Source organism: Jatropha curcas, chromosome 1 (assembly GCF_041381405.1).
Source record: "Jatropha curcas cultivar XTBG-Jc1 chromosome 1, XTBG_Jcur_1.0, whole genome shotgun sequence".
Classification (NCBI taxonomy): Eukaryota; Viridiplantae; Streptophyta; class Magnoliopsida; order Malpighiales; family Euphorbiaceae; genus Jatropha; species Jatropha curcas.
In genome coordinates, this window is record NC_143151.1 from 5,715,407 (window position 1) to 5,859,585 (window position 144,179).

At 32.3% G+C, this 144,179-nt stretch overlaps 5 protein-coding genes, 2 non-coding genes and 3 pseudogenes across 7 annotated transcripts; 4 read left to right on the top strand and 6 right to left on the bottom strand.

The window, feature by feature from the left end:
* Positions 1-5,714: 5,714 nt before the first annotated feature.
* NAR1 (ferredoxin hydrogenase) lies at positions 5,715-12,340 on the top strand. The gene is made up of 12 exons (XM_012209258.4): positions 5,715-6,017; positions 7,827-8,045; positions 8,149-8,216; positions 8,479-8,632; positions 8,727-8,913; positions 9,105-9,231; positions 9,447-9,621; positions 9,730-9,779; positions 9,867-10,038; positions 10,216-10,342; positions 10,459-10,550; positions 11,751-12,340. The coding sequence occupies exons 2-12, from the start codon at positions 7,920-7,922 to the stop codon at positions 11,901-11,903; spliced, it is 1,431 nt and encodes a 476-aa protein (XP_012064648.1). The 5' UTR covers positions 5,715-6,017; positions 7,827-7,919; the 3' UTR covers positions 11,904-12,340.
* Positions 12,341-19,235: 6,895 nt separating this feature from the next.
* On the bottom strand, positions 19,236-20,597 carry LOC105627975 (agmatine coumaroyltransferase-2). The gene has a single exon (XM_089725678.1). It carries the CDS (start codon positions 20,565-20,567, stop codon positions 19,236-19,238), a length of 1,332 nt encoding a protein of 443 aa, XP_089581804.1. The 5' UTR covers positions 20,568-20,597.
* A 7,290-nt stretch (positions 20,598-27,887) lies between these two features.
* Positions 27,888-29,377, bottom strand: LOC119369140 (agmatine coumaroyltransferase-2-like). The gene has a single exon (XM_037635089.2). The coding sequence runs from the start codon at positions 29,338-29,340 to the stop codon at positions 28,009-28,011; it is 1,332 nt and encodes a 443-aa protein (XP_037491017.2). The 5' UTR covers positions 29,341-29,377; the 3' UTR covers positions 27,888-28,008.
* A 21,256-nt stretch (positions 29,378-50,633) lies between these two features.
* On the top strand, positions 50,634-51,969 carry LOC105628301 (agmatine coumaroyltransferase-2-like; annotated as a pseudogene).
* Positions 51,970-68,847: 16,878 nt separating this feature from the next.
* LOC149498873 (agmatine coumaroyltransferase-2-like) lies at positions 68,848-72,319 on the bottom strand (annotated as a pseudogene).
* A 2,612-nt stretch (positions 72,320-74,931) lies between these two features.
* On the bottom strand, positions 74,932-79,630 carry LOC149498874 (glutamate receptor 2.7-like; annotated as a pseudogene).
* A 6,970-nt stretch (positions 79,631-86,600) lies between these two features.
* LOC149498875 (small nucleolar RNA R71) lies at positions 86,601-86,707 on the bottom strand. The gene has a single exon (XR_016319191.1). It is a non-coding gene; the product is annotated as a small nucleolar RNA R71 (small nucleolar RNA).
* Positions 86,708-87,654: 947 nt separating this feature from the next.
* Positions 87,655-91,947, top strand: LOC149498876 (uncharacterized). Its single transcript, XM_089718821.1, has 2 exons — positions 87,655-88,159; positions 91,913-91,947. The coding sequence occupies exons 1-2, from the start codon at positions 87,655-87,657 to the stop codon at positions 91,945-91,947; spliced, it is 540 nt and encodes a 179-aa protein (XP_089574947.1).
* A 25,030-nt stretch (positions 91,948-116,977) lies between these two features.
* On the top strand, positions 116,978-117,083 carry LOC149498877 (small nucleolar RNA R71). The gene has a single exon (XR_016319037.1). It is a non-coding gene; the product is annotated as a small nucleolar RNA R71 (small nucleolar RNA).
* An 18,052-nt stretch (positions 117,084-135,135) lies between these two features.
* LOC119369139 (agmatine coumaroyltransferase-2-like) lies at positions 135,136-136,662 on the bottom strand. Its single transcript, XM_037635088.2, has one exon. The coding sequence runs from the start codon at positions 136,606-136,608 to the stop codon at positions 135,277-135,279; it is 1,332 nt and encodes a 443-aa protein (XP_037491016.2). The 5' UTR covers positions 136,609-136,662; the 3' UTR covers positions 135,136-135,276.
* Positions 136,663-144,179: the final 7,517 nt, after the last annotated feature.

Genomic DNA, 144,179 nt, shown 5'->3' on the forward strand with positions numbered 1-144,179 from the left:
TATTTTTTAAATTCTAAATAATCAACAATTTAAATATATGATTTTTTGATAACAACAAACTTAATTAAAAAAATTGCTAATAATTATCTTTCATAAAATGTCCATCTAAGAGTTTTTGGATCAAATTATTTGTTGTCTTATAAGATGAATCAATTTGTTGTTATAAACGTTATTAATTATGTCAAAACTATAATTAAGTAGTTTTAGAAATTCCTTAAAAGTGAAAACTGATAATAATGTTACATTTGTGTAAATTATAAAATATTGATTAATTTTAATAGCCAATAAATGATAATAATATTAATAACTTAAAAAAACACTCCCTTCAAAGCATAAATTGATTGAAAAAATATTGATTGATAATAACCCAAATGATAATAATATTACATTTGTGTAAATTATAAAATATCGATTGAAAAAAAAAGCAATGACCCAAAGCGAAATAGAAAAGGAAAAAAATGAGAAATTAAATCACGAGAAAAGAAGAGTTCAAAAAAATAATGAGAAAAGAAGATAAAAAAAAATTAAAAGGGAACCTATAAACAAAATTTAGTTTTCTTATTTGGAATTCAAAGAAAGGGAAGAAAGAAAGTGAAAGAAAAACTAATCTAAGAATGATTTAAGATTCAGGTTGGTGGAGAACTCTTCATGTTCATCTCTTCTCTACCGCCTGTAAAAAAAATAAAAAATAAAAACTATCAGATGAGAACAATAGTAGAAGAGAGCATGAGGCGTAGAGATATAAACAAAAATTAAGATTCAATGAAATGAAAATATATAGTTAGATAAGATTAAATTTCAAAAATGTTGATTATTATTATAAAATATTAATTTTTAAATTTTAAAAATATTTTAATGGCCATTTAAATTGTAGAAATATTTTAAAAATGTTGATTATTATCATAAAAAATTAATTTTTAAATTTAAAAATATTTTAATGCCCAATCAAATTTTTAGAAATAAAGAAAAATCATAGTAAAAAAAGAAAAAAGTTCAAAAATTTATAAAAAAAGGAAAAATAGAAAGCTGAAAGAAGAGAGTGACAACTAGTATTTTTTTAAAATATTTTTTACTTCAGGATTATATATATATATATATATATAGAGAGAGAGAGAGAGAGAGAGAGAGAGAGAGAGAGAGAGAGAGAGAGAGAGAGAGAGAGAGAGAGAGAGAGAGAGAGAGAGAGAGAGAGAGAGAGAGAGACGATCTGAAAAATTATTTTCATTTAAAAATTTAATCATCGAATCCAACCAATGAAATCAACGAAAAAAAATATTTTATTATTACTAAATCGGACATGTAAACCAGCTTGAATTTTTTGAAAACCACACGAAAAACCCAAGAACCAAGCAAATCAAGCCAAATCATTAAATTATACCAAACCAGTTCGAATCGAACTGGATTGGTCTAGAAGCCCCAGATTTTTTTTTTCTTTTCTTCCTTTTCTTTTTCTTTTCTTCTCCTTCTTCTTCCACCAGCGCGCGACAACCTCCTCTTCCCCCATGCACTGCGTTTTCGGTCACCGCTCAATGAGAGTGTGACATCCCGACCTGGTAAAGCGATCCTAAGAGGGCGGGTAGAGCGAAGCTCCTGGCTAGCTTCTAGGATGGCAGGCTAGCTAGGGTAGTGGAATGCGAGATACAGGAATGAATCGAATCATGTATCGAAAATGGGGAAACTAATCATTAGAGGTGCCTTTTGATAGAATAGCTGGAGAGTTGGAAGAACTCCAGGATTAAGCGTGCTCGCTTAACGGAAATCCTAGGATGGGTGACCTCCTGGGAGGTTTCCCATTTCACCTACGGGACAAAACCGTGCGGGTCTTGCCAATCTTGTATGGGGGATTTGGCTTGGTCCAAAGCGGACAATTCCTTTGGTGATTAGAGTCGGGGCCTGACAGTTGGTGTCAGAGCTGGACCCCCTCCAGTAGATGTATGGTTCGAGGACGAACCATGCGGAAGCTGGTGGGCCTGTGACATCCCGACCCGGCAAAGCGATCCTAAGAGGGCAGGTAGAGCGAAGCTCCTGGCTAGCTTCTAGATGGCAGACTAGCTAGGGTAGTGGAATGCAGGACACAGAAATGAATCGAATCATATATCGAAAAGGGGGAAACTAATCATTAGAGGCGCCTTTTGGTGGAATGGCTAGAGAGTTGGAAGAACTCCAGGGTTAAGCGTGCTCGCTTAACGGAAATCCTAGGATGGGTGACCTCCTGGGAAGTTTCCCATTTCACCTACGGGACAAAACCGTGCGGGTCTTGCCAATCTTGTATGGGGATTTGGCTTGGTCCAAAGCGGACAATTCCACTGATGATTAGAGTCGGGGCGTGACAGAGAGCCAGGCGACGTTCGACTCGTCTGGTGCTACGGGTCTCATAAACCGGCCTCCTCTCACGCGGAAAGAGCTTCCATTGATGCGAAATGGAGCCATTCTTTCTTGATAGTTGGCTTTCATCAACTTTTGGCGATACACGCCGTTGCTGGTGATTGCAGTGTGAAGGGGGGCGCCGATCGCTTCATCTCCTCAATGCGATTTGGCTTGGTCCAAATTGGACAATTCCTCTGGTGATTAGAGTCGGGGCGTGACAGAGAGCCAGGCGAGGTTCGACTCGTCTGGTGCTACGGGTCTCATAAACCGGCCTCCTCTCACGCGGAAAGGGCTTCCATTGATGCGAAATGGAGCCATTCTTTCTTGATAGTTGGCTTTCATCAACTTTTGGCGATACACGCCATTGCTGGTGATTGTAGTGTGAAGGGGGGCGCCGATCGCTTCATCTCCTCAATGCGATCGTTTCTCCTCCATCAATCACAACAAGAGAGCTCAAAAAAGGGAATCCACCATGGACAGGAGCTCCAAGCACCTGTCAAGACTGATCCGTCTAGTTAGAGGTCCCATCTCACTCAATTGACATCGGAAATGGAACCATTAACGAAATTCGATTAGAGTAATGGTGTCCTTGCAAAATTCTGGGCAAAGATCGACTTTTCGGCCACCGTGGACGGTGGCGACAGCGGCAGTCCGGCGAGACCCCAGAGGTAGAATACTCCTTTTCTCGCGCTAATCATGGAATCGTCGCTCGATTCTCAATTGGTATGTTCTAAGACAAATTTCCCCATTTTCAGTATAAATTCTAAACATAATAATTATTAGTTGATGAAATTGAATTTGAATGAATAATCAATCAAATATAATTTTGCTAAGAATCAATTGGTATAATGTAGATGCAAATTAATTCTGAATATTGTTAAATATATTTCATGAACATTAGTTACAACTAGAGGGTTTGATATTGAGATAAGAATTGCTAGCTAATATTTATGTAAGCTAGTTTAGGAATTTTAATAAATATTGTTAGGAGGAGTTATAATTTAAAGCTTAGACAAGTAAATAGTTATCGAGCAATTAATAATATCATTGAATCATGCTTGGAGGTTAATATAAATTGTTAATTAATTGATTTGGAATTATTAAGTGTATATATGTGAGTGTAATGGATGATATATGTAGCCTGAAGCGAATGGGCTGGTTGGATTGATTGCCCGATGGATGGGCTGTGTGAATTGAGTGAACGAATGATTGTTGAATATGGTTACGGCGGACGGGATGAGTTGATGTGAATTGCCCGATGGATGGATTTTGATATTATATTGTTTAATTGTGGTTTAGTCAAATTTTAGGGAAGGTTCTGCTGAAATTTCGATAGAATCTAGGCTACACATAATTAATAAGTTTATTTAGATTAATTCTATAACTTGATACATAATAACTAAAGTGCTCTAATTATTTTATTATTATCATTATTATTCATTTAATTATTCAATTATTTATTTATTTTCATTATTATTGTTTATTATTATTATTTATTTATTTATTTTATCTTTGTTGTTTATTGTTAATATTATTTATTTATTTATTTGCATTTGAGTATGGATGTCTAATTGTGCATTGCATTACGATGTTTAATTGATCAATATATCTGTTTTTAATTGCAATGCTTGATTAGTTGTGATGTGATAATGTTTTGCCATGTTTGTGTGGAGTTGGAATGAAGTGGATCATGGGTTTGTAAGGGCGATTTACGAAACCGTTGACCGTGTGGGAGATCGGTGCTCCGTGTGCACCTGATGGTATGACATGGATAATATGGATAAACCACAGGGTGGCCTCCTATTGGTATGGAAAAGAAAAGAGAGAATGGAAAAACAATGAGAGGGCTGGTCAAGTAGGGATTACATCGGTCGGCCATGTATGGGGGGATCGGCTCGCTGGTGTACAAGCTATGAGAGGGTGAGCCATGCGTGAGGACGGCTCATTGGGGGGTTTCGGTGACGCCACAAACCAATTTCCACATGATGTGATTATGTGAAGATGTTAATAATTGCGAGTGTTGTTGTTGTGCCATTTGTGTGGCTGCCTGCGTGATCATATAACTAGTTGGATGACTAGATTTAATTATTTACACATTCGTGTGAATGCATGTGTTGTGCAATAATTATTATTCATTAATAAACTCACAACTCCTTTGTTTAATCTTTCAGGAAGTAGCTTTTCCTAAATCCCAGCTAAAGCACTGTTTCTTTCACTGTTAGTAAAAAGTTCTTTAATTTTAGTATTAATTCATTAAATAGATAGATGTACGAAAACTTCTCTGTATATATCTGTTAGTGACCTCCGCAATTGTAGAATTTACATACATTTAGTCGTGTGTTAACATAGACAAAATAATTCTGTGAGCCCATATTAGAAATGTAATGTATTGTAAATTGGCCCCGAACTGTGGAATGTTGTAGATGATAAATTTGGGCCGAGATATAATAAAATCTTGAGGTTTATTTTTCCCAGTAATATGGGCTGAATGTTTAAAATTTATATTTAGATAGTGGATTTTAGTGTTTCAGGCTTATTACATGCCTCGAGGGTCTTAAGCTTACTCGGGCTCTAGTGCCGGTCCAGCCCATGGAAACAGATCGTGACAAAGAGAGAGAGAGAGAGAGAGAGAGAGATTAAAAAAAAATAATTTAACAAATTTTATATGTCTCATTATCTACATTTATTATTTCTAAAAAAGGTAAAAATTTTAAATTTTAAATTGCTTAATAATCTAAATATTAAAATTATAATCAAATATCCAAATAAATACTATAAATAGTTTTGAAGAAAAAATTTTAAATTAGAACCAATTAAAATTATTTTAGGATATTTTTAAAATTTTAATTAATTTTAAAAAGATTTAATTATTCATATATTTATTTAAAAATTAATTTTAATAAAATATATCCAATCAATCAAAGAAGATTTATATGAAAGGCAATTTCAAAGGTATTTTTTGAAATAAAAAATTTATATTATACCACTTAGAAATTAAATTCAATATTTTTTCTTTTTCAATTTAAATTATAAAATATTGGAAAGAATTTCAGATTTATTTTTTATAAGTTTTTTAGTAAATTTTAAAGCTTTTTTATTGGTTATTCTTTTTTTTTTTATACTATTGCTTATTATTAATTTTAAAAAGAAAAATTGAAAAGAAGTTATCTAGTTCCAATTTTAAATTGAAACAGAACTCTAGGTTTAGGCGTTTAGCAGTTTTAATTGTCTTTGAAATCATCAAAAGCGGTTTAGTTCCGATTTCACTTGCTTTAACCGAAACCGACACAACGTATAATCCAATTGCATTCTAACTGAGGGTAATTGCAGCTCAATTCGGATTTACAAAACGACGCCGCCCACGGACACTGTTCTAGTTCCAGTTCTGTACGCCTCTTCTATACTTGGTTTTCTAACGCTGAAAGTCATCAATGACCGACCTCTCATTTAAAGAATCTTGTGAATCGTCCTCTCTCATTCTTTTTAGTAGAAGAATTGTGAAAATTGGTCTGCTCTCGAATTGATTTGTGATAGACTATTCCGTATTGATCGGAATCGGGTCGGTTTCTTTTGTGGTGTTACATCGCGGCTGTTATATTGAAGCTGCTTTCTTTTGATAATTTCATCATCTCATCCACTCACTACTACAGGTAATTGTGCTCAATCTTGTATCTGGTATCTTCTTCGAGTCTGAGTTCTCTTCGGGAAGGAAAAAAAAAAGAATTTTGAGCTTTTTTTTTTTTCTTTTTCCCCGTCTTTGCGGAAATGATTAATTGAAGTTAACATAAGCACCGCTTCTATTTCATTAATTTCGTATGCATTAGTTTAGCGAGGAGGGAAATGGGGGAAGAGGGTTCTTGAGTGGGCTGAGAATTGCTGTGGTTGAGAGTACTCTTTTTGGGATATAATTAGCGGCGATAGATTGCCTAAACCAGAGAGAAGGAGATGGGCAGTGATATATTAGCGGGCTGAGAGAGGGAGATTAACGGCGTCGTATAAACCCTATACCTAATTTGGTTTTGGGGTGCGACATAGGTCAAAAAGTTCGGGTGTTCTTGGTTATTAAGCCTCTTAATTCCCCAGGCTCTAACCGCAGTATTTATATGATTTCATCAAATTTTGACGAAATAAAAATTAAACTAACCTCACTATCAGCTGGGTAATTCAAGAATCCATGAAGACTTTGAAGTTTTGGAAGGAAAAAGCAAGAGATTGGGAAGTTATAGAATGATAAAGCTTAAATTCTGAAGAAGTAAGAGGGGAAGTGAATTTTTTAGGAAGAAAAAGTAGCGATTATTTTTTCATTCTGTGTATTCAGTCGATTATTTCTCAATCAACTCTTATGTTTTTTGGTTGGTTCTCTTTTCTCAGAGAAATTGATGCTCTTTTGTCACAAACTTCTCTCTTTTCTCATATTTGATTTGTACAACCTCTGAAAACAATTGTTAGAGAATATGACAAGACACTTACTGAAAGCAGAATCGATGCTCTTAGGTATAGACTCTATGTAATTTAAAACCATGATACAGATCTTGTCACATCTGTTCAACAAGTTATGCCAGAAAATGCAATGATGCCTTTTCTTGTATGACCGCTTACTATATCAATTTATCATTGGAGGAATATATTTTAAATATACATATTGATGCTACATATTCAGAAAATAAAATGATATGACCTATGAAATCCTTAATGCTGGGACCTGCTATATGCAGAGCCCTTATTTGTTTATTTCTAAGGGAAATTTTTTATCTACTAGTCAACAGTAATTAGGATATGGGAACTCTTGAGAGTGTAATGAGACCAGCTGCTCCATCCTTTCCAGGAATTCATTACAGAAAAACCATCTATGTTAGATACAGTAGACAGAGAGGTGTTTTTAAATTAATAAATGGAAGCTATATTGATATATTGGTAAGCTTTAAAACAGCAACGTTCAGTTGGAATTAAGTGTACAATCGTGTCCTTGCTTTCTAAACCAATCGATTTTGTGTGGTCTGATACTCCAGAATGGCTAACAAAGAATGGACATTACTAGGAAACAAGTCTTATTCTAGTTGATGTAAGCACATACCCTTGGTTATTTGGCATTTATGGTTACAGGTTGTAGAAGTTGTTATATAAAGTTAACTGCCATCTTAGAAGCTACAATTGTGACTAATGATTAACTTTATTAGGAATGCAATTATGAGATATACAAAGCCCACTTGTCTTTCTAGTTTGTTTTTACTTGTAGGTCTTTACTTGAGCTTTTTATAATTTATGTTAGCCTTTTCTTTTCTTTGCTTTTCTTTTTAAAATGTTTTCCTATCATGTCATACCATTTCACTGAATGGCAACAAATTTTACAACTCATATTGAGTTGGACAACATTAACTCTACTAGGTGCTCTCATATTTATAGGATCTCTCATATTTAACAACTAATAAAATCACCTCTGCCATTTTCTTTCTCCACAGTACCCGTTTGGAGACTAAACTAAGAAAGAAAACCCATAAAATAGGGAACAAAATATTCAGTCGATTTTGAGCAATTGGAGAAGAGAAACAAAGATGTCAGACAAGTTTTCTCCGACGTTAAGGATTGGAGATCTTAGTGATTTCATAGCACCGTCTCAGGCTTGTGTTGTTTCTTTAAAGGGATTGAAATCAAACGCAAAGACATCTGATAAACCTGAAGTAAGGTTCCTCGATTTATTTCAGTTTTGATTTTTTTAAATTTATTTAGCTGGAAATAAATAGTTTAATTTATTTTTCTGGGTTTTTTGGATTTTATTTGAAGGTTTCAGTTGCCGAGACGAAGCAAATTGATCCGGTTAAAATCTCGCTGAAGGACTGTTTGGCATGCAGGTAAGTTCTATTCTGGCTGAAAAGATTGATGCACATGGTTTTTGTTTTGTTGTTTTTGCGTTGGCAATTAATTAACTAATCAATGAAATTTGGAGATTTCTTAGTGGAGAAGTAATTTATGGGCAACATTTTTGGGGTGTTGGGGAAATGTGGAGCTGCAGCTTGATATTGGTTGAAAAAGAATTTGTGCCTTTTCAAAGTCATTTTGTTAGGCTTTTGCCTGTGTGAAGCATAGAATTTATAATATGTTGTGATAATACAGTGGATGCATAACATCAGCAGAGACAGTAATGCTTGAGAAGCAGAGTTTGGATGAATTCCTTTTGAATATTGATAAAGGAAAAGCAGTTGTTGTCTCACTATCTCCTCAATCTAGAGCTTCTCTTGCCGTTCATTTTGGCATCTCCCCACTTCAGGTATTAATTTTTTAGCATATGTTAAAAAAGAAAGTTTATTTTTAGTATGAACAGGGAATATTTTTTGTGACATGCAAGTTCTTGCAATTTTCAGGTTTTCAAGAAGCTCACTACTTTTTTTAAGTCCATAGGAGTAAAGGCTGTATTTGATACAAGTGTCAGTAGAGATTTAACTCTTATAGAAACTTGTAATGAATTCATTACTCGCTACAAACAAAGCCAATCAAATAATGATGACAGATCAAAGTCAGCCCTACCTATGCTTTCATCAGCATGTCCAGGTTTCTTTCGTATCCTATGAGTTCAGAATCAGTGCATATGCTATAGCATCCTCTCCATCTTTATACTATATTCCTTTCCTAGACCCCGCTAACAAACAAAGACATAATGGTTAAGAGAAAATAATGTTAGAAATACATAGTGGATTACATTTGGTAAAATATGTTTGATTAATATTTTTCTGTTATTACAGGTTGGATATGCTATGCTGAGAAACAACTAGGATCCTATATTCTGCCATATATATCTTCTGTGAAAAGCCCTCAACAAACTATTGGAGCTACCATCAAGCATCACATATGTCAAAAGATGGGCCTTAGGTAACAACTGATTTTGTTTATTTCTGAAGTACTCACTGTTTTATTTCTAACTGCGCTAGAAGCATATTAACTTTCACAGTTTTTTGGGGAAAAAAATGAGAGTGATTATTGGGGAGTTATTGTCCGTGTTAGCTGGGAACAACAAAGAAAGTTTAGACACCATTTTGGTATTTTGTATGCTTGTATGATTTTATTGGTGATAACATGTTTAATAGGCCTGATGAAGTATACCATGTGACCGTGATGCCTTGTTATGATAAGAAGCTTGAGGCTGCAAGGGATGACTTCATTTTTGAAATAGGATCTCAAGAAGAGACTAATGGGAGCAGTATCAGGCTTGCAGAGGTAGATTCTGTTTTGACATCTGGAGAAGTTTTAGATTTGGTAAAGGTGAGACTAAGGTTTGTAGTAACATCTATAAGTTTGTTACATAATGTCCTTTTATATGGTTAAGAACTGGGGTTGCATAGTTAAATTTTATGTCATCAACTTTTGCAGTTGAAAGCTGTGGATTTTGCAGCCTTGAACGACTCACCACTAGATAGAGCGTGAGTATTCAATTAACCTTCTATGCTTTATATACATGTCTTGAGAGTGCTGATCACAAGATGAAAAATCTGTTGATGTTCCTGCAGATTGACTAATATTAATGAAGACGGACATCTTTATGGAGTAACTGGAAGCTCTGGTGGTTATGCTGAAACAGTCTTTCGGCATGCTGCTAGAACACTATTTGGAATGGAAATTGAAGGGCCTTTGGCATTCAAAACTATAAGAAATACAGATCTACGTGAACTGACTCTGGAAGTGAGTTTGCCCTTTCTAATTTTGGTCCTTGAAAATTTTGGAGCTCCACGTTTGCATGGCCTAGTTAAGATTGAGTCATTGCACTATAGATTTGAAAGTCATAGAATAGGGTATGGTTGCTTATCCAGTTATCACTTTTATTATTGTATACTTATGTTTCGCTGTCACATATTCCAGGTAGATGGACAAGTAGTGTTGAAATTTGCATTGTGTTATGGCTTCCAAAACCTGCAAAATGTTGTAAGGAAAGTTAAAATGCATAAGTGTGATTATCATTTTGTGGAGGTCATGGCATGTCCATCAGGTTTGTTTTTCTGCTTTTCCTCTCTCCCTCCTTTTTCTCTCAAATATACTTGGTTGTGGATGTGTAGTTCATAAAGTTGGTGGAAGCATCAGTTAATAACATTTTTGATGAAAAAGGTTGTTTGAATGGTGGAGGACAAATCAAGCCAATGCCAGGGCAACCTCCAAAGGCTTTGCTTCAGTTATTAGAAACTGTGTACATGGAAAATGTAAGTATGTAACTTTCAGTCTAATACATAGTGGAATGATATATTATTGTTTTTTTATCATTAGTTACTGTGAACACGTGGTATCCAAGTTTATGATTAGAAAGGGATTCTTGGTTTCTATTGTCTATAAATAATGGCCTAGATGAACTATTAGCAATAAGGATTAACCTCTATGTCATGTGGTCAAGCTGAATCCTGTCTTAGATGTTAGGTTGGCAGTACATACGTGCTTAGTTCTTCACAAATGGTAGAAAAGCAATCACTAGTTGGAAGTCTAGAGTAGGTAGCATATAAAGCTAAGTACTACTTAGGAATCGATGAGACTCCAGAGTCCTAATTAAGCTATATCTAGAGTTTGCATTGCCTGGTAGGCAAAGTTTTTGAGCTGTGATTTGGTCTTAATGAAAACTTCTAGTCTACAAGTGGGAAGGTTGTTGATTTCCAAGTCCTACATCAGACAAAGACTATTGAGTGATATAAAATGCTTATAAGGAGCTTATATGGAAATCAAAATCTATATTAAATAAATATTCTTCCAGCAGTTCTCATTTTCTAATACTCTCTTAAGAAAATTAACTGTTAGAAATTTTATACAATTGATTTAAAAATTATATAATGATGATAGCTATATTTTTATGTATAAATTAATTTGACTCAAAAAATTCTTGAAAATCTTACCGAATTGACCTTTAAAAACTGATAAATTGTAAGCTGGTCAAATACCGATAGCTTGGATAACGAACCAACCACGATCACCCCAAGATAACGGGATTGTCTTTCTAGTTTGTGTTGGTTGATCCACTTCTAAGCTTGTCTACTAGTTATGGAATGATCTTTAGTATGTCTTATTGTTAGCATATCTTGTTGGATGATGAGTTGGTGAAATGAAGTTTACTGAAGCAGCATATTAGAAATGCAAATGTAACCCACTAGGTAAACGATGCCCTGACCTGGACAGGGGTATCTATCCCTCCCTGCCTGGTTGCTGTTCCTACAGCATATAGACTCTAAATAGTTATTTGTAGGTGCTCTAAAAGGTCTTGTGGGTTATCTGTGTGCATGATACTCTGTTTTTAAATCTGTAATTATCTGCTCTCTCTCTGTCTCTGTCTCTCTTTTATTTTTTATTTTTTATTGTTTTTAATGGATAAGTATATGCATTTACGGTTTAACTGATCCTAATATTTATCAAATTTATAGGTTTTGGTAGCAGATCCCTTTGACAACCCTTTAGTTAAGGGTCTATATGATGAGTGGCTTGAAGAACCTGGTTCAGAGAAAGCTAAGAGATTCATGCACACACAATATCATCCTATAGTAAAAAGCATAACTGCTCAGTTACATAATTGGTAAACCAGGCCCCCTACTGATCCCAAAACAAAATGTTGGAACTTTCATTTGCCGTCTATCCTCAGTATTGTTGCAATCTCACGAGCAGTACCTATCATCACTCGTGCCCTGCAATTCTGGTTAGCGATGGGAGTCCAATTTTGATAGAGTAAACAAAATTTGTTATTGTAGCATTTTCAACTAATGTATATGCTCTATACTAGAAGCCGTTTAGATAGGAGAAAGAGATTGTTATATGATGCTGTATTTTTTTTTCCCACTTTGCCTTTGGGTTGAAGGGTCCCAATAATAATTTCTCAAAATCTGAAATCATGTACATGATGCATTTTTGTCCTATTTTTGTATAATTTAAACAGGTCTGCACGGAGAGTGACCTATTACTAACAAAATAAATGTCATGTATCAGTTCTCTAATGAAGGAATCAAGCATAATTTTGAGATGTTTGAACTGTTTTTCTCCCCTTGTTTCTGGTTTTTCAGCTCTTGGTTTTTGAGAGGCTTCACAATTGCAAAGTTTGATTTCTTTCATTTTCTCTTTGTTTGTTATTTATACCTTGAATAAAAGAAGTAGCATTATTATAATAATTTGAAATGGTGGTAGTTTAAGTTTCAGCCTTTTGAGTTATAGTTTTAATTTTTTTGATTTATTAAATATTTCAAAGTATTAGTTTAGGAAAAATCAAATGCTATAAATCATATTTTAAAATTCATTCTTAGTTTCAATAAATCCATCCACTAAAATTTTTAAATAATCTTTCACTAATTAAAGGAATCAAAGATAAGATATTGGTACAATGTCAACAGTCTTAACAATAAAGAATAATTTTGAAGTATTCTGACGTATAAAACAAATATGATAGTCAAGAAATCGTTACATGCATACTATGCTTGTATTGTTATATTTAAAGAAAGGAAAAATGAAGAAAACACAAATCTATATAATCTTATCTATATATTTATACGTGTAGATATGAAAGCTGAAATAAAGATATATTTATACGTGTAGATATAAAAGCTGAAATAAAGAGAAGATTTGATGCATTCTCTTTATTCAACATTCTATTTTTCTTTTTTAGAAAATTTGAAAATTTTTCTTATTTTTCTTAATATGATCGGCCAACTTAACATAATAACAACTGATAATTTTTGAAATCTAACCTAATCTAATTTAATCACCTGAACTTAATCCAACTGAAACTCTAACTTCTCTGAGATTTATCTGAACTAAAGGTGTTATCATATATATCTCGAGCTTCTTCAACGAAAGCATAAGTCTTTTCCCACAATAACTATGGTGCGTGTTCTTGCTTGATGGGTTTTTTTACTAACGTTTATTGATATGTTAAGGCATTTTAGTTTTTATTCCTTCTAATTGATTCTCTACACACTTCTTGTGATACAGTTACATGCTTGCAGTTTAATCCCATTGATGATGATTCACTGATCATCAGTGTTTTCATAGATGAGAAAGTTCGCATCTGGACAATTCCTGATTGTGGGTTGTAATACATTGGAAGTGAGTGTGTTCTCAATTCATGCGTCCTTTCCCCTTTTATGCCAGATTCAAACTACATATGTTGAATATGCGCTCGCACAGCGATTCCAAAGGGTTTGAGCTCAAAAGGCCAAATGATTCTATATATTCCTTTCCACGCCCAGAGTGCATGTGCCGTATGAACAAGACAGAATCAAGATCATCCGCTAAATGATTGCTTGGGAATATTTTGATGGTTGGTTCTTCTGCCTGTATTTTGATGAGCAAATCTTGATGCTGGCCCCCATTTTTGTCTCATAATTCTTTCATTTTTTCCCATTTTTCCCTCCGGTGAGAGGGCATACACTTCAATTTTGGGAGCTTTAAAGATTTATTGGAGATTACCGTCATATGATTATTAGGGGCTGGATAAAGGGGAACTGCATTTTTCTGTACATGATGCTGGAAAACATACAAAGAGCAGTTTTTTTTTTTTTTTTTTTTTTTTATCGCAGGATTTTTCCGGGCATTAACTAAGCATTGTTTTTCTACATGCTGCTACAGCTGCTGTATCTAACAAGCAGAATAATGATACATTTGATTCTTTCCTACCCTGGTTTTTTGGCGTTTGTAAATTAGTTGGGGTTTGATCCATCCGTAGGACCTTAGAGACCAGCTGAAGGAGTTGTGTACATTTGATTACAAATCAGGGTATTGATTTATTTATTTATTTTCCCTATCTTATCATGTCTATAGATACTCTTTTTACTTCATTTTCATTACTGGAAAAAGAATTATTTGTTCGGTGTTTACATTCTTTTGTCTTGCAACTTCTTTTACATTCTAATTTTACTTGAGGTTTTAATTATTATTAATTGTGGGTTTTCTTTGAAGAAATTATTATTAATTCTAGGATGAAAATTGAGATTCTTTTATAAATCCCCTATTTAATTGCGAAAATAAACGCAAATTTAGAAAAAATTATTGTTAATTTGTCAAAAATATATATCCAATGGATACCAATTTCAGTTTCCATTACTTCTGAATAGGCGCGGCCATTTTCTGGTTTTCGAAATTGGTAGGTATCAGAACCAGAACCGGTGAAAATCGAAATCGAAACTGGAATTGAAATCGGTGGCCTACGGTCCAATTCTGGTTCCACCATGTTTGGAACCATGAACCGTTTTCGAAAACAACGGTTGTTTCAGCCGGTTAAAATCGACGATTGGAACTGACAATTCGAATCGGCGATTCCAAGCAAAATTTGAATTTTCTGTCAAACGGCTAGAACCGACGATTCCATCGGTTCGAACTGACGGTTCCAACAGCTTTTTTTATATTATTTTTCCAAATAATTTTGTGAAATTTCTAAATTACCCCTCCTAACAACTATAAACAGTTAGTTTTTAGGGTATTTGTGGAAAATTGATTTTTTGGATTTATTATAAATACCCTTTTCCATTTACAATCCCGTTACACAAAATTATCTCTGCTCTCTCTGCTCTATATCATTCTCTACTCTACAATCTCTCCAATTTTCATTTCTAAATTGTTGTCTAAAATATTGCAAAATAATTTCTCCAAATCCAATCTCCAATTATTTGTCTAAATTATTATCAATTAATTTCTTCAAATTTTAATCTCTAATTATTCTCTCTAATTTTTTTTTATTCAAATTTTCAAGTTACATATTATTCTCCTATAATGACAAATAGAGGAAACACAAGTTCCAGTAAGGGCAGGGGAAAAGTTGGAGAACACAAAATTCATCTATGCCTACGAACGACATTTTCGATTTCACTCTCGAGCAATTTGATCTTGAGGGATATCTAAATGAAAATTTGAAAATTTCAACTCAAGAATTTGAATTTAATGAAGAACAATTTACAACAAGAGAAAGAGCAATGTACGCAAGTTATTCGACAAACAAGACAAAGTTCTGACATATTCGTCATTCATGTCATGAAGAATTTGAAGGCGACAAAATATTTGATGTAATTTGTAATTATTGTAGAACATCTTATAAATACAAGCAAGTGGATGATTATGGATCATTTTGGAAGCATTTGGAGGCAAAACATTCAACAAAAATAGGAGTTGATCGGTCTCAAACACAAATTTTCGGGTAGACATTTTCTAACTTTTTTTTATTTCAATATTCTGAAAAACATCAAAAAGAAGAATTAGCTAAAATAATTTCTATGAAATTTATCTTTTAGTTTTGGTGAAAAAGTGGATTTTAATCAATATTGTCAAAAAGCTTTAAATCTTCTGCTAAAAGAGTGCCAAGAAATACTGTAAAACGAACTATTATTTATTTATATAATAAAGGAAAAAAAAAGAGTTAGAACTTTTATCTTCTGAAATAAAAATTCATTTTTCAATTTATTGTGATATTGGAATAGTTGGCAAATGCATTCTTATATGGGTATTACATGTCATTGGATTGATGATGATTGAAAAATTCAAAAAAGAGTTATTGCATTTCGTGTTTTTGATGATAAACATACTGCAAATAATATTTATAGAATGATTGTTTCAATTTTAAATGAATATAAATTGACCAAATTTTTTTTTTCAATTTCATTTGATAATGCTCCTACCAACACTAAATTAATTATTAAACTTAAATCAATTTGTGAACCAAATGTTGATGGAAAATTTTTTCATATTAGATGTGCATGCTATGTTTTAAATTTATGTGTACAAGATGGTTTAAAAGTTCTTGAATGTTTTATTTCTCCAATTAAAAAAGTTATTTCATATTTATGGGGACATTCCCAACTGATGAAAAGTTTGGCTAAATTTTATAAGGAAAATAAAAAAAAGACCAAAATATTTTCCAAGGGATATCCCAACTCGTTGGAATTCAACATAGGAATTATTAAACGAGTCTTTTTCATATAGATAATTATTATGCATATTTATTACTAACAATATTGAAGAAATTAATTTATATCCACAAAATTGAGAGATTTGTGCAAAACTTTTGAATATTTTAAAAATTTTTAATGATGCTGCATATAAATTTAGTGGGGTTTATTATCTCACATCTCATTTATTTTTGCCTATATGCATTAATATTGTTAGTGCACTTCAAGAATTTGAAAATGACTTATTACAAAATTGTGTTTTATCAATGAAAAAAATAGTTATCTTATTTTAAAAAATATACCACTCATTTTTGTTTTTGCTTGTGTATTTGATCCTAGATGTAAATTTGAAATTTTTATCTAAATTTTTGACTCTTTATTATGAAATATTAAATCTTGATGTAGAAGATAGTGTCAATATAAATTATTGCATGAAGTTAGGAAAAATATTATAGACATATATACTAAATTTGTTGAATATTCTAGTTTATCTACTTCTTCTAATTATTCTCAATTTAATAATCAATCGTTCCCAACTAAAAATGTAAGTGTTGGTGTTACTAAACATATATTATTACAAAGACAAAAAAGACCTAGGGGATCTGGTTTTTTTCCCGAACTTGCAAATTATCTTACCACAAATTATCTTACCACTACTTTCAATTTGGTGATATAATAATTTTTCAATTCTAGATTAGTGGAGTCGTCACGCCAATACATTTTCAACCATTGTACTAATTGCAAAACAAGTTTTAGCAGTTTCAGTCTCAACTGTAGCGGTTGAATAAACTTTTAGTCAAGGATGAAACATAATTGATGAAACATGATCTAGGATGACACCAGATTCACTAGAAGCACAAACGTACGTAGATGATTTGAGCAAGACCGAACTAAGAGCACAAGAGAATATCAAAGAAAATGAAGATTTATATGATCTTTATGATGTGTCCTAATTGGGAACATCAACTGGTGGAAATATTGACTAAGTAAGGTAAAATAGGTGAAATTGATATAAGGTGAGTAGGAACTTTGTGGGCTTTTATTCCTCTAAATTCCAAGAGGATACGTAGGCAACTTAATTTTTGAAAAGAAAAAAGTTCAAGCCTTTTTTAAAAAAAAAAAAAAAGTTCAAGCCCTTTTTTTTTTTTTAAAGTTCCAACTTTGTTTAAAAAAAAAAAAGTTGAAGACTTTTTTCTTTTTTTTTTTTTTTAAATTAAGTTCAAGCCTTTTTTAATTTTTTTCTTAAAAGCTTTTTTTTTAGAAATTATTTCACAAATTTTTAAAATTTAAATTTTCAAGAAAAAATATTCTCTAATTTTTTATTTTATAATTATGCGAGTTGTCGAAAAACTGGTCGGAAAACCGATTGGAACCATAGGTTTTAGAACCGTTAAAGAACCGGAACCAGAACCGTAACTATTCGGTTCCAAACTGTAATCAGAACCATCAATTTTCGATTTAATTGCAGAACCGTGGCCACCCCCGCCTCTAAAAGCCTACTAGATTTTGATTCCGTTGGATTTAAGTATTGTGGGTCCTATACTGACGGTGAATTTTTCCTGTAATTCTTTTAGTTAAGTAAATCGTATCATCTATCATCTATAAAGATTAATCCCAAAGGGAGACAAAAAAAAAAAAAAAAATCCTATTATTATTTTTCTTTATATGGTTTTGAGTTTGGAAATTTTTAAGTAAAATTTAATCTTATATTAAGTTATATAAATTGTAAATATTCAAACGAAAATTAGGAAATCCAAGGCTAAATTTCAGTATAATTAAAATTTACTTATCGATCAATTGTCAAATTCTGCATAGTTTGGTTTTAAAAAAAAAATTAATCTTTTGCTTATTTTTCAGTTCTTTGATCTTAATTAGAAGTTTTGAAATTAATAGAAACTAATAAGTATATATAGATTATTAAATAACTAGATAATTATGACTTCTTTTTTACATAACTATATTTATATAGCAACAATACAATTTATTCTCTTATTTATTTATATATTTTATTGGTTAATTTATTTTTTTAAAATTTAATTAATATTAATAGAAAATTAATAAAAATATACAAATTATTAAATGACTAGATAATTGTAACTTTTTTTTTAAAAACTCTACCTATCTATTAAAATTAAAATTTATCATTTATCTGAATACTTTAATTGGATAACTTAAATTTATTTTTCAAATTTATTTAGTATTAATAAAAAACTAATAAATATATACAGATTATTAAATAACTAAACAATTACGATTTTTTTTAAAAATATCTATCTGTTAAATCTAAAAATTATTTCGTCATTTATATGTATATTTAATTGGATAACTTATTTTTCAAAAATTATTTAATATTAACATAAAACTAATAGATATATACAAATTGTTAAATAATTAGATGTTATATGTTGACTTTGAAATGTTATATATTAGTTAGCAAATTCCATCCTCCGTCTAATATGGTATTTAGAAGTTCTATTTGCCAATCTGGCTTATCTTGAATAAGTTATTGATCGATTGATTTATTATATATATTGAGTTTGTTTATTCACGTTATTTGTATATAATTGAAATTTACAAAGACTTAAAATATTATGCTACTGTAAATAATGTTATAGTTTTTTTTTATTACAAATCATTTTGATATTTACCATTATAGAATTATTTCATTACAATTTTGATTGATCTTTTTAACAATTTGATAATTCATACCGGTGTATAAAAAAATAATAATATAATCAACTACAATAATTATTAGAATAATAAAACATAATAACATAATCAACTACAACAATTATTAGAGTAATATTTAAATATCGGTTTTTGGACTAGTTATATTTAAAGATAAGTGTTTATTTTAAAGCAAGTAGTCTACCTTTAAGAAAATACATTGCAACAAACAATCATTTAACAAGAACTTCAATCTAAGAAGCTGCGAAGAATAAAATGAAAAATGAAAAGAGAAAGAAGAGAAAATTCTATCCTGGAAATTTATTCTAGTGAATAGACAATTTCTTTGAAGGTAGCTGCGTTGTCCAGGAAAAGAGGTATGTAAGCATCAATACTCCCATCACCGATGAATGAAGGTAGAAGAAACAACATTCCTTCAGTTGGAAAATAAGAAGGCATAAATAGATATGGATTCCCTCCTCCAAAATCAAGATCATAAAATGGAAACCTTAGCCAACTATCAACTTCCAAATTAGGGCATAAAGCTGATTTGTTCATCTCCGCAGTTAGAACCAATTCCTCTTCTTCATTCTCCGCCTTATGGGTGGCGAAGTCTATGAATGACTTGAAGTAGTTATTGTTCACCTTTAAAATGGCATCATGAATGAGCTTGGCAGCATGAGATAATGGCTCATTCACTAGGTCTTTAACTCTGGAACTTGGGAATGCCCATAGCACCAAGTTACCGAAGTACTCATTCGGTACTGGCGGACTCATTCGATTGCGACCATTGACTGAAATTCTCACGCTGGTGGTTTCAAACCTGCCGAGTCCTCGAGCTTTTGTTATGCTTCTCCACAAATGAGCAACTAAGCACTCAAAAGTGCTATAAGGTTTGTTGTTTGTCGAAGATGGTGGAGAAGCCCTGAATTTGAGCTTGGAAAGAAATGCTAATGTGAAGTGTACTTTATGGATAACAATGTCATCTGCAAAGTTATTATCCAGACAATTATTATAATTATGAAAATCTTTGACGACCTTGCTTTTGAATTCAACTCCTCTGTGTTCAAACTCAAAAATTGGAGGTTTTCTAGGCTTAAAAATGGTCCGATCATGAAAAGGAAGGGGGCTTATGTCAAGTCCTCTAGCAGCTTTTCCCCAAGCAACTAAGAAAGTGCTAGTGGATTGACCATCAGCTACTAAATGATGGGCTGTGAAGCCAATCACTAATGAGCCACAAGTAAACCTTGTGAGCTGAACTTGCACAAGCTCCTCAACATCCTTTAAGCTAGGGTGAAGACTGAGTAATATTGAAGATGGCTTTAGAGGCATCAATCCATCAAGCTTGCTGTCCACTGATGCCTCGACTAACTTCACCCCTTTATCATTAAGAAAAATGACAGGATCACCTTTCTCATTTTCTCCTAATCTTCCTGCCCATTCCCTATATTCTGATAAGGCCCTTTGCAGCCCAAGCTCAATGGTTGCATTGGGTGGTGTTGGAGGACGATAGGCATAAATAACAGCTATGTGGGTGTTGTAAGTGACCTTATCAAATACACTAAGAGGAATAGATTGTGAATTTGAAGGAGAATCGCCATTGTCTTCATAAATTGGCTTAACATTCCTCACTTTTTCTATTCTCACTTTCATGGTATCCCTAGTGTTTTTTTTCCTTATGCTATTACCTTCCCTAGAGAAATTAAAGGTTTTTGGAGGATCTGTAGCTATGAGGGAAAGCTCCTCTACATATATATAATTAAGGAAGAGCTTAGCCTATACCAAAACATTGCATGGTTAGTGATTTGTCTCGAAAGCCCTAGAAACAGAAGAAATAATAATTAAAAAGTTAGGTATACACATATCAGTTTTGTCAAACTTATAAAATAATGCCAATATTTATTCATAGGACCATATCATAGGCTATGGTTATATATTCAATATAATTGGATTGATTTTTCTCTCTTTAAGAATGTGGAGAATGAAATAATATTTATTACAGTACTGAAGTAGTGAAATAGTAAAGGGTTCCCTCTTATTGTTTATAACTATAGGTCTGTCTGGCATTGTTCAAGGAAAAAATTGTCTACATTCAATGTACGTGTATATTCACTTCTATAGATGGAACTGATGCTGATTATTTGTATTTAAAGTAATCAAACATAATCTTTTTCTTAAATACATCATAAACTAATTACGTGCTCACGCGATGTGCATATTATAATATTTGTATTATTATTCCTATTATTCTCCAATGCTGACCTAAGTAATTTAATAAAAGAAAAGAGAAATAAAGTGTCCAAATTCCATTATATTTTGTCCTAAATTCAAAAAAAAAAAAAATTTATATTTATTTGAAACCATAGATCTAGCCTTCCCATAATAAAGCAAAAGGAATATTTGCTAACTATTTGTTCTGAGTCTAAATCTGAGTGCACCATATGTGAATCAATATTTCAAGGGTATCGATTCTATAAAATGAGACAAATGATGATAAAAAAAACTGGTGTATTATTTCACTAAAGTTTGGGAATCTAAATTCCAATTTTAGAAGGAAACTAAATAAAAAGATTAAAAAAGGTTAACACAAATTTAACCATGCCAAAGGTCCAATTCATATACAAACATAGTAAACAAAATAGATAAAAACTTAAAACTAATCAAATAAAAATTAAACCAATAATCTTGAAAGATCTTTTATTATTTGTAAAAAGAATAAGGTTTAAGAGAAATTAATAGAAAGCAACAAATTCATAAATATAATAATTAATTATACAAAAAAAGAAAAGAAATCTTTTTAAAGGATTTGTTTCATTAAAAGAAAAGTATTACGTGGGTAATTCTTGTAAACCAAAAAGATCATCGAATTTGGTGCAACTGTAAATATTGTGGCGTGTTGAAAAACTTCGATCATAGATTGTGATGGAAACTTCTATTTTTTTTCTCTACCATGTTGTTATTGGTTTCTGGTGGCTTCCTCTCCCAGAAGGTGAAAGATAGAGAGGAAATGGAGGAATTATCTATTTTTATGATCAATCTTTAGGTTACACTATTTTTATCTGCTTTATTAATGAACTATTCAAATTTAAGGCTACAGTTAGTTGATTACCAAGAATACAAACAAAGGGCCATTACAAAAATAAATTCCCCACATTGTATTGATAAATGATAATAATTAATAGTTATATAATAAAACAATAAATTAGAAAAAAAAAAAGAATCAGAACTTCAAAGCTCTAGTTTTGTGCCATTTGAGCTTTGAAGGTTCTGTTTTTATATATTTATGTAGATAGATAGATAAATAGATTGAACTTATCAACAATAGATGGTTGGATCATTGGAGGTGAAGTACATTTTGAAATGAATTTTATCTGTAAGGTTATATGTTTAAAAAATAAAATTATTATTTATGTGAGGATTTTAGTTGAATATTCCTTCTGTCTCTGTAATATAAATCGTTTTAGAATGATTGTTTTATTTTAAAATATAAATAGTTTTAAGTATTTTAAAAATTAACGAATGATATTGTTTTAATATTATCCTTATTTATATTAGATACAATAACTATTTTCACAAGTTATCATAGACATTGACATAAAAAATAATTTGATTAAATTACCTTTAATTTTATTATAATTTTAAAAAAATTATATAATTATTTTTAATCTTTATAAAAATTTTAAGCGAATTATATTTCCGTACAAAAAGAGTACTCTCTTACTTGAATTGAATGCACGCATTTTATCCGGTCCGATAATGATACCAAATGGATTTGGTTGGTTGAGTAGTCTATAATCTAGTTTTGGTTTATGCAAAAGGTCAAAGAAAGTAGTTGGGTGGCGGCATCCGGGCAGTGGCACAAGTTCTGAAATGTGTCCGCCCTAGATTGAACCTTGCCCTATCGTCATACTTGTCACCAACGACAACTGTGATATACATACAAATTAGATCATTTTCAAATTATTAGACTTGTTACTTTAATTATTACTATACATGCCTTTTTTTATCCGTTACCATTAAAAGTCAAATTTTAAGTAAAATCTTGTTATCAAGTTCTTGAAATTATAAAGCATATCACGTTGTCTGCTAGCTTATTTTGTCTATAGTTTTCTCCTTTTAATTTGTCGACTAATTAAAAATGACTTTTGCTTATCAAAACGACAAATTAAGTCTTCTATTTACAATTTGGTCTATAACGAAATGTAGAAATATGCGACGAATATACTAATTTTACGAAAACAAATGGAGTCTATAAATAAATGTAACTGTTAAATAGAATTATTTAAATCATTTATTTTTTAATTAAAAGTAAAAGATTAACTTGTAATGTTTAATAATTATAAATTTTAATATCAAAATATGAATTGTGATTATAATAAATTAAACAATTAATTAGAAAAATTTGATCGAAACTCCTAGTTATAATTACAGACACCATCACCGATGACATTCATTGTTTTTGTACTATTTTTTTATGCATAGAAGAGATCTAATGAATCGAGAGAACATATAAGCTCTAGATAATAATCCTCCTTTTTTAATAATGTTAACTAAATGTGTGATAACTTTAAAAAATTTTGTGTACTAAATTTAATTAAAACATTTATATATAACTTACAATAAGTCAATAGTTATATACTATCTTTGTTCCACAATAATGGTCACATTTGAAATTTCATATTTCTTAAGAAAATCATTAGTTTGGTCTAAGTTACAATAAATTATTAAGTAAATTGACCACATTACCCACCCTTAATTTAATACTAATTTTCTAAGAAAGTCATTAAATTGGAGTAATAATTATTGATCATATACAAAAGATAAACATAAAGAAAATATTTATTACTCTTTGAAACTACATATGTGATAAGTATTTTGGAATAAATTATTTTTTCAAATGTGAAAAGTATTATGGAATAGAGGTAATATAATTTTTTGGATATGATTCAGTACATTTAACATGTATGTAGCAATTAAATTAAATTAATATAATATAATTAAAAACTTCACTCATATAATTTATTAGATTAAAAATAAGGTTTAAACATAATAAGGTTTAAACATCTTTGGAATTTCTTATTTTTTAAAGTAATACTTATTTGAATTAAGAAAATAATTTTTAAAATAAATTTATGTCTCACAGTATATTACGTGATAAAATAAAACAAAAATAAATTATATCCTTATATCTTACCGTTGGTTTTTTTTTTAGAAAACAGCAACGAATCTGCTGGCTGACAGCTTGAGTTATAAATTAATTGCGAGCGTGTCAGCTGTGTGAAGTACACCAACTGAAAAATAAAGTGCGCTGGATCTGACTTCTAGACTGTGGGTTTGGTCCTATGGTATACGCTTCATCAGTTGTGCGATTAAAATAAAATTGGCAGAGGAAACTGTAAGAGAGAGTTTGATCGCTTGAAAAGTAAATAGAATTTTGTATTGAAATAAAAGTTTGTAATTACATGAAATGTAAATAAACTGCTCTTAAGAAAAAATAAAGATAATGCTTTAAAATTAAATTGATTGACTCGTTGGAGAACTTGATTTGATTATTGAATTCGTCGGAGAATATTTTTTTATGTCTTTTGCTGGGGTTCCCTTGCTCTTTTTATAATTTTCACAGGTGGTTACCAAAAGGATATACTGACACATTTTCATTAGTTCCTTTGGTCTTGAATGACCGCTTGAGGAGTGCTCTTTTTGTTCAACTGCAGCCCACATTTTTATTTTCTCTTTCTTTTAATTAATTAATTAACTAATTAATAAAAATTAGTTAATCAATTAATTACTCAAAATAATATTAATTGAGCTCCAATTAAATAAAATTCAAGCTCAATCTAAAATACTAAGCCTAATTCTAAAAAATAACAAAATGGGTTGAACACATACATTTTAAAAATATGAACCAACTTTATACCAATATAAATATATAGTCATGTATGTTGTTGAAGCTGTTATTGTCAAGAGTTACGTGCACATCTAACAACCTAATAAAATTAGAATTATCTGTTCATAAATAATAAGATTATTGAAGGATAATAAAGTCAAATTCACTAAAGCACAATTTAAACAAAGAAGATGGGCAGAATAGGGAAAACACTGTTGTGGGAACAATGATTTTCCACGCCTTTTATAATAATAATAATAATAATAATAATTAGAGCATATAATTATTCTTCCAATCTACATAAAATATAAAAGCAGGATAGAATTAAGTGAAGTCAAAATTCCTAGTATTTTTTAAACTTTGATTTCTTTTAAACAATTTCTTACTTGATCTAATTCTCATTGTTTTACGTTAATTTTTTTATTTTCAATATACTCTCTTTATTGTTGCTTAAATAATAATAAGATAACACAATTTTAATATTTGGTATGTAATTTTTATGGGATAATACTCTTCTCACTCTTTATTATTTATTTGCGATTTATATACTTGCGAATTAGACTGTCATAAACATTGATATATAATTTAAAAATCAGTACACAAACAATAATATTGGTAATAGAAAATCCTCTCTCAAATTTATAGATAGATATATATGACATTAAATTTAAAAATTTCAAGATCCTATATATTTATTTAAAAAATTAAAATTTCGAAGGTCTAATTATTTTTATATCTATTTTATAAAATTATTTTTTAAAAATACATTCAATTAAATCATAGAAAAATTAAAAAAAATTTCATAAATTTTTTAAAAAATAAAATATTGAATAAAAAAACTTTTGAATTTCTTCACTTTTTCATCTTTAATATAGAAAAACTGAAAATAAAAATGATAGCAAATATACCCGAATTGCCATTTTTTCATTAATTCAAACTTTTATAGCATATTTTTTAATAAGATTTCATTTAAAAATGACAGACTTTTTATATGATATTAGTCAAATATAATAGTATGCAAATAGTCCAAATAGGTGTACACAATCATCTCTAAAAAAAAATAAAAAAGAAAGGATATATTTAAAAAAATTTATTTTAATTTCATTATATTTATAATTAATAGGGTTTAATAGTAAAGTGTTTACACACATTTTAAAAAATTCAAAACATAATTAATTAAAGAATTTAAATTTCATTTTAAATACATTAATTAAGGTTTTCGATTTATCTTCTAGAAAGTAATTTGAAATGAGACCTATAATTAAGAACATCAAAATCTATTAACCGTAAAAATTATTGGACAACAATAATCCAGGATTAAATAAAAAAAAAAACATATTTTTTCAATTGAAATGCATAAAAAATCTAACTAAACGAATATTCAAAAGGATAAATGAAATCTATTTTCTTCAATTAAAAGACAATAAAAAAATACAACTAAAAGGATAAATGGTTTTTTTTTATTCAATTGGATTTTGATAATAGAGGTTTTTCATAAAAACTGTTATTGTAAATCCCACCTAAGATTGTTTATTCAATTGGATTTTTTTTTATTTGTTTATTTTAGAGTCTCTTATACTGAAAATGATTTCAAAATGTATTTTGCATGGAAGAGACTTGGTTTCACTTACAAATTTTCACTTTCTTAACAACTTTTGGCATTAAAACCTAAGCTTCTATTTCCCGTTCTTCTATTAATTGAAAACAGATAACAAAAAAATTTTAAGCAAAATGCTTAAGGAAAAAAAAAAAAGGAACTCAAATGAAGAATCCATAGAAATTAAGCTTTGGCAAGTTTAATATCAAGAAACCAAGAAAAATAAAATGAAATATAATAACAAAAAGAAAAGAGAAAATATGATTTTTTTTTTTTTTTTTTTTGCTAAAAGGGATGACAATACATTTTGAGAGGACACGTGGCAAGCAGTGAAAAGAGGGAGAATAAGATTAGGAAGGATCGACTAATAGTAATTGTTTCGCACAAGTGATGGGAGGACTGAATAGTGTAACCTGCTCAAAACAAAAGGACTACTATATAATTGAATTCTGAAAATAGAAGTCTTGAGTAATGTATTTTGATTATGATTGAGAGATTAAATAATTAGTTACTCTCATACTTGTATCTCCATCGTATCAAAATACAATTAGCCGCCTCAAGGTCGTAATCCTAAAAATGTTGATTTGGCTGATGGAATTGTAAACCTAGAATCAAATAGCTTGAAGTTCAAGCCTATATATAGAGGAATAAATTTACGTAGACGGGTCTATAATCCTATTTATAGATTAAATTCGTAAAATTAAAGATTTTTTAAAAAGTGTTCTGACTTTTTTTTTTTTCAAATATATAGTTAAAAATACATTCATTTCAATAAAAATTCTTAATTTTATTAGTTTGATAGTAAGTGCGTATAATCATCTTTCAACTTAAATTCCATGCAGGAAAGACGTGCAAGTCAATTACGGACACTAGACACCCCTTGACATCAGCCCATATCTGCTGATTAGGCCCAAAAGAAGTCAATTACAATTTGCTTGGATTAAAAAAGATTTAATAGTAAAAAAGAATTAATATGGTCAGTAAAGGACCTAGCTTAAGTAGTTAGGAGTAGTCAAAAAATACTTTTTTTTTTTTAATTATAGGGAGTAAAACTAAAATATCATTTTTTCAAAAATTTTTCACTCTAAAAAATTTAAAAATTTTTTAGTTTAAAACCCTCTCAGTCTATCCCTGACTATGGTAAAATGAGTTTAAAAGATTTACCAGATAGAGAAGAATTATATTTCTATACTTTTACTGAAGTTCATAGAATTATATATATATATTCACCATCTAACTAGATTGTTAACATATTATGACTTCACCAAGTAGCTACTTCCTCAATTTCTTGAATATTGTGTTTTCTTTTTTTTTTTTGGGTATATATATATATATATATATATATATATAACTTTCAGAGATAAGAAACTTTCTCAATCAATACGCAGAAAAAATAAATAATTACAGAGTTTCATGCATGGACTTGTTTACTTTGCTTGTCTATATGATCTTATTATATTTATAAAATAAGTATTAACTTTAAGCAATTGTTACGAGTAGGTAGACAGTCTACCTTTAAGAAAGTACATGGCAACAAACAATTATTTAATATATAAAAACTCCAATCTTAGAAGCTGAGAAAATTTTAAGGTGGTAACAATTAATTGTATTTATTCTAGTGAATAGACAACTTCTTTGAAGGTAGCTGCGTTATCCTGGAAAAGAGGTACGTAAGCATCAATACTCCCATCACCGATGAACGAAGGTAGAAGAAACAACATTCCTTCAGTTGGAAAATAAGAAGGCATAAATAGATATGGACAACCTCCTCCGAAATCAAGATCATAAAATGGAAACCTTAGCCAACTATCAACTTCCAAATTAGGGCATAAAGCTGATTTGTTCATCTCCGCAGTTGGAACCAATTCCTCTTCTTCGTTCTCCGCCTTATGGGTGGCGAAGTCTATGAATGACTTGAAGTAGTTATTGTTCACCTTTAAAATGGCATCGTGAATGAGCTTGGCAGCATGAGATAATGGCTCATTCACTAGTTCTTTAACTCTGGAACTTGGGAATGCCCATAGCACCAAGTTACCGAAGTACTCATTCGGTACTGGCGGACTCATTCGATTGCGACCATTGACTGAAATTCTCACGCTGGTGGTTTCAAACCTGCCGAGTCCTCGAGCTTTTGTTATGCTTCTCCACAAATGAGCAACTAAGCACTCAAAAGTGCTATAAGGTTTGTTGTTTGTCGAAGATGGTGGAGAAGCCCTGAATTTGAGCTTGGAAAGAAATGCTAATGTGAAGTGTACTTTATGGATAATAATGTCATCTGCAAAGTTATTATCCAGACAATTATTATAATTATGAAAATCTTTGACGACCTTGCTTTTGAATTCAACTCCTCTGTGTTCAAACTCAAAAATTGGAGGTTTTCTAGGCTTAAAAATGGTTCGATCATGAAAAGGAAGGGGGCTTATGTCAAGTCCTCTAGCAGCTTTTCCCCAAGCAACTAAGAAATTGCTAGTGGATTGACCATCAGCTACTAAATGATGGGATGTGAAGCCAATCACTAATGAGCCACAAGTAAACCTTGTGAGCTGGACTTGCACAAGCTCCTCAACATCCTTTAAGCTAGGGTGAAGACTGAGTAATATTGAAGATGGCTTTAGAGGCATCAATCGATCAAGCTTACTGTCCACTGATGCCTCGACTAACTTCACCCCTTTGTCATTAAGAAAAATGACAGGATCACCTTTCTCATTTTCTCCTAATCTTCCTGCCCATTCCCTATATTCTGATAAGGCCCTTTGCAGCCCAAGCTCAATGGTTGCATTGGGTGGTGTTGGAGGACGATAGGCATAAATAACAGCTATGTGGGTGTTGTAAGTGACCTTATCAAATACACTAAGAGGAATAGATTGTGAATTTGAAGGAGAATCGCCATTTTCTTCATAAATTGGCTTAACATTCCTCACTTTTTCTATTCTCACTTTCATGGTATCCCTAGTGTTTTTTTCCTTATTCTATTACCTTCCCTAGAGAAATTAAAGGTTTTTGGAGGATCTGTAGCTATGAGGGAAAGCTCCTCTACATATATATAATTAAGGAAGAGCTTAGCCTATACCAAAACATTACATGGTTAGTGATTTGTCTCGAAAGCCCTAGGAAACAGAAGAAATAATAATTAAAACGTGTACTACTATCCAAAAAAAAAAAAAAAAAAAAAAAAAATTAAAACGTGTACTAGACATGGGAACTTGATCTGAGTTACGTAACAGAAGAAATAATAATTAAAAAGTCAAAGATTGGAACATTGCATCCAAAGTTAGGTATACACATATCAGTTTTGTCAAACTTATAAAATAATGCCAATATTTATTCATAGGACCATATCAGAGGCTATGGTTATATATTCAATATAATTGGATTGATTTTTCTCTCTTTAAGAATGTGGAGAATGAAATAATATTTATTACAGTACTCAAGTAGTGAAATAGTAAAGGGTTAAGAACTTCCCTCTTATTGTTTATAACTATAGGTCTGTCTGGCATTGTTCAAGGAAAAAATTGTCTACATTCAATGTACGTGTATATTCACTTCTATAGATGGAACTGATGCTGATTATTTGTATTTAAAGTAATCAAACGCAATCGTTTTCTTATATACATCATAAATTAATTACGTGCTCACGCGATGTGCATATTATAATATTTGTATTATTATTCCTATTATTCTCCAATGCTGACCTAAGTAATTTAATAAAAAAAGAGAGAAATAAAGTGTCAAAATTCCATTATGTTTTGTCTTAAATTCAAAAAAAAAAAAAAAAAATTTATTTGTAACCATAGATCTAGCCTTCCCATAATAAAGCAAAAGGAATATTTGCTAATTATTTGTTCTAAGTTTAAATCTGAGTGCACCATATGTGAATCAATATTTCAAGGGCATCGATTCTACAAAATGAGACAAATGATGATAAAAAACTGGTGTATTGTTTCACCAAAGTTTGGGAATCTAAATTTCAATTTTAGAAGGAAACTAAATAAAAAGATTAAAAAAGGTTAACACAAATTTAACCATGCCAAAGGTCCAATTCATATACAAACATAGTAAACAAAATAGATAAAAAATCAAAACTAATCAAATAAAAATTAAACCAATAATCTTGAAAGATCTTTTATTATTTGTAAGAAGAATAAGGTTTAAGAGAAATTAATAGAAAGCAACAAATTCATAAATATAATAATTAATTATACAGAAAAAGAAAAGAAATCTTATTACCGGATTTCTTTCATTAAAAGAAAAGTATTACTTGGGTAACTTTTGTAAACCAAGAAGATCATCAAATTTGGTGCAACTCTAATATTGTGGCATGTTCAAAAACTTCGATCATAGATTGTGATGGAAACTTTTTTTTTTTTTTCTACCGTATTGTTATTGGTTTCTGGTGGCTTCCTCTCCCAGAAGGTGACAGAGAGAGAGGAAATGGAGGAATTATTTATTTTTATGATCAATCTTTAGGTTACACTACTTTTGCCTGCTCTATTCATGAACTATTCATTTAAATTTAAGGCTACAGTTAGTTGATTACCAATAATACAAACAAAGGACCATTACAAAAATAAATTCCCCACATTGTATTGATAAATGATAATAATTAATAATTATATATTAAAACAATAAATTAAAAATACATAAAAAAAAAAAAGAATCAGAACTTCAAAGCTCTAGTTTTGTGCCATTTGAGCTTTGAAGGTTCTGTTTTTATATATTTATATAGATAGATAGATAAATAGATAGATTGGACTTATCAACAATAGATGGTTGGATCATTGGAGGTGAAGTACATTTTCAGCTGAATCTTATCTGTAAGGTTATAGGTTTAAAAAATAAGATTATTATTTCTGTGAGTCTTTTACTTGAATGCTCCCTCTGTCTCCGTAATATAAGTCGTTTTAGAGTGATTGTTTTGTTTCAAAATATAAATAGTTTTAAGTATTTTAAAAACTAACGAATGATATTTTTTTAATATTATCCTTATTTATATTAGATACAATAACTATTTTCATAAGTTATCATAGACATTGGGATAAAAAATAATTTGATTAAATTACCTTTAATTTTGTTATAATTTAAAAAAAATTATATAATTATTTTTAATCTTTATAAAAATTTTAAGCAAATTATATTTCCGTACAAAAAGAGTACTCTCTTACTTGAATATACGCATTTTATCCGATCCGATAATGATACCAATGGATTTGGTTGGATGAGAAGTCTATAATCTAGTTTTGGTTGATGCAAAAGGTCAAAGAAAGTCGTTGGGAGGCGGCATCCGGGCAGTGGCACAAGTTCTGAAATGTGTCCACCCTAGATTGAACCTTGCCCTATCGTCATACTTGTCACCAACTACAACTATGATATACATACAAATTAAATCATTTTCAAATTATTAGACTTATTACTTTAATTATTACTACACATGCCTTTTTTTATCCATTACCATTAAAAGTCAAATTTTAAGTAAAATCTTGTTATCAATTTGTTGAAATTATAAAGCATATCACGTTGTCTGCTGGCTTATTTTGTGAATAGTTTTCTCCTTTTAATTAGTCGACTAATTAAAAATGACTTTTGCTTATCAAAACGACAAATTAAGTTTTCTATTTACAATTTGGTCTCTAACGAAATGTAGAAATATGCGAGGAATATATTATTTTTCTCAATATGATAAGAATTAGATGGGAAATATTGATACAAAGAGTAATTAGCTACCGAACCCAAGACACAAGACCAAAATATGTCAGGAAATTAATTTATTAACAGCACGTTTAGGAGACGTTGGTTGTGATTCATGAACAATTTATTAGAGATTAACAATTCTTACACCCTTCTTTCTTTCTTTCTTTCTTTCTTTTTTCTTTTTTTTTTTTTTTTTTTTTCATTCTAATGAATGTATTTCTTAAGAATTAAACTTATGTTATTAACTTTATGAAAATTAAGGCTACCTACCATTCAATCAACTTGTTCGTTAATTTTTTTTTTTTTTAAATTTGATGATGTATTATATATTTACTAATCAAAGTTAACATGCTATGTTAAGTTTATTTTTCACTTTGATTAAAGATCGAATACTTATTTCAATTAAGTGTAGTTGGTTAGTTTTCTCACTTTCTTTAAGAATCTATAGAAGTGAAAAAGAAAGTGGAGAGAGCTCGAATTCAAGTCCTCTTGACCATAATAGTTTTTATTAATTTAGAAGTAGAATTATTTATATTATGTATCTATAATGTTATTCAAACTAGTTTGATCTCCTATCGAATCTCTTGATTATAAGAATTTTAACTAATTTAGTGTGTGTAGCGAAAGATTACTCTTATCATAATATAGCTTACAATATTGTTCAGGCACATTTGAAATCTCATTGAATAAAAAAAATATTAGTTATATCCCAAATTAAATATAAAGAAGAAATATATTTTATTTATAGTTTGGTATCGAAATTCTAAATATAAGAAAACTTATTTGTCAACTAAGAATTTTTAAAAATGTTTGGTGCCTAATACAACAATAGTTGGTGTAAAGTACATCTTACATGAATGGAGGGGAAAAAAAAAAAAGATCAACATTTGGTCCTAAGTAATTCTTTTAAATATAGCATTGATCCTTAATTTTGCCAACCAATGTGTAAAAGGGTATATGTCTTAGAAAAGGAGCATGAACTTAATGGAAAAAATTTCTGAGACCTAACATGCTCTTAATAAGTACATTCCACCCAATGGGATGGAATTGCATTCACCATCATATTATTGAGAACAACGTTGGATTTAACATTTTCACCTTTTTATATACAAAACCACAGTTTCAAGTTTTTCCTAATGGCTCTACATAAAAGGGTTAAACGCTACTCCATTGAGTTTGACTTTAATTACTATTAAGTCCTTGATTTAATTTGAATAAATAATTAGCTCTTCACTAACTTTTGCATCTATTAGACTATTTTACTCCCCTTTCTTAAATTAAAAGAATTCTAACTATCGGAATGCCACGTGAAAAATGTGGCTTAAAAAAAGATTTAAATTTTTATAACTCATAGATTCTCTGTGTATACCCCATACCACCTCCATTCTCCATCATCGAGCTCAATCCCAAGGAAATAAGAGAAAGAGATGGAGCTCAATCCCAGGGAAATAAGAGAAAGAAACACTGGGTAAATTATAGTATCGGGTACCTAAATTCACATTTAGTTTTATAAGGTCACTTAATTTTAATTTATCATTTTTTAGTCACTAAATTTTAATGTTTGTTTCAACGGAAGATTACTTACCGGAATACCATCGTTAGAGATGCTAATATGGCAATATAAAATAAAATCTTTTATTCTAAAAATTTCGTATTTTCTCCTAATACATTATTTGAAATCTTTTTGTTAATTTATTTAACAAATAATATTTTTTTATATGAAACAAGTTTTAAATAAAATAAAAGATATAAAAATTTTCACTCTATCGTTTACATTTTGTGACATTTTTTCCTTTTCTTTTTTATATTTCTTTGTGATCATGTTTTTTTTTTTGTGATATACTCTCCTCCGTCTCAAAAAGATAATCCGCTTTCTATTTTTACACATATTAAGAATAACAATTATTATGGTTCAAGGACAATTTTGTTCATATAACTTTCCGATTATGCCCATATTTAAATAACACATGAGCAATTATTATATTGAAATAATAAGTAAGAATTAATAAAGTTATTGAAATAAGATAAAATTTAATAAGGGTATATTAACTACAATGCAAAAAAGGAAAGTGTACTATATTTTGTGACAAACCAAAAAGGAAAGATTGACTATCTTTTTGGAACAGAAAAAGTGTATAAATTGTTAATATCATATTATTAGTCCGATTACTGGATTCCGGTAAGTGATCTCTCGTTGAAACAAAAATTAAAGTTTAATGACTAAAAATGACAAATTATAATTTATTGATCTAAATAAAACTGAGTGTAAAATTAAGTGACCACTGATATAATTTACCTAAGAAAAAGCCCAATAAGAAAAATGAAAGCAATTAAAAAAAAAAAAAAACTCGAGTGTTTTCATCTGCTATAGCAAATAGATATGATTCTTTCTTCTTTCTTAATGAAAAACCTTCTCAAAATAATATTTTTCCCTTGAGCTATTAGTGACCTAGGTGACCTCTGTGATAAAAGTGGACTTCTCTCTTCCACTTATGATCAAGGCAGAGGCTTCAATAGCTTGATTTTACCTCTATCGCAAAGCTCTTCTATCAATATAGAATTCTCATCTAATTCTTAACTTGAAAAGTGAAAAAAAAAAAAAAAATCTCTCATATTTATTGCATTAGGTGATTTAGGTGTTCGATGATTTGATTCCCAGGCATCAAAAGATTCAAAACTGCTATATAATTCCATCATACACAAAGGACTAGTAGAAGCACTCAGAGAAAAATCACTAAAACATTTCAGAGTAGATGTCGATGGAGCTATGAACATTTCCATTTTTAACATATTGAACTAAGTGTTCTTTGAGTTCCTGTTGATGATTGATTTGGAATAGGAGGAGAGAGAAAGGCATGTTGGTGTTTGATAAGAAGCAAAAAAATATTGGGAGGAGAAAAGACGAGGGAAGTAGCGTTTACTCCCACCATCACTATTTCCTTCTACCAAACATCCACCAATCCGACCCATTTCCCCATATTTACCTAGAATATAAAGATTTGGAATCGTATTAGACGAATGAGCTCGGAGAACTATAACGACTAGCGATTAGGGACGCTTAAGAAAGTTGAGCTTAGAATTGAGAGGAGAAGATGGAGAAGTAAGAGAGAGAGAGAGAGAGAGAGAGAGAGAGAGAGAGATGAAGCTAAGTGGGATGGCTAATGTGGCAAAAACGTTTTATGTATTTTATGATAGTGTTCTCCACGTCAGTTCTCTAATAGATTTTCGTTGATTACGTGAGTTTCTTTTACTGTCGTGCTTATAAAAGATTGATAATTTTTAAGGGAAGAATTGAAGTTTAGGAATGATAGAGGGAAATGTTATAAGTTTAAGGACGAGGGATAGCTATATTGACACATCTATACAATGTATAAAAGTATAGTATACTATCGTAAATAACAGTCAAGTGTAAATCAGTCAAATTGCAAAGTGTAAGGAGAACAATTATTTAGTACAATTGTAAGAAGATCAGTTGTTTTATATTTTCAGATAATATTTTTATCATAAATAAAATTTTAAAAAATAAATAAAATTATAAAAAAAAAAAAAAAAAACACTTGTGTTCAAATCCAACTACACAATGAAGACTATAGTAAGATATTAATGTTTTGATATTTTAACGGGATTGAGTTACCTATGGAATTTACATTTTCGGGTTAAAAAATACAAATAATAGTAAATCATATCAAATTCATCATTAATAAAATGATACGTTTACAATTACCTATGAAATTTACAGTTTATGGTTTGGGTTTAAAAAAAAATACAAATAATAGTAAATCGTATGAAATTCATCATTAATAAAAAAAACACATAATTTTTTCTTGATAATAAAAAAAAACTTTAGGTTGATTAATTTGATGTATAATCTCATATATCAGAAGTTAGATTGCATGGACATGGGATACGAGATATGAGAATATACATAATATGACAATTTTTAAAAAGTAGGACATTCACACGCTTATGACACATTACACTAAATAAGTATAAATAATAATATTTCAAATAAATAAATAATCATTTATAATAAATCATAAACATAAAATAAAAAAATACTTAATTTCTTATTTCAATATAATTAGTTAAATTTTCAACTGAACTGATCAACATGTAGCCTAGAGCTAACCTCCTCTAGTTGCAATTTATTTATCGTAGTTTTGATTAAAAAATCTCTCCTTGGTGAGAAATAATTTTAGAGTATGGCAAAGACGAATAAATTATTAAGACTACTGAAATAGGTTTTTAATTATAACGAAAGTATTTCTAATCATTCATTAATAAAAAATAAACGCAAAAATAAATTTAAAAAACACTTCATTTTTTATTGGTAATAAAAAAAACTTTGATCTATGTATGGAGTAGTTTTATATACCAAGAGTTAAGTTGTACGGAGATGGGACACAATATATGATAACACATGGGATATGATAATTTTTAAAATGGTAGGACATTCGCACGCTTAGAACACATTACACTAAATAAGTATAATACGCTAATATTTCAAATAAATAAATAATTATTTATAATAAATCATAAATATAAAATAAAAAATTCTTAATTTCTTATTAATTAGTTAAATTCTCAAAATTATTATCACTATTAAAAACACATTAATAGTGAGTGAGCACTTTTTGATGTAGGTCATACCACACATGACTTTTTTGCTATTGCATGCCCTGGTGAAAGACTTCATATGATACTTAAAAAGACACATCTTAATATCACAACTTTTTTCAGTATATCTCAATAAGATACAATTTTATAATGCATTTTACGATCATTTTATTATATAATTTTATTATTTTAATAATATTATAAAATATTATTTTATTTTTTTTTATATTAATCTGTTCATCGCGCGTTTTCATGAATATTATAAGAAAAAAGTGGCACCCTTTATCTTTTAGCTTCACCCGTTAACACTGGTGTGTGTTACAATTGATTGCCACTAGCCTATTGGCGGCCAAGACGTGATTCATGGCTAATATAATGTCATCTTCTCCACCAATGGCAAGGTGACACATGGCCTTACTTTAATATTTCATATTTCATTTTTTTTTAATTAGTGATGTATTTTTAACATATGTTGCAAATCATTGTACTAAACTAGCAGCATGCACGTGCTGCACAGTAAAATATATAATTTAGTTAAAGAAAAAATTTATAATTTAAATTATTTTTAATTTCATATTTATTAATTTTGTTGAAAATTATTTAAATTAAAGAACATCTATTTCAAATTCAAAATATTAGTCAATTATATAAAAAGCAATGTCTATAACAAAATTGAAAGAAAAGGAAATATATATTAATTTATTTTTGAATTAATAAATTTTCTTAGATAATATTAAAAATAATAAAATGGACAATAGAAATTCAATCATAGACGTGTATATATATCATTTTTAATAATAATTTCATAGCTTTTTTTATGATTTATCAAGCTTTTCCTAATTTGATAGAGTAATAGAAATTAGAAGAGAAAAAATATATCAATGTCGAAAATTGAAATTACAAAAAAACAATTGATCTATTAATAAATATTTAAACATTTGGATATCCATTGTTAATAAAGCTATTAATAAATATTTTTACTATTAACCTTCTTTATCATTCTTTTCAATATAAAATTTTCATTTATAATAATAAATGATAAGTATGATTGATTATAATGATATTCAATATCAATATTATAATAATATATTAATTTGATAATAACATCAATGTTATGATAATTTTTAATTAGAAAATAGATTGTAATATTATAATAAGTTTAATTATTTAATACATATTAATATGAAAATTGCATGACAATTAAAATCAATATTATGTAATTTTAATTAGAAAGATAAGTTACAATACTATAATAATCATAATTATTTACTAATATGTATTAATTATGATAATTGAATGATAATTAATGTCAATATTTATATAACACTATAATTAATAATTAAATTTTATGTGGAACTATCAAAATTTAAGAGTCATATGTGTTATTTAGTTGTTTTGATAATTTTTGGTTTTTATTGTCACCATTATGATTTTATTATTTCGACAGTTATGTAGAAAGAAGTGTAAATCCCTTCTCTGATATAAGAAAGAAAATTAAAGGCAATTAGATTGAACTTGTAGAGAAATCAATGAGTCGAACAGTGGTCATGAATAGCCACCAAGTGAAGCGAGGAGTCGCTTATTGCACATGTATTATATTGTGTCAACTCAATCCGATATTAATCAATATATTTTTTTATTCTTTGTATAAGTGGTTATTAGCAGACCTTTCTATACAAAAATATAATAATATATTTATGTATATTCCATATTTGTATATGATTTAATCTTAATAAAATTTTCAATTTGATTTCTTTTAATTATCATAAAGAAATTCACAACTTATAAAAGTAAATAAAACCAATTAATTTTATATAAAATGAATTTTAACACTTACTCAATTATAAAAATATACACAAATGTTTATTGAGGAAGCCCATTGACTTGGGATGAATTCCTGAAAATGCACTGGTATCTTTAATTCTAATCAAAAAAATTTTTTGTTGCTCATAAAATAACAAATTTCTTAACTATTTTCAATACATCTTTATATAGAAGAAAACAATTGTTAATTTTATGTAAATTTTTTATATACATAGATTTCTATTAATTTTATGACCCTATGCATAATTTTATAAAAAAATAAATAAAATGTTGACTTTAACGTGTATATACCGCTGAGTAAAATAATAGCTAAAGAGATAAAAGAATCATTCAAACTATTAGCAGTATATCTGTACCTCTTCCCATATCTTTGACTTTGTATTATTTGTTTTTGATTATGTTGAGATTGAGTTATTATGATAGGATTAGTTTGTTACTGATTCCTACTGCTAAGGAATTCAGTTTATTCTCTTTGTATTTAAACGCTTGTTTACTGGGAATAAGATATACAATATTCATTCTTCACTTTTATATATATTATGGTATCAGAGCTCTTATAACTCAAAAGAGTCTTTGATTCATATTTTTTTTTTCTTTTCACACAATTATTCCCATGGCAAACATTCTAAATTCTGATAACATTACTTCCAACCTCACCCATCAAATAATCCAGTTCAACCCTATTGCTCAATTGCCTATTAAGCTCAAAGGCAGTTCCAATTTCTCCACCTGGAAAACTCAATTAACTCTTCTTCTTGATGGCCATGACCTTGCTGGTCATCTTGATGACACCACACCGTCTCCTCCAAAAACAATCACTCAAGATAACACCTCTCAACCCAACCCAGCATACCGTTTATGGTTACAGCAGGATCGCCTCATTCATCAAGCAATGATGGCCTCTGTTGATCCAACCATTGCCTCCATTGTTGGTAATGCTTCCAACTCTGCTCAAGCATGGACAATTCTTCACAACACCTATGCCAACAAAAGTCATACACGCATTTATAGCTTGTGCGATCAACTCAGTCGCATACAAAAAGATGACAAAAGTATCACCGAATATCTTCATAAAATTCGTGAAATTGCCGATGAACTTGTTGCTGCAGGTTCTCCAATGGCGGAACCTGAGCTTACTGTTAAAATTCTCAGTGGTCTAAACTCAAATTATCGAGAAGTAGCAGCTGCAATTCGCAACAGGAGTGTCCCAATTGAGTACCCAGAACTTTGTGAAAAACTTCTAGACCATGAACTTTGTCTTCAAAGTGAAGTAAAATCAGTCTCCTCAGCTATTCCCACAGTTGTAGCTAGTCAAGCTACGTACACTGCTTGCAATGGTCGATCCAATCGGTGTTTTTCTAATAATACCCAGCAACCTTCCAACTTCCAGCCAAACCAGTGGCGTCCAAATAGACCAAATCACTAACCAACTCAACAACCAACTTGGCGTCCACCATCCTCTAACACTTCCTACAATGGAGTCACTTGTCAATTATGCAACAAATATGGTCACACTGCATCTGTGTGTCGCAGCAGATCACATAATCATCTTCAAGCCAGAGCTAATTTTGTTTCAGCCTCTCAAATGTCAGACAAACCATGGGTCCTCGACTCCGGTGCCACCCATCATATCACTACTGATCCTCAGGACATGCTTGAATACACTGGTTTTGAAGAAGTAGCAATGGGTGATGGTAACAAAATCCCAATTACACACACTGGTTCTATTCATTTATATGCATCTAACAAAGCTTTCCAGCTGTCTAATACCATTTGTGCTCCTCAAATTCAAACAAATTTAATTTCTGTTAATAAATTTTGTCAAGACAATTTAATCTCAGTTGAATTTTTTCCTTCTGATTTTGTTGTCAAGGATCTTGCAACCAGGAAGCCGTTGGTGCACGGTCGGAGTAATAATGGATTATACGAGTGGCCAAAGACTCCCTTGTCCTGCACTTTCCCTACATCTCACACAACAACCTCCACTAGTTCTCTTGAAACCTGGCATCGTAGACTCGGTCATCCTCATGATAGAGTTCTGCATCTTATTTTAAATAAATGTTCTATTTCTGTTTCAGTTCAAGACAAATTATCTTTTTGTAATTCCTGTCATTCTAATAAAGCTCATAGGCAACCATTTTCTCAACTTACATTAACAAGTTCAAAGCCTCTCCAAACTATTTTTAGTGATTTATGGGGTCCCTCTCCCACTTTGTCTGTTGACAAAAAATTATATTATTGCATCTTTGTTGATCAATATACAAAATATATTTGGCTTTACACGTTAAAACAAAAAAATGAGGTGACATCAATTTTTCAAAAATTTCATCCTTTAGTTGAAAGACATTTCAATTTCAAAATTCTCTCCTTTTATACTGATGGTGGTGGTGAATTTCAGGCTCTTGATTCATACCTTAACCTACATGGAATAGAACATTTGAAATCCCCTCCATATACTCCATAACGGGTTGCCACTGCTAAACGCCGACACCGCCATATTATTGAAACTGCCCGAACATTACTCTATGACGCATCTCTTCCATCCAACCTTTGGTCCTTTGCATGTCATCATGCCGTTTATCTAATCAACAGAATGCCCACTCACACTTTAGCCAATCATTCTCCCTATGAAATGTTATTTCAAAAACAACCCGATTACTTGTCACTAAAAACCTTTGGATGTTTATGTTACCCATGGCTATGTGAACCCCTTCCCCCAAATGTCATAGGCATGTGATGCATATGATGAATGAGAAGAAATACACGTGATGTGTGTGAGTCGCCACCTTGTTTAATTATTTTAGGATAAACTAGGAAAAAACCCTAAGTGACTCCATTTTTAATTAACCTAGTTACTAGATTAATTATCCCAATGATTAAGGCACAATCTACGAACCCGAGATGGATCCCGAGACTATGTCATACTGATGAACTAACCGATGAATGAATGCTTTGCAAGGTGAATGATGGATTCATGAAATGTTTGAGTGATTTTGACTTGCCACCTGGGGTGAAATCCCGAACGTGCCTACGTACTTCCGTTTGAAGGGAAGATCAAAGTCAACGTAGTTCGATAGGCCTCTTTTAGAGGGCTTTGAAGGTGTATGCTTAATGCATGAGTGTGTATGCTTTGTGCATAAGTGTGTATGCTTTGTGCATAAGTGTGTATGCTTTGTGCATGTGTATGCTTTGTGCATGTTGTGTGTATGCTTCGTGCATGAGTGTGTGTATGCTTTGTGCATTTTGTTTAGGCATTTCGCCAAAGATTGATTGATTTTTAGGCATGTTGCCAAAAATGTTGATTTTAATGGCTTTTAGCCAAAATGATTTGATTTAGGCAATTGTTGCCAAAATGTGCGAATTAGGCGATTGTCGCCAAAATGGTTGATTTTACGGTTTTAAGCCGAAAATGTTGATTTTAAGGCATTTTGCCAAAAGATTGATTTTAAGCGATTTGTTGCTGAAAATGGTTGATTTTAGGCCTTTAGCCAAAAGGTGTTGTTTTAGGCAATTAGTTTGCCAAAAATGTGCGATTTAGGCGATTGTCGCCAAAATGATTGATTTTAAGGCCTTTGGCCAAAATGTGTTGTTTTACGCAATTAGTTTGCCAAAATGTGCGATTTAGGCTTTAATGTCACGATTATCGATTAATCGGGCGTTCGAGCTTAATCACAATTTATTGTCGAGACGTGATTGATTAAGGCTTTTAGCCACAATTATTGATTAATTGGACTTAAGCCGGATTTGTTCGAAATAAGGCAATTGAACCTTAGTTATTGATTAACTAGGCTCTTTTAGCCAATATTGTCGGATTTAAACTTTAATACCACGATTATTGATTAACCGGGCATTTAAACTTAATCAAATTAATTAAGGCAGTTTATTTACCAAAAATAATGACGTGGATGCATTTATGCAATTGTAGAATTATTAAGAGTAGAAGAGAAATATTCATGAAGTGCTAAAATTAAATAGGCAGAGTTTTGTTTACATACCTGATTTAATCGACGACCGCTTCTTAACTCCGGATTAAGCTCCTCGCTTAGGAAATATTAATTAATTTTAATTTGTTTGATTTTAATGGTCAAATATCACAATAAAAATGCAATAAAAATTAAATTAAATGCAAAAAGCGGTAAAGAAAACGCAAGGAGCGTGAGAGGGAGAAGGATTCGTCCGTCAATACAGACAGGTGTGCCAGAAAATGGCTGAAAATGGTCTATTTATAGGCCATTTTCGGGTCCAGGGCGGCAGGTGCCGCCTGGCTCGGCGGCAGCTGCCGCTCAAGAGGCTGGGCGGCAGGTGCCGCCCAGTCGGTGGGGCGGCAGGTGCCGCCCATGCTGGGTGGCAGGTGCCGCCTGGGAGGGCGGTAGGTGCCGCCCAGTCGGTGGGGCGGCAGGTGTCGCCCATGCCGGGCGGGAGCTGCCGCCCAGTCGGTGGGGCGGCAGCTGCCGCCGTGTCCGGCGGCCGGCGCTGCCGTAGCTGGTGGTGGCCACCATGTCTCGCTCCGGGAGCTTTTTTGGGAGTTTCCGACCTCCAAAAATCATTCCGGGATCGGTTCTGCTATCCTCGTGAAATTCCGGACGTTTCAAGTACCATATTGACATATTTCCAGTAAATGTCCAAAATGGCCTCCGGTCCGGCCGGACTGTTTGCACAGTTGCTGCAGCAGCGTGTTTTCCTCCATTTAAAGAGTTTCACATGCCACCAACAACATGAGAAGCCTCAAAATTTGAGTATTCACAGGCTAAAACCTTATTCTCCTAATAAACTAGCTCCAAGATCTACACCATGTGTTTACTTAGGTTTTTCGCTGTCCCATTACTGTCATCAATGTTTTGATCCTCTCAATTCAAAAATTTATTTGTCTCGTGATGTCCGGTTTATTGAACATATTTTCCCATACAAGTCCATGTTCTCTATTGGCTCCACTTCTAAATCTAATCAGTCTCTCAATTGGTTTGACTTAACCCAATCTCATTCTCCCACCTTACATCAGGAATCCTCTTCCGTTAATCCCGTTTCCACTCAACCTTTACCTTGTCCTATACCCGTGCTTCCTTCCCCTGTGAATTCCAACACCCAAAACTCTGAAACTGTGCCCACTTGTGACTCTGGGAACTCCGATCGTGCCACAACAGCTGCTGTGACAACACCATCTCCACTGGTATCTCCACTCATACATACACCTGACCCATCTCCACCTATACCTTCACCCATACCTACCCGTGAACCATCCTCTCAACCTATCCCTGCTCCCATCTCTTCAAATTTACCTGCAGCAATACCATAACCTCCTCCCTCTCGTGTTGTTACACGTTCCCAAAATCAAATTTACAAACCCAAGAAAATATTTGACTACATGGCACAAGTTTTACCTGCTCCCCCACCCAATACCTTTGCCCAAGCCAACAAAAACCCAGAATGGCGAACAGCTATGTAAGTCGAGTATGATGCATTAATGAAAAATCAAACTTGGGAACTTGTTCCATATGATCCCTCTAAGAATATTGTTGCTTGCAAATGGTTATATAGGATTAAACGAAAATCTGATGGTTCTGTTGACAAGTTTAAAGCACGGTTAGTTGCCAAAGGGTTCACGCAACGCCCAGGCATCGATTATCATTCGACGTTTAGTCCTGTGGTCAAGCCAACCACTGTCAGATTGGTGTTGTCTCTTGCAGTTCAATATAACTGGCCTTTGTGTCAATTAGACGTCAATAATGCCTTTCTTCAAGGCAATCTTGATGAGGAAGTCTACATGACACAACCTCCGGGTTTTGAGAATTCTAAGTTTCCCTCTCACATTTGTTTGCTTCGCAAAGCTATTTATGGGCTAAAGCAGGCTCCTTGTGCGTGGTATACTACTCTTAAAAATCATCTTATCTCCTTGGGTTTTGCCAAATCTGAATCGGATTGTTCTCTATTTATAAGCCGTACGGCTTCTGCTGTTATTTTTGTACTTGTATATGTCGATGATCTCATTGTTACTGGAAGTTCAGTTTCTGGCATTCAGAGTACAATTGATTCCATTGCGAGTCATTTTTCTATTAAAGATCTGGGTAATTTGCAGTATTTCGTTGGTGTGGAAGTGTTGCGGCAGAAAGATTGTCTCTACTTGTCTCAAGCAACTTATATTGCTAATCTACTTCACACAACCAACATGCAGGAATCCAAACCAGCTGCTACTCCTATGAGCTCCTCTACAGTTCTTTCAGTTTCTGATGGTTCCTTGCCTGTTGATGCCACTAAATATCGACAAGTTGTTGGTAAACTTCAATATCTTAGTTTTACCCGTCTCGATATTTGCTTTGCAGTGAACAAGCTTTCCCAGTTTATGCATGCTCCATCTACTATTCATTGGAAAGCTGTCAAACGGGTTCTAAGATATCTTAATGGTACTCTTCGCTATGGCCTTTGTCTGAAGAAAAGCAAATCTCTGTCACTTCACATGTATTCTAACGTAGATTGGGCCGGTGATATTAATGATCGTGTCTCAACCACTGGCTACATTCAATTCTTTGGAAATAATCCGATCAGTTGGTCTTCTAAAAAGCAAACAACAATTGCGAGGTCCTCCACGGAGTCTGAGTATCGTGCTGTTGCGAGTGCTGTATCTGAAACAACTTGGGTTTGCAATCTCCTGTTTGAAATGGGCATCAGACTTTCTACGGCACCTGTTATTTATTGTGATAACATAGGAGTCACTTATTTATGTGAGAATCCTGTGTTTCACAGTCGTATGAAGCATTTAGCAATGAATTTTCATTATGTTCGTGATCAAGTTCATTGGAAACTGCTTACTGTTTCACATGTCCATTTTGCAGATCAAGTAGCCAATACTTTGACTAAGCCCTTGTCATCCGCTGCGTTTTATCGTCATCTGAACAAGTTAAACATTGGTCCTCTCTGTTTAACTTGAGGGGGGCATATTAGCAGTATATCTGTACCTCTTCCCATATCTTTGACTTTGTATTATTTGTTTTTGATTATGTTGAGATTGAGTTGTTATGATAGGATTAGTTTGTTACTGATTCCTACTGCTAAGGAATTCAGTTTATTCTCTTTGTATTTAAACGCTTGTTTACTGGGAATAAGATATACAATATTCATTCTTCACTTTTATATTTATTACAAACTATATAATTGATATCATTGATAAATGTTGACTTTAGAACGGAGGTAGCTCAATGACAAAGAGTACTTGTAGGATTGATCACCATGATTAAGATCATGAGTTTGATTCTCCGCAACGCAAATTCCTCCCGGACCAATCCCTTTGCTTTCGAACGCAAGCGAGGATTAATTAATTTCCTAAACTATTAAAGGGACAGGGTCTCAAGTCTAGATACCTCATGCAAGTATTAAAAAAAAAAAAAAAAAGGAGATAAAAGAATCGTTCAGACTATATAATTGATAGCATTATTTTTTTTTTTAAAATGATGTAAGCCACGCTATAATCAAACTAAGTTGGGTCGATATAACAGTACAACTCAAATGAAAAACTCAATGTTGTTTATTATAAAATAATGAAGACGTAGTACTCACATTTATATTATAAATTTAAAAATATCATATGCCAAGCTGATGAAAATTATTGATTTGTATTTAAAGATTTATTAATTTTTATGACTAGGTTAAATAAATTAATATGATGAAATATCGATTTTTAGACATTGGAAGAAGGAGATTACTTATATTAAGGTCCTATTCGGTTAGCCGGCTTTGATCAGAGGATGGAGCAAAGGTTGTTCGATTTGGATATATAAGGATTGAGTCGTAATTAATTTTTGATTTTCATTGGCACTTTGATTTGATCCAATTTTGATTTTAATTTCTTTTTTTCTTATCTCAAGAGGAATTTGAATTTGTATTTTGTTTTTGAGATTCTCAAGTTTTTTGGCTTAACATTTTCAAATAGGATTGGGTGTATTTGGAAGTCATTGGCTCGAATATAATTCCTTGATTTTGCTAAATTTTTTCTGAATATGTTTATTTAATAAAATAAAATTTTATTTGCTGATAAAAAAAAAATATTAAGTTCCTGTTCGGAGCTTGTTGCGATAAAAAAATAAAATTTTTTTGGTTGACATTTGTTTTTAGTGACGGAATAGACTTTTAGCCCCGGGATTTCTCTTCACTAATAAGTCATTTTCTTGTGATAGTAGCGATTATTATTTTAAAGAGTTAAAAAAACTACTCATTGTGAGTTAAAATAATAATTATTATTTTTTTGAAAAAAATTAAAATAAGTTTTATTCTTGTGATAATATTTAAAGGTTGAGTAAATATTTTATGGAATATTATTCTTCTTAACGTTTTAGCATTTAATAATAATTAATTAAGTATAGCGTTTGACAATAATTAGTTAAATGTGTTTAATTTATTTTAACAACTAATCAAATAATTATTTTAACTGAATTTTTTTGATTTAAACTACTACTATGTAAGCAGCTAATTTTTAAGCGTTAATATTTGTTAAGAAAAATTAACTTTAAATCTGAGTTTAAGAAAAATAGGCTAAAATTAACTTTAACTTTCAAATTTTTACAATATCAAGATTAATCCATTACATGCTTTATCACAACTTATCATACTTAATTTGTTAAATTTTGTATAATTTGCCCCTTCGTTTCTTAAACTGTATAATGATTTAAATACTTTGGTTTAAGTAAACAATTACGCCTTGTTCAACAATATTAGATGTTCTAGCAGGTAGCTAGTTTAATATAATTGTCAATTGTTTTATTAATTAATTATTAAATATTAATTGTTAGTGATTAGCTCCTTGCATAGTAGTAGTTTAAATCCAAAGCTTAGTTAAAATAATTATTTGATTAGTTATTGAATGTAAAATAATTTAAAAATACTTAATCAATTATTATCAAATGCTAAAATGTTATTATAGGACATTAAGAAAACTAATGTTTCATAAAATATTTACTCAACCTTTAAACATTATCATAGATATTGTGTCCATAAACCGGATCTAATCAAATCAATTCCTTTTAAAAATTTTATAGTTGAATATATAAATTAACTCCTTAATTTTGTAACTTTAATCTTGTGGTATTTTGAACTTTCATATGACCTTAAACTTATAAATTTTGATAATATTACACATCTTTTGAAACTAATATCAATAATTTTTAGTGTCTTTGGCTTTTATCCGTAAAATATCGATTTGATATGTAGTTAAGATGACTTTTGAAACAATAATTTCTATAATTTTTAACTTTTTAATGAGTGTTTAATTGATCTAATTTTACAAGTTGAAATGTTTAATATAATAATATTAAAAAGTTAAGTGTTTAATAGGTGTAATTTAATAAGTTAAATTATTTAATGGGTCAAAATATAAAAATTGAGGGCAACACAAAATTAAAGTAACAAAATTCTGGGGAAATTTATATATTCAGCCAAAATTTTATAGTTAAGATGTCTTTATTTTTTTTAGGAAAAATCAAACTAGAAATTACATTTAGAAAAATTTATACAGATGTAGGATACAGATCAATATGTTTATATATTTGTGTAGAAAGTCTATTAATAAACAATTTATACAAAGAATAAAATATTAAAATCTTAATTTGAAGTATCTGATCGAGTTGATAGTATATAATATTTGTGTTATCGGTGATCGCTTACTCTACTTAGTAGCTATTCATGCTACCGTTCGACTCCATAGTCTTTTTATAAGTCTGTTATGATTATCTTTAAATTTCTTTTTTATGTTAGAGAAGAGATCTGCATTTCTTTTTGCATAACTATCCAAATAACGAAAGACGCTAAATAAAATCACTATAATGGTGACAATAATAATTTAGAACTAGATTAAGAACAAAATTACAAGATATGGGCAATAACAAATCCCAAATTTGGGCGATAATGCATATATGAAGATTATTTGAAAAAAATAAACAAAAAGAAAAAAAGAAAAATGCGTGACCATCAGTAAAAGCTCACGGATGGCCGTTTATTGAAGAAAATAAGACAGCTTTTAAGTTTTAGGTTTTGGGGGAGAGAGAGGGCCTAAAGTGCAGCGTTAATTGTTATCTTGTGAAGATGTCTCCTTACGTGAGTATAGATTTACAATATTTATAGTCAAGATGACTTCTTATAAGAGTATTGATTAATTTTTGAATAGTATAGCTCACCGCATGCAAATTTTTTATTCTCAGCAGCAATAAGAAACATTATCACCTAAAAAAAACGACCTTATGTAATATGTAAAATATGAAAACGATAGGCAACAAACCCAAATTAATTATTGTGTTCATTTTTGACAACTTTTCATTCACGTTATTTAAAAAAAAAAAAATTTGGACTTATATAGGTAGTTGTGCTAAGTGCTAATAATAATTAATGAAAATAATATTGTTGTATATGCAAATAGATAACATTTGGACCACGGAAAAATTTTACCTAGACCGAGTTTATGGCCTCACTCGTAGACTAAACAATGAGAATAAGATTTCTTATTGAAACACGAGTATTTCTGACCATACACTGCAAAAAAAGAAGAAGATAAAATCAGAACACTTTTTAAAAAATACTTACTGTGATTGGTTTGGTCCATAAACGTGACCATTGACTTGGTCTATGCGAGTAATTTCCTTGGACTATTCTATGTTGAAATATATGTCGAGTTTATATCAATTTGAATTTTTCAACGGAGGTACGATTACTTTTTGAAGTATTTTTGAGGTATGATTGTCTGAATTCACAATAATTTAGTACTATTAAGTCTGAGTTTAAGAAAAATACACTAAAATTAATTTTAAATTTGAAAATTTTACAATATCAAGGTTAATCCATTACATGCTTTATCACAACTTATCATACTTAATTTGTTAAATTTTGAATAATTTGCCCCTTCATTTCTTAAGCTGTATAATGATTTAAACACTTTGGTTTAAGTAAACAATTAGGTCTTATTTAACAATATTAGATGTTGTAGCAGTTAGCTTTTTTAATATAATTGTCAATTATTTTATTAATTAATTATTAAATATTAGTTGTTAGTAACTAGCTGCTTACATAATAGTAGTTTAAATTAAAAGTCCAGTTAAAATAATTGTTTGATTAGTTATTTAATGTAAAATAATTTAAAAATATTTAATTAATTATTATCAAATGTTAAAATGTTATTATAGGACGTTAAGGAAAATAATGTTGCATAAATTATTTACTCAACTTTTAAACATTATCATAAATCATAAATATTGTGTTATTGAGCAATATATACAGAGAGTTTTTTTTTTAACTCTAGTCAAAATGTTAACCAATACTGTCAAATAGCAACTAAAAAAATCCGATTGCATATTATTGCAATATGCTTCGAACAGGACTTTAATATGAGTAATCTCCTTCTTCCAATGATTAAATATATATATATATAAATGGACCAAATTTGCCTATTTGTCTCTAAGTTCTTGTTGGGGCCCGGCAATAAGGTTACTAGAATAATTACGCAGCAGAAAAATAGGAACTTGTGATACACAGAAATTTACGTGGTTCACCATCAACTGTTTAGGGCTACGTCAACGTGACCAACTCCGAATATTTCTTCCACTATTAAAAATAGTAGGCTTAGAAAGAGAGTAATACAAAATATTGGCACTCAAAAGTGTTTTCCAAAAACACTACAATAGTCTTTACTATTTTTCTAGACCCTTTGTTTTAAGAACCCTTTTTAAAACTGAATAATTCTCAAATCTCTCTTCACAGATTAATTTCTATCTGTGGCTGTGTGTTTAGCTTGAGGCTTTACTACCTCTATTTATAGGAAAGGTTATGAAAAAGCCGCGTATAATTTATTCACAGCTCTCTATCTTTGTCAAAGTTGCATGCCAATTTTTCTTTCCCGTTTTTTTTTTTTTTTTTCTTTCTTTCTTTCATCACGTGAGTGGGCACCACCACAGCAGTTCTATGTATAAGATTAATGTTTGTTGACACCAATCGACTCGTATAAAGGCTTGGCATAGAGCAAGCGCTTCACTATATATGTATGGAAAGGAGAATGCTTTAATTAGCTACCCATACTGAAAACAAACCTTTCTGTATGTGTACTCTCCAAATTTATATAACCTCAACCAAAAAAACCATGAAGGTGACAATAGAAAAAACAGAAATTGTTAAGCCATTTTGCGATAGCAATAAGATTCCTACTGATCCAAAATCACACTTCGTTCCTCTTAGTGTATTCGATAAAGTCAGGTACAACACTCATGTAGCTATCATTTATGCCTATAATCCACCAACTCCAACCAATGCTACCATTGAGGTTGGCCTGAAAAAAGTCTTATCAGAATACAGAGAATGGGCTGGAAGATTAGGAGAAGATGAAAATGGCGATCCTGTCATTTTTCTAAATGACAAAGGGGTGAATTTTGTTGAGGCATCGATTGATATTAAGCTTGAACAAGTCATGCCTTTGCAGTCATCTCCATTTTTACTTAGTCTTCACCCTAAGGTAAAGGATGTGGAGGCATTATTGCAAGTTCAACTCACCAGATTCGCTTGTGTGTCACTGGTGATTGGCTTGACAGCCCATCAGTTAATAGCTGATGGGCACTCCGCTGGCAATTTTTTGGTTGCTTGGGGGAAAGCTACTAGAGGACTTGACATAAACCCTCTTCCTCTTCATGGTCGAACCATTTTTAACCCTAGAAATCAGCCATATTTCGAGTTTGAACACAAAGGAGTAGAATTTAAGTGCAAAAATCTTGTCAATGATTGTTCTAATTATGATGGTATGTTGGTAGAAGAAGTTGAAGTCCATAAAGTCGTCCATTTTACAATGGAATTTCTCTCTGAGCTCAAAACTAGGGCTTCTAATTCATTACCGAATGGAGCTAATGGTAATAACAAGCCCTATACCACTTTTGAAGCTTGCTTGCTCATTTGTGGAGGACTATGACGAAGGCTCATCAATTAAATGGGTTTGAAAATAGCAGTATAAGAATTCAGTCAATGGTCGTGCGCGAATGAACCCAAAAGTACCAAATGAATATTTTGGTAACTTGGTGCTATGGGCATATCCAAGTTCTAAGGTTGAAGACCTAGTGCAGGAGACATCGGGTTACGCAGCCAAGCTCATTCGAGACGCCGTTGAAAGCGTGAATGACAAATACTTCAAATCATTCATTGACTTCGCAACGGTTAAGGCAAAGAAGGATGAAGAGTTGGTGCCCACTGCGGATGCTAATGTGTTTATGTATACTCCTAATTTGAAGGTTGATAGCTGGCTAAGGTTTCCATTTTATGAACTTGATTTTGGAGGAGGAAGTCCTTGTATATTTATGCCATCTTATATTGCAAAAGAAGGCTTCATGTTTCTTCTACCTTCGTTCAAGGGAGATGGAAGCGTAGATGCCTGCATAACACTTTTCCGTAAAAACATGGCTACTTTCAAACAAATTGTCTACTCATTGGACTAAATTCTGAGAGAGTTGGAGGAGTAAGGAAGAAGCTGCCAGTAGTAAATTCTGATAAAAAGAAATTGTAGTAGTTTGATAAAATGCTTGAAAGAAATAATAAATACTAGCTTTGTATCAAACGGGTGCTGAAAGACACCCAGATATTATATTTAATTTCTCTTGAACTTATGTTACTTTTCTTTACCAAAAAATAAAATCAAATAAAATAATTAATTGAATTTAAAATAAAATTCGCAAAATTTATAGGGCTTAACCATCAATTTCGCCTTAAATTTTTCGAATACTTGCAATTCTACCTTAAATAGAATTTTGTACCCTAGGCAACAGAAACTTATCAACCTAGTTGTAACAACACTTTAATTTGCTTTTAAGGTGCAATTGCACCCTAAACGTGAATTAGAGCACCATAAACTTATAAATTTTTACAATTTCACCCTAAAAACAAATTAAGGTTGGAATAACTAAAATAATATAAAAATGGACTCCATTCTTTATAGAATCCATTTTTTACATTGTTTTAATCGAAATTCCAACCGTAGTTTACTTTTAGGATGCAACTGCAACAAATCGAAAAATTCAGAGTGTTGTAATTCAGTTTTAGAGTGCAATTGCTCCTTAAAAGTAAATTAGAATATAATTGCAATTAAGTTAATAAGTTCAGGGTGTCTAGGATACAAAGGTCAATTTTGAGTGAAATTACAACTACTCGAAAAGTGCCGGGTGAAATTGAAGGTTAGGTCATGTTAATTACATATCAAGTCGATTACAGATAAAATCAAAACACCCTAAAAATCATTGATATCATGGATATTAATGTTGAAAGGTGTGTAATATTAGTAAAATTTATAAGTTCAAAGATATGATGGTCATCCATAAAGTTCAGGATACTAGAAGGTTAAAGTTGCAAAGCTCATGAGTGAATTTATATATTCAGTCATAAAATTTTTTAAAAGGTTTGATTTGATTAGATCCGATCTATGGACCCATCTATTGATTAAAATAATTAAAAATAATATTTTTAAGAAAATTATAATATTTCTAACTATTTATTGAATAAAAAAAAATTGAAGTGAGTATTTCTAAACTTTTTAAGGTTTAAATCTTGTTTAGTTGGGCTTGGAACAGATAATTTTATGAAAAAAGGGAGTACTTCTATTTTTTTGGGCAACTCGTTTAACAGAAATATATAGACATCCACTAAACTAAAGTTGATTCAGTTATCTAAACTAATATATAAATGCAGGAGCAGGGGAGGATAATAAGATTTCTGATAGAGTCCCATACTGAAATTTGCTATATTCTAAAATAACTTTAACTATAATCAATTAGAAAATTACGTTTTATTAGTTGATTGTATATATAAAATTTATTTATTTTAAATAAATACATATAAATAATTAAATATTTCAAAATTTTAAGTTTTATCTTTCTAGATTTATTTTTTAATATATATATATATATATAAGATGAGATATTTGAAATTTTGTATATTTTATTTATTAAATAATTGCTTATATTTCAAAATATTTTATTTAGGAGAAAAATAAAAAAAAGAAAAAAAAATTCTTTTTCTTATTTTTTTCTTTATGTTTTTTTGTAGGAGAAAGATAAATAAAGATAAAATTATATATATAGTATGATTGTAGGGAAAATTGAGGGTTTATTTGGGGAGGATAGAACATTTTTTTATGTAATTTTTTATTAATTAACAAATAGATAATTAAGAATTTCAAAATTTGAGGTTTTATCTTTTTAAATTTATTTTTCAATAAATATATATATATATATATATATATATATATATATATATATATATATATATATATATGATAATAAGACATTTGAAAATTTTTATATTTTATTTTAAATTTTGATTTTATTTTAAAATATTTTATTTAGGAGAGAAATAAAAAAGTAGATTATTTTTTCTTTATGTTTGTATGATTTGAATGGACATATTTTTTGAAAAATAAAATTTCAAATAGAATATACATAATATTTTATTCAGGGGAGAGATAAAAAAAGAAAAATGTATATTCTTTTCTTTGTGTGGTTGAAGGAAAAATTGAGAGTTTATTTTAAGAGGATAGAATGTTTCATTTATGTAATCTTTTTTTATTAATTAATTAACTTATTTTTTTTACTGAAATTAATTATCTTATTTATTTATTTTAAATTTGCAACTTAAATTTGCAACTTAAAACAATAGAGAAATAAAATACTTGAATAAATTACAAAGCATAATTTGCTTTGTAATTTTTATTTATTGACTTGGCTTTACTTTTTTTATTTTGTGCATCAATAACAAATTTCATTAAATTATGGAATTTCTAGTTGCAGAAAGGGTTGATTTAAATTGGAAATTTATTTTATTTTTTTTATATGTTGAGTTCTGAAAAAAGTTTTATTCTTAATAATAATTTTTTTTATTTTCTTTTTCGTTATTGAATTAATTTGTAACTGATACCACTTTAATTTAGTAAGAGGTTTATATCTCTCTTGTAATAAATGGATGACATCTTGATGATTAAACATTTTTAATCTTCAGTCCGTTTGACTTTAAACAAACTAGTGTTTATGAAACTGGAAAAAAAAACTATATTTCTCTTTTGGGTTACTTTTTGGGATTCAAAAATTTGTGTATATGTGCATATATTTTTTTCTCTAATGTACTGGGTAAGTAATATTGTTGTTATAGCCAAAGTGATTATAATTATCAATTTAGATCATCTTCTCATTTCTTTTCTTTTATTTAGCAATAAAAAATGATTAATTTTTTTTTTTATTATAGTTGTATATAAATATTGATTTGGAGTTGAGGGCGTTGGAGATTGATTGATAACTTATTTTTTTTTGCGCACCTATTAAAGTTTTAAGAATCTGCATTTATAAATTAGGGACTGAATGATTAGATCTAGAGGTTGGGTTCAACTTTCTTTTAAGACCAACAAAAATATAATTAAATATAACAAAAAATTTATGCTTTAATATTATATAGATAAAAAAATTAAAAGAGTATAAAAAATGAGTTTGTAACGAGCATAGTTAACATGCAATGCACGTCATAAAAAAAAATAGTGTTCCTAAAAGAAAAAATGAATAATTTATGTTAATAAGAAACTTAAAAAAAAAAAAAAAGAAAAGAAAACGTTAATTTACTTTATGGTTTGTTTCAAAAAGAAATATTGGTCAATGGGAGTGATGTGCTTATTTGTAATAGCATAGTTCAAAAATCAATCTCATGTAAGCAATGAGAGGGATGTGCTTATTTACTTTACTCTATTAGAACAATTGACCTTAGATATATTATTCATCTTGACTATATATGGTTTGTTTAAAATAAATGAATCTCATGGAAATTTTGTGAAATTGATTTCAAATTCCATGTTTTTTGTTCGAAATACTAAAAAATAATATTTATTTTAATTCTACAATTTTAATTTTATGAAATTGAATATACGTAAACTAAATTTTATTGATATAGACATAAAATTTTCAAATGAATTTCACAAATTCAAACCCATATAATCTCTTTCTCTCTTTACCAATCAATTTTTTTTTTTTTTTGATATTTTAAAAACTGAATATGGATTATGAATATCAGTTGTACTAATCTGTTTATTTAATTGTTATATTTTTTTAATAAGTTATTACGTTAATGATATTTTAGATAGAAAAAAGATAAAAATAATTTTATTATAAATATGTGTCCGTTGAACCCATTTAGTGATTTTTTAGATTTGAACTTTGTATTTTGGATTTGGGCTTATTTAGATATTTAATAAATTATAGCCCAATTAATTTTGTTAATTATTAAAAATAAAGAGATAAAAAAAAACGTGAGCCGCAGTTGAACAACACAAAAGCACTCCTTAAACAGTTGTTCACACGTACATAAGGTAGGGTACCAAGGGAATCAATGACGGAAACGTGTGTCAGTGGGTCCTTTTGATAACTGCCTATGAAACTTATAAATGGAGCAAGGGAACAACGTACAGATCCCAACCAAATTCTTTGATGAATTCAATAAATCAAATCAAACTCTCCCACAAGTCAAGCAATTTAGTTTTCAAAGCCTTGTCTTTATTTTTCGTAAGCACTGTTTATTTACACTTTCTGCAATTACAAACTCTCTTTTCAATACAAGCGGTCAATTTACATTTTCAAGCAATCAAATTTTCTTTACATTTCAAGTAATCAAATTTTTATTTACAAGTTTATCTGCTCAATTAATTTAAAATAAACAATCGGTGAAGTGTATACTGTGGATTCAAATCCACAGGCCACAACCTAGAAGTCAGATCAAGCGCGATATTAATTTTTAGTTGGTGTACTTTATACATTTAGCGTGCCCGTATTTTCAATTCAAGCCGTCAACCTGCTGATTCGTTACTCTTTCCTTAGGAAAAATCAACAATGTCAAATATAAAAATATAAATTATATTATATTATCTAATTTTACTAAATTATCATTCTTAATAATGAGAGGCAAATCATGAATAAAATTTACATTTCTAATTCATTTGTTAAAGTGAATAATTCTTTTCTAATATTTCCAAACTTGTAGATAAATTATGCCTAAGATGCACTCTTTTCCACTAATCCAATTGCATATTTTGATAAATAAAATTTTAATAGAATAAAACAAAATGGCTTCATTTTGTAGCTTAAAATCCTTAAATAGTTTTGAAAGAAAGAAAAAGAAAAATTAAAGTACGAAAAGAGTACTCTTGATTTATCGAGCAATCCAAAAGTACTGGACTTCTGTGTCTGGTCTAGTGCTTATGTTGCGTCAATTTCATCTCCTGCAATTATGTATTGGGTGCTACAAGTTCAATGTGGATGCTGCATTATTCCAACAAGATGCTAAATTGGGTTATGGAGCTGTGATGAAAACAGCATTTTTGTTGCTTGCATGACAGGTTGGTTGTGCAAGTCGGGTTCCGGGCCAAAAATTCAGTTCTTTTATTTTCAGGAACCGGAATTGGAATCAAAACCGAAGGATTACAGAAACGGAACCGAACCGAATCAAATTTTTGATATATTTTTAATATGATTCTTTAGTTTTCGGTTTCGATTCTTTGATTCTGGTTCTGTTCTGGTACCAATTACCCCCATTGAATATTATTATATTTTAAAAACACATTATAAAGTTCCTTTATATAAAAATATTCTAGTATCAAAATAAAATTACAATGTGTCACTTATAAGGCTTTTACTATAATACATAATTCAAAAAATTCTGTATAAATAGAGAAACTCCATTTGCATGTCGTTTGGACATGCTAACTTACTAGGCAAGTCATAAAGTTGTCTTCTTTTTTTTCTTTTCTTTTTTTAAGCTTTTAGAAAATCTTTTTTCCCCCTTAAAAGCAATGAACTTTTTTAAGATTATTTTTTTTGCAAGGGTTTTACTAACGTACAGATTGCTACAATTCTATATTGATACAAATTGCTCTACAATTAACACTTGTCTAAAAGAAACCTTTTATAGTAGGTAACAAAATCTATTACTCTATTTATTTATTTTTATATTTTTTAACTATATTTTTTCCCTTATTTCTCTTCTATTCCATAACATATTACATAAAAATTATATAATATTTTCCAAAACAAGAATTTTTTTGTCTCATCATTATGTAAGAGTAAACAATTGACATTAAAATATTATAAGATATTGTGTAAATGCTGTTTATATGGTTTAATTTAATATTATTGTACTTTTGTATAAATAATATAAAAAAGGATTTATGTCATAGTATTTATGTATAGTATTAAATTAAACAAAATAATAGAATAATTACATATTTGCTTTGCATACTCTATGGAAGAAACATTATGCATAACGATTGTTAATAAGATTAATACATTTTTATTTTGAAATTCTAAAATTAATTTATAAATATTTATGCAAATTATCATGTAATCAAAATTTGACAGATTTTAAAGAGATGTTATGAAAATGACCTTACATAGTTTGCTTTTCTATATGTATACGAAAAAAATTTTTAAAATCTCACTTTTTGTTCTAACTTTGATATAAAGATATTTTTCATAACAAAATCTAGTTGTATGGCTCAAATAATACAATAAAATACAATTAACATGGTTTCGTTTATATAATTTTTTGGACATATGTGTTTATTAAATATTATAAAAGGAGATAAATTTTAAGTCAAATATTTGAGTCGTATAATTTTAGTATTTTAATTAAAAATGTTATATTAAAAGATAATGACGTATCATGTATATAATAAAATTTTAATTGCGTAAATACATGCTGAAATTTTAATAATAAGATAAATAAAAATTTATATTTATTTATTAAAATCTTAAATAATTTATTTTGGATAAATAAATTCGATATATTAGATAATTGTTTATTTTGAAAAAAAAAAATTATATTGAAAATAATATTTGAATTCACACAATTAAATAATTACTTTATATCTATTAACAGAAAAAATAGATATTAAATAAGAAATAAATACGCTATTTTTGATATATATAACTACTTTTGATATATTGAAAAAAAAGAAAGAAAACCTCTTGATAACCTATTTCATAGGTATTAAGTCACTTGGTTTAGTTTAGATCAAATGATTTATAGTTATCTATTCTAAATCTAATGGTGGGAAAAAATTCTGCAGCAATACAGAAATTTTGAATTTTGTACCGTAGATTTACCCTTTTTTGCATAACACTAAACTAGTATGAGATATTTCTATATTGATTGCAAGTGAAAATGGACGATTAAAACATGGTTTTAAAATAAACATTAGGGTACTTGAAATTATTTTAAACACAATAAATAACAATTTAAGATAATTGTTTTTATAAAAATTTATACATAATCTTAATACATATTAAAAAAGTTTATAGTATGGATCATATAATTTATAATTAATTATGTATATGAAACTAAGTTTTGAAGTTATATTTTTTTTAAGCAATTGATTATGTCTTTTATGGATTTTACAATAAAGTTTTAAAAAGCACAAATATTAAATTTTGAAATTAAAAATTAAGGTGAGCACTATAAATTCAATTATCAATCATTATATTAATAATGTGTTCAATTAATCCTATTATTATTTTGAAATTTAATAGATGATAATAAATAAATTAAAAAAACTTAAGTTTTGATTTGTAATCTAATAGATCACAAACAAAATTAAAATTCAACAATTACAATTACATAAATTATACAATAATTTTAATTTAAAAAGGTTGAGTTATGGATATATTATAACTAATAATGTAGGAGTATAAAAATTAAATTACGAATATATTATGATGAGCAACACAATAAACTTAAAATATTATTTCCATAATGCTAAAATATTTATTTTATCAGGGTCTTTCTAATGCCTGGTCTTCGGGATTTCGTTCTCTTATTGTTGAGGTGGACTCTTTGATGGTTCTTAAGATGATTAAAAAGCAAGGGTCTGTAAATTGCAGGCTGCGTAATTGGTTGAGCCTTATCCAACATCTGATTGAGAGGGACTGGCAAGTAAAGTTTTGTCATTGTTATCGAGAGGCCAATCATGTTGCTGATTCTCTAGCTAATCTAGCTGTTAATTTGGTTGATAGTGGCCAAATGCTTACTTCTCCTCCTACTGTTATTTCTGATGTGCTTACGTGGGATCGTCAAGGAATGGTATGGCATAGAGTAGTTGCTGTGCCTACCTATGTTTGTTTTCCTTGGCGTTAGCCTTCCTCTTGTATAAAAAAAATATATATTTTTTTTATTTCATTTTAGAAGGTAAAATATTAGCTCAATAACTTTTTAAATTTAATATTTTAATTATTTATGAAAAGAATATGTAGATGAACTTCTAGCATTGATTTCTTTTAGAGGGTGAATTGGATTCAGATTCTATTAGATTTTAAAATATTTTAAAATTCTAATGGTATTTAATGTAGATTTTTTTGAAATCTATTAAAGTCTTATGGTGTTCAATTCAGACTTTTATAAAATTCATAAAAATCTGATGGTATTCAATTATACCTGTTTAAAAATCCATACAAATTTGATGATATTCAAACAATTATTGATTTGGAAAAATTATATGAAATTATTGATTTCGTTGGATTTCAAGGTGCTAGATGTGAATAAAAGAGTCATTCACAAATCTATCCTCCAATCCAAAGATTTCAAAGATCTTTTAAAATCCAATATAGTCTTAATCCAATATACCCCTTGATAAGTATGGAAGCGAAGCGGATACCCGCTAATTTTAAACGTATCCATTTAAAATTTTACTACTCGTATCCATTCTAAACCCATTTAAATACTCATTTAAGTACCCATATTCGAACTCGTTTAAATTTTACTACCTGTATCTATCAAAAACTCATTTAAAGTACATCTTAAATGGGTAGGTGCCTGCGAATCTTAAATCATTCAAATTCAAATTTATTTAAAATATATTTTTTACTAATAATGGGTAGGGTACCCATGGGTATCCACTATCGAACTTGTTTAATGTAGCGTTACTGGGTAGCGGGTATCCAAATATCTATACATATATCCTACCTGTATCATGGGTAGTACTTTCACTACCCATGTCCGTTACAGGTAGTAATTTCACTATCTATATCCGTTGCAAACCCTTTTATAACTACCCATACACTATCAAAAAAATGGCAATTAGCGACCACTAAAATGGTCTCTAATATCCAAAATCAGTTGCTAATTGCGATCTGCGATCGATTTGCGAGAATAGAGAATCGGTCGCAAGATAGCTAATTTATTTGCGACCAACTACTGGTTATGGTTGCTAATTAGCGACCGCTATGATGGTCGCAAATGAGCATAGTAGGTCGCTGTTGGGTCTTCCAATGGTCTTGTGACAGACGGTCACAATTAATTAATGGTGGCAAATCGATCGCAAAATGACTGCTGAACTCCATAGGTAATCGGTCTCAAATATAGTCACTAAAGATATTATTAATATTTTTAGGTGGCGCAAATCGGTCGCAGAATTGTATGAGTAAAAAAAAAAATTTGTATTTGCAAAAAACTAAATATGAAGCACCTATTAAATGAACATATATATACATACACACACACAAGCACACACATACATATACATATGAAATCATACACAAACAGCCAAAATTTGTCGAATAATGGTATACCACTCAGTAACATAAAGAAAAAGTCTTAAAATCGTATATATAAGAGAATATATAAGCCTAAACGGTCCAAAATCAAATCTACGGCGCTGAGTGGCCAATGTGTCTGTATCAGGGGAAGCAATATTAGCAGGAGGGTTGCTAGGATCCCGATTTATGTCTGGAGTAGGCGTTATAGATGAGTCGTGCACTGGAACTATAATTGATGTAGCCGGTTATCAGATGAAGCATGCGGATCTCCAGAAGCAGGTGCTGTTGGTGGACCGGACATCCTCATGACGTGCTCTCTAAGATCTGCCAGCTGCCTCTCCTGCTCGTCAAGATGGGTACACAGCATACGAATCTCCTCTTCCCTAGATTTCGACTATGCTAGTGTGTAAACATGTGGTTCAAAGTAATGCAAACAGAAAATTAAAGCTTCCTCCACCAAGTATACATTGCAAATAGATCCCTTTACCTTAGCCTTATTATGGACATTCTTTTTTATTTTATGCAAGTGCCTAATTACCAAGATAGAAAATTAAAGCAGAAACATACATTATCCAAGGTTACAAAAATTTAGTGAATGGTTTGAACGATTTACCTCTCAAATGGATACATCCATCTATATTGTACTGGTCCTACAATATAACATTCATATGGCAAGTGAATTGGCAAATGTTCCATGGAATCAAAGAATCCCAATGGAAAAATTCACTCCAATTTATAAATGATTAATGGAATTTCCATTGCTAGTCGTTCCATATCATTATATGAATAACAGTGCTTGTCAATTCCTTGAAAAACAGACTCAACTCTTCTCAAACTCTTCCCTGCAACAGTTCCCTAAATGCTATGGGGATCAACATATGTACTTCAATAGTCAACGTGAAACAACCCTTATACACTATTCACCTGCCATAATTTCAACATCATAATTTCGACAACATCTCCCCATGGTCCTCCAAATGCATAATTAATGTGGCTTCATTAAACGTCACTATGCATCCAGAAAACATCATAAGGAGATACAACAGAAATTATACTTAGGTGAAAACAATAAAGTTTATCGTTTTCACACTTTTTCTACTGAGACATATTTCTAAACTATCCAAATATTAACCAAAACTAATCTAATGAACAATAACTAAACTAGTTAAGCTAAACTACTTAACTAAACTAATTATCAACTAAATGAATTACTAATAAAATTAACTAAACCTATAATGCAATTAACAACTAAACATATTAAACATTATTAAACTAATTAAACTAATTAATCAACTAATTAACTACTAATTAAGGTAATAAACAACTAAATAAATAATTCCTAAAATTCAAACCTAAACCGAATTTATAGGTAATGATCAAATAATTAATTAAACTAAATATATAACTAACAAACCATTTATAAATATAAATATATATATATATATATATATATATATATATATATATATATATATATATATATATATATATATACATTACAAAAAATACACGAGACATATCTATATATAAAAGAAAAACAAACACCAAACAACAATAAAAATCCAACTGAAATTTTTGAAACAAATGAGGGAAGTATTCACAGGGACCGTACTTGCGTGAAAGAGGCCTCCGGCGTCCAGCAGCACCGGTCATGGTCCTTGCAACGGAGCGGCAACTTAATTATGGAGAGAAGAAAAAAAGAGGGAGAAAGAGAGTTGTCGCGCAAGGAAGAAGAAGCCAGGGGTTTCTACCCTTTTAATTTTTGCGACCGACTGTTCGATCGCAAAATATTAAGTAATCGGTCGTTGATGATCTAACGTGGCATGCAATCATTAAATTATCATTTGCGATCGACAGTAATCAATCGCAATTGAATTAAATAATAATCGATCGGCGATTCATTACTGATCTGTCGCAAACAACATGGCAAAAATTTTGGTGCCTTAATTTAGCCACTGCTGACTTATCAGTTTCCAATTGGTCGCTATTTTGGTCGGTGTCAGTCGCAAAATCATCACAAAAGTTTTTCCATCAAAAAATTTCTGCAGGAAAAATAGCTGTTGCAGTTCTCCGCAAAGCGGTTGCTATCTAGCCACCGATTTTAGTCGTCACATATATTGATCGCTGTTTCGCATTTTTTTTATAGTGATATCTTCTTTAAACGGATCGGAGCAGAGCGAGTACCCTAAGACACCTATACCATTTTCATCCCTACCCCTTAAGATGTAAAACAATATATTAATTATTGGATTAGTTTCAAATTGATTCATGTGCTGAAAATTTGATATTTTAATACAAATTAATATTAATGGTGCTGCAAATTTTCAAAATTAATTTGATTATTTTTTGAAATTTTTATGCATTGATTTTAATTAAATAATGATTTAATCAAATAAAAAAAATTGAAAAAGCTTAAAAATAGTCAAAGAAATGAAGAATACAATCTGCCATTGTTGTGGCCGAACCACTAGGTTCCGTGAGTCGCAAGTGACGGGCCGCGCATCGATTTTAAATTAATATATATATGTATATTTAAATCTGCAATTTTCCAATGAGATGGTTGTTGTTCAGTCAAGGGACGAGAATACTGTGGTCTTCTGAAACGACCTGAAAATTTAATTTCGTAGAATTTTCATTTAAAAACTAAATTTTTTATTTCAACCAATGAGATTATACCAGCTAGTATTTTATTATTGCTAAACTGGACCTGTAAACCAATTTGATTTTTCGAAAACCAAGCGAAAAACTTGAAAACCAAGCAAATTGAGCCAAATCGTTGAATCAGATCAAACCGGTTCGAATCGAACCGGAATGATCTAGAAAACCGACATACTTTCTTTCTTTCCTTTTTCTTTTTTTTTTCCTCTTTTCTTCTCCTTCCCTGGGCAAGCGCGCGCGACCCTCCTCTCTTCTTCCTCCCTCCACTGATTTTTCCGGCGGCCTTGTCACCACCGAACGGTTCCAGTCCTCCCCTTCATCGACGACGAGCTTCTCCCTCTCCTTCTTCGTCTCCGATTCTGGCGAAGCATGGGAATCACGAGCGAGTCGCGATTCCATTTCACTCGAGACAGTCGCGTCATCTGCTTTCACCTTCAAGTTTCCGACATTTTCTAGCTGAGTAAGTCAATCCCCAACATTCATCCGTTTAATTTATGAATTCCTTGATCAAAGATGGAGGTTTTGAATCGTGAATAAAACTATTGCATAAATCTAGACCCTAGCTCCTGCTGTCATCCATTTTTTTTTAAGGAAAAATTTGATTCTCTAATTTAGTTTAAATTATTAGCTAAGTTAATGGATAAGTTTAGCATGAACAAGGGAATTTTAGTTAAGAATAGATATAGCATGATTATGACAGCAACATTATCGCTAGTACTTGATCTATTGCAGGAATTTATAAATTTAGCTACTGTTTAGGCGAATGTGAATAGAAATTTTGAATTTTTGCTCTTGAAATCGGTATATAATTGATTCCTATATTGGGATGGTTAGATTATTGCGTTTATTATAAATCCTTGTGAAGAATTAAGCATTCTTTAGGTTAAAAATAACTAGTTAGCTATATGGTCAAGTTCTCGATATCCTAGGAAGGAGGAATTGAATTGTTTCCAATTTGAATGAGTTATAAACTGAATTTTTATTAAAAAAATGTGCAAAACCAGGGGATATATTATGGGTACTAAATAGGAAATCTTGAATTCCTTGAGCTAGCAGTAATTATTTAGTTGATTTCTTGAATTACAGTGTTTGGGATGAATATGCGAAGTCATAAACCAAGTTCTTAATGCGATATGAGCTCAAGTTTAAGGAAAAATATATTTTTCTTGGGCACAGTAGCTATTTCAGGTACTTCGTACCATTTTAAATAATTGGTATGGAAACAGAAGTATGTATGTATATTTATATTTTCAATACTCTTATGTTGGTTAGTGTTGGTTACTGATTGATAGTAATATTCTTGCAAATTTAACGATTCAATTGTAAAACTCTTTAGCTATATCTAGAAGTGGTATCTTTATGTCAAGACGGAGAAATTTATGAAGCTTTAGTTATATGTTTAAGTTTTGAGCTGGGTTATCTAGTAGAAGTATTTATTAAATTGTAATTTAATTGAAATGTCAGTTCTTAATAGTTAGTCTAGAACTTTAATAAATGTTTAATGATATTTTATATAACTTAAGCAAAGAATTATTGATAACATTCCTAGATTAGTTGAAGGTATTTTAATTTGTAAATTATGGTTGATTGGTGATATACTATTGGAGGCGGATGGGTATTTGATTTGATCGATTGCCCGACGGATGGGTTGTGTGTAGTGATTGATAAATATATAATAATAATGTGTTATCTAAACAGGTGGATAGTCCAAATTATAGGGGAGGTGCTGCCGAAATTTCGTTAGAACTTAAACTAGTTTTAATTAATAACATAATTAAAAAGTTTATTTAGATTAATTCTATAACCTAATGCATAATAAATAGAGTGCTCTAATTATTTATTTATTATCTTTATTATTCATTTAATTATTTAAGTATTTAGTTATTTTCATTGTTATTGTTTATTATCATCATTTATTTTATTGTTGTTGTTTATTGTTAATGGTATTTATTTAATTATTTAATTGCATTTGAGAATGGATGTCTAATTGTGCATTGCATTACGATGTTCAACTGATCAATATGTCTGCATTTGATTGCAATGTTTGATTAATTGTGTTGTGAAAATGTTATGCTTTGTTTGTGTGGAATTGGGATGAAGTGGACTACCATGGGTTTGTGAGGACGGTCTGTGATATGGATCCTGAATACGATATGATACTTGACCGTCGGTCGGGAAAATGGGAGATCGGCGCCCCCTTGTGCACCGGATGATATAGATTATATGGGGATTTACAGGATGGCTTCTTGTTGTTGCGCACCTGATAATCTAGATTTGATTGTAGCCCGCAGGGTGGCCTCCTGTTGTGAGCACTTGATGATCTAGATTGGATGGAGACCACCGGGTTGCCTCCTGTTGATATGGAAAAGAAACGAGAGAGTGGAAAAACAATGAGAGGACTGGTCAGTGAGGATTAGACCAGTTGGCCGTATGGGGGATCGGCTCCCTGGTGCACATGTACGAGAGGGCGAGCCATGTGTGAGGACGGCTCGTTGGGGTTTCAGGTGGTGCCACTGACTAATTACCACTTGCTTGATTGCTTGAAGGTGACATTACGTGTGAGTGCTGGTATGTGCCATTTGTGTGACTGGCTGCGTGAGCATATAACTAGTCGGATGACTAGATTGAAATGTTTACATATTTGTGTGACTGCGTGTGTTGTGCAATAATTATTACTCCTTAGAAAACTCACATGTCTTGTTTGATTTTTCAAGAAGTAAGTTTTTCTTTAATTCGATTTAGGCTATGTTTCTTCGGCGCAGGGCAATAGAGAAATTTTCCTAGTTCTATAATTATTTTACTATGTAATTATGTGTATAAAAAGCCATGTATACCAAACAGTTAGTGACTCCGCAGTTGTAAGATTTACATATATTTAGTCGTGTATTAACATAGACAAATTAATCCTGTAAGCCCATATTAGAATGTGATGTATTGTAAATTGGGCCCGAACTATGGAATGCTGTAGGAGATAAACTTGGGCCGAGAAATAATAAAATATTGAGGTTTATTTTTCATAATCATATGGGCTGAATGTTGAAATTTATACCGAGATAATAGATTCTAGTGTTTCAGGCTGACTACAGGCCTCGGGGGCCTTAAGCTTACCTGGGCCCTAGTGCCGGTCCGACCCATGGAATCGGGTCGTGACATCTTCTGACCACATCGTGACTGTTCTGGGAGCACAGGATGGCCGCTGGCGATACTGGCCATTGCAGGCCTTTGACTGTCGGTGGTGGTAAGGTTTTAATGAAAAAAAAAACGTTTTTTGAGAAGATAACGTATTTACTTTTTGGCCCCTCATTGTTTTTCAATTGAGCTCCAAAATCTTTTAATTTGTTAAATTAGGTCTTGAAATTAATTTGGTTAGATATAGAAAAATCACTGTAATTCCATTAAAGTCAATCAAAATCTATAAAAAAAATCCCATAAATTTCATAAAACTCTATGTAGAATTCTAGTGGAATCTGTGAAAATCTTAGGAAATCTTTCAATTCCATCAAACTCAACAATTTTTTTTAAAATCTTATACAATTCTAATCCAATATACCCCTTAGATTGGCAAAATAAGTTTTTTATTATAATAATAAATACAATTAAATAATATATTAATAAGGAATTACCGATTTTATAGGTAGCAAGTTATTAGATATTTTTAGATCTAATAGCTCACATTAGGCAGTTTAAATCTAATGGAAGATAACTACTTCTCTATCTATACAGAATTTCTCATTTCTGTACAGTAGTCTTACCCCACTTATAATTAAAAAGCACTTTTTATTTAAATTATAGATATAGTAAAATACTATATAAACATTTATGAATTATCATATTATTAAAAATATTATATGCAATAAAGGATGACGAGAATCATTAGATATTAATTTTTTATGTAGGATAAATAATTTTAATTTATACTTCATTTGTATTGTTAATTAAAGAGTATCAACTAATAAAGATATTTCAAATAATAAAATTTAATATATGCTACAAATAACATAATATACCGAACATTAAGGAAAAAATATATGGACGACTCGGCTTTCGATTCGGTTTGGTTCAATTTAATTTTGGTACAGTTTCGGTACGGTGCTTCATAAGAACCGAAATTAGAACCAAAACAATAAATTGCATTCGGTTCGGTAAGGTCCAGCTCCTGCTATTTCGGTTCTTTTTCGATTCCAGTTCAATTCAATACGGTTATTCGGTTCGGTTTGGATCCCCATGAACCATACACAACCCTTTCTTTACTCTTTTTCCTCCTTGTATAGCTGAACTTATTATTTTTTGGGAAGCTTTGAGTTGGTTGAAGAGAAAAGTAGCAGAGAGAGTTTTACCGCGATTTATTATTTCTAATGCTAGTCAAACTACCTGCAGAGAGTCTTTGTGTGGGAACCTCCATAAGCTAATATGGTGGTTCATATCTTAACGCAGTATGTTATTTCTTATGCTAGTCAGACTATTTGGAGAGAGAGTCTCCTTTTTTGCTTGATTTATTATTTTCAGATGTTGCTTTCTATTTTTTCTTACTTAACATTAAAATCTTAGGTTGGGTGTACGGGGAAGTTTTTACTAGTGTTATTAATAAAATTTATTATTTGTTTTCAAAAAAAGGAAAACTAATTAACATATAATAAAAGATTTTATCTCTATTTGAAAAATCAATTATATTTTTAAATAAAAATATTTCCATATTTATAAATATATATGTTTGTGATTGATATAGAATTAAAACTTAATCTAATATGTGATAACTGTTTAAAATATTTCTTAAAGAAAAAAAAATAGTAAACAATGAAAATGAGAGAGAGGACTGAGAAAGTGAGAAGAAGAGAATGCAAGTAAAAACATAAAAAGGAAAAAAAAAATAAAGAAAGAAAAAAAGAAAAAAAACTATCTTTACACAAGCTGTTTCTTTTTTTTTTTTTTGGGTAAAGAAAGGGAAAAAAATTTCAAGAGAAAGTAAATATAATATCTGGGGTATATTTGAGCATCTATTTGATACAAACCTAGTGTTTATTAATTCTTTCAAGCATTTTATCAAACACTTAAATATCTTTTTTATCAGAACTTAAAGAAATTCTACTGTTTGCAGCTTCTTTCTCTCCTTCAACTCTCTAACAATTTAGAGACAATTTGTTTGAAAATATCCATGTTTTTACGGAAAAGTGTTATGCAGGCATCTGCGCTTCCATCTCCGTTGCACGAAGGTAGAAGAAACATGAAGCCTTCAATTGGAATATAAGATGGCATAAATATACAAGGACTTCCTCCTCCAAAATCAAGTTCATAAAATGGAAACCTTAGCCAGCTATCAACCTTCAAATTAGGAATACACGTAGATGTTAGGAATCAGCTCTGATACTAGTTGTTGGGCATCAGTTCTGATACCACTTATTGGGCCCTTTCAACCAATTAAGAGAAAATTAACGCTGCGGAATAGTAAACTTGTGACACATAGAAATTACATAGTTCACCCTCAACTGTTTAGGGCTACGTCCACGGGACAAACTCCGAGTCATTCTTCCACTATTAAAAATAGTAGGTACACAAAGAGAGTAATTCAAAAATAATGGCACAAAAAGTGTTTCCCAAAAAACACTCCATAATAATTTCCTCACTATTTTTCTCTCCCCTAGTTTTAGGAAACCATTCCTAAAACTAGATAAACTCTCTCTTTCTACATTTTTTCTCTTTCTGCTGTGTGTATTGTGCGTACTGCCTCTGCCTCTATTTATAGGCAGGATATGAGAGACGAATTGAGAGAGCCGTGCCGTTTTGTCAAATGGCATGGCTGCCAACTTTTGACTTTTCAAATACCACGTTTTTTTTTCTTTTCATTTGTGTGTGGGTCCCACTTGAGTGGGCACCACCACAACAAATCTCCCCCTGCACACTCAAGTGGAGACGTTAGCCATCATCTCCCCTACAGCTATAATCTATTAGATCTGCCACCATCTTGTACCGCCGCTACAACTTTGCGGGACACGCCGCCCGACTTACTTTTGTCGGGAAGACTTTCGACACAAGGCACCACCTGCAGATCTTTTTCTGGTCTTGGTTCTGTTGTTACACAACAACTCTTTGCACGCTTCAGTAATCTTGACTGCCACGACACGGCTCACCTTGCAAATGTCATTGGATATCCTGAAAATTCATTTCACTGCAGTCCAATATTTCTTTCCAGTGATAATCTATTAGATCTGCCAACCATCTTGTACCGCCGCTACAACTCTGCGGGACACGCCGCCCGACCTCCTCTTGTCGGGAAGACTTTCGACACAAGGCACCACCTGCAGATCTTTTTTCGGTCTTTAGCTACCACAAATGAACCTTTTGTGAGCTTTCACTAATGAACCTTTTGTGAGCTTCCACTGACCATTTCTGAAGGTGCTACAGAAACCTTTATCATCAAATCTACAACCAAGATTTGGATGCATGCTCGAAAAACACATTCCTCATCAGTCTTGTCTTCCGGTTTAGTTCAACTAAACACGGGTAAATGCATTCTGATTACCATAAGGAGATCTCTCATTTCTCTATATATGGTAATTCCCGCCATGTAGACTGATCATTTTGCTTGTCCATTTTGACTTGTGCAGAATATCATCACCAACATAAACCGTATACGTGAACAGTAGTATACGTGAATAGTACCTGTATTCTTGAATAGTACTATACGTAATAGTGCTGGGCTTAACAGTGACGGGCTCAGCAACAGTAACGCTAATAGTAACTATTCACCATCAACCGCGAGTTACTATGTTACTATTCATCACTAAGTCGATTCTGTAACGTCTTTCCGAGCGGACAACACCAATGGACTGGTCGTAATTTTCTCTTCATCGTGGTATATTTATTTTCAAAATATATCCACGGATCCGGTACCGCTATCTGACCGGCTGGACCTGCCGAAACCTTCGGCTCTGATACCACTTGTTAGGAATCAGCTCTGATACTAGTTGTTGGGCATCAGCTCTGATACCACTTATTGGGCCCTTTCAACCAATTAAGAGAAAATTAACGCTGCGGAATAGTAAACTTGTGACACACAGAAATTACATAGTTCACCCTCAACTGTTTAGGGCTACGTCCACGGGACAAACTCTGAGTCATTCTTCCACTATTAAAAATAGTAGGTACACAAAGAGAGTAATTCAAAAATAATGGCACAAAAAGTGTTTCCCAAAAAACACTCCATAATAATTTCCTCACTATTTTTCTCTCTTCTAGTTTTAGAAAACCCTTCCTAAAACTAGATAAACTCTCTCTTTCTACATTTTTTCTCTTTCTGCTGTGTGTATTGTGCGTACTGCCTCTGCCACTATTTATAGGCAGGATATGAGAGACGAATTGAGAGAGCCGTGCCGTTTTGTCAAATGGCATGGCTGCCAACTTTTGACTTTTCAAATACCACGTTTTTTTTCCTTTTCATTTGTGTGTGGGTCCCACTTGAGTGGGCACCACCACAACAGTAGACACATTAGCATCCGCAGTGGGCACCAATTCTTCCTCCTTTGCCTTAACCGTTGCGAAGTCAATGAATGATTTAAAGTATTTGTCGTTCACACTTTCAACGGCGTCGCGAACGAGCTTGGCTGCATAACCCAATGGCTCCTGCACTAGGTCTTCAACCTTAGAACTTGGATATGTCCAGAGCACCAAGTTGCCGAAGTATTCATTTGGCACTTTCGGGTTCATTCGCGCACGACCATTGACTGAAATTTTTATACGGGTATTTTCAGATCCATTCAATTGACGAGCCTTCGTCATAGTCCTCCATAAATGAGCAAGCAAGCTTTCAAAAGTGGTATACGGCTTGTTATTACCATTAGCTCCATTCAGTAACGAATTAGAAGCCCTAGTTTTGAGCTCAGAGAGAAATTCCATTGTAAAATGGACTTTATGGACTTCAACTTCTTCTACCGACATACCATCATAATTAGAACAATCATGGACAAGATTTTTGCATTTAAATTCTACTCCTTTGTGTTCAAACTCGAAATATGGCGGATTTCTAGGGTTAAAAATGGTTCGATCATGAAGAGGAAGAGGGTTTATGTCAAGTCCTCTAGTAGCTTTCCCCCAAGCAACCAAAAAATTGCTAGCGGAGTGCCCATCAGCTACTAAATGATGGCCTGTGAAGCCAATCACCAGTGAGCCACAAGCGAATCTAGTGAGTTGAACTTGCAATAATGCCTCCACATCATTTGCCTTAGGGTGAAGACTAAGTAAAAATGGAGATGGCTGCAAAGGCATGACTTGTTCAAGCTTAATATCAGTCGATGCCTCAACAAAATTCACCCCTTTGTCATTTAGAAAAATGACAGGATCGCCATTTTCATCTTCTCCTAATCTTCCTGCCCATTCTCTGTATTCTGATAAGACTTTTTGCAGGCCAAGCTCAATGGTAGCATTTGTTGGAGTTGGTGGATTATAGGCATAAATGATAGCTACATGCGTGTTGTAACTGACTTTATCAAATACACCGAGGAACAAAATGTGATTTTGGATCAACAGGTAAGTTATTGCTATCGCAAAATGGATTAACAATTTTTGTTCTTTCTGTCGTCACCTTCATGGTTTTTTTGGTTGAGGTTATATAAATTTGGAGAGAAAAAAAATACAGAATGGTTTGTTTTCAGTATGGGTAGCTAATTAAAGCATTCTCCTTTTCATACATATATAGTGAAGCGCTTGCTCTATGCCAAGCCTTTATATGAGTGGATTGGTGTCAACAAACATTAATGTGATACATAGAACTCAGAGACAAATAGGCAAATTAGGTCCATTTTAAAAAAAAAAAAAAAAACGAAGAAAAAGAAAAGAAAAATAGGTAAGCATTGCTTCCAGAAGTCGACTGAGCATACACAGTCATCATTATTGGCTTTTTTTTCATTTTTCTTGAAACACGATCAAATTGTTTATTTTTTATGTTGCATTTTGATGTAAATGAATTCAAAATATGAGATTCATTTATAAATGAATTATAGATATAATTAATGAATATTTCATATCTGAAATAAATTTAAAATTTAAAAATTCATTTATTTTTATTTCTAAAATATCTTTAGTATAATCACCTTAAACGATAAAGAGGATGGAGAGTTTTTCATCCACCTTTAGATTATTTAAGTTGATGAAATTCAGTTTTTAGAAATTTTTTTTTCCCATAAACTTTAACAGGACATGGCTTTATTTTTTTAAGGAATTTATGTAAAGTGGGTAACACTACTTATTATAAATAATAACAAAATAAAATAAAAAACACAATTTTCTTGATTATTTTCAATACGTCTTTGCCTAGAAGCAAATCAATTGTTAAATATGTAAGTTATTAAAAAAAAAAAGTTTCTTGATTATTTTCAGTACATCCTTGCGTAAAAGTAAATCAACTGCTAAATATTAAAATAATTTATCTTAAATTTTGTATTAATTTTTTATTTATTTTAACATAAGTATTCTCACACTCTTTAGCCAATGAGATTAACATTATTTCAAAATTTATAGCTGATCCATTTTATTAGTATTTTTTTACGGATCAAACCCCTAACTTTTATAATAGAGATGGCAAATTTTTATTACTTTTCAACCACTGTGCATAATTTTATAATAAATAAATAAGACATTGTCTTCATCATTAATATACTATTGGTTACAAAAAAAAATTTACAAAACAATGGTAGCTGCTAACAAATTGAAGATGGGTTGAAACTTGCCAGCTGCCCAAACACCGGCTGTTTTTGCCAATAGTTTTTTAAGTAGTTTTTAATGTTTTTAAAATCTTAAAAGTTATTTTTTATAATATTCAGTAATACGATGTTTGAACTAGCTTTTAGAGATTAATTTAACGTTTTATAAAGTTAACCCATATATTATTTAGCTTTTAGCTTATATAATATTTAGATTTTAGCATTTTATGAAAAACTACTAAAACAGTTGATGACTAAGCGTTAGGAAAACAATTAACAGTTATCAAAATAGCTAATTTTGCCAAACAAACCCTTAGAAAACGTATTAAACTAAAAAAGTATGCTTAAAAGTGCTCTAACCAATCGATTGATGCCAACCAACTCGTAAATTTGTTAATTGAAAGTGCTGTGCTTGACAATTAGAAAATTTAATACTTTACTTAGAATTGAAATTGCTTAATTGAAAATGTGAACGATGCTTGGATTGATGGGAAAAAATAGTCACAGTGCTAAAAAAAGTAAAAGACAGATTTGAGAAATTGAAATTGGAATTTTAGAATTTCATTTCCTGATTGAGGTTGAGTTTTGTTTTGAGAACCCATGTCTCCTCATTTTCCTCAAGCAGACTCCACTATCTAGTTTTGATCTTATCTCCTCATTATCATAAAGCGTAATTGATTAATTTATAAAAATAAATCCAATTAATCAATCAATTTATGGGCTAAATAAGAAGTAACTGTGGACCTTCATAAAAAAAATACAAATCTGGTGCTATCACATGCGTACACAACTATCACATCACATGTGTTGTTGGACATAGATTTTCAAAATAAGAAATAGATTTTCAAAATAAGAAATAATCAAACCACGGAAAAATCTAGTAAATAGATTAAGTGAAATCTCAAAAAATTCCACAATTCTGTATATTATTTTATACAGCAAATGCATGTGGCTAGCTTTAAAGATAAGAGCCAGATTCAATTGAGAAAAAGCTTACGATGGATATCTAGATATTCGGAGAAATATGGATCTAACTTATTAATACTAATAATCATTTTGATTCGTTTCCTTTATATAACTAATAATCAAATTTATTTTTAATAACTAATTTAATTTGGAATAGCCGAATCTCAATTGAACCAAGCCATCAGCTTTTAGGTAAAAAATATTCGGATAACCTTAAACCATGCTAATTCTGTTTCGTTCAATTTGATTAACAGAACGTTCAACCCTATGCCCATCCATGAAATAGATGGAAATAATTTTTTTCACTTGGGTTGGGCTTTACCCCAATCTTTAAATTTGTTACCATGCATTAGGTATTAGATACAAGAAAGCCCAATCTTGTCGAACCGACAAAAGGTCCATTTGAAATTAGCCAATCACGGTAGAACTAAAGCCACAGTGAGAGGCAGGGAACGAATATATGATATACTAGATCATACATTACATAATTATTGTTTTTTCTTAACATTAAAGTAAAACAATTTCCTATTCAAGATCAATTATTTTCAAGTTCTATTTCCATGGATTGTTCTTGACTCGGATAACAAAACTCAATATTTAAAGCTGCCTCCTGAGATTCTGGAGAAGACGTCCTTTGCTCTTCCAGGAAATCTGTATCCATTGCGTAGGTAGATGAACTCGGTTCATTTTCATCACTTTTTCTACAAGTATGGGATCTGAAATCTTTCTGCTTGAAGATTCTTAACAATTCAAGAATTCTACTCCACAGTGAAGCATTAGAATCAGAGGTAATCAAGATTCCTCTGTTTTTGTGAATAAACATAGCCATGTATATAATTAGAGACAGTAAAGAAGCTACTCCAGCAATCAAGAATAGACCCCAGAAACTATTGAGACCAAGCCTACTTGAAGGAACTGAATTGCTACTATATGGACAAGTCAATTGTTTCCCAAACCATTTTTCTTCTATTTCTTTGCCTTTTTCTCCTACAATCACCTTTAAAATTGCTCTAGACACATCAGCCGTTAAAGGAGAACCTCTAGGGAAGACCTAAGAATAACAAGATTTAAAATAAAAAGAATATCCATGTAAGAAATTCTGCATATAATATTTGCGATGTTCTGAGTTCAGATTCTCGTCAGAGCAATTAGCAAAAAAAATAAAAATAAAAAAAATAAAAAATAAAAAAAATAAAATTTACAAAGAAAGAAAAAGGAGGAGGAGAAAGAGAGGGCAAACCCACAAAGCCACGTCCATCTGTTCTAAGTTGTGATTCCAACGTAGAAGTAGTTTCAACCAAGGTATATATAGAGCAATTCTGTGCCATAATTAGCTTTGTCGATGGTGATTCATCAAAAGCAGCAGCAATGCCTCGATTTTTACTTCCTTTTGAAAGAAGATCATTACATTCTTCAGCAGATTTGTAAGGCACGAGCTTGGATTCCTTGAAACCAAGGATTCTCAGGACTCCCTCAACAAAAGAACCATTCTGGTAGCCTACATTTTCTCCATTTGCAATCAGTTCATCTATGGTGGTAACGGACGGTCGTAGCTGTTCCATGGTTAGAAAGCTTGATAAACTTGCAGCGTAGCTTTGTGTTAGTACGAGTGCGACAAAACACCATATGATTACTACTATTCTAGCCAAGTTGCTCTCCACTCTTTCTCCTGCAATTACAGTTTTATACATTTTGAAAATTATTAGATTGAATCGAAAATGCAATTATTAATATGTATACATAAGAGGTGAAAAGGAAATTAATTACTGTGTGCAAAAACCATTGCGAGAAGGAAAACCAGAAGCTAGTGCCCACTTGCTGAGAAGGAGAACCTTGAAACTCTTCGTTTATCCTGTGTTCAAGAACCCATACTACAAATGCAATAAAAATAAAGAAACACAAGCTTGTAACCCAAAGATCCCATGTAAGAGGTTTCAAGAAAACCCATGGTTTCTCACTTTCTTCATCTGTGGTTGGGACAATCATCGATACGGTGCCAGCTCCTGTATATGGCAAAGTAAAATCCACATATTGGGATCTGTTGGCAACAATAGATATATATCCCACCACAGCATCAAACTTCTGTTGGCAACAGTAAAAATGGAAAAAGAACACACAGAAATGGTAAGTGACAATGCTTATTGAACCATAAATGACTCATATAATTTGAGAGAAAAATGAAAGTGAGTAAGAAATTTTACCCCTAAGTGGACTTGATAGACCAAATCGTTGTAACTTCCAGCGCTCTTGCCATTAGGATTGGCAAATGGAATGTACTCATAAAGCAAAGAATATGGTAATTCTTTCACTACAGCATCAAAAAGATCTATACTGAAACCTTTTACACTTGAGGTATTGGTAATAGGATCTATTGTCACATTCACAAATTGCATGAAACCCTCCTTTACTGGCACTCCTATCCGTAATTTCTTACCATCTGTTGGGGTCTCCCAACCTTTGGGAACTAAAGCTGTTTCCTCTGGCCATATAATAGTAGCTAGAGGACTAGTATTAGAAGAATTTGTTGATGGTCACTTCTTTCTTTTTAGAAGTCCTTTTTCAGGTACCCAAAATCCTACCCTTGTTGCTCTATCCCCATTTACATTAACTATCTGGAAAGCTGATGACTTTAACTGCCCATCTACAAATTGGAAATCTCCTGTGAGTCCTCTGAAACTTATGTCTGATAATGCTTGACGAAGATTCAGACCAATTTGAGAAACACCAATAGTTTCAAGATCTGTTCTTGAGTTGCTAGAAAAACTTGACTTTTCGAAGTCAAAGTTCTTAGTTCTAGTTGAAACATTCTCAACTGTCATGGCTAATGCTATTGTAGCATCATAAGCCCATAATCCGTACATGTTCAATTTAGCATCATCTTTCTCAGGATTATCCTGATGGAATTTCCTTTGCCATTGTACTTGAAAATTCTTTAACTTTTCCATTGGAACGTGAGGTTTAATACCCAATACTCCTTGCATTGATTCAATAACAAAAGAATCCATTGAATCCAAGAAATCGGTCATTCTATATGTAATTATCCAAACATAGCCTTTACCCATCATTCCAATCTTTTTTGCATTTATAAAAAGCCTAGAACCAAGATCAGGCAACATGTGCACAACAAAAACTCGACTTCTCATTTCCTTTAACTTGTAAAGCTTTTCAATAATTTGACTGTCTGTGGCCAATGGAGAAATAGCACTCCGGTAAGGGACTTGAGTATCAACTGCTTGCAAGGCATCAGTTAAATAAGGTATGATTCCAACTCCATATTCATCGTCAACATAGACAAGCACCGCTTCTCGCCATCCAAAAGCTTTAATTATTGCACTTATGGCATTTACTTGAGCAGAGTCGTTTGGTGTCGCTTGAAAGAAGTATGGACTTCGAATGGTAGTAAGAGAAGGGTTTGATGCAGAAAATGATATTATGGGCACTTTAGCTTTTTCTCCAAGTTGGGTTATAAAATTGGCTTGCGTGGAAGTCGTTGGCCCTATGATGGCTTCTACTTGAATATTTGTTATTTGGTCCAAAGCTGTTTTTTCAAGAGCAGATGACAGAAAAATAAGGTGAATTTCTTTCTTTTCTTTTTCGGTTTCTGAAATGGGCAAGTCGTCATAATATTGTATATAATGCTTAAAACACTATCATATTACTGTTTACAAATACTCCCTCCATTCCATTTATAATAATAGGCCTAGTTAATAAAGTTACACCATAATTTGTACTTAATGTTTTCCTAATATATTCGGACCCTATTACGAGGGACTTTTTAATTCGGTTCGAAGCTTAATCACAGTCAATAGTTTTCACTCCTCCCTACAAGTGCGTTTAGTGGGATCAAGCCTGAGAGCTCTTCCTACATATTCAGTCTGCGTTGCTAATTGAGCCACAACCTATAGATATCCTTATATTAAATATTAGTCATCTATTTTTTAAAGTTATTAGAATGACTAATGTAAATGGAAATAACGATTACTCCCTCCGTGTCAAAATATTAGTCGGTTTGAGTAGTTTAAGGAATAATAAATGATATTTTTTTTCTAATATTTTACCACATACAATAACTATCTTTGCAATTTATCATTGATTTTGACATAAAAAGTAATTTAGTATTGACTTTATTATGATTAAGAGAATTAATTGCTTCTTTACTCTCCATACAACAACCTTATATTCTGGCACATATGGATAAGTTTGTTATAAGATTTGATTAATGGTAGCCGTGTACATGTAAAATTATAATATTAAATTTTGACGTGGGTGTAAAATTTTCTATTTTCAAAAGTTTAGATAATAATAATGTCAAAAAAAAAAAAAAAAAGATAATAATCATACTTTTTGAAAAAGGTTTGACTTTTTCATTTTTTACATTTAGACTAGTGATCGAGACTAAATCATTTACCAAATAATCTCAAGGACATATATACTCACACATCGATCTAATGCATTGAAGAATATAATATTATTCTTATAATGCTTTCCGATCGTATTAAACCTCAAGTAATGAGAACACTCATTGCAAGCAACTAAACTAATCATGTCGGATATATTTGGCACTTGGCATGTATAATATTAATAGAACATGCAACTAAACAAAATGGTACCTAAATTTTTTTATTAATCATGGAAGGATGTAATAATGTGGTTAGTACAAGTTAAGAAGCAATTAATGTTTGAAAATTAAGGGTATGTTTGGCAAAATTAGCTGTTTTAGTACGTAGCTATTAGTTATTTTAATAGTATTTTTAGCTGTTTGAGTAGCTTTCCATAAAAAACTAAAAGCTAAACATAGTTAACTTTTTATAAAACGCTACATTCAACTCTAAAAGTTAATTCAAACGCTATATTACTAAACACTATAAAAAAATAATGTAAAACTATTTAAAAAGTCGTTGCCGAAGTAGATTAACTAGATAATAAAATTAATATGAGACACATGAATAGAAGCAAGAGAGAAAACCTGCAGAAGCTGCAGCAACAACATCTCTCTTGGAGTCCCTGATGTTGAGAACCAGCCTGGTTTTATAGTAAACATGAGTACCATAGAAGTCTTTGAGAGCCACGTCAATACAGCTCAAACCCACCTTTCCTATCCAATCTTCAAAGTCATTAATAACCAAACCTACATTGACTGGAATTGTCTCATTTACTGTTTCCACCAACAGAAACTTTAACTGAAGGAGGAGGAATAAGTAAGAGAAAGCAATTCTTAAATGGCGTTTCCACATCTTTGACATATGAAATTTGAAGTGCTTCAATCATTATGGTTTAAGCTTTAGAAAGATGTGCTATTTATAAGCTTTAAAATTAAGGAATGAACATATAGGATAAGACTGGATGGAGTACTATCTATCATATATATTATATAAAATGTAAGAATTCAAACTCTACTAAGAATCTTTTACGTAAGAAAAGAAAAGAGAAGATTACGAAATTTCTTCGGTCTTTATTTTCCACAATACAATACTAAATATCTATCATATATATTAATATAAAATGTAAGAATTCAAACTCTACTAAGAATCTTTTATGTAAGAAAAGAAAAGAGAAGAGGACGAAACTTCTTTAGTGTGTATTTTCCACAATGTAATATTAAATTTATGTATTATGAAAACTGCTTTTTTAGTTGTTTAATCCTTTAACTTCTAGAACTTAATTAGTTTAAGTTTTTTGGAGCGTCAACAAGTGTAATTTAAGAAAAAATCGTAATTTATTGACAAAGAATATAATACAACCCAATCAGGTGTAGTCTTATTCATCTTCTTACTAACATAGAGAATAAAAAGCATTAGGTTTAAATCATTTTTGCTATAAGAGTTTCTTTCACTGATTTCATGAGCAAATGAAGGATTATCTCTATTATATAACTCATAATAATTATGATCTGTTAAGTCTCTTGAGTAATAAAAAGAATATAATAATTGTATTCAACAACAACTTTTTAAGTAGTTTTTGTCAAAATATTAAACGTTATTTTTTATAGTGTTCAATAACATCGTATTTGAATTAGCTTTTAGAGAGTAAGGTAGCATTCTATAAAAAAATTAACTCGTGTAACTTTTTATTTTTAGTGCTTTATGAGAAGCTATTCAACAGCTAATAGCTAAATGCTACGAAAACAGCTAATAACTATCAAACAATTAATTTTGCTGGACAAACCCAATATATAATATAAGTACATTGTATCTATCATATCATATATGTACTCCCTCTATTCTTTTTATATAGGAATAACTAATGTTTCACCAAGATTAACAAAGTAGATTAACCAATTTTTTTGCCTTTTTTCCCTAATTTACCCCTAATATCTCATTTATTCCTTCTCTAATATCAATGTATGCCTTAAATTATGTTTCAATCTTTAATGATGCTTTAAATGCTTTATTGGAATGGAGAGAATAAAGATAGTCGTAAAATATAAAGTGTATGCTCTGATTTGTGAAGAAAAATTCATTTTTTGGTCCTTTATTTAGGAAAGTTAAGTGAAAATTGATAGTGTTGATTTTTATAGTGTTTTTATTGTAATTTTGATTGAAATTTTTATTACTTTTAATTTATTTAAATTGGTTTTTATGTAATATTGATATGTTTTTATTCAAAAGCTTCTTTTAATCACAACTCACTTGATTGGAAAGAAAATTGTAGGATTTTTTGCAAAGAAAAGAACAAAAATAAAGCAAGGTACAATTGGCATGCCCCAGCCCGTGTCGAGAAGCACGGCCGTGTCTGGCACAAGGCGAGACAAACCAAGAAACAGAGAGATGCACGCCCCAAGCCGTGCCGAGGAACACGCCCGTGTGCGCTAGCCTGCCCAGGCCGTGCTGCGGAACACGCCCGTGCCTCATATGCCTCTGACTTCTAGAGAGATGCACGCCCCAGCCCGTGCTACCCCGCACGCCCGTGCGCGCTATCAACCAGACTTCCAGGAGACTGCACGGCCAGACAGCACGCCCGTGCGCGCTAGCTTGCCAGACCATGCTACGGAACACGGCCCGTGCCAGAGCCTCTAATCCTCCAAAGACTGGCACGCCCCAGGCCGTGCCAGGCAACACGCCCGTGCAAGCAAGAATTCTATATTTTGAGTCAAAAGTTGCCAACTAACTTCTACCATTTTCACAAGATGCTTTGGATACTTTCTTTGTAACATCCCTTCTCGGTCCACCCGTTCACCCGAATGAACCAAGCCGAGATGCTACAATCTGGTTGAACTTATATCCTGTCATGCTGATATTATCCTGTATGCTAACTATGAATATAAAACACTCCCAATTAAACTCCAAACTTCCAATATCTCCAACTAATCATCATAACACAACAACACTTTATATATATAGTCATAACTGTATAAATCCTCAATAGCATTTAATATCCAGCAATTAAGTGCATTCATGATCTATATCAAGTCTTCATGACCTAATCATACCAACTATAGTAACATATTTCATATTCAATCATTTCCTCCAAATACTTACACCACAATAATTACATGCTTCCATTATATTTTCATAAGTATTATTCTTATCTCCAACTACTTATACCAAAATAATTACATGCTTCACTTATATTTACAAGCACATAGGCTCTAACAAATGTAATAATTATACATGCCATAAATCTTAATACATGCCAAAATTCTTAATTATACAACTCTCAATCTACTATGACCAAATTAGTCACTTCTGCTTTGAAAGTACTCCTCAAGTCTTCAAGTAGCAACCATGATCTTCAACCTACGCGTGATAAAAATCGACGCGCTGAGTATAAAACTCAGTGGTACTCATAATTCACATACTTAATAAAGTGCGATGACAACTAACTTAAAATACAAATTTCATAAAGCATTGATCATCATAGAATCAGTAAATTTCAACATAAATGTCTCTTTATAGCAACGAATAAACTTCTAATTCATAAACATCAATAATGTAGTTCTAATTATCTCATAACTCCTTTACATGAACCTGTAATCACACATTATGATACTAGTATGATCTTACCTGCTGTTCATTGTGTTGTATGGATGAGATCAATAAACATGTAAGAATACATAACAATATATGTTCATTGTCTTACTTGCTATTCATTATGCTGTATGACTTATGCACTTTTAGTCACATCATATAAGTTATGATTAATAACATCTCATGACTGTATGGCTCCTTAAAGATTCAATAAATAAACTTATAAGCATATATAGCATTATACTTTCATGATCTTACCTGATGTTCTTTATGCTATATGAATTCTGCAACTTTGATTAAGCTCAGTGAATATCACAATGAATAAAGAAACATATAAGCACATACATATGTAGAAATAAACATGTACTCACATATGGAATGTAAGCACACATATCATGATACTTTCATTTTACCTTGATGATCTTTCTTGCTGTTTAGTATACTGTATGCTTCATGCAATGTTATGTCAAGATATCTGTATGGCTCCATAAGGTTATAGTGAAACCGAAGTGATAAGAAAAACTGTATGAAACTGGATGAAACTGTATGCTTGGCTGCTATGGCCTATATAATCATCCACTCAACGGCCTATAGCCGGAGTACCAAACTGTATGGGGCGCAGATCTGCTATTCTATGTCGCGACATAGCCTTATCTACATGGTTTCTACCTAACCTCAATGGAGCATAATGTTGGTATGTCAATAGATAAAACAAATGCATAGTAACTGTGTCATAATTTGCATGCTTGTGTCATGTTATTTTCACTTGCTTGTGTCATAAAATTAACTGCTTCATCATTTCATAAAATTTACTGCTTACCTGTATGCTGATAGCCTCACCAAGCGGGCAACTTGTGTCATGTTAGTTTCACACCATTTGCATGCTTGCATTTTGTGTTTATACATGTGTTCATGTTGTCTTTTTGCTTTAAAATGATTGAAGACATACAAGTTGAGAAAAGGAATACAATTGCATAGAATTCATAACTTCACACACCATTTCACATCATTTCACAATTGCATAGAATACAATTACAAGTTGTGTTTACCTCATTTCACATCATTTGCATGCTTGCATGTTGTTTTGATGCATGTTCTAATGTTGTCTTTTTGTTTTAAATTGATTGGAGGCATATAAGTTGAGTAAAGGAATACAATTGCATTGAAAAAGAAGTCCAAAAGTGCATGAAAACACATGTCGCGAGCGCGTCTTTCAAAGTCGCGAGCGCGAGATGCAAAAAATGAGAGTCTGTGTGTTATCGGGCACAAGTTGCGAGCGCGCACTTGAAAGTCCCGAGCGCGTAGAGTGCAAAATGAGAGACAGTGAGTTCCCAGGCCAAATTCGCGAGCGCGCGAGGAAGGTCGCGAGCGCTTACAGGCCAAGGGCTAAGTCGCGAGCGCACAGTGCAAAATCACGAGCGCGTAAAGCACCAAATGAGAGTCAGAGAGTTTCAGGTGAAAGTCGCGAGCGCGCAAATGAAAGTCGCGATCGCGAGCTCTTCATGCAATTCGCGCGCGCGCGTTTTCTAGCCTGCACAGTCTGTACTCTTTTGACCATATCTCTCAATATATCACTCCGATTTGGGTGATTCAAAAACCCATGTAAAGCTAACACATAGAGGAACAAATAACTCTTGTATGACACTTCCTAATTCCATCATTAAAGGGGGTAAAAGTCAAGGTGAAGTTACTGGTAACTTTTCCAGCAAAACTTGTTTTAGCATGAACTCAATATCTACTTCATTTATTCATTTCATCTCATGCTTTTTCACCATTTTCAGTCATCTTACTCAACATGAAACAACATAATTTCTCATTATCAACACACCACACAAATTCTCATGCAAGGAAATTAATTAAACGAAAAGAGATAGCACACCTTCACTCCAAAAAGCTTGAACTCTTCTTTTTAGCTTCCTTTTACCTTTGAGCTCACTTCTCCTATACATAAGAATTCTTATGAATCATCTAAAAATATCACCAAATGATTCAAGTATGAAATTCAAGAAGGTTTACTTACTTGGATAGAATAGAAGTTGAATTAATGCTTGAATCCCATTAAAATCTTCACTACCATTAAAAGTGATGGAGAAAGGAAAGTCGAAGAGGAAAGTAGAGGAAGAAGATGAAGATAAGGATGAAGAAATGAAAATGAATGGAACTCACGGGTACATCTCCAAAATATCATGGATTTTTATGTGAAAATTACCAAATGGTACCTCAAGTGTCAAAATGGTACAACTTAATACCTCAACTTTATATTTTAGTGCAAGCAAGTCCTAATCCTTATACTTTGATCTTTTTGTTTCCCTCAAGTAAGTCCACTTCTTCTCCTTATTTCATTCTAGCCCACTCTAGACTCTAATGGCTCGAACCGGGTTTTAGAGCAGCCCGACTCGACTCTAAGCAATGACTCGATTCAATAGAAAAATGGGACGTTACATTCTTCACATGCCAGTCAAAGTTCAACCATGTGCAATTGAGAAACCATAATTGAGAGCAATTCATGGCTTGATTTACAAACTTTTCCACCTCACAAAGTTGAACTTTACTCATTAAATCACAAGGCTTGTTTCCCCAAGAAGTCTATATAAGGAAGAAAAGGAGCCACTCCAAAGGCATCTAGCAATTCCATCTTTTCCACACTCTACATTAATTCTTTTCTTATAGTTTTATAGTTAGCTTCATTTTCTTTTAAAGTTAAGTGTGCAAGAGTTGTGCAAGGTTCAAGGAAGTCTTCCAAGCAATACCTCTCTAGTTCTTATTCTTAACTCTTAATCTTGTTTATTTCTTTCATTATCTTTATTGATTATGGAATATTTATCAAGTATTGTTGAGTTTTATTTAAGTACTATGTGTAACTAAACTCTTATACTAGGGGGTTTGATGTAGCTTAATTTCTTTTCCAATTTATGCAATTAGATTTATTTTTCCTTATTCAAGTTATGATTTATTAATGAACTTAATGCTTCTAGGCAGAATTTTCTCCTAGATTGATTTATTTCAATTATCACTATCGGAAGAAGGATCTTTGATATGAAAAGGTTAATAAAACACATGAGAATAATAACTTGATGCGGAAGCTATACGGTTTGACTCATGGGGGGTTTTCATAAGTTAATAACCTTAGGTTATGAATCACAAAACAAACCATAAAACTTAATGATTTAATTCATGTTTGATTGCGCTATTGGAAGATAGGTAATTAGACCGGGTTAAAATAGTTAACAATACATCGGGAGAGCTTGTTAGTGATTTTTGGGTTGTTTCCCCTACTTGAATAGTTAAATTGATCAATGAACTAATGAAATAAATTGGATAGAGTTAAGTGAAATCAAAACCCCTAGTAGCTTTACTTTCTTGATTTCTTTTAATCAATTTTTGTTTACTTGACTCTTGTTTATTTTACATTTAGACAACAAATCTCTTAATTATCGTTTAAATAATAACAAGATAACAAAATTTTGGTACTTGGTTTACAGTCCTCGTGGGAACGGTATCTTACTCATCATATATTACTTGTAGCGATTCGTACACTTGCGAAATAAGCTGTCAAGTTTTTGGCGCCGTTGCCGGGGATTGGCAAATCCAATATCAATACGAATTATCTTTTTATTAATTTAAACATTCACTTATTCATTTTAGTCATTTAATTCTGTAGACCATCTCAGGTTTTATGCAAAGAAGATCTAGAAGGACAGAACCTCTGATCTTTGATCCAGAAATAGAAAAAACCTGCAGAAGGAACAATGCAGCAAGGAGAGCACAAGAAAGCATACCCGAACCACAATCAAATATGGACGGGATCAATCCTCAGCTTCCGAATATACCGCTTGCTGCAAATCCTCAAGCCGCACAATAGCCAAACGTCCGCACATTGCGAGATTATACCACACCTTCTCTCAATGGAGCCACCTCCAGCATCACTAGACCAAGAGTGGAGGCAAATAATTTTGAAATTAAACCAGCAATAATACAAATGCTTTCCACTTCTATTCAATATGGAGGACTTCCTAGTGAAGATCCTAATGCTCATATTACTAATTTCCTGGAAATTTGTGACACTTTCAAACAAAATGGTGTTTCTGAAGATGGCATTAAATTAAGACTCTTTCCTTTCACTCTAAGAGACAAAGCACGATCATGGCTACAATCTTGTCCTGCTGGAAGTTTTACAACTTGGGAAGAATTAGCCCAGAAATTTTTGGCTAAATTCTTTCCATCTTCTAAAACAACTAAATTAAAAAATGAGATTATGACCTTTGCTCATCATGATCAAGAAAGCTTGTATGAGGCTTGGGAAAGATTGAAGGATTTATTGAGAAAATGTCCTCACCATAGCCTGCCCAAATGGTTGCAGGTCCAAACTTTCTATAATTCATTGTCACCTAACATAAAAATTACTTTGGATGCAGCTGCAGGAGGATCCTTCGAAAGAAAAGAGATCGACGAGGCATATGATTTGATAGAAGAAATGGCCAGCAATAGCCACTATCAAAGCAGCTCTGAGAGAAGAAAGACTGCTGGAATTTATGAGATCGATGCCATCACTGCACTAAACGCAAAGGTTGACAATATGGTAAGAAAGCTTGATCTGCTAACCACTAAGTCTGTAAATTCTATCATGCAAACTTGTGACAGATGTAACGAACCGCATGGAGTTGGAGAATGCATGTTAGATTCTACGAATCCACAAACGTTGGAACAAGTGAACTATGTGATGAACCAACAGAGGAGGAATTATCCATATTCGAATCCTTACGATAACAGGTTGAGAAATCATCCGAACCTTTCATACGGTAATTCTAATAACACTTTAAATGCACCACCAGGTTTCTTGGCTCTTGAAAAGAAGTCTCATGATGATCTCCTTACTGCCCTTTCCAAATCACACATGGACTTCATGAACGAAACAAGAGAACACAATAAAATCCAACAAGCTGCGATAAGAAATTTGGAAATCCAAATGGGACAGTTTGCAAACATGATGGCAGCTAGACCTCAAGGTACGTTACCTAGCAACACAGAAAAAAAATCCTAAGGAGCAGGTACAAGCCATCACCTTGAGGAGTGGAAGAGAGTTGAAGGACAAACCTAAAAAAGAGAAGGAAGAGGAGAAAAAGGCCCCTATCATCGATCTAGTGGAGAAAGAAGAGGTAAAACCTTATGTTCCACCCATTCCCTTCCCACAAAGATTAAAAAAGACGCAAGATGATCATAGCTTCATGAAATTCCTGGACGTCTTTAAGAAGCTTCAAATAAACATCCCCTTTGCTGAAGCTCTTGCTCAAATGCCTAGTTATGCAAAATTCTTAAAAGAAATCTTGAGCAAGAAAAGAAAGATTGACGATCAAGGCATGGTAAGACTGACTGAGGAATGCAGTGCAATAATTCAAAACAAATTACCACCAAAACTCAAAGATCCAGGGAGTTTTTCTATCCCTTGTAACATTGGCAATTTGAACTTTGAAAAGGCTTTAGCTGACTTAGGAGCTAGTATAAATTTGATGTCTTATTCTATTTTTATAATGCTAGGTATGGGGGAACTCAAGCCAACAAGGATGTCTCTACAATTAGCCGATCAATCGATCAAATATCCTAAAGGAATTGTAGAGGACGTGCTAGTTAAGGTAGGGAAATTCATTTTTCCAGTTGATTTTGTCATCCTTGATATTGATGAAGGAAAAGAAGGATCATTGATCCTTGGAAGACCTTTTCTTGCAACTGCAAGAGCTCTAATTGACGTACATGATGGGAAACTGACATTACGAGTTGGTCAAGAAGAGGTCATTTTCGATGTGTTAAAATCTTGTAAATTACCTATGGACTGCGATGACTACTTTAGAATAGATGTAATAGATACATGTGTAAATAAAACTCTATATAGCATAGACAATAACAATGCAAAAAAAGAAAAAGAAGATACACCACCTAACCAAGAACTGAAGCAGCTTCCTCCTCATTTGAAGCATGCATTTCTAGGTGAGCACAACTCTTTTCCTGTTATTATCTCCTGTCACTTAACGCTTGATCAAGAGGAAGGGTTGTTGCAGGTTCTTCGGAAGCACAAGAAGGCAATAGGGTGGTCAATTTCTGATTTACAAGGAATAAGCCCAAGTATATGCATGCATAAAATCCTAATGGAAGACGACTACAAACCTTCAATCGAACATCAAAGACGTTTGAATCCAAACATGAAGGAGGTAGTGAAAGCTGAAATCATAAAACTTCTGGATGCCGGTATTATCTATCCAATCTCCGATAGTAGTTGGGTAAGTCCTATTCAAGTTGTGCTAAAGAAGGGAGGTATGACTGTCATCTTTAATGAAAACAATGAATTGATTCCCACTAGAACAGTCACAGGTTGGCGTGTGTGCATTGATTACCGAAAATTAAACAAAGCAACACGTAAAGACCATTTTCCCCTACCCTTTATTGATCAAATGCTTGAAAGACTTGCAGGTTATCCTTTCTACTGTTTCTTGGATGGTTATTCCGGGTACTTTCAAATACCCATTGCTCCGGAAGATCAAGAAAAGACTACTTTCACTTGTCCTTATGGCACTTTTGCCTATAGGAGAATGCCTTTTGGATTATGCAATGCTCCTGCAACCTTCCAAAGATGCATGATGTCCATATTTTCTGATATGGTTGAGAAATCCATTGAGATATTTATGGATGATTTTTTTGGTTCTTCTTTCAATGCATGTCTTTATAATCTATCTTTAGTAATGCAACGATGTGAAGATACTAACCTTGTGTTGAATTGGGAAAAATGTTACTTCATGGTTAGTGAAGGTATTGTCTTGGGGCATAAAATCTCTCAACAAGGAATTGAAGTAGACAAGGCCAAAATCGAGGTAATTGAAAAACTACCTCCTCCTAACTCAGTAAGGAGCATAAGAAGTTTTCTTGGTCATGCAGGGTTCTACAGAAGATTTATCAGGACTTCTCAAAAATCACAAAACCTCTTTGTAATTTGTTAGTTAAAGATGTTCCTTTCAATTTTGACAAAGAGTGTTTAGATGCTTTTAACAGGTTAAAAAAGGAGTTAATTTTAGCACCTATCATCACTACACCAGACTGGACTCTTCCATTTGAACTTATGTGTGATGCTAGCGATCATGCTGTTGGAGCTGTTCTTGGGCAACGAAAGGACAAGAAGTTGCATGTGATCTATTATGCTAGTCGCATCTTGAATGACGCACAATTGAATTATGCAACTACCGAAAAAGAATTGTTAGCTATTGTTTTTGCTTTTGACAAATTCAGGGCCTATTTAATTAGAGCAAAAACAATAGTCTATACAGATCATTCAGCCATCAAATATTTGCTAGAAAAGAAAGATGCAAAACCAAGACTGATTCGTTGGGTTCTCTTATTACAGGAATTTGATTTGGAAATTCGCGACAAGAAAGGAACCGAGAATCTTGTGGCTGACCACCTTTCCAGATTAGAATTAGAGAAAGAGGATACAACCGAACTACAAATCAACGAGAACTTCCCCCATGAGCAACTTTTGCTAATGGTAAAAGCTCAAACCCCCTGGTATGCTGATATAGTCAACTATCTTGTGTGCAAAATTACTCCTCCCAACTTTTCTTATCAACAAAAGAAAAGATTTTTCCATGATATCAAATACTACTATTGGGAGGAGCCATTTTTGTTCAAATATTGTAGTGATCAACTATTCAGGCGGTGTATACCGGAAAGTGAAATGGAAAGTGTCCTTAAATTCTGCCATTCGATGGAATGTGGGGGGCATTTTGGAGCAAACAAGACAGCCGCACGTATTTTGGAAAGCATTTGTATTGGCCTAATCTGTTTAAAGATGCTTTTAACTATGTTCGTCTTTGTGATCGATGTCAAAGGTTAGGTAACATTTCAAAGCGACATGAGTTGCCCTTGCATGGCATTCTTGAGGTCGAAATCTTCGACGTTTGGGGTCTAGACTTCATGGGACCTTTTCCATCATCATATTCCAATCAATACATCCTAGTGGCGGTGGATTACGTGTCAAAATGGGCAGAAGCTATCGCACTTCCCAGTAACGATGCCAAAAGTGTAATGAGCTTCATCAAGAAATACATTTTCACACGGCATGGTACTCCAAGAGCAATAATCACCGATGGAGGTAAGCATTTCTGTAACAAGTACCTTGACTCATTACTTTCCAGGTATGGCGTTACACATCGTGTAGGTACTCCATATCACCCTCAAACAAGCGGACAAGTAGAAGCCACGAACCGGGAGATCAAAAAGATATTGGAGACAACTGTTTGCCAATCAAGAAAGGACTGGTCCAAGAAGCTCGATGATGCTCTTTGGGCCTATAGAACCGCTTTCAAAACGCCAATTGGCATGTCACCATATCGAATGGTATACGGTAAGGCTTGTCACCTTCCTGTCGAGATGGAGCATAAAGCATATTGGGCAATCAAACTTCTTAACTTTGATACTAAGGAAGCTGGTCAAAAGAGGTTGCTTCAATTGAATATGATGGATGAAATAAGGCTCCACGCTTATGAAAATGCCAAAGTCTATAAAGAACGCACCAAACAATGGCATGATAAGCGTATTATTTTACGGAATCTAAGGGTAGGTCAGCAGGTATTACTCTAGAACTCTAGACTCCGTCTTTTTCCAGGAAAACTGCGCTTAAGGTGGTCCAGTCCCTTCACTATTAAAGAAATTTTCCCACATGGAGCAGTAGAAATTATGGACAGTGACCGCAGTTTTAAAGTTAATGCTCACAGATTAAAGGTTTACCAATGTGGAAATTTTGATCCTGTTAAAACCGCTATCAATCTTGAGTAACTCTAATTGGGTTTGGGACGTCGAACTTAACGACATTAAATAGAAGTGCTTATGGGAGACAACCCATTTTCATTATGATTATTTTGTTTTATGAGTTTGCTATAACTTTATTTGCTTTTTACAGTTGCCAAAAAGTTAAGATGATCTTGGTATGTAACTTAGCTAAACCGTGCTCAAAAGAAAATTAAAATTTGAGAAAGAAGAGGGTAACAAGCCCTAGACCGTGCAGCGTGGCACGCCCGTGCCTTCATGCACGCCTGAGCCGCACGCCCGTGCCAGGTAAGACAAGTACCCTGCAGGACTTCCAGAAAGGTGCACGCCCCAGGCCGTGCCGCGCAGCACGCCCGTGCCCGCATGCGCCAGACATCCAGAGAGGCGCACGCCCAGGACCGTGTCACATTGCACACCCGTGCCCGCTTGACTTTAGCTATCCAGAGGATTGCACGCCCTGGACCGTGTCACATTGCACGCCCGTGCGCACTACCTTATTTAAATGACACGCCCTAGCGCTGTTTCATTCAACTCAACACGCCCTAGCTGTCACAAACCCTCTCTCTCATTTTCTCTCATTTTTTCTCAATTTTCTCTCGTTTTCCCTCATCTTCTTGCTGATTTTCTTCAATATTTCTCACATCATGCCTCCTAGGTACAAGCGGAGCCGTTCTTCTTCATCAGTAGCGGCTAGACGAGGCTCCACCATAAGATCTTCCACGCCTTCTTCGGACACTACACCACTGCCTCCATTTGATATGGGTTCTAGCGACTAGTTAGAGAGGTACAATAAACTTCTACTACGCCCCATCTTACCAAATAAATTTATTGATGATCATGCTTTGTCGATTGTGGGGCTTAAAGATGCTGTGATCGAACCGTTGAAACGTGTAGGGTGGGGTGCCTTTATTGAAATGAAAGACCTTGTGTATCCGCCCCTCACGTTAGAATTTTTAAGCTCCTTTTCTGCATCAATTAAATTTCCAGCTGACAGTTTTAGGAATAAAATCACATTTAGACTCCTAGGAAGAAGTTTTGAATTATCCATAGATGAGATTAGTCACATTTTTGGTTTTCCTATTGAAAATGCAGTCACCCAAGTCCCGAATGATTTTTTGGATCGTCATAGGTGGGGCGAGATAGCGGACAGCAGTGTTTATAGTGCTAGATCATCCAAAGCATCAAAAATTAAAAAACCCCGCTTTACGATACATCCATAAGTTTTTAGTGCACACTATTTTTGGACGAAATGAGAGTGAGGGAGTTGTAGGGCGCAGTGAACTTTATTTTTTATGGGCTATTAAAAATGGAGTGTCGTTAAATGTGGGTTATTGGCTATGCCAAAAATGGGCTCGAGTGGCACGCGCCGACAAGGGAGCCATTGTGATGGGTAGTTTTGTTACCCGCATTGCCACCTATTTGAGGATGTGGGATCCAGCCAGACCGATTTATGATAGCTTAGGAGGTGGTAGAGGGATACGATTAGACATTGACCTGATGATTCACATGAAGATTGTGGAAAAATTTGGCGATTCATATAGAGTAATAGGTGCCCCAGTGGAAACCACTGACGAGGACATACCTGCAGCTGCTGACATTGAGGAGGATCAGCCACCTCCTTTCCCTGGTTTTACTTCTGGTGTAGGTACATCTGGAGCTGGACCTTCATTCCAGGGCACTTCCACTGTGTCAAATGATGAGCTGTTTGCACGTATGTTTTCTCACATGGACATGTTTGATACTCAACTTACCGGCATGGAGTCCATGATTACTGATCGCTTCCAGTCTCTTGAAGATCACACAGGGCAGCATTGACTCTCGCTTGGACACCTTGCAAAGTCATTACCAGGACCTCGCCACTCAGCTTCAGACTGTGATCCAGTTGCTACAGCCTCCTCCTCCTCCACCACCAGAGGCCTGACTTCTTTTGCACTCCTTTGTTTATTTTCTCTTATTTTTCTACTTATCACACATTTTGACATTGGTTTGGTGTGCACACTTTGGATTTTACTTAGTTCTAGTTACTTCTTTGAATTTTCTAAATTGTTTGTCCATTTCCACATTTTGGTTATGTTTCTAACCTCATAGCTTGGATGATCTACCACTCTCCATTCCATTCTCTTGCCCCAACAATGGTACACTTCTGAACTTCTTATTATTTGCACTACCATAAGTTTGGTGAATTGCTCATTGAGGACAATGTGCTCAATTAAGTAGGGAGTGGACGTTTATCTAAATTATAAAATTTTATTTCAATAAAATAAGTATGGAATAATTATTAGCATGAATTTATGATCTATCTTAGTTGAACTTTTGAATAAATTAATAATATTTTCCAAAGTAAATTATTTTTAACCAAAAATTGGTTTTAACATACTTCTTGGACTTAACCATTTGTTTAGAGCATTTTGAATCTAAAACTTGAATAAAGAGAAAAAGGACATTGAAGTCGTCTTACATGTATGTTTTAAATCAATAAAGGATGAAGGTTTTATTTAAAGAAAAACGGAAATCCATTTAAAACCAAGTAGTATGGAGCATAAAATGCAACTACTTGTTACTTATATCCCTATGTATAAGTGGTATGGAGCATAAAAATGCAACCACATAAAAATAAAAGTAGTATGGAGCATAAAATGCAACCAATTAAAAGATAGAATGAGGTTACCTAAAAATACCTTAAGATGAGAAATATTACATGTAGGCTAAATTTGTCCTAATACTCACTATTCTAAAAGAAGGAGACAAAATATTCTTTACTTATGTTTAATAAAAAGAATGTGTTATATTAATTTTGGCTAAAAATAACTTACATAGGAAATATATATAATTTATTCTTATGATCAATTCGGTTATTGATTAAATTCGCAATTAATTATTCCATGCTATTTTTAGAAGAATTTTATTACTTGAGGACAAGCAATAGTTTAAGTTTGGGGAATTTTGATAGTGTTGATTTTTATAGTTTTTTTATTGTAATTTTGATTGAAATTTTTATTACTTTTAATTTATTTAAATTGGTTTTTATGTAATATTGATATGTTTTTATTCAAAAGCTTCTTTTAATCACAACTCACTTGATTGGAAAGAAAATTGTAGGATTTTTTGCGAAAGAAAAGAACAAAAATAAAGCAAGGTACAATTGGCACGCCCCAGCCCGTGTCGAGAAGCACGGCCGTGTCTGGCACAAGGCGAGACAAACCAAGAAACAGAGAGATGCACGCCCCAAGCCGTGCCGAGGAACACGCCCGTGCGCGCTAGCCTGGCCAGGCCGTGCTGCGGAACACGCCCGTGCCTCATATGCCTCTGACTTCCAGAGAGATGCACGCCCCAGCCCGTGCTACCCCGCACGCCCGTGCGCGCTATCAACCAGACTTCCAGGAGACTGCACGGCCATACAGCACGCCCGTGCGCGCTAGCTTGCCAGGCCATGCTACGGAACACGGCCCGTGCCAGAGCCTCTAATCCTCCAAAGACTGGCACGCCCCAGGCCGTGCCAGGCAACACGCCCGTGCAAGCAAGAATTCTATATTTTGAGTCAAAAGTTGCCAACTAACTTCTACCATTTTCACAAGATGCTTTGGATACTTTCTTCACATGCCAGTCAAAGTTCAACCATGTGCAATTGAGAAACCATAATTGAGAGCAATTCATGGCTTGATTTACAAACTTTTCCACCTCACAAAGTTGAACTTTACTCATTAAATCACAAGGCTTGTTTCCCCAAGAAGTCTATATAAGGAAGAAAAGGAGCCACTCCAAAGGCATCTAGCAATTCCATCTTTCCCACACTCTACATTAATTCTTTTCTTATAGTTTTATAGTTAGCTTCATTTTCTTTTAAAGTTAAGTGTGCAAGAGTTGTGCAAGGTTCAAGGAAGTCTTCCAAGCAATACCTCTCTAGTTCTTATTCTTAACTCTTAATCTTGTTTATTTCTTTCATTATCTTTATTGATTATGGAATATTTATCAAGTATTGTTGAGTTTTATTTAAGTACTATGTGTAACTAAACTCTTATACTAGGGGGTTTGATGTAGCTTAATTTCTTTTCCAATTTATGCAATTAGATTTATTTTTCCTTATTCAAGTTATGATTTATTAATGAACTTAATGCTTCTAGGCAGAATTTTCCCCTAGATTGATTTATTTCAATTATCACTATCGGAAGAAGGATCTTTGATATAAAAAGGTTAATAAAACACATGAGAATAATAACTTGATGCGGAAGCTATACGGTTTGACTCATGGGGGGTTTTCATAAGTTAATAACCTTAGGTTATGAATTCACAAAACAAACCATAAAACATAATGATTTAATTCATGTTTGATTGCGCTATTTGAAGATAGGTAATTAGACCGGGTTAAAATAGCTAACAATACATCGGGAGAGCTTGTTAGTATTTTTGGGTTGTTTCCCCTACTTGAATAATTAAATTGATCAATGAACTAATGAAATAAATTGGATAGAGTTAAGTGAAATCAAAACCCCTAGTAGCTTTACTTTCTTGATTTCTTTTAATCAATTTTTGTTTACTTGACTCTTGTTTATTTTACATTTAGACAACAAATCTCTTAATTATCGTTTAAATAATAACAAGATAACAAAAGTTTGGTATTTGGTTTACAATCCTCGTGGGAACGATATCTTACTCATCATATATTACTTGTAGCGATTCGTACACTTACGAAATAAGCTGTCAAAAATTTTTAATTTATACTCATTTAACCTTCCAACTATCTTTGACTATTGAAAACATAGTTTAAATATCGTGCAATTTTTCAAATATTCGAGTGAAATCCGTAATCTAAAAATTTTGTGGTCATTTTCCATTCAAACTCTATTTTAATCAGCAATCAAATCAACTATATGAGCACTTTTTTTTTTCAACCAAAATTGATGTAAAAAATCAATTCTCTAAAATTTCTTCATGTTAAATGTTAATTTATACATTTTCTGTCACTATCTTGAGGATCCCCTACACTAAAAACTTCACAAAGAACTAAAATAATAGTAAAATAAACTTTTCACGTTGTCATGGTTTCCAAAATTACTGAATTAGGCCAAATTTTCTTTATAAAAAAAATACCCAAAATAGAAATTTTTCCTATGTAAAAAAAAAAGATAGAGTAACATGTAAGAATTCTAGCTATACTAAGAATTTTTTATGTAAGAAAAAAGTGAAGAGAACGAAACTTCCTTGGTCAATTTTTTTTTTTCTATAATGAAATAATAAAGTAGTAAATCAAGTCAACTGTTTGTTTCATTTCAGAAAAAATAAATAAATAAAAAAGTCAACTGTTTTTCGTTGCTTATTCCTGGTAACTTCTACAACTTAATTTCGTTTAAGTTTTTAAAGTGTCCACAAGTGTAAGTTTCTCCTCCTCTGTTTTTCTTAAACCGCAATTCTTTTATAAAGAATATAATATAAGTACATTATGCCATAAGATTTATTCGCACTCATGCACCAAACTAATTGGAAGAATTCTTCAAAACATTATATTGTTTTATCCTTTTCTTTTCAGTAAAGGATAAAAAATGTTTTCTTTTAAACTAAAAAAAAATATTTAATTGGCTTGCGTGTGTACACCGGGTCTAAATAAATTCGCAATTGAAAATATTTTTTAGTGATGACTTTGGCAAAAAAATTTAATTTTTCAAGTAAAAATTGGTCCTTTTAAATAGAATGACAAAAGAAATTTTTACAATTTTAACCTTCAAAATTTGCTACACTTAATATTCGCAGAAGAGTTTAAACATTAAAAGTTACAAGAAAAAAAGGACACACAACTAGACTCTACTAATATAATATAATTATATCAGAACTTAAAGATCTACGTCTTTAACTAAAAAATCCATCTATTTGGAACTACAAAAAAAAAACAAAAAAAAAACCCATATATACATAAAAATTCAACAACAAGACATATCCTTATAAAAAAAGAAAATTAAACAAAACAAAAAAAAGAAAATTAAACAAAACAAAGGAAAAAAAATGAAAGGGAACTACCACCAAACAAAGAAGATGGTGGATAATAGCTTTGGAAGCAAAATTTAGAGGAACACCGTGTTGAATAAACTTTAATATAGCCCAGATCTATTGTTCATAGAATTTGTTTGACAAGAATATACAATAATCGGAAGCGTACCTTGATCCATAACAACAGATCTATGTTATGGGTTATCTCATTGGGACAATTCGATTCTCACCGTAACAGCAGATCTACGTTTCTTCACTCTGGCCTTTTGTCTGTAAGTGCTCTCTTAATGGTCAGAGAATAATCAACAGCAGCGAGAGTTTCTTTTATGAGCTCTCTCAAACAAACTATTTCCGTATGTGTTTTAGGGAGCCGTCACACTCTCTTGTTTTTGTGTTAACCTTAATCTGTTGATTCCTTTATCTTTTGTAAGGCAGACGAAGGGTATTAAAACCCTAACTAGCTCTTATCCATTAAGCCCAATAACCATCATCTTGGGCCACCTTAATTAGAACCAGCCCTTTAATCACATGGGCCACATACAGATTATTAAAATAATCTAACAATCTCTCACTTGGCCCATGTGCATTTCTTGAGTCTATCATGTTTACCTTAATTTGAATTAAGATGATCGGATTATGGCGGTCACAAGTCATTGAACGACATGATTCCTTCCATATATCACAGACCACTTTAATTCATAAAACTTTAATGGAGAAACTATTCAACAAACAATACATTGTTACAATCAACTGTTATTGTTATCTCACTTAAACCATTATTGTATACATCTATAATGTGGATAACACATAAATAAGCAAAACACATCTTTAATTGAATTCCCAAGTGTCACAATAATATGAGCAAAACAACCATATGTATATATATATATATATATCATTTGCTACCAAGATCGACCGATTTAAGTATTTATTATAACTCAAACAAGAAATGACTTATATTATCCAAATTAATATTAAACATATCAACTGAAATAGATCTATTATTTAAATCAATTAATATTTCAAAAATATTTAAATTAATATTATATATTGTAACCAGAATATTATTTTCTCTTAAATTTACAAAAACATGAATATAATTCATATGGTACGTAGCGTTGTAGCACAAAGTTTCCTTTGTTTATCAAGTGCAATGATAAACACCAGGAGGTTATGTGTTTCCAGCTGATATACCAAAGAATTTTAATTTGAACAGTAGTTGTTTAAAGATGAATAGTATCCATTTTAATCTAAACAGTAAATGAACAGTTTATGTTTATGAACAATCAAGAACAATATTTCTGATGTGGAAGATCACACAGAGGTGCAACCACAGAGCATACTTATACAAAATAATATTTATCAATTAACTCAACCAATTTTAATTAATGATATTTTAATTAAGGTTGAGGGTTCCTGCAACCTTAGCCTGGGATCCCCAGAACTAAGTCAGATTGTGGAGGGAGAAGAGAAGGAAGCCTTTAACAGGGCTTAGTAGTAGCAATTTATAAGTTTAAATAAATAACTTTATTTAAATATGAAATTCAAATTTAAACTTACAATTTAAAATTTTACAATCCAGACTTCGAACGTTGAATGCTTACAAAGAACTTTTGGGGGAGAGGATGAGAGAGTGTTTAGTATATGGTTATACCAGCTTATGCCTTCACAAGAGGATAGGCTCCCTTTAAATAACATAGAAAAGAATCTTTACTATTCTACTTTTACTATTTATGAACAGTGCTTGGTCTGCCACCGAATCTTGAGCAGTGTTGACCTTTACTGTGGATGAATAGTTGTTGGTCTGCCACCGAATCTTTACTGTGGATGATGCGTTGGCTTTTCCTGTAGAAACAGTGTTTTAACTTTTACTGTTGAATGATGGTGAAATAAGGTTTCACCTGCCTTTTACTCAGATGAGGACGATGTGTCCTTCTTTTTCTTTTTTCTTTGCTTTGCTTTTTTGTTTTAATTTTTCTTTTGCCTTCTCAGCTTTACTTTTGACTATAATGGATTCAAAAGCTTCATCATTACTATCTTCGTTGGAGGATAGTGAGAATGATGTTGAAGAAGAGGAAGCCATGTCAGCCCACTTCTGTTTAGATATTTTACTGGAACAATCTGCCTGCTTTTTACTGGATGAGGGTTTTACTGGAGAATCAGAATCTGTTGAAAGATGCTGAAGCATTTCTTGACAGATTCTTCTATACTCATCTGGAGTTTTAGCAGCAGCTAACTTTGCTTGGCATTGTGCTTTTTGGATTCCGAAAGTCGGTTGATCCTTTAATGCAAGAGTGGTTGCATAGGTTAATGGAGAAACCTGTTTTAATTTATCACGTATCCAGAGATCAATTTTAAGTTCCGTGGTAGAGTTCTTGAAAGATCCCCACCATTTAATCTTATGTCTTTTTACCAACATAGGAATCTGGTATGTTCCTACGGCATACTGAGTGTCCAAATACCATTGATATACCCAGGGTGTGAAGAAGGCCATACAATAATACATAAGGGAAGGAATATGGGCTTCTGCAGGATTGGGTTTATAATGGGCTTTAAAATACTGATATAATGCCTGGATTGGAGGAGGGATAATTTCATTGGAAATTCCCCTAGTTTCCCACCATTTTTTAAACCAGTTAGGCACTTTACAATCAGTACGAAAGGATGTGTCAAAATAGATTAACCATGAATGCGTAGCAGTGGGATTTTGAATAGCAAAAATTTTGTCCCATGCATCACGATAATCATAATAATTATATACAGTACTGTGGACATGTTTATATAAAACTTTAAATTGTACAGGGGTAGAAAGAGAGGGTTTAGGCCAGTCCTTGGGATGAATAATCCGTTGGATTTTAAGTGAAGAATATAAAATAACAGATTTATTTTTTGAATCATAATTATGTTTAATTTTTACAGATCCAGTGTCCAAGAGAATATTATGATAATATTCTTGGGGTTTTGAAAGATCAGTTGGAGCAAAGTACCAATCCTCAGGGTAGTACTGTTTTAAAACAGACCAAGGATTAGTGTTATTATATCCATCTTCTATTTCAATTTCATAATGAAAAATAGTTTTAAGAAACCATTTATGTATACCTTGAGTATACTGGATTTTTGGCAAATCCACAGCCATCAACGGATTTGATAAGTCTTTACTGCCTACCGTTTGAGACAGACTAGCCGTACCATGAACGGGTACGATCGCTTTAGGTGTAGAAGACGTACCTGGCGCCTCTGTGGAAGAGGACGCTATACTTTGTAACGCCTTAAACACTTCTGGAGATTGACTTAGTTGTTCAATCCATTTTTTAAGATCTGGAGAAAGTTTAGTGTTTAGGGTTTTAGGTAAATCCTCTGAATGCTCAGAGAGAGCTTTAGTGGGTGATTCAGGTTCTTCTTTAGGGGCTTTGCCCTTATCCTTTTTCCTGCCCATCGTTCTGTAAGAATTCGCGAGTCAGAAAGTCTGGAATGTTATTTTTATCTCCTTTAATAAATTCAATATCAAATTCAAATATACTAAGTAAAGCTTGCCATCTTGCAAAAATTTGTTTAGAAGCCAGATTTTTTACATCTTTTTGTAAAACATCTTTTGCAGATTTACAATCAATACGAAGTAAAAATTTTTGATTTAATAAATCAGATTGGAATTTATTGATGCAAATGACTATACTTAAAATCTCCTTTTTAATAGTAGAATAATTTATTTGAGTTTGGTTCCAATGACCAGACGTATACTGAATAATTCGTTCTTTACCATTAATTACTTGTTTTAAAATACCACCATATCCAACATCTGAAGCGTCAGTTTCAACTATCTTGAATGCTGTTGGATGAGGGATATAAAGATATGGAATTTCTTTGACTAAGGCCTTTATCTTTTTTACTAACTGTGTATGCTGGGCTGTCCATGGGCCAGCATCTTTCTTAAGCCTATCATGTAATGGTTTTATCATGCAATTGAGGTTTGGATAAAAATCTATAACATAATTTAAACATCCAAGAAAACGTTGAAGTTGGGTTTTATTAGTTAACTCATCAGGGAACTTGGACCCAAATACCATAGCTCGTTCTATGGGCTGGATAATACCCTGTTCTATGTAATGACCCAAAAACCTAACTTTAGTTTTAAATAAGTCCATTTTAGTTTTACTCAATGCTAATCCATTCATTTCAATTACCATGCAAAATGTTTTTAAGTGTTTAAAATGTTCTTCTAATGTTCTACTAAAAACTAGAACATCATCAATATATACTATACAAAATCCACTATGGGGATTAAATATATCATTCATGATCCTCTGAAACTCAGAAGGAGCATTTTTTAATCCAAAAGGCATTACATTCCATTCATATTGACCGAAGGGAACTGTAAATGCTGTTTTATATCTATCATTAGGATGAATCTGGATCTGCCAATAACCAGATTTCATATCAAATTTACTAAAAATATTTGCCTGATATAACTGTTTTAATAAATCCTTCTTATTGGGTAATGGATACCTTATCCATTTTAAGGCTGTATTTAGTGGTTTATAATTAATTACTAATCTAGGGACGCCTCTTTCTATCTCAGCATTTTTATTGACATAAAAAGCTGCACAAGACCACGGACTTCTAGATTTGCTAATTAATTTTTTATTTTCTAAATCCTGAATTTCTTTTTTACAATGGTTTATGAGTTCAGGGCTCATTTGAATAGGTCGAGCTTTAGTTGTAATGGACTTTTCATCAAAGTCCTTTTCATAGGGTAAATCTACTATGTGTTGTTTACGATTCCAAAATGCATTTGGGTGATCTGCACATAATCGATTTTCCATAAATGCCTTTAATTTACCAATTCTAATTTGAATATCTTTATCTTCTAGTTGCTTTTTAATCCTTTGAAGATATGTATAATTTCTCAAATGATTTAAGTCTTCTTCTTTAGATTTTATTAAAGAATTAATTTCCAAAGTTTTAATAGAATGAGTTCTTAATAAATTTAAATTTTTTCTCCTAGGTTTTTCAGTAAATTCTAACCTAGCTCTACTTCCTTTTACCTTGAATTTAATGCAATCTTCTTTTACCGAATATGGTGTAATTAGGTTAATGAATGGTGTTCCTAAGATTACCATATAATTTATCTGTGGTGAAAGTAAGAATATCGTTTTAATTTCTAATCCATTATTTATAATATCTGCTTCAATTTTACCAAGAATTTCTAATTTAGATTTATTAGCTGTAGTCAGTTTTTCATGTGTTTCTGACCAAAATCGATGTGGAATTAAATCAGATTTTATACAATTTAAATCTGCTCCTGTATCAAATAAAGCTATACCATTTAGTATAAAATCCGGTGAAATTTGTAAATTTAATTTTACTAAATATTTTCTAGATGTTATTTCTTGTAAAAGAAAAAGAAAATGTGGATTTATGTCTTCATCTTCCTTTAGCTCATTTATTCCATCTGTTATTTTATCATCTGGTTCATCCGAAGAGGAACTAGATATCAATTGAGTTTCTAAATGTTTTATTTTGGCATCATGTACTTGTGCTTGATGTTTTAATTCTTTGACTTCATGTTTTAAAATTCTAAGTTCTTTATATAGATCTTCTAATGATATTTTTGTTTCTAATTTTTTATTCTTATTTAATATAGTAGTTAAATCATAAGTATTAGTCTGAATTTTAGGTGTGATTATTTTTACTTCTTTATCTTCTCCAAAACTTGTAATTAATTTTTTAAGAAGTTGACTTTTAAGTTCAGTATCTGTCAAGCTATGTATTACTTCTAAAAGTGTATTCTGATCTTTTGTTAACATATTTACAGATTTTTCTGAAGAACTGGTTGTTGAACCTAGTTCATCAATTTGATTTTCACTTTCTTGTACCTCAGAATCTGATGTATCAGAAGTAAGATACAATTCATGAATTTTATTTATCACATCATCTTCTAAGTTTAATTCATTCAATTTTTTATTGAACTTGCAAAATTTAGATGTATGTCCTTTCTTACCACATTTAAAACAAGTTAAGTCTTTATATGAAATCTTATTAGTCTTTTTGTATGGTTTTTTACTCTTAGATTTTTTATGGTGTTTACGTTTATCTTGATGATAAAATTCTTCTTTACTAGGTTTAGACTTATAATGTTTTTTATAGTGTTTTTTATAACTTGTGGGTTTAGAGCATTGACCACTACATTGTTGAGTAGGGGTTATATTATAGTCAAATTGTTTACAAAAATTTCCTAATTCTTGTTTAGTCTTTTTTAACTCATTTTTTAAAGTTTTCTGAAGTTTTAAATCTTGACAAATTTGTAATCCTTCTTTTTGAATGATACTTATTAATTGGCCATAAGTTAATTTATTGTATGGAATTGGGTTACCATGTTGTTGTTTAATATAATTCCTAACCCTTTCTCCTAAAAAATAGGGTAAACCAGCTAAGAATTTTTCTTTCCAAAAAGCTTGATTAGAATCTTCTCTTAACATTAATCGTGTAAGAAAAGTGGTTTTATATAATTGGAATTGACCTAAGTGTTTACATTTTAAATTACTTAAAAGTTCAGCATTTTTATCTTTTATATGTGATGGATCGCCTATAAAATGTAATGAAATGGTTAATATTAAGGTTGCAACTGCATCTTGAATAGGTTCACCATTTTCATCAAATAAAGGTTGATCCTGGTCATTTACTTGAACTGCATTTAAAATATCTAATTGATCTTTTTCAGTGAGATGGTAATCCCACCATCCCTTTAATTGTCCTGTAAATCCTGCAATGAGGATTTCAGCAACGGCTTTGTCAGATATAGGTGACTGGGTTTTATAAGCATTTGCAGCCATGGTCATTTGTTGCAAAATACTTAAGATTTTATATTCAGATAATCCATCAATATTCCATTCATATAATGTATTAGCATTATAGTGAACTTGGGACATGTATGGAGGTTTATCAATTAATCCTAAGTCTGGGGCCCTAGAGACTATTTCCCTATGGGTTATATTATTGACAAATTGTTGAACACCATCTGAGTCAGGTTTACTATCTTCAGAGCTAGAAGTTTCTTCTAAAAGATTTATATTTCTGGAAGCATTAGAAGAATCTTGAACAACTTGGGGAGTAGATCCTGAACTTGCCTCAAGTTGACTAAGCTGTTGTTTTAAAGTTCCTATAAATTGTGAATTTAATTCCTTTTGACTAGTTTTAGATACCTGAAATGGTTTAAACATATGTGACTTTACTAATTCTTTACCTTTAGCTTGTTCAAGTACTATGGGTTGATCTTGAAGTAATTGTTCTATCTTTTTTAATTGTGTATGCAAACAAATTAAACTAGCATTACTAAAATTATTTTGCTCAATTAATTTTTTATCTGAATCATTTTCTCTAGTTACTTTATATGGTGCACAAGTAATATCATTATCTTGATATTTAAATTTACTAATGGCTTTAGGAGGAAAATCACTCTGGATTATCCTATCATTTACTATCCATTCTGGTCTTTTATTACGAATTGTTATTGGGTTAAGACTTTTAGTTGAATTATTTTTAATTAATGAGAACCAATCTAAAAATCTAATTCTAGTCTGAGTTTGAAATTGATATTCAACATATTCCTGTTTTAAATCTTCAAAATTATAAGTTTTTAATATTTTATTAAACTTCATTAAATTCTTTGTTTTTGTTATCTCTTTTACCAAATCTTTATTAATTTCATCTTTAGTTAAAACATTTAGTTCTCTATTTAATTCACTAACATTTTCAGTGATGGCTGAAGCTGTTGGTGATTCTGGTGAAGTGTTTACTAAATTAGATTGTTGATTTAAATAATTGTCAACAGGGTTATAAACTGCCTGAGGGACTGAATTACTATAATCAACTCCTTTCATTTTAAATGATTGACTAGATGCAGGTATATCTGAAGTAGAATACCTAGGTTTTACTAAGGTTTGAATAATTGGTTTAGGTTCATTTTCTTTATATCTTGCATAAATTACTGAAGGTATTTTCGGCTTATCATCATCCATAATCTCAGAAGATGTTGATCCTGTATACCTAGAACTTAGACTCCTATTAAATTTTAAAGTTACTTTACCATCTTCAAATTGTTCAATTTTTTGTAAATTGACATTTGGTTTAACAGGTTCTGGTTCTGGGGGAGGGACAATCCCTTCCAAAATCCATTCCTCCGGTAAGGTGATATCCTTCCATTGGATGGTTTTAGGTATGACGGTATTGGTTTTAGCCAAATCAGTTTGAAGAAACTTAGTTTCTCCAATTTTTGGTTGTAATTTGTATTTAGTACTAAAAGCTGAATTCATAGCTTTATAATGGATTTTATAGATTAAAGCAATTGGAATAGATCCTTGCTTCATTTTATAATTATGAGTTTTAACTTCTAAAATTATACTTTCTAGAATATTAAGATCATTTAAAGAAACAGTCATATCTGGATAAACCTCAAATGAGATTGGTCCTTCACTTAAACTTGTTTCAACAGATCCTAATAAAGAATCTTGAAAATTTAAAAATCTAGCATCTCTTACTACTGCCAATATACTAGTGTTTAATCCTTCTCTAGTTAAAGGTTTTATACCTACTTGTATTAATCCTATATGAATATATTTATACTTTTTATTTTTATGTTGCTGTAATGTTTTAGATGAAAGAAGAGTGATGCGTTCAAAAGGTTTGCTTAATTGAAAATCACGTTCTTCAGTTTTAATAACATAATCTGTATTCCATAAAGGAAATTTACTAATTTTATAAATTTGTTCTTTATCTACTTTAGGTATTTCCCAATCATCTATAGCTTTACTAAAATCTTGTAATATTAATTCATTTCTATTTATTATTCTTTTTATTTCTGAGGAATCAGAATCATCCGACTTAACATTACTTACAGATCGACACAATAAAGGATCCATTGTATACTATATTAAAGAATCTTAGAAGCTACCCGATTATGCCCTCCGGTTATACCCTTCACTGCCCAACAAATCTCAACAAATGGGTCTTACAACGGGTTCATATGGAATCGGCTCAGTGGGCAAAGCTAAAAGCTTCATTAATATAGTAAACAATCAATGCTTTATTGGGTGATAGTAACCAATACTTAAATCGTTAGGCTCTGATACCATTTGCTACCAAGATCGACCGATTTAAGTATTTATTATATATATATATATATATATACAAGTTTAACCATCAGGATAACAAGGACTTATCTATAATGCCCATCCTATCAACATGGCCAGTGAAGATTTTGGGCGGTAGGCCTTTAGTTAGCGGATCCGCTATCATCAGATCAGTACCGATATGCTCAATTGACACTTTGTGTTTTTGCACTTCTTCTTTCACAGATAGGTACTTTAAATTCATGTGCTTTGCACCCTTAGAGTACCTATCATTCTTAGAGAAGAAGACAGCTACGGAATTATCATAGTAAATTCTCAACGGTCTAGCTATACTGTCGACAATGCCTAGACCTGAGACAAAGTTCCGCAACCACAATGCATGAACAGTGACCTCAAAGCATGCCACAAATTCAGCCTCCATAGTGGAAGTAGCAATGACAGACTGCTTTCCACTTTTCCATGATACTGCTACTCCGGCTAGAAGAAACAAGTAGCCAAATGTAGACTTTCTCGAATCTACACAACCGGCATAGTCTGAATCCGAGTATCCCACCAGTTCTAAATGGCTGGACTTTCTATAAGTGAGTATATGATCCTTAGTGCCTTGTGAATACCTAAGTACTTTCTTTGCAGCTTTCCAATGGTCCATCCCGGGATTACTTTGATATTGCCCTAACATTCCTACGGCGAAACTAATATCCGGTCGAGTACATGTCTGAACATACATTAAGCTCCCAACCACTGACGCATATGGAATAGATGCCAGCGTTTTTCGCAAGTGTACGAAATCGCAACAAGTAGTATAGAGTAAGAAAGTATCGTATCCACAGGGATTGTTTATCAATTACCAAAATTATGTTAACCTATTATTATTTAGACGACGATAAAGGAGATTCGCTGTAAGGTAAATAAAATTTAAAGTAAAAATAGAAGAGATCAAACACAAAATTCAAGTGAAAAGAAATCAGAGGATTAAGCTACTAGGGAATTTGATTTCACTTAATTCTATCCAGCTTATTCTATTAGTTCATTAATCAATTTTAATTGTTCAAGTAGGAGAACAACCCTAAAGTCACTAACAAGCTCTCCCGATTTATTGTTAGTTATTCTAATCCAGTTCAATTACCTATCTTTAATAGTGAAATTAAACATAAATCAGATTATTAGGTTTTATGGTTGTTTTGTGAGTTCACAACTTAAAAATTTATTAACTTATGAAAACCTCCCTTGAGTCAAACCATATAGCTTCCGCATCAAGTTATTATTCTCAAGTAAATTATTATGTTTTTCATATCAATAACCCTTCTCCCGAATGTAATTATTGAAATAATTCAATCCAGGGGAAAATTTCTGCCTGGACGCCTTAAGCACAATAATAAGTTATAACAAGAACAAGGAAGAATAAATCTAATATTATAAACTGGAATCGAATTAAGTTACATCAATTCCCTAGTATAAGAGTTTAGCTAGACATAGTAATTAAATTAAACTCAATCATACTTGAATCATTCATCATAATTAAAGACAATAAAGAAAGAAACAAGATGAAGGGTTTAGAATAAAAACTGTATCACAACTATGTTGATGGCTTCCTTGAATCTTGGCACAATTCTTTGATGCTTGAAATCTTGAGAGAAAGAAAGAATTATGTAAGGAAATTGCATAAAAAACGAGATCCCTTGTTAGGAGAAGTTCCTCTCTTTATATAGAGTTTTTTTTGAAGGCAAGTTTTACTCCTTTTAGGAAATAGAATCCTTATTTAGTGAAAAATCCTTTATAGGAGATCATGACTGTTTAGGTTCTTGATTTCTTCTTGTTAGGACTCCTTTTTCCTCAAGAATAGGTCCAGGTCTTGTTTAGTGTGTTTAGGAAACTCCCCGAGGTCGGCCCATGTGAGAAAAAGCTTGATTTGCGCATTAAATTCCCGCTGGTTCCGCCTGCGCAGCATGGGCGTGCTTCCTTGCACGGGCTGGGTGTGCTTTAGTCTGGAAGTCTGGCTAGTGAAGCACGGGGCGTGCTAGGTAGCACGGGCTAGCGAAGCATTGAGGCACGGGCGTGCCACTTAGCATGGTAAGGGCGTGCTTTTCTCTGGAAGTCTGCCTAGAGTTGTCACGGGCGTGCTATGCTTTGACACGCCCTGGTCCCATTATAGCACGGCCGTGCCTTTTGGCACACCCTGACCGTGCTCTCTTCTGTCTCTCCTTTGGTTTGCTTGGCTTCTAGCACGGTTGTGCTTTTTAGCACGGCCTGGGCGTGCTAGAAGCTAAGTGCCTTGTATTATAAAGTTCTTTTCTGCGCCAAATTTCTGCAATTTTTTTCTTAGATCAAGCGGATTAAAGATCAAGGAAGCTTTTGAACATAATTATACTAAAAGTGATTTAAAATCAAATTAAAGCAATAAAACTTACTAAAATTCAAATAAAAACTATATTAAAACACTATAGAATTAACACCTATCAAAATTCCCCAAACTTAAACCATTGCTTGTCCTCAAGCAGAAAAAAAACTAAAAGAAAATGACTAGCTTACCATGGTTGAAGATGATCTCAATAAACTTTTCAATATATCATGATTAGCAAATAAGTGGATAGACTCAATTGTTCTCCATGCTATTCACATTTAAGCTTGTCTTTTATTTCTTGAAGAAAACATGTTCATTGAGTAAAATACAAGTTTAAAGAGATTGTCAACACTAATACGTATTCAAATTATGATAAACAGGACATGAATCATCTAAAGCATTTAAAAATAAGACAATTTATAGAGCAAAAGTGGCATTCCCATATGCAGAATTAGTCATCCTTTCTCCACGATATAAATGCATACGATTAAAAGATCAGAAGGTCTTTATTTTGGGTTGTAATGGGGCTTTCTTGGTGTAACTTTTGCTTGATCAAAGAAAGGGATAAAATGTAGACAAGAGTACAAAAGGATGTATAACATTCAAGATTCTATTTTAATTAAACTTTTTCTAGTTCTAGGGAGTGTCTTTGTTTTGAAACTTTCTTACTAGCTAGAGGCATCTTGGACAAGGTCTTTTCTTAATATTTTGGCACTTTTCTTCCTTGCCCTTTTTTTCTATTTTTCTTGAATTCTTTTGATTGCTTTTCATGTGCCTCTTTCTTGATTCTTTCTTCTTTTTTTTATTTGCTAGTATCATTTGATGAATTCTCCCTCTTTTGTTGCTACATTCTAATTAAAAATCGAATCTTTCAATCATACAATCTTTTGTACTTAGGGTAGGAAAATTGAATTTTGGTTTTAATGGCTTGGTTTATTGAGGGTGAAGAAGAAAAATTTACGGTTTTTAGGCTTCAAAGTTGGTTTTAAGAGTCATATTTTTAATTTAGGTGGTCTAGGCTAAATATAGGTTTCAACAAAAAATTGCCTAAATCATCTCTTTCAAAACGTAAACATTTAAATTTTTCGCCTCGAAGGGATTTCTAAGTTTTGTTCTAGGAATGCCGAGGTTTAAAATACTTTAGAGTGAAACACACCTATATATCATAACTCTCATAAAAATCAGTGTTTAAAACTCTAGAAACAAATAATTTAGATCAATGAACATATTTAAATCAAAATTTCAAATTCAAAACTTAAATATGCTAGAATTGAGAATCAATTATGTTTAACACTTATTACTAGACATGAGAATCTTCAAGCTTACTTGTAATCATTCCAACCATGTTAAGCAAAAACAACAAAAATTTTTAGCTAAAATTCCCTTCCCCCAATTCAATCAATCATATTGTCCCCAATGTGTATAAATTCCCCAAACTTATTTCATTACTTGAAGAAAAGCAGTAAGAGAGAAGAAGAAAAACTTACCAACATTGTATTGAACAATACAATAGAAAGGTGGTGGAAAGTGTCTTAGCTAAAGGAGCAACTAAACATTAAGAACAAAAACTACTAAGAGGTTATAAAAATCCACATAACAAATAAACAAGTTAAAGGGAAAACAACCACGACAATGTATTAGAACAAAAGAAACAGAAACAAAAACAGAAAAGAAAAGAGAAATCCATCAATTTTCTGGTGGTGGGGGTGGCTGCAGAAACTGGAGGATGGTCTGCAGTTGTCCTTGCATGGTGTCCATCTTAGAATCAAGACTGCCATTCATGATCTCAATGGACTAGAAACGGTCTGTGATCATTGTTTCCATTCCACTAAGGCGCGTGTCAAAGAGGTCCATTCGAGACATCATCGTTGCAAGGACTTCATCATTTGACATGTTGGATGTGCCTTGGAACGATGGGCCAGCACCCGATGTACCTGCACCAAAAGAAGAAGTAAAAGGTGGAGGGATATCCTCCTCCATGTCAGCACCGCCTGCAGCCTCGGCTTCTTCCTCATCAGAATCATTCTCTGGGGCACCTATTACTCGATATGCATCCCCAACTTTTTCAATCAACTTCATATGAATCATAACATCGACATCCAGCCTGGTACCACGCCCCCCTCCTACACTATCATAAATTGGCCTAGCCGGGTTCCAAACCTGTAGATATCTAGCAATTCGGGTTACAAAACACCCCATCATTATAGCTCCTTTGTCGGCTCGAGCCACCTTTGCAAATCTCTGGCAGAGCCAATACCCAACATTCAACAAGACTCCATTCTCAATTGCCCATAGAAAATATAGCTCATTCAAACCTAACACCCCATCACTTTCACTCCTTCCAAATATAGTATTTGACAAAAATTTATGAATATACCGCAAGGAAGGTTTTTTCAATTTTGACGCTTTCGAATATCTAGGATTATAATTTACTTCACCGGTAAATTCTCGCCAAGTATTGCGTGCACTAAAATCACTAGAAATTTGAATTTGACTATTTTCTGTGGGGAATCCGAAAATTTGGCTAATCGCATTCACAGACAGTTCAAAATCCTGGCTAAGAAGCCTAAAACGAATTTTGCTTGGTGGAGATGTAGGCAAAAACCGGATAAAAGATGAATAAGAACTTAAGAATTCTAGAGTTAATGGAGCATAAACTAAGTCCTTCATTTCAAGAAACTGTCCCCACCCTATTCGCCTAAGAGGTTCTAACACAATATCTCTAAGACCCACTTGTGCTAAAGCAGCTTCATCAATGAATCGATTCGGTAAAATAGGCCGAAGAGATAATTTTGTGTACCTTTCTTGTTGTTCTGATGAGGCAAAGTCGAAAGGAATTGCTGGAGGTGAAGGAGGTTGAGGAGCCGTGGTGGATCGCGCAGTTGGGCGTTTTCGAGCGGCAACTGAGGATGCGGGTCTGCTACGTTTGTATCTAGGAGGCATGGTTGGAGATGATTATTTGAAAATTTGGTGTGGAGGGTGTTGGATTTGAGAGAGAAAGGAGAAAAAGAGAGAAAGTTTGAGAGAGAAGAGGTGACGGCTAGGGCGTGCGAGATGGACAGTGGGGCGGTTGGAGGCGTGCTCTTTAAATAGGGGCGCCAATAAATGAGGGTGTCTGATCGTGGCACGGCCGTGCTCTCCTCTGACCTGCAAAACGAAAGAAAGGGCGTACCTGGCACGGGCGTGCTCTTCTCTGACTCTCGTATTAAAAAGTGTCTGTGAATAGCACGGGCGTGCTATCTGGCACGCCGTGGGACGTGCTTGTCCCTGCCTCTCAAGTTCTTTTCGCGCTCGCACATATGAAAGTCGCGCTCGCGTATTTTGCTGGCAAACTTTCTGCCTCTCAAAGGTGCTTTTTCGCGCCCGCGCATATGAATATCGCGCTCGCGCCTTCTCGCGTCTTCTGGTCCAATTGCTTCTGACACTCAGATCTGTTTGTCGCGCCCGCGTATATGAATGTCGCGCTCGTGACTTCAGCTTGCGCCCGCGTATATGAATGTCGCGCTCGCGACTTTTCTTTGCAAATCTTCTGACTCTCTTTTCTAATTGTCGCGCCCGCGCTTGTGAATGTCGCGCTCGCGACTTGGGCATTTTCTTTGTTGAGACTTGCTTCGTAGCGCGACTTGAGCGTGCCACTTAGCACGGCTAGGGTGTGCTTGGTTCTGTATTTCCACTTTTTCCTACAAAAACTCTTTACTAAACAGAAGAACACTTATGGAGAAAATTTGGGACTTTGACAAATAAAATAGGGAATAAAAATAAATAAATAGACGAAAATTTAATAAAAATAGATGGGTTGTCTCCCATGAGCACTTTTGTTTAACGTCGTTAAGTTCGACGCACTTATCTGAATTTAGGCTAGGCAAGACCAATTGTAGTCTTGATGGGTTCAAAGGTTTCATTATAATAGCTTCTCAAACGTTGAGCATTTACCTTGAAACTTCGATTCGACTTACCATCCACTATTTCAATCGCGCCATGAGGAAAGATTTCCTTGATTGTGAATGGTCCAGACCATCTAGAGCGCAACTTACCAGGAAATAATCGAAGTCTAGAGTTATAGAGCAACACCTGCTGGCCTACCTTCAGATCCCTCATGATAATGCGCTTATCGTGCCATTGTTTGGTGCGATCTTTGTATATTTTGGCACTTTCATAAGCATGGAGGCGCATTTCATCCATCATGTTTAACTGTAACAATCGCTTTTGACCAACTTCCTTTGCATTGAAGTTAAGAAATTGAATGGCCCAAAACGCCTTATGTTCTAACTCTACAGGAGGATGACAAGCCTTACCATACACCATGCGATATGGAGACATACCTATAGGCGTTTTGAATGCCGTTCTGTAGGCCCATAGAGCATCGTCTAATGTTTTGGACCAATCCTTTCGTGATTGTCCAACAGTGGTTTCGAGGATCTTCTTGATTTCCCTGTTAGTGACTTCTACTTGTCCACTTGTTTGAGGGTGATATGGAGTACCTACACGATGAGTGACACCATATTTTGCAAGAAGGGAATCTAAATACTTATTACAAAAATGCTTATCTCCGTCTGTGATTATTGCTCTAGGAGTGCCATGCCTTGTGAAAATGTTTTTCTTGACGAAGCTCATTACACTTTTGGCATCGTTATTTTGAAGAGCAACAGCCTCTGCCCATTTTGACACATAATCCACCGCCACTAGAATGTATTGATTTGAATATGATGGCGGAAAAGGTCCCATGAAGTCCAAACCCCATACGTCGAAAATTTCAACTTCAAGGATGCTATTTAAGGGCATCTCATGTCTCTTCGAAATATTACCTAACCTTTGACAACTATCACAAAGACGAACATAGTTATAAGCATCTTTAAAGAGATTAGGCCAATACAAACCACTTTCTAGTATACGTGCAGCTGTTTTGCTTGCTCCAAAGTGACCTCCACATTCCATTGAATGGCAAAATTTAAGGACACTTTCTATTTCAGTCTCCGGTATACATCTTCTGAAAAGCTGATCACTACAATACTTGAACAAAAATGGCTCCTCCCAATAGTAGAATTTGATATCATGAAAAATTTTTTTTTTTTTGTTGATAAGAAAAATTGGGAGGAGGAATTCTGCAAACAAGATAATTAACTATGTCAGCGTACCAGGGGGTTTGAGCATTTGCTACTAGAAGAAGTTGCTCATGAGGAAAGCTTTCATTGATTTGTAGCTCGCTTGTATCTTCTTCCCCCAATTCAAGCCTGGAAAGATGGTCAGCAACGAGGTTCTCGGTCCCCTTTTTGTCGCGAATTTCTAGGTCAAATTCTTGCAATAAAAGTATCCAATGAATGAGTCTCGGCTTTGCATCTTTCTTTTCCAGCAAGTATTTGATGGCGGAGTGATCTGTGTAGACGATTGTTTAAGCTCCAATTAGATATGCCCTGAATTTGTCAAAAGCAAAAACAATAGCCAATAATTCTTTTTCCGTAGTTGCATAGTTTAATTGCGCATCATTCAATGTGCGACTGGCATAATAAATAACATGCAACTTCTTGTCTTTTCTCTGTCCAAGCACAGCTCCTACAGCATGATCACTAGCATCACACATAAGCTCGAAAGGTAAAGTCCAATCTGGTGTAGTGATGATCGGGGCTGAGATTAACTCCTTCTTCAACCTGTTAAAAGCATCTAAACATTCTTTGTCAAAATCAAATGGAACATCTTTAACTAACAATTTGCAAAGAGGTTTAGTGATTTTTGAGAAATCCTTTATGAATCTCCTGTAAAACCCTGCATGCCCAAGAAAACTTCTTATACCTTTTACTGTGTTAGGAGGAGGTAGTTTTTCAATTACCTCAATCTTTGCCTTGTCTACTTCAATTCCTTTTTGAGAGATTTTATGCCCTAAGACAATACCTTCACTAACCATGAAGTGGCATTTTTCCCAATTTAACACAAGGTTAGTATTTTCACATCGTTGCATTACTAGAGATAAATTATGAAGACATGCATCGAAAGAAGAACCAAACACAGAAAAGTCATCCATGAATATCTCAATAATTTTTTCCACCATATCAGAAAAGATGGACATCATGCACCTTTGAAAGGTTGCAGGAGCATTGCATAGCCCAAAAGGCATTCTCCTGTAGGCAAAAGTGCCATAAGGACAGGTGAATGTGGTTTTCTCTTGGTCTTCAGGGGCTATAGGTGTTTGGAAGTACCCTAAGTAGCCATCTAGGAAACAATAGAAAGGATAACCTGCAAGTCTCTCAAGCATTTGATCAATAAAGGGAAGGGGAAAATGGTCCTTGCGTGTTGCTTTATTTAGTTTTCTATAGTCTATGCACACACGCCAACCTGTGACTGTTCTTGTGGGGATGAGTTCATTGTTTTCATTAGAGATAACTGTCATACCTCCCTTCTTTAGAACAACTTGGACAGGACTTACCCAATTACTGTCTAAAATCGGATAAATGATACCGGCATCTAGGAGTTTGATGATTTCAGCCTTGACTACCTCCTTCATGTTAGGATTCAATCGCCTTTGGTGCTCGATTGAAGGTTTGTAGTCTTCTTCCATCAAGATTTTATGCATGCACACACTTGGGCTTATTCCTTGTAGATCCGAGATAGACCACCCTAAAGCTTTCTTGTGCCTTCGTAGAACCTGTAACAACCTTTCCTCTTGATCAAGCGTTAGGTGAGAAGAAATAATAACAGGAAAAGAATGGTTCTCACCTAAGAATGCATGTTTTAAATGAGGTGGAAGTTGTTTCAGTTCATGCTTAGGAAGTTCCTTTTCTTTTTCATTCAAGATGCTTGATTCATTAGTGTTATTTTCAACATGCAAAGTGGTTTCCACACATTCATCAACAACATCAATTCTAAAACAGTCTCCATAGTCCATAGGAAGTTTACACGATTTAAGTACATCAAAGACAATTTCTTCCTGTCCAACTCTTAAGGTCAACTTACCCTCATAAACATCAATTAATGCTCTTGCAGTTGCAAGAAAGGGCCTTCCCAAAATTAGAGATCCTTCCCTGTCCTCATCAATGTCAAGAATAACAAAATCAACAGGAAAGATGAATGTACCTACCTTCACAAGTACGTCTTCAACAATCCCTCTAGGATATTTAATTGAACGATCTGCTAGTTGCAAAGACATCCTTGTTGGCTTGAGTTCTCCCATACCTAGCATCTTAAAAACTTCATAGGACATAAGATTGATGCTAGCACCCAAATCTGCCAAAGCTTTTTCAAAGTCAAGATTACCAATGTTATAAGGGATAGAAAAACTTCCTGGATCTTTTAACTTTGGAGGCAGTTTGTTTTGGATAATCGCACTGCACTCCTCGGTTAACATTACCGTTTCTTGATCATCAATTCTTCGTTTCTTGCTCAAGATATCTTTTAGGAATTTAGCATAGCTAGGCATTTGTGCAAGAGCTTCAGCAAAAGGAATATTGATTTGAAGCTTCTTAAACACATCCAGGAACATGAGGAAGCTCTTGTCATCTTGTGCTTTCTTTAATCTTTGTGGAAAGGGTACAGGGGGAACATATGGTTTTACCTTTTCTTTTTCCTCCAAGTCAATGATAGGCACCTTTGGCTGTTCTTTTTCTTCCTTTTCTTTCCTTGGTGGTTCATCTAATTGTTTGCCGCTCCTCAAGGTAATAGCCTGCACTTGTTCTTTTGGATTCTTTTCAGTATTGCTAGGTAATGTACCTTGAGGTCGAGATGCCATCATGTTTGCAAATTGCCCCAACTGAATTTCCAAATTCCTTATTGCGGCCTGCTGGATTTTATGGTTTTCTCTAGTTTCATTCATGAACTCCATGTGTGATTTGGAAAGAGCAGTGAGGAGGTCGTCATGAGATTTCTTTTCCGGAGGATGGAAACCAGGTGGTGCATTCAAGGCATTGTTAGGATTACCATAGGATAGGTTAGGATGGTTCCTTAACCTGTTGTCATATGAATTTGAATGAGGGTAATTCTTTCTTCCTTGATTCATCACATAGTTCACTTGTTCCAAAGTTTGTGGATTTAAAGAGTCCATGACACATTCTCCAATTCCATGTTGTCCATTGCACCTATCACAAATTTGCATGACAGAATTTACAGGATTAGTAGTTAACATGTCCAATTTCCTTACCATGTTATCTACCTTGGCATTAAGTGCTGTAATGGCGTCTATTTCATAGACTCCTGCAGTTCTTCTCCTTTCGGTACTGTTTTGGTAATGGCTATTGCTTGCCATTTCCTCTATCAATTCATATGCTTCATCAATTCCTTTCTTTTCAAAGGATCCACCTGCAGCTGCATCTAAGGTAATTTTGATGTTAGGAGATAATGCATTATAGAAAGTTTGTACCTGTAACCACTTGGGCAAACTGTGATGGGGGCACTTTCTTAGCAAGTCCTTGAATCTTTCCCAAGCTTCATACAAGCTCTCTTGATCATGATGAGCAAATGTCATTATCTCATTGCGCAACTTGGTGGTTTTGGAGGATGGAAAGAATTTAGCTAAGAATTTTTGAGCTAATTCATCCCATGTAGTAAAACTCCCAGCGGGACACGATTGTAACCAGGATCTTGCTTTATCCCTAAGAGTAAATGGAAAAAGTCTTAATTTGATTGCATCTTCAGAAACACCATTTTGTTTGAATGTGTCACAAATTTTCAAAAAATTGGTGATGTGAGCATTAGGATCTTCACTAGGCAAACCCCCATACTGGATCGAGGTAGAGAGCATTTGGATGATTGCGGGTTTAATTTCAAAGTTATTGGCTTCTACCCTAGGTCTAGTAATACTTGAGGTTGTCCCATTCAAATTAGGTGTGGTATAATCTCTCAAGGTACGGACCGGATGTTGAAGTGGTGGTCCAACTATGTTTTCATTTATGTTTTCGTTTTCGTTGGCCATGTTTGCTTCTTGTTCGGGTTTTATTTCCCGTGTTTTTCTTGCAGCGTTGTGCCTACGACAAGTTCGCTCAATTTCCAGATCAAAGACTAGAGGTTCAGTCCTTCTCGATCTTCTTTACATAAAACACCTGGAATAATTCTTAGGAGAAAATTAAGTAAAAATAAAAAGAGTGTCTAAATTAACAACAGGGTAATTCGTATTGATATTGATATGCCAATCCCCGGCAACGGCGCCAAAAACTTGACAGCGGTTTTTCGCAAGTGTACGAAATCGCAACAAGTAGTATAGAGTAAGAAAGTATCGTATCCACAGGGATTGTTTATCAATTACCAAAATTATGTTAACCTATTATTATTTAGACGACGATAAAGGAGATTCGCTGTAAGGTAAATAAAATTTAAAGTAAAAATAGAAGAGATCAAACACAAAATTCAAGTGAAAAGAAATCAGAGGATTAAGCTACTAGGGAATTTGATTTCACTTAATTCTATCCAGCTTATTCTATTAGTTCATTAATCAATTTTAATTGTTCAAGTAGGAGAACAACCCTAAAGTCACTAACAAGCTCTCCCGATTTATTGTTAGTTATTCTAATCCAGTTCAATTACCTATCTTTAATAGTGAAATTAAACATAAATCAGATTATTAGGTTTTATGGTTGTTTTGTGAGTTCACAACTTAAAAATTTATTAACTTATGAAAACCTCCCTTGAGTCAAACCATATAGCTTCCGCATCAAGTTATTATTCTCAAGTAAATTATTATGTTTTTCATATCAATAACCCTTCTCCCGAATGTAATTATTGAAATAATTCAATCCAGGGGAAAATTTCTGCCTGGACGCCTTAAGCACAATAATAAGTTATAACAAGAACAAGGAAGAATAAATCTAATATTATAAACTGGAATCGAATTAAGTTACATCAATTCCCTAGTATAAGAGTTTAGCTAGACATAGTAATTAAATTAAACTCAATCATACTTGAATCATTCATCATAATTAAAGACAATAAAGAAAGAAACAAGATGAAGGGTTTAGAATAAAAACTATATCACAACTATGTTGATGGCTTCCTTGAATCTTGGCACAATTCTTTGATGCTTGAAATCTTGAGAGAAAGAAAGAATTATGTAAGGAAATTGCATAAAAAACGAGATCCCTTGTTAGGAGAAGTTCCTCTCTTTATATAGAGTTTTTCTGAAGGCAAGTTTTACTCCTTTTAGGAAATAGAATCCTTATTTAGTGAAAAATCCTTTATAGGAGATCATGACTGTTTAGGTTCTTGATTTCTTCTTGATTAGGACTCCTTTTTCCTCAAGAATAGGTCCAGGTCTTGTTTAGTGTGTTTAGGAAACTCCCCGAGGTCGGCCCATGTGAGAAAAAGCTTGATTTGCGCATTAAATTCCCGCTGGTTCCGCCTGCGCAGCACGGGCGTGCTTCCTTGCACGGGCTGGGTGTGCTTTAGTCTGGAAGTCTGGCTAGTGAAGCACGGGGCGTGCTAGGTAGCACAGGCTAGCGAAGCATTGAGGCACGGGCGTGCCACTTAGCACGGTAAGGGCGTGCTTTTCTCTGGAAGTCTGCCTAGAGTTGTCACGGGCGTGCTATGCTTTGACACGCCCTGGTCCCATTATAGCACGGCCGTGCCTTTTGGCACACCCTGGCCGTGCTCTCTTCTGTCTCTCCTTTGGTTTCCTTGGCTTCTAGCACGGTTGTGCTTTTTAGCACGGCCTGGGCGTGCTAGAAGCTAAGTGCCTTGTATTATAAAGTTCTTTTCTGCGCCAAATTTCTGCAATTTTTTTCTTAGATCAAGCGGATTAAAGATCAAGGAAGCTTTTGAACATAATTATACTAAAAGTGATTTAAAATCAAATTAAAGCAATAAAACTTACTAAAATTCAAATAAAAACTATATTAAAACACTATAGAATTAACACCTATCAATAGACTCCATCTCTTTACGTTCCAAATCATTTTTAGGACATTGCATTTCGCTGAACCTATCTCCTTTCTGAATTGGAACTATTCATGCGAAGCATCTTTCCATTCTGAATCTCTCTAATACCTTATCAATGTAAGCTCTTTGAGACAATCCTAACAGTCCTTGTGATCTATCACAGAATATTTCTTATTCCAATCACAAAGGATGTCTCTCCCATATCTTTCATTTCAAAGTTCTTAGAGAGAAAACCCTTTACATCATGTAACAACCCAACATCATTCGCAGCAAGAAGAATGTCATCAACATATAGGACTAACATAATGAGCTTGCTCCCACTGACCTTCATATAAATACACCGATCAACAGTGTTTTCTATAAAACCATATGAAGTGATGGTATTATTGAACTTAAGATACCATTGACGGGAAGCTTGCTTCAGTCCATATATTGACTTCTTTAACTTACACACCAAATTTTCTTTTCCTGTGGCCACAAATCCCTCTGGTTGGTCCATATATACTTCCTCCTCTAAGTCACCATTAAGAAAGGTTGTCTTTGCATCCATTTGGTGAAGCTCTAGATCATAATGAGCCACCAAAGCCAAAATAATTCTTAAAGAGTCCTTTTTGGAGACTGGAGAAAAGGTCTCTTTATAATCAATGCCATCCTTCTAAGTGTAACCTTTAGCAATAAGTCTGGCCTTATATCTTTCAATGTTGCCCTTAGAGTCCCGTTTGGTCTTAAAAACCCATTTACAACCAACTTTTTTTGACCCCTCAAGCAACTCGACTAAATCCCAGACTTGATTGTCACTCATTGATTGCATTTCTTCCTTCATGGCATTAAACCACTTTTAGAATTATCACATTCCATGGCTTTCTGGAAAGAGACTGGATCCTTATCAATGCTCAATTCACATTCATGCTCAAGTGAGTAAACCACATAATCACTAGAAATAGATGGCCTTCTTTGCCTTTGTGACCTCCGTAATGCTATTTCTTGTGAAACCACTTGATCATTTGTGAATTGTTCATCATTTACTGGTTCATCATTTATATGGTCATTTTGTGGGTTTGGAATGTTGTTTTGTTGTTCAACCATGTTGTTAAACCGTGATACAACAAGTGGAACAACAACCGAAGAAGAGACATTAGGAAAATCCATCTGAGTTGGATTTTCAATCTGAATCTCTTGCACATTCACCTTACGTGGTTCACTGCTCCAACTAATTTGGCCATTTTCAATAAATCGAGCATTACCAGACTCAACAATTCTCGTACTATGGTTAGGACAATAAAATTTGTACCCTTTTGACTTTTCAGGATATCCTATGAAAAATCCACTAACCGTTCTAGCATCAAGCTTCTTTTCATGTGGATTATATATCCTTACTTCCGCTGGGCAACCCCAAACATGAAGATGCCTCAGACTAGGTTTCCTTCCCGTCCACAGTTCATAAGGGGTCTTAGGAACTGCCTTACTAGGAACCCTATTAAGTAAATATACAGCAGTCTTTAATGCATGCATCCATAATGATAAAGGTATAGTACAATTATTCAGCATACTCCTAACCATTTCCATAAGAGTACGATTACGCCTTTCAGCTACACCATTCTGTTGAAGTGTACCTGGCATTGTGTATTGCGCACAAATACCACGACTTTCAAGGAACTTTGCAAATGGACCTGGACATTGTCCATTCTCATTAAATTTACCATAATATTCACCACCTCTATCAGATCTCACCACTTTAACCTTTCTATTTAACTGCCTTTCTACCTCATTAATGAATATCTCAAGGATATCCACTGATTGAGTCTTTTCATGCAGTAAATATACATAACCGTACCGTGAGAAATCATCGATAAAGGTAATAAAATATTTTTCACCACCCCAAGAGGGAACATCAAAAGGGCCACATATATCAGTGTGTATAAGTTCAAGCAATTCACTACTTCTTGTGGCTGGAGTCTTTAATGTGTGCTTAGTTTGCTTACCTTTAATGCAATCTATACACACATCCTAGTCAGTGAAATCCAATTGAGGTAAGATTCCACCTTTCACTAACCTCAAAATCCTTTCTTTGGATATGTGACCTAACCTTTGATGCCACAAGAAAGCAGAAGATTCATTATGTGCACTACGTTTAATACCTATATTGTGTTTAACATTAAACAGGGATTCAATAAATTCAGCATCAAGATTAAAACGATACAAACTATCAATCAAAGTACCAGAACCATAATAGTACTTAAGTTTGTATAATGAAAAAACACCATTACAAATCTTAAAACTGAAACCAACATTATCCAACCTCCCTACAGAAACTAGATTTCTAGCACATTCAGGAACATAGAGACACTTTTCAAGATCCAGATAACGACCAGTGTCCAGGATCAATCTATAAGTCCCAATTCCTTCTATTTGTGCCTTCATTCTGTTTCCCATGAATAGAAACTTTTCAGTTTCATTTATAGGTTGGATCGAAAGAAATCCCTGTATAATATGAGACACATGAGTAGTTGCACCAGAATCTAACTACCAGGTATTATTAGGCACTTCAATAAGATTTGATTCAAAACATACTGAAACATAAAGTATACCTTTCTTTTCAAACCAAATCTTCCTTTTAGGACAGTCCTTCTTGAAGTGACCATTCTTCCTACAGAAGTAGCACTTCAATTCCTTACGGATTTGGCCCTCATTAACCTTCATTAGGGCACTGTCCCTTTTCTTGCCTTTCTTCCCTGATTTGTTGTTGCTGCTACTAGCTCCATTATGAAATGTGAGATTGATGGAGTGTTCCTTCAATTTCTTTAATCTCCCTTCCTCTTGTATTAACATGGCCTTGATTTCCTGAATGTTCCATTTTTCCTTAAGGGTGTTGTAATTCACCTGAAACTGACCAAACTCAACAAGAAGTGAGTTAATAATAAATTGAACTAAAAAGGATTCACTCACATCCATTCCCATTGATTTCAGTTTGGCTGCCAAATTCTGCATGCCAGTCACATGATCATGAATGGATTGTGACCAATCAAACTTCTTGGTCGTTAGCTCACTCATCAAGGATCCTACGATGGACTTGTCAGCTATGTCCGATTGGGAGTATTCCTTAATTTTCAGCATGTACTCTCCAGCATTGTCTGTTCTGGGCATTGATGGCTTAACATTTTCAGCCATTGTCATCCTCATTAAGTTCAAGCTTAGCCTGTTAGACCGCTCCCAAGCCTCATAATGAGACTTGTCAGCTTCAGTGCTGGTCTCTGTAATGGCTGCTGGCTTTTCAAAGACTAATGCCAAATCCAAGTCCAGAACTCCTAACTGATAATGGATTTGTTCGGCCAATCAGTATAGTTCAATCCATTGAACTTAATCAACCCAGTGCCCATAGTAAACATGTTAAAAGAAGCTGCAACATTACACATATACTCATACGTTAATGCTTTGAGTAAATATAAAATGGATTCAAACCAATAACAACTTTAATTATACATCTAGATTCACCTTTGGGTAATATTTAAATGCATAGCTTTAATCAATAATGATGCCAAGAAGAAAAATACTTTAATAAACTTTCATTGTGGAGCAACTTGCGAGCCTTTATGCAAGTTAGAGAGAAGCACGCCCGTGCTCATTGTAGCACGCCCGTGCTCCTTTCTGCAATCCAGTTACTTTTTTTTTTATTCCATTCAACTATTCAATAATGCTCCATACAATATGCATGTTATCTTTGGATATACATTCATATTAATTCGTACAATGATAAGTCTCTTTAATGCCATTGATTATAATTAATGGTCTACCTTTGGGTAACCTAACAAATTATAATCAACGAGCTCAATTGTTCAATTTTCACTTTCATGTCATATAACGGCATCACACAAATATGAACAATTGAAAACTGCATAATCAATGTCTAAAACAATCCAAACAAGGCCACTTTGGTGACTAACAAGTTTTCCATTCATTAAACATTGATTTATACAAAACTTTTATGAGATTAAATTAATATCTCAAAACTTTAACGACATAACCCAATAATATGTCATAACCATTCTCTATAAATAATAACAAAATAATTTATAAAGCATAAAGAAAACAAACAATTTTCAAATTTCTATAATTTTGGCTTCGCTTATACCATATAAATCAATTTCACCATATGAAATTAATTTTTATTAATTAAGCCAAACAAAACGCTATCATACAAATCTAGAATAGGTACAGGCTCTGATACCACATGTTGAATAAACTTTAATATAGCCCAGATCTATTGTTCATAAAATTTGTTTGACAAGAATATACAATAATCGGAAGCGTACCTTGATCCATAACAACAGATCTATGTTATGGGTTATCTCGTTGGGACAATTCGATTCTCACCGTAACAGCAGATCTACGTTTCTTCACTCTGGCCTTTTGTCTGTAAGTGCTCTCTTAATGGTCAGAGAATAATCAACAGCAGCGGGAGTTTCTTTTATGAGCTCTCTCAAACAAACTATTTTCATATGTGTTTTAGGGAGCCGTCACACTCTCTTGTTTCTGTGTTAACCTTAATCTGTTGATTCCTTTATCTTTTATAAGGCAGAGGAAGCGTATTAAAACCCTAACTAGCTCTTATCCATTAAGCCAAATAACCATCATCTTAGGCCACCTTAATTAGAACCAGCCCTTTAATCACATGGGCCACATACAGATTATTAAAATAATCTAACACACCGAAACAAAGAGAATTAAGTTTGACTTGAAACTTCTAGAACTTAATTAGCTTAAGTTTATTTATTTATTTATTTATTCATAGGATGGCCAAAATAATATTATCAGCTACATGATAAGGGTAGTCCTGCACTTGACTCATCAAATTGATGAAAATTATTATAGTAGAGAGGATTTAAACTCGAGACCGCTACTCCTCACATTAGTGAAAAAACCAATCAAACTATAATTGGATAATTAGCTTAAAATTTTGAAGTGTCTATAAATATAGGAGAACACTTACCTACACCCAATTTATGGGTCTATCTATACACACTAAACCAATCACACATAGTTTTTTTTTTGTTCAAACGATATATTTTTTATGGTACACTAAAAAAAAAAAAAAAAAGGAGAAAACAGTAATATTTTTTAAAAAAACTTTTTTTTATTAGCTTGAGTGTAGGCAAGAAATTTCCATAAATATAATTTTTATTTATACAGTAATATTAATTATGGGCCAAATGCATAAATGTCGCTTATACTTTACGGACAAAATCTTGCACGTGGTACCTCAAACTTTACGAGTGACATTATGCCCGTGAAGTTATAAATTTTGCTAACATTGGATCACTCTTATATTTTTAGTGTTTCAACATTTATATGCAGATATTCACTTAATTTGTGGTTAGTATAATCTTTGTAATAATAATTTTTCACATTTTTTAACTATCTAATAAGTGTTTAATTACTCTAATTTTAGAAGTTTGAGTATTCAATAGAATAATCTTTGCCAGTTAAAATATTTAATTAGTATAATTTTATAATTGAAGTATTCAATAAGTCAAAATAAAAGTTGAGGATGCTACAAGGTTTTTTATATATATAGTATATGGATAAATTTATGCATTGGGCCATTAATTCTACTTGTAACTTCTAAAACTTAATTAGATTAACGGTATGGTCGGTAAAATTAGTTGTTTTGCTAGCTGTTTTAATAGTTTTTCATAAAACGTTAAAAGCTACACGTTACGTGAATTAATTTTTTATAAAAGGATACGTTAACCTTTAAAAGTTAAATCAAATGTTATATTACCGAATACTATAAAAAAATAGCATTTAGTATTTTGACCGGATAAAACACTAAAAACTACTTAAAAAGCTATTTTCGAACACGTATATGTTTCTGGAGTGTACACAAGCGTAACTTTATTTACACATATGCTAAGTTTTTACGTCTTATGTTTAAAAAAAAAAAAAAAAAGAATTGACTTTAATTGATGTTTAGTGGAGATAATGGCCATAAATTAAAAATTTACACTTTTATACTTCCAAAAAAAAAAAAGAAGGATTAACTCGAGTTGATAGTGGGGTTAATGGAATATTTCAGAGCTACCACACGAAATCACACTGTAATTTCAGGAAAGTATCTTTTTTGTTATATTGAAAGTTTCAATCAACCTGAACTAGAACCACATATTTACGTACTTCTACTAGAATTCGTTTCGTTTCCCAATTTTCTTTTTAAAAAAAAAATATTTTTTTTAGATTTTCTAATGTTTGTATTATGGCGGAATCATGATCTAGCGTTGGGGGGTTCAAAAATATTTTGAAAATTCAGGAAAAAAAAAAACGACAAACTTATAAAGTAAATTTGAAAATTTGTTTTGAGCTAAGGTATGTAACCTTCAGGAAAATTAATTACTCCGAAGTATTTTTCTAGCAAAAAGAAAAAATTAAGTCATTCTAAAAAAAAGTTATATTTTTAAAAAAAATTTTAAAGAGAAGTTATTTTTCTGAGTCTAAATATTTTCTTTAGTTTCTGTTATTAGACGACACCATCATTGTTTTCGCTCATTGGAGGAGTAAGTAATGTAGTGATTGTCTATTGTTTTTTGTTTGTTTTGTAGTATTATAATAAAAAAAGTTCGTGTTTGAAATCGTAGCATCTGACGTCTTACTCCCCTTAAAATATTTTACATGCTAATGTGTGAGATTGAGAGAGTACTCGTAATTATACCAAAAATCACTACAGGTGAGAATTGACCCCTTTTAATTGAAACTTTGCTAATTGATTTAATGATTGACAATGACAAGGAATCTCTTTTATATTGAACTTTTTAGGTTAATATACATGTTATGGCATGAATACGTAAATTGATCTCTGAACTTTGTAATTTTAATTTTGTGACACCTTAACTTTGTGGATAACCTATTATGCACTTAAACTTGTAAATTTTTCATAATATTACATATCTTTCGACACTAATATCAATCATTTTTAGGATTTTTTACTTTTATCTGTAAAATATCGACTTGATATGTAGTTAGCATGACTTTTGCAACAATAATTTTCATTAATTTCAACTTTTAATGAGTGCATAATTGGTGTAATTTTGCAAGTTGAAGTGTTCAATAAAATAATTTTGAAAATTGAAGTGTTCAATAGATATAGTTTTATAAGTTAAAGTGTTTGATGGGTCAAAGTAAAAGTTGAGGGTGCCACAAGATTAAAGTAAGAAAGTTCAGGGAAAAATTTATGTATTGTGCCATATATTATGTCATCTCACAAAAAAAAAAAAAAAAAAAAAAAAGACTATGCATAAATTCATCTATATACTTTACATAAAAAAAACTTTATGGCATCCTCAACTTTTACTTTGATCTATTGAACACTTTAACTTATAAAATTGTATCTATTAAATACTTTAATTTGTAAAAAATAGTATATTGAACACTCGAACTTGTAAAATTAAATCGAATAAATACGTATTGGATAGTTGAAAATGTAAATTCCAAAGATTATAATAACCACACCTTAAGTGAATATTTCACATATAAATGTTAAAAACAAAAAAAAATTTGTTGTTGCAAGTACAGAGTATGATACAATGCTATCAAAATTCGTAATTTCAAAAGTATGATAGGTCCCTAGCAAAGTTTAAGGTACCATAAGACTTTTATTCGTAAAGTACAAGAGTAAATATATATATTTGACAAAAAAAAAAACTTTACTTGTAAAATCGGGTAAGATCTTCTTGCATGATGAGTTTTGTTAAGAATTCAATTAATAATTAGCAATTAACAATTTATTTAATATGGTCTTATAGTGAGTTGGACTTATCTTTAATATAAAATAGTATAAACTCTTTTGACTGGTTCATCTTCCTCATTATATATCATTTGCTGAATTTATATCCGATATAAGATTACCTACATACTTCTACACTCTTTCTCAAAAGGCAATTAGACCATTTGACAAGTATACAACAGCCTAGCACAGGTCCATCATGATACAATATGATCCACACGAAAACTTCCCTCATGCAATAAAAGTTCGGATCCCAGGCTTTTTGATACCGTGTTAAGAATTCGAGCCTTAGAAGTAAATTGATCAAATTCAATTAGTAATTCATTTAATATAGACTTATAATGAGTCGGGCTTACCCTTAATTGGTTCACCTTCCACAATATATGTCATTTACTTAATTTATACTTATACAATATAAAATCATCCTCATACTTCTATAAGTTCACACAATAATCAACCATATTCAAATTAATCAATCAACACTCTTGGGAGTAAAGATCAACACAAATGTATGAATTTTACTTCCCATAAAGTTGTATTGGATGATAAACCAATTTAACAAACTCAAAACACTAAAAAAGAAAATTGGCGCCAAAGTCAGTTAGGAAGTTAGGCCGTTTTGTATGGCTAAGATCTATATAGCTACGCAAATTACTTAGAGTTGGTTCTTAGACTTTAACTTGTATAAATTATTCCCTCTGTTCTCTTTATTTAGAGAAAACAGAAGAAGCTCTTGGATTAAGAAAGTTAGTTAAATTAAGTTTTCTCCCTACAATGCTCTTCATTTCATCATTAATTATGAGAACGATAGCTGACAGTGCATTTATTGCTTACTTACATCATTTGGGCGTCACTTCCAACCTTCTTTATTAACTCTATTTGACTTTATCAGAACAGTGATGTTTTACATAATACGTGCATAAAAATGAAAAAAAAATTTGGAGCCAAATTAAAGGCTAAATTTGTGAACTTATTTATTTGAGGCCACAAATTTTCAAAATTTTTGGCGAAAACAGAGGGAAAACTTAAATTTTGGCTCTAACTTGTTTAAACTTGAATAATTTTTCAATTTAAATTCAATATTAAAAGTAAAATTTGGTTTCTCCAAATTTAAATGAAATTCAGAAAGTAGTGTCTGAATGCAATACATTGTAGCCAAAATGAAATAGAATTTGAAGTCAATTTTTTTTTGAGTTTACAATTAGACTCTCGACTTCTAAACCTTGGCCAAATGTAAATGAAATCGCAGTTAATGATCCGATTTAAAAAAAATCTATTCACTTATCCATAATATCTAAATCGGTCACACCATATCCAGAAATGGCCACTTCTTTGCATCCTCTAGATTTGAATCCTATACATAATGAAGCAGAAATGATTATGGTGATCTACAATATGAGTGACCCTCAAAATTTAGTTCAAAGCAACGTGAGACAAGGGAACAAAAGGAAAAATATAGCCGATGATGTCAAAATCTCAGTGAATACCATGCTTCTATTGAAGTTGATTCACAGTTGGTGAAAGATGTAGCAAGTCTTGTTAACCATCCAATTGTAAATTTTTTTGAGGATTGATATTACTCTGAACCTGTCTTTAAATGGTTAATTATATTTAGTTAAGAGTTTGTTCTTTAAACATGCATTTTTGATTTTTTTTTTTTTTTAGTTTTTGCCCAAATTTCCTTGATTTGGTCTAAATTAATGACATTAATTCTCTTCTCAATTTGTAATCTTGTTATCTTATCTTATCAATTTATATTTATATACTTACGCGTTTCTAAAAATTGCTTGACCTATTGTATTTGGCCTCTTAACAAGTTTTTATTTGAAAATGGGTACTAAAATTTGAGTTTTAGTGTGAGTTGGAAGGCATAATTTTTTTAAAAAGTGCACAATCTGGCAAAATATATGAAAGCTTCACATTTTGAAAAGTGCACAACTAATAATAATAAGGTCACAACATGGCTTACAAAAGGATATAACCATTAAAAGGATTTTAAAAAGTACAACATTAATAATAGCAATACCACAAAATGTCTTACAGAAGTGCACAACTAATAAATTTAAAGGCCACAAAGTGACTTACAAAATTTCACAACCGTTAACTAACACGAAAAAACAAAAACCAATGAAAAAGTGCACAAGTACTAAAATATGGCCACAATATGGCTTACAGAATTTCACAATGGCTTACAAAATTTCACAACCGTTAATTAACACAGAGAAAAAAAAACAATTGGAAAATGCAAAAGTACTAAAAACAAAAGGCCACGAAGCAGCTTACAACAGAGTACAACCATTATAAGGATTTGAAAATGTGCACAAGTACTAAAAATAAAAGGCTACTAAGTGGCTTACAAAAAAGCAAAAGATAATCAGAAAGTGCCTAAATTTTTCTTGCGTTTGGAAGGACTATTTTGGTTATGGTCGTTTCTTCTGGGACTGGGGTAGGAGAGAGGGATTTTGAGGCCGACTCTTTCCCATAAGTCCCTTTTTTTTTCTCATATGAGAAGGCAAAACATTCACAACCATTTTTCTCAAATCCTTCACGACTTTCGTTTTTCTTTGAATTGGATTCGAATTCTCTTCCTTATCAGTCGCCAATTTCGATTTTTTAGAAGTAATGCTTGCCTTTTTATTGTTTGTCGACATTTATACAAGTCGTTGGCATCCATTGAACCGTAACTTAGTGGCGGTTACAGGAGAGAGAGGGCGAATTTTAGGGATTTTAAGAGAACGGTTTCTAACAAAAATCTTGGTTTCCCCCTTTTTGAATAATCAAAACATACCCGCACATTTAAAAATAAAATGTGGCAGTTTTCAAAATTTAACTGAGAATAATATATATTCGTTCCCGACGTCAACAGTTGTGATCAAATTTACAATGATAAAAGTAGACATATATTTATCAAATATATAAATAAGAGCTAACTTTGTATTTATGTGGCTAAATTTAAAAAAACGACCACTGTTACTATAAAATGAAATGAAAAATTGAGTTGATAATTTGACCCTAGAAACACAAGTGCATTAAATGCTGAGAATATTTATTTCTGACACTTTTCTTGATTGTTGAGCTTCAATCTTAAAAAAACACATATATTTCAACGGCTTTCTAGTCTTTTTAACTTAGCTTGCATCCAAAAGTTACTATTTAAAGTAACTTTCTCTATATAAAAAATACATCCAAAAAGGAAATTCTCTAAATAAAGAAAACGGAGGGAGTATTTAATTAGTTTTATATATATATATATATATATATATATATATATATATATAATTCAATACTTCTCTTGTAAGCTTGCTTGCAATAAGAATTCTCTTAGCATAAGTCTCTTTTACTTGAAAGTTCATATGGTCTCAAAACACCTTCTACTCGACGAGGTAGTTCAGCGGTAAAGAGCACTTGTAGGATTGATTACAATGACTTAGGTCATGGGTTTGATCTTCTGCAACCGAACTCTTCCTGGGCTAGCCCCTTTGAGTCTGAGGATGTGTAGGGATTAGTCAGGTTTACGTGGACTATTAAAACGAACACGGGCCTCGACACCTCATTCAAGTATCAACAACACCTTCTTGGACTTTCTCACGATTTCCTTTCTATCAAATAGATTTTGGTTAACAATTCTTTTGGTTTTTCTTCAAATGTCTTTGTTTCTACTTTACATTCAGAACTATCTCTATTGTTTTTATTTTGTCTTTCCATTAAAATCATAGCAACTACCACGATTTATCCGGCACAAGATCCTACAAACCATTACTATCTCTATCCCAATGAGAGTCCAGCTTAATTTAGTTCTAGATTTCTCTAGTTTTAACATGAGCAAATTATCGTATCTGGACCATATAACAAAGGACGTCTCATGGCCATTTTCTCTAATTCTTAGTTTTTGTAATTTTTATTGTATCGGAAGCCATTTATTACTTTCTTAAGAAACGACACTCATTTAAATATTGTCGTTCAGAACATATAGTCGCCATATTGTCGCCTCCTCGATTGCCTGCCACGTTTTCTCATACCAATAGCATAATAATGTTACACCAGAACTATAGGCATTGCTAGGATGTTATTTTGAAAGAGTCAAATAAATTTCTTTTAAGCTTTTAGGGGAATCAAATATAATTTTTTAATGATCACAATGTAATTTTTCACAATAAAATTTTCTTTTTTAAAAAATTTTTTAGGGTGGCCAAGGCCCCTTGGGCCTCGATTAAACTCTGCCCTCTCCAACCACATATGAGCCTGCAACCAATCATCATTGTTAGGATGAGATAAATAAATTCCACATAATCTATATTGATAATTTTACTTGATAATGCAGAATATGTACATTGAAAATTTCATCCATTTAATGCTTTAATGCTTTGCTGGTGGTTGATTGATAAAAAAAGAGGAAGAACATAAGTTTTGAATTTCAAATTAATTTTCATTCTCTTTCCTCCTAATCTAAACCTAAATTTCAATTTTAACAGCAAAATAGATAATTACTGCTTAATGATCCTTGCTCATTATGAGTCAAAAATCTATTTTCTATTAGAGTAGTGCTAAATGGCACATGTATCAGGCTCAACATGAATTTTTGATTGGCCAAATCATTTATCCATGTTATTTATTAAAAAAATCTTATGGCATCCCAACCTTGCGAAGGACATATTACACACCTGAAGTTATAAATTTTAATAATATTGTACCCTTCTCTATATTAGTACTAATATGTTTTTGGTGTATTTAGTATTTATGACAGCTTATTTTCGCAAGTGTACGAAATCGCAACAAGTAATATAGAGTAAGAAAGTATCGTATCCACAGGGATTGTTTATCAATTACCAAAATTATGTTAACCTATTATTATTTAGACGATGATAAAAGGAATTCGCTGTAAAGTAAATAAAATGTAAAGTAAAAAGAAATCGAACACAAAATTCAGGTGAAAAGAAATCAAAGGATTAAGATACTAGGGAATTTGATTTCATTCAATTCTATCCAGCTTATTCTATTAGTTCATTAATCAAGTTTAATTGTTCAAGTAGGAGAAACAACCCTAAGGTTACTAACAAGCTCTCCCGATCTATTGTTAGCTATTCTAATCCAATTTAATTACCTATCTTAATAGTGAAATTAAACATAAATCAGATCATTAGGTTTTATGGTTGTTTTGTGAATTCACAACTTAATAATTTATTAACTTATGAAAACCCCCCTTGAGTCAAACCATATAGTTTCCACATCAAGTTATTATTCTCAAGTAAATTATTACTTTTTTTCATATCAATAACCCTTCTCCCGAATGTGATTATTGAAATAAATCAATCCAGGGGAAATTTTCTGCCTGGAGGCCTTAAGCACAATAATAAGTTATAACAAGAACAAAGAAAAATAAATCTAATAGTATAAGCTGGAATCGAATTAAATTACATCAAATCCCTAGCATAAGAGTTTAGCTAGACATAATAATTAAATTAAACTTATTCATTCTTGAATCATCCATCATAATTAAAGACAATAATAAAAGAAAGAAACAAGATGAGAGTTTAGAATAAAAACTATATCACAACTATGTTGATGGCTTCCTTGAATCTTGGCACAATTATTAGATGCTTGAATTCTTTTTGAGAGAGAGAATTATGTGAAGAATTGCATAAAACCGAGATCCTTTGTTAGGAGAAGTTCCTCTCTTTATATAGAGTTCTTGAAGGCAAGTTTGACTCCTTTTAGGAAATAGAATCCTTATTTAGTACAAAATCCTTTATAGGAGATCATGACTGTTTAGGTTCTTGATTTCTTCTTGATTAGGACTCCTTTTTCCTTAAGAATAGGTCCAGGTCTTGTTTAGTGTGTTTAGGAAACTCCCTGAAGTCGGCCCGTGTGAGAAAGAGCTTGATTTGCGTATCTAGTTCACGCTAGTTCCGCCTGCGCAGCACGGGCGTGCTTCACGGCACGGGCTGGGTGTGCTTTAGTCTGGAAGTCTGGCTAATGAAGCACGGGGTGTGCTGAGTAGCACGGGCTAGTGAAGCACTGAAGCACGGTCGTGCTACCAAGCTCGGGCAGGGCGTGCTTTTCTCTGGAAGTTTGCCTAGAGTTGTCATGGGCGTGCTATGCTTGACACGCCCTGGTCCCATTGTAGCACGGCCGTGCGTTTTGACACCACCCGGGCCGTGCTTTCTTCTGTCTCTCCTTTGGTTTCCTTGGCTTCTAGCACGGTTGTGCCTTTTAGCACGGGCTAGGCGTGCTAGAAGTTAAGTGCCTTGTGTTATAAAGTTCTTTTCTGCTTCAAATTCCTGTAATTTTCTCTTAGATCAAGCGGATTAAAAGTCAAGGAAGCTTTTAAACATAATTATACTAAAAGTGATTTTAAAATAATAAAAACTTACTCAAATTCTAATAAGAACTATATTAAAAATACTATAAAATTAACACCTATCAATTTATATGTAAAATATTCAATTGGAGTATGGTTAGTATAATATTTAGAACAATAATTTTCACATTTTTCAATTATTCAATAAGTATTTAATTAATATAATTTTTTAAGTTTGAGCATTCAATAGAATAATTTTTATAAGTTGAAGCATTTAATAGGTATAATTTTATAAGTTGAAGTGTTCAATATATCAATATAGGGGTGAATCTATGCATTGGACCATCTTTGATTGTGCATTTATCTAGTTGGGCCACATTAGAGGTATGTGAAGTGGAAAAAGAGGTGAATGGATATGGTTGTATTGGCAATCATTTTTTCAATCGACAAAGGTGATTCTCTTTGCAACTGCAATAATTCAATAATTAAATTAAATTGTTGTTGCATGCTATACACTCTGCAAGTGGGTTTGCACTCACAAAATAATGTTGGGGCTGACATGCATGTGTAGATATATTGTTGGGAATAGAATATCTTGGACTTGAATGCATGGTAGGTAGTTAGGCCTGAAGTGAAGCCCAATATGCTCAAGATGAAAATGGAAAATAATATCATGTCCCATAGGTATCTTGGACTTGCTGACCTGCTTTGTTGCCAGATATGTGCACCTACCATATTTATTAAGATGTTACACATCAAATATTCATGATATACATGAAATAAATAATGATAACCTTATGCATTCTTCAGTTGATTATTATATGTTGACATTTTAATTTAGTTTTATTTGCATTAATGATGGACAAATGCGCTACATCAAGAAATTAAATCGTTCAGTGACATTTTTAAAATTCTAGAAGTAAGTAGGGATGCAGACCATTTAAATTGGCCAACTCATAATTATACGTATATCAGGTGCACATAATTTAAAGAGCAAAAAAAAAAAAAGATTTCAATAAATAGGATGACAAATAGGTTCAATTATAAGTGGTCAGTTGATGGAACCGATTTACTCTAAATCGATCCAATTTTATGTGTCTACAATAGAAAACTTATTCAGTCAGACACATACACATTGGATGAAAAATTGTCTAACATTTAAATAACATAATGTTACATTTTTTTTTTTTTCACATGTGCTCTTGCTTATCAAGATAAGTTACTGATTTATATAGTGAGAAGTGAAAATTGAGTACATAAGCATATGCAAGGTGTTCTTAATCACATTCCATCAAACAATATGCAAGAAGATTGTACAAGACAATCACAGAGCAAAAAATAACATTACAAAAAATAGTTCAAAAGGATGGAACAGGGACATTGTACATATCGATTATAGAAACAAGGAACAAAAACAGTCAAAAGGTATGAAATAAGGAAAATAAAGGGCATATATATATATATATATATATATATATCTTTCAGAGATGAGAAACTTTCTCAATCAATACGCAGAAAAAATAAATAATTACAGAGTTTCATGCATGGACTCGTGTACTTTGCTTGTCTATATGATCTTATTATATTTATAAAATAAGTATTAACTTTAAGCAATTGTTACGAGTAGGTAGACAGTCTACCTTTAAGAAAGTACATGGCAACAAACAATTATTTAATATATAAAAACTCCAATCTTAGAAGCTGAGAAAATTTTAAGGTGGTAACCATTAATTGTATTTATTCTAGTGAATAGACAACTTCTTTGAAGGTAGCTGCGTTATCCTGGAAAAGAGGTACGTAAGCATCAATACTTCCATCACCGATGAACGAAGGTAGAAGAAACAACATTCCTTCAGTTGGAAAATAAGAAGGCATAAATAGATATGGACAACCTCCTCCAAAATCAAGATCATAAAATGGAAACCTTAGCCAACTATCAACTTCCAAATTAGGGCATAAAGCTGATTTGTTCATCTCCGCAGTTGGAATCAATTCCTCTTCTTCGTTCTCCGCCTTATGGGTGGCGAAGTCTATGAATGACTTGAAGTAGTTATTGTTCACCTTTAAAATGGCATCGTGAATGAGCTTGGCAGCATGAGATAATGGCTCATTCACTAGTTCTTTAACTCTGGAACTTGGGAATGCCCATAGCACCAAGTTACCGAAGTAATCATTCGGTACTGGCGGACTCATTCGATTGCGACCATTGACTGAAATTCTCACGCTGGTGGTTTCAAACCTGCCGAGTCCTCGAGCTTTTGTTATGCTTCTCCACAAATGAGCAACTAAGCACTCAAAAGTGCTATAAGGTTCGTTGTTTGTCGAAGATGGTGGAGAAGCCCTGAATTTGAGCTTGGAAAGAAATGCTAATGTGAAGTGTACTTTATGGATAATAATGTCATCTGCAAAGTTATTATCCAGACAATTATTATAATTATGAAAATCTTTGACGAGCTTGCTTTTGAATTCAACTCCTGTGTGTTCGAACTCAAAAATTGAAGGTTTTCTAGGCTTAAAAATGGTTCGATCATGAAAAGGAAGGGGGCTTATGTCAAGTCCTCTAGCAGCTTTTCCCCAAGCAATTAAGAAATTGCTAGTGGATTGACCATCAGCTACTAAATGATGGGATGTGAAGCCAATCACTAATGAGCCACAAGTAAACCTTGTGAGCTGGACTTGCACAAGCTCCTCAACATCCTTTAAGCTAGGGTGAAGACTGAGTAATATTGAAGATGGCTTTAGAGGCATCAATCGATCAAGCTTACTGTCCACTGATGCCTCGACTAACTTCACCCCTTTGTCGTTAAGAAAAATGACAGGATCACCTTTCTCATTTTCTCCTAATCTTCCTGCCCATTCCCTATATTCTGATAAGGCCCTTTGCAGCCCAAGCTCAATGGTTGCATTGGGTGGTGTTGGAGGACGATAGGCATAAATAACAGCTATGTGGGTGTTGTAAGTGACCTTATCAAATACACTAAGAGGAATAGATTGTGAATTTGAAGGAGAATCGCCATTGTCTTCATAAATTGGCTTAACATTCCTCACTTTTTCTATTCTCACTTTCATGGTATCCCTAGTGTTTTTTTCCTTATGCTATTACCTTCCCTAGAGAAATTAAAGGTTTTTGGAGGATCTGTAGCTATGAGGGAAAGCTCCTCTACATATATATAATTAAGGAAGAGCTTAGCCTATACCAAAACATTGCATGGTTAGTGATTTGTCTCGAAAGCCCTAGAAACAGAAGAAATAATAATTAAAACGTGTACTAGATAAGCATGGCCACGGTTCCGGAACCGGCGGTTCCGGTTCCAGAAAAACTGGAACCGGAATCGAACCGAAAAGGTCCGGTTCCGATCCGGTTACAAAACCGACGGTTTTAAAAAATTTTAAATTTTAAATTTTGAAGACCGGTTTTAAAAAATATATATATTTGAACATAAAAAATTAAAAGATACACCTAAAAAATTAAAAAATACTTCAATTAAATTTATTTTTTTTAAAGACTTGAACATAATTATTTTTTTAAAAAAAAATTTTCAACTGAATTTATTTTTTGTTTAAAAAAGTTTGAACATAATTTTAAATTTTGAAGACCGGTTTAAAAAAAAAAATATTTGAACATAAAAAATTAAAAGATACACCTAAAAAATTAAAAAATACTTCAATTAAATTTATTTTTTTTAAAGACTTGAACATAATTAAGAGATTTCACAACAAAATTTAGAAAAAAAAAAAAAAAACCTGACAATTTGGCTGGAACCGCCAGTTCGAACCGGCGGTTCCAGTCCGGTTCCGACCGGTTCTCTGGAACCGCCGGTTCCGGTTCCAAAAAATTTGGAACCGGAACCGAACCGAAATTCTCCGGTTCCGGTTCGGTCCGGTTCCAGTTCTCACCGGTTCCGATTACGGTTTCGGACCGATTCGAACCGACGGTTCCGGTTCCCGGAACCGTAATACTCTAGTACTAGACATGGGAACTTGATCTGAGTTACGTAACAGAAGAAATAATAATTAAAAAGTCAAAGATTGGAACATTACATCCAAAGTTAGGTATACAAATATCAGTTTTGTCAAACTTATAAAAAAATGCCAATATTTATTCATAGGACCATATCATAGGCTATGGTTATATATTCAATATAATTGGATTGATTTTTCTCTCTTTAAGAATGTGGAGAATGAAATAATATTTATTACAGTACTCAAGTAGTGAAATAGTAAAGGGTTAAGAACTTCCCTCTTATTGTTTATAACTATAGGTCTGTCTGGCATTGTACAAGGAAAAAATTGTCTACATTCAATGTACGTGTATATTCACTTCTATAGATGGAACTGATGCTGATTATTTGTATTTAAAGTAATCAAACATAATCGTTTTCTTATATACATCATAAATTAATTACGTGCTCACGCGATGTGCATATTATAATATTTGTATTATTATTCCTATTATTCTCCAATGCTGACCTAAGTAATTTAATAAAAAAAGAGAGAAATAAAGTGCCCAAATTCCATTATATTTTGTCCTAAATTCAAAAAAAAAAAATTTATATTTATTTGTAACCATAGATCTAGCCTTCCCATAATAAAGCAAAAGGAATATTTGCTAACTATTTGTTCTGAGTCTAAATCTGAGTGCACCATATGTGAATCAATATTTCAAGGGTATCGATTCTATAAAATGAGACAAATGATGATAAAAAACTGGTGTATTATTTCACTAAAGTTTGGGAATCTAAATTCCAATTTTAGAAGGAAACTAAATAAAAAGATTAAAAAAGGTTAACACAAATTTAACCATGCCAAAGGTCCAATTCATATACAAACATAGTAAACAAAATAGATAAAAACTCAAAACTAATCAAATAAAAATTAAACCAATAATCTTGAAAGATCTTTTATTATTTGTAAAAAGAATAAGGTTTAAGAGAAATTAATAGAAAGCAACAAATTCATAAATATAATAATTAATTATACAAAAAAAGAAAAGAAATCTTATTAAAGGATATCTTTCATTAAAAGAAAAGTATTACGTGGGTAATTCTTGAACACCAAAAAGATCATCGAATTTGGTGCAACTATAAATATTGTGGCGTGTTGAAAAACTTCGATCATAGATTGTGATGGAAATTTCTATTTTTTTTCTCTACCATGTTGTTATTGGTTTCTGGTGGCTTCCTCTCCCAGAAGGTGAAAGATAGAGAGGAAATAGAGGAATTATTTATTTTTATGATCAATCTTTAGGTTACACTATTTTTGTCTGCTTTATTAATGAACTATTCAAATTTAAGGCTAAAGTTAGTTGATTACCAAGAATACAAACAAAGGGCCATTACAAAAATAAATCCCCCACATTGTATTGATAAATGATAATAATTAATAGTTATATAATAAAACAATAAATTAAAAAAAAAAAAGAATCAGAACTTCAAAGCTCTAGTTTTGTGCCATTTGAGCTTCAAAATAGATAAAAACTCAAAACTAATCAAATAAAAATTAAACCAATAATCTTGAAACATCTTTTATTATTTGTAAAAAGAATAAGGTTTAAGAGAAATTAATAGAAAGCAACAAATTCATAAATATAATAATTAATTATAAAAAAAAGAAAAGAAATCTTATTAAAGGATTTCTTTCATTAAAAGAAAAGTATTACGTGGGTAATTCTTGTACACCAAAAAGATCATCGAATTTGGTGCAACTATAAATATTGTGGCGTGTTGAAAAATTTCGATCATAGATTGTGATGGAAACTTCTATTTTTTTTCTCTACCATGTTGTTATTGGTTTCTGGTGGCTTCCTCTCCCAGAAGGTGAAAGATAGAGAGGAAATGGAGGAATTATTTATTTTATGATCAATCTTTAGGTTATACTATTTTTGTCTGCTTTATTAATGAACTATTCAAATTTAAGGCTACAGTTAGTTGATTACCAAGAATACAAACAAAGGGCCATTACAAAAATAAATTCCCCACATTGTATTGATAAATGATAATAATTAATAGTTATATAATAAAACAATAAATTAAAAAAAAAAAGAATCAGAACTTCAAAGCTCTAGTTTTGTGCCATTTGAGCCTTGAAGGTTCTGTTTTTATATATTTATGTAGATAGATAGATAAATAGATAGATTGAACTTATCAACAATAGATGGCTGGATCATTGGAGGTGAAGTACATTTTCAGATGAATTTTATATGTAAGGTTATAGGTTTAAAAAATAAGATTATTATTTCTATGAGGGTTTTACTTGAATATTCCATCTGTCTCTGAAATATAAGTCGTTTTAGAGTGATTGTTTTGTTTCAAAATATAAATAGTTTCAAGTATTTTAAAAACTAACGAATGATATTGTTTTAATATTATCCTTATTTATATTAGATACAATAACTATTTTCACAAGTTATCATAGACATTGACATAAAAAATAATTTAATTAAATTACCTTTAATTTTGTTATAATTTTAAAAAAAATTATATAATTATTTTTAATCAGTATAAAAATTTTAAGCGAATTATATTTCCGTACAAAAAGAGTACTCTCTTACTTGAATGCACGCATTTTATCCTGTCCGATAATGATACCAAATGGATTTGGTTGGTTGAGTAGTCTATAATCTAGTTTTGGTTTATGCAAAAGGTCAAAGATAGTAGTTGGGATGCAGCATCCGGGCAGTGGCACTAGTTACTTCAATTATTACTAACGCATGCCTTTTTTATCCATTACCATTAAAAGTCAAATTTTAAGTAAAATCTTGTTATCAAGTTGTTGAAATTATAAAGCATATCACGTTGTCTGCTAGCTCATTTTGTCTTAATTTGTCGACTAATTAAAAATGACTTTTGCTTATCAAAACGACAAATTAAGTCTTCTATTTACAATTTGGTCTATAACGAAATGTAGAAATATGCGAGGAATATACTGATTTTCTCAATATGATAAGAATTAGATGGGAAATATTGATACAAAGAGTAATTAGCTACCCAACCCAAGACACAAGACCAAAATATGTCAGGAAATTAATTTAGTGTTCTACATAAAGGGTTCAACGCTACTCCATGAGTTTGACTGTAATTACTATTAAGTCCTTGATTTAATTTGAATAAAGTCACTAACTTTTGTATCTATAAGACTATTTAATCTTTTGTCCAAAATGTGTCATTTTTACCGTTCATATCCTATTTTATTTTACGATTTGGTCCTTTATATTTAATATAATGATACTTTAAGTCCTTTATATCCGGTTTAATATTACTATTTAGTATATCATTCGATTTAGTTATTTAGTCAAAAGGACCGAGAAGCAATTGAGATCAAACCTCCAGAACTAGATAGTAATTACCCATATATAAATTGACGGCTTAATTTTACTCCCCCATCTTAAATTAAAAGAAATCTAACCATCGGAATGCCATGTGAAAATGTGGCTTAAAAAAAGATTTAAATTTTTATAACTCATAGATTTTTTGTGTATACCCCATACCATCTCCATTCTCCATCATCGAGCTCAATCCCAAGGAAATAAGAGAAAGAAATACAGGGTAAATTATACTCAAGGGTACCTAAATTTACATTTAATTATATAATGTCACTTAATTTTAATTTATCATTTTTTAATAACTAAACTTTGATGTTTGTTTCAACGGGAGGTTACTTACCGGAATACCATCATTAGAAATGCTAACATGACAAGATAAAATAAAATCTTTTATTCTAAAAAATTCGTATTTGCTCTTAATACATTAATTTGAAATCTATTTGTTAATTTATTTAACAAATAATATTGTTTATACGAAATAAGTTTTAAATAAAATAAAAGATATAAAAATTTTCGCTCTATCGTTTATATTTTGTAACATTTTTTCCTTTTCTATTTTATATTCCTTTGTAATCATGTTTTTTTTGTGAATACTCTTTTTGTCTCAAAAAGATATTACGTTTTCTATTTTCACACATATTAAGAATAACATTTATTATGATTAAAGGACGATGTTATTCATATAACTTTTCTATTATATCCATATTTAAATAACACATGAGTAATTATTATATTGAAGAATAAGTAAGAATTAATGAGGTTATTGAAATAGGATAAAATTTAATTAAGGGTATATTAGACAATTTAAGAATTAACCACAATGCAAAAAAGGAAAGTGTACTATATTTCGGGACAAACCAAAAAGGAAAGATGAACTATTTTTTTGAGACAAAGAGACTATAATTTTTAGTATTATATTATTAGTCTGATTATTGGATTCCGGTAAGTGATCTCTCATAGAAATAAAAATTAAAGTTGAATGACTAAAAATGACAGATTAAAATTTTATGACCTAAATAAAACTGAGTAAAAAATTAAGTGACTACTGATATAATTTATCTAAGAAAAAGCCCAATAAGAAAAATGACAGCAATTCAAAAAGAAAAAAAAAATTGAGTTTTTTCATCTACTATAGCAAATAGACATGATTCTTTCTTCTTTCTTAATGAAAAACCTTCTCAAAATAATCTTTTTCCCTTGAGCTATTAGTGACCTAGGTAACCTCTGTGATAAAAGTGGACTTCTCTCTTCCATTTATGATGAAGGCAGAGGATTCAATGGCTTAATTTTACCTCCATCGCAAAGCTCTTCGATCAATATAGAATCCTCATCTAATTTTTAACTTGAAAAGTGAAAGAAAAAAACAATATCTCTCATATTTATTGCATTAGGTGATTTAGGTGTTCGATGATTTGATTCCCAGGTATCAACAGATTCAAAACTGATATATAATTCCGTCATACACAAAGGACTAGTAGGAGCACTCAGAAAAAAATCACTAAAACATTTCAGAGTAGATGTCGATGGAGCTATGAACATTTCCATTTTTAACATGTTGAATTAAGTTTTCTTTGAGTTCCTGTTGATGATTGATTTGGAATAGGAGGAGAGAGAAAGGCATGTTGGTGTTTGATAAGAAGCAACAAAATATTGGGATGAGAAAAGAAGAGGGAGGTAGCGTTTACTCCCAACATCACTATTTCCTTCTACCAAACATCCACCAATCCGACCCATTTCCCCATATTTACCTAGAAATAGAAAGATTTGGAATAGTACCAGACGAATGAGCTCTGAGAACTATTATGAGTAGCGATTAGGGACTATTAATAAAGTTGAGCTTAGAATTGAGAGGAGAAAATGAAGAAGAGAGAGAGAGAGAGAGAGAGAGAGAGATGAAGCTAAGTGGGATGGCTAATGTGGCAAAAAAATTTATGTATTTTATGATAGTGTTCTCCACGTCAGTTCTCTAATGGATTTTCGTTGATTACGTGAGTTTCTTTTACCGTCATGCTTATAAAAGATTGATAATTTTTAAGGGAAGAATTGAAGTTTAGGAATGATATAGGGAAATGTTATAAGTTTAAGGACCAGGGATAGCCATAAATTGACACTTCTATATAATATATAAAAGTCAGTCTATTTTAAATGACAGCCAAATGTAAGTGTGTCAAATTGCAAGTGCAAGGAGAATAATTATTGACAGTGCTTTCGCAAGTGTACGAAATCGCTACAAGTAATATATGATGAGTAGAATATCGTTTCCACGAGGATTGTATACCAAGTACCAAAATTATGTTAACCTATTATTATTTAAACGATAAATGAAGAATTTAAATTCAACAAGTACAATAAGAAGAGATCAAGCAAGCAATTATTGATTAAAGAAATCAATGATTTAAAACTACAAGGGATTTTGATTTCACTTAATTATATCCAATTTATTTTATTAGTTCATTAATCAATTTTAATTGTCCAAGTAGGGGAAACAACTCTAAAATCACTAACAAGCTCTCCCGATGTATTGTTAGCTATTTTAATTCCATTTGACTATCTATCTTCCAATAGCACAATCAAACATGAATTAAATCATTAAGTTTTGTAGTTGTTTATAAATTCATAAATTAAAGTTGTTAATTCATGAAAACCCCCCATGAGTCAAACCGTATAGTTTCCGCATCAAGTTGTTATTCTCACGTGATTCATTAACTTTTTCATATTAAAAATCCTTCTTCCGATAGTGATTAATAAAATAAATTAATCCAGGGGATAACCTCTGCCTGGAAGCATTAAGTTTATCAATGAATCATAACTTAAACAAAGAAAAACAAATCTAACATTATAAATTGGAAAAGAAGTTAAGCTACATCAAATCCCTAGTATGAGAATTTAGTTAGACATAGTACTTAAATAAAACTCAATAATACTTGATAGATATTCCATAATCAATAAGAATAATGAAATAAATAAACAAGATTAAGAGTTTAGAAATAAGAACTAGTTAACAATTTACTTTGGATGGCTTCCTTGAATCTTGGCACAACTCTTGAATACTTGAAATCTTTGAAGAAAGAAAACTATGTACAAGACTAAGAGAATGAGAGATATATGAGTTATGGCATATGAGATGGTATTCTTCCTCTCTTTATATAGACTTCTTGGGAGAGAACTTCTACATTATTTAGGGAATAAATCCACATTGTTTAGGGAATAAATTCCACCTTGTTTAGGGAATAAAGTTCTCATTAGGCCTTAAATTTCTCTCAATTATGTCTCTTCCATGTGCATAGATTAGATATTGATTTGCATGTGAATAAAATTG

Bases quoted from the DNA above. Each gene is read 5' to 3' on its own strand.
- LOC119369140 (XM_037635089.2), bottom strand. From the start codon at position 29,340: ATGAAAGTGAGAATAGAAAAAGTGAGGAATGTTAAGCCAATTTATGAA.
- LOC105627975 (XM_089725678.1), bottom strand. From the start codon at position 20,567: ATGAAAGTGAGAATAGAAAAAGTGAGGAATGTTAAGCCAATTTATGAA.
- NAR1 (XM_012209258.4), top strand. From the start codon at position 7,920: ATGTCAGACAAGTTTTCTCCGACGTTAAGGATTGGAGATCTTAGTGAT. The intron at 8,046-8,148 runs GTAAGGTTCCTC...TTTTATTTGAAG, and splicing joins AGACATCTGATAAACCTGAA to GTTTCAGTTGCCGAGACGAA. The intron at 8,217-8,478 runs GTAAGTTCTATT...GTGATAATACAG, and splicing joins AAGGACTGTTTGGCATGCAG to TGGATGCATAACATCAGCAG.
- LOC119369139 (XM_037635088.2), bottom strand. From the start codon at position 136,608: ATGAAAGTGAGAATAGAAAAAGTGAGGAATGTTAAGCCAATTTATGAA.
- LOC149498876 (XM_089718821.1), top strand. From the start codon at position 87,655: ATGCCTAGTTATGCAAAATTCTTAAAAGAAATCTTGAGCAAGAAAAGA. The intron at 88,160-91,912 runs ATGTGTTAAAAT...CGGACACTACAC, and splicing joins TCAAGAAGAGGTCATTTTCG to CACTGCCTCCATTTGATATG.